At 46.1% G+C, this 130,616-nt stretch overlaps 2 protein-coding genes across 2 annotated transcripts; both read right to left on the reverse strand.

The window, feature by feature from the left end:
- Nucleotides 1–47,068: 47,068 nt before the first annotated feature.
- SOX7 (SRY-box transcription factor 7) lies at nt 47,069–51,315 on the reverse strand. Its single transcript, XM_084202724.1, has 2 exons — nt 51,042–51,315; nt 47,069–49,162 (listed from the first exon to the last, which is right to left on the reverse strand). Exons 1-2 carry the CDS (start codon nt 51,265–51,267, stop codon nt 48,252–48,254), a joined length of 1,137 nt encoding a protein of 378 aa, XP_084058850.1. The 5' UTR covers nt 51,268–51,315; the 3' UTR covers nt 47,069–48,251.
- A 5,823-nt stretch (nt 51,316–57,138) lies between these two features.
- PINX1 (PIN2 (TERF1) interacting telomerase inhibitor 1) lies at nt 57,139–118,751 on the reverse strand. Its single transcript, XM_084203274.1, has 7 exons — nt 118,694–118,751; nt 112,581–112,690; nt 110,749–110,841; nt 110,313–110,391; nt 106,547–106,639; nt 103,989–104,065; nt 57,139–60,026 (listed from the first exon to the last, which is right to left on the reverse strand). Exons 1-7 carry the CDS (start codon nt 118,710–118,712, stop codon nt 59,430–59,432), a joined length of 1,068 nt encoding a protein of 355 aa, XP_084059400.1. The 5' UTR covers nt 118,713–118,751; the 3' UTR covers nt 57,139–59,429.
- Between the last annotated feature and the right edge of the window lie 11,865 nt (nt 118,752–130,616).

A 130,616-nucleotide genomic window follows, 5' to 3' on the forward strand; every position in this document is an offset into this window, starting at 1 on the left:
AAAGGAAATACCCAAGAAATATGAAACATCTAGATACCTTTAATTGATCATGGAAGAATGGAAGCTTCTTTCCATTGCCTTTAAAAGAAAATGCAAATTTAAGTATGAAGACAAGATGTGCAGCTAAAAGTAAACTCCAGCACCAGTGGAAGGAGGTTATTTCTGCAAAGATCAAAACTGTGCTTTGTGAGTTGAAAATTCACGATTTTCACTCCTCAATGAAACAATTATATCTGGTGAAAACTCAGACACAACCAACTGTGTATCAGAAACAGAGGTCTTGAAGCTGAGATGTGACCAAAAATAAACTTAGAAGAAGAACAGAGAATCCATGTGAAAGTAAAAAGATTGGAAAATCCAAGACAGAGTGATTTTTTTGTGGTTTAAATGCTTTGCACCCAAGCCTAGAGTAACAGGAAGCCCTAATGGAAATGGATGTTAAATGAACAGTAGTGAACAGTTTGAAAGCTAGAGGTAAATTGCTAAAATTAATAATGGCCAAAAAACTCACTGCAAAAGATTCCCAGGAAAGGTACTAATAATCACATATCTCCTAATTATGTGGAAGATGATGATGTTGCTGAGGTTGGACCCTTTGTCACCTATCACTGTGATATTCTGCACAGGAATTAAAGGTGTGAAAATAGAATTATTGAGGTATAAAAATCAACTCCTTATTGACAAAACAGTAATGAAAATGTTCATATTAAAAAAATAGAATCTGAAGGGACTGTGGAGAGATTAAGTGATGGTGTTTGACCCATACCCACATTTCTGCTGATGGAAAACATGGGAAGGTTGAAAAAGACCTCCAAGATCACTGAGTTGAAGATATTGTGTTTAGAGAGTGCATGTTTAACACATATCCCACCTAAAATATTGGTGTTTGTAATAACTAGAAGGAAAATTGTGGAGAATTCATTTAGGAATTACAAGAGGAACATTAAGACTGTACTTAGAAGTAGAAAGCAAAACATTTCTTTAGAGAAATCAGTGAAAATTCTCAAAAAGTGAAAAAGAGAAAGTTGCTATCCGTTCACAAGATTATTATGTTCATCTGGACTGAGCTGGAGTCCAAGTCTTGAAAACTAGAGAAATCAGTGGCAAAATAAGTTAGTTTTTCATAAATTATAAAATATCTAGGCAGCAGGATTTGGTTTGGTTGGAAACAATTTCCAGACTGGTGAGAAGAGCAGAAAGCTCTGTGGTAAGACACAGGGCTTCCACCAGGAAGGATGGCTTAAATTATCCCCTCCCTCTCTCCTTCCTACTGCACATTCCTCTCCCTGTGCCAAGTAAAAATGAATTTATTGCAAAATATTACTGCATTTTTCCCCTCCTGGATAATGGGCCATTTGAACCCAGGTCATTTCAGTCACCTGGCTCAGAAAGTGACCCCACAACTGGTTGTGTTTTTACCACTGAGGAGCTGGCACTCAGCCCTGTGAAGGTGGGAAAAGTGGCAAAGGATCTGGGAATCTCCATGCACTGCAGGGACAGGGACAAGTCAGGATAACTCATGAGATCCCTCCCAAACAATGGAGGTAAAGATTAGTTAGCTAAAAAGAGATGGAGAAGAAGTCAAGAGAATCTCAGATTTGTCCAGAAATTCCTTTGGGAACAGAAAAATGAAGGGATTGCCACACCTTGAATTTATTATAAGAATTTCTCCCACAGAAGATTCACTAATTCATCAATTGAAAAGTGTGTCTTGATCCCACTCAAACATTAATTTTTTATGCATTAGTTGGTTATCTTATCATCTGTCATGGTTATGTTCTGCCCAGTTTTGAACTGAAACCACCACATCATCTTATCATATTTATCTTATCATCACTGGTTATCTTACCTTGTCTCTGTTGAGGATCCCACATCATGAGCAGGACCCTGCTCTGTGGGGAACTGTGCAAGCACAAGGTGCTACCTAAGGGCCACCTTATTCTGTTGAATTCCCAGTGGTCAGGTATGGAAAAGCTGAACCTGGCCTCCCAAAAAAAGGTGAGAAACACTATAACTATAACTAGAAGGGATTTTATGTCTGACTGCAAAACATTAAACCTCCTATTGACCCCAAACAATATTTGGCATGAAGTTCTTGAGTGGCTGAACAAGATTCTTCTACGTCAAACTATTGTGTAATTAATGGGCAAGTGATTAATGCGACAAAGCCCGAAGGATTAAGGTAAGGTGGATAAACTTTTGGACCCATGAGCTAAAGGATTTACATCAGAAGGAACGTGATGACTCCTGTTTGAGCAATTGACAAGCACCAGAGATATTTACCTTCTTCCCATCAACAGTGTAGAGCTTCTTCACCGGGAACTGCAGGATCTCTGTGATCTCATCCAGGAGCGTCTTGAAACTCCGGGCATTTCTGCGGTTCAGGATGATGGAGCGCCGAAATCCACTTTCCCCATTCTTAACCAGAGTGATTTTCTTGGGTATTCTGGGGCCATGGTGGGTGAAAGGTGTGGAATAATCTTCCAGCTTGCCCTCCTGAGCCGCTCTCCTCATGGTGCTGGAGGGGCGACTGTTCCGCGGCGGGGCCGGCCTGTGTCCCCCAGAGGTGATGCTGATGGGCTTCACGTACTTCTTGTCGGAGCACAGGTAGCAGCCTCCATCCTCCAGCTGGTCCAGCTCACTGATGCAGTGTATTCCTCGTGGGGTGGTGATGGTCCGGACCCCAAAGGGCAGCGGGACCCGATGGGAGAGGTCGTCCATGAGCGCGTTGAAGCTCTTGAAGCTCCGCTGGTTGATGGCCATCTTGACTCCTGCAAACTGAGGGTCTCCACTCTTGAAGAAGGTTATTTTCTTGGCTGGAGGGACTTTGGTGAGGGTGCTGGCCCGAGCCACGGAGGGGAGGGGTGGCTCATAGTTGTAGGAGCTGGTGGTTGACAGGAAGTCAGCAGGCACCTGAGTCATCCCTCTTGCTTAAAGGTAACTACAAAGAGAAGGAAAAACAGAGTGGGGTTTGTTTGAGTTAGGAAGGATGAGGGCCTGATTGATGTGGGAGCAAGGTTTGTGCTCCTCACAACAGCTCCATCATGAGCAGATTGTACCAAGGACTCTTAGGAATTCATGGATCAGGCAGGTACAGGGAAGCACAGCAGGGAGAGCATCCATAACCCTGCTCCTCACAGTCAAACCCTCCTGGTCCTGCAGATTCCAGTGGGAATCCAGTCAGTGTCAGTCACCCTGGAGGCACAAAAATCATGAGTCAGACCCCAAGCAAAAGCCACAAAAAGTGCATTGTTGTGCTTTGGAGTTTTGTGTCTTCCTTGCTTATATTTTTGAGGTTTTGTCTGAAATTATCAGAGCTAGCGATTACTTTGAATTTATTTTTATAAGCACAGCACTGAGATTCTCATGTAACTCTTTAACCCCGTGGACTGGACCATAACAAAAACCAAAACAAAGCTGAATTTCTTCATGTTGTGATTATACTTTGTAGCACACAATCAGTCCTGAGCTCACTGAGGGGCAGAGCAGTCTGGTTTTAGAACAGGCCATGCCATAACGTGCTGAGTTATGCAAACAAATAACAAGTAGCACAAGACATCAAATAGAACAACAAAACTTGGTTTGTCTAAAAGGTGGAAAAACTGGAGATTGGTTGGGATCATCTTCCCAATTTTTTAAAATTGAGTTTGATGTTTCAGTCTGGTGGTTGCATGCCACATTTTGTAAACAACTGGTTTTAATGTCACTGTCCTGATGAAGACAAGATTCCTTACTACTTGCCCTTATTAAATTCATTGCCATGGAAGCCAGTAGCTAAAAAATTCATACCTCACATGAAATGAAATTATTATGTCCAAAAAAGAAGACAACTTGATTTTGACATTTAAAAAAAACCCCACTATTTTTACAACTGGTAAAATATCGGCTGCAAAGAGCACAATACATTTATTTCATGAAACAAGCAGTGATTCTCCAGTTTACTCTGAGATAATTACTCAGACTTCAATGGAGACTCTAAAAATGGCAGTTAGATATGTCATCTTCAGGTCATTTATTTGCTCACAGATAGGAAATAATTTGAATTGTTAGTGAGGACTCAGTAGAATTGCAACTTGCAGAAGAGGGTTTTGGCCACAAATACCTACATTAAATTTATTTTCCAAATTCTGTTCTTAACTGGTATCAGTTTTCTATGGTAACTTTCAGAAAATATCTTACAAGAAAGGAAATTTTTTAGTGCTCACAAATTAATTAGAAAACAGTAAATGTATTTATAATTGAATGGCTCATTCAGTTTGCTCCTGGGTACCTCTCTTGCAGCAGCTGAATGAAGTTCTAGTTTGAATAATTGTGATAATCACAATTTATCGTTTGGAGAACCAATTTGGTGCCCACTCCCATTAATGGAATTTTGTCACTGTTGGAGCATTCAAAAACCTGTAAATGTTGAATTTCTCTGCATTTTAGAACAAAACCATTATATTCTTGCCACAGTGCCCTCAAGTAAAATATTTGTGCACGTTGTACTATGGCAAATGCTGCAATAAATGGAAGTTTGAGCTCAGCAAGGTGAGAAAAGACATTAGGCAGCATTTGAAAAACCATTATTGTGACAAATCCCTGCTTTTTTTTACATTCAGGCACACCCCAAAGATTTCAGTATGATTTATTCTTTCCATGTACACATTTCACCAAGCAATTACTCACTTATTTATTTCCCAGTTAAAGGTCAATCCATTACTCCAACTCATCATTTCCTGGGAAAACAAAATCTCATTTCTCTATTTTCCAACAGCTTCCAGAAAGGTGGGTTCAAATTTTCTCCACAAGCCCCACATTGGAGCTTTCAAACAGTGACAGCATCATTTCCAAACAAAGGCATTATCCAAATTGTAGCCACTGGACAAATGGTGATCCACAATATGCTGACTGCATTCCCAGAAATCTAAACTGCTTTTATTGTACATTTTTCAAATTTTTAAATCATACTGTAAGAAGTACAGAAAAAAAATTAAATACAGGACAAACCATAACATGCTTTTCCAGTACTACTTTTCGTGGGGAATAATTTCATAGGATTGTTATGGGGTGACTAATTTAAAGGAATATTATTCCTTGAGTTTTTGGTGATAGAGCTGATTTCCCACCCCAGCCTAGAGGGTCTGTCAGATCTGCTCTTACAAAGCCATATATCCACCAAAAAAAAGGGAAAAATAAACAGTTCCCATACAGAGAAGTCTAATATTATCAATTTGAAGGGTCAGAGTTGGAAGGGAATGCTACTGTTAATCTGCAAAGGAAAATGCTCATCTTGCCCAAATACACCTTTTTAGAGAAATAACAGAAGTTTCAATCCATAATTTTGTACTTACATTGAAATACTTCATCCCTCTGGCTCAAGGTGACTTTTTCTTACAGAATATCCAAGGGATTAAAAATAAAATCAACCAAATAATAATATTTTAGAAAAGCAACACATCCAACCAGCCACCTGCAGGATCAAACTCACTGGAAAAGGCAGGGAAAAATGTTAACAGGTTACCTGCTGTCAATCAAACTGGCCTCAAATTGACTGACCACAGCTTGGAGGGTTAAGCAGGGCTGTGTTGCTAAGGATAGAAAGAAAAGCTACCTAAGCTGCTGGAGAAGGCTCTCAAATCCACTGAGGCTTTAGCCACAGTTTGTCCAATCCCTCTTTTGCTTGTGGCCATGTAACTCCAGCATAAATCTGACTCTGCTCTGAAATCACACCAGCACAACTGGAAATGCAATTCCTCTCTTAAATAAAGGCCTGCAGAGACCTGGAAAAACTTTCCTGATCCAATCCACTCATTAAAATGCTTTGGAATCTTGTTTCTCTTTTGGACTCCAGGGGAATCGGTGGGACTGGAGTGAGGATGATGGCTCTGAAGGATTTGTGTGGATCTGTCACTTCTCACCTGGCTGATAGTCCCTCACTCAGGACAGAGATAGGTGAGATCCATAAAAACTTTTTCAGGGGAATATTAACAGGAATGTCTGGAGACCCCTAACCCCAAAATTTTCAAGTTCATGGCAGATGTCAAAGCCACAGTCTCAGAATGGTGCTTGACAGCTGGACCACTGAGATTTGAGCATGAAATACAGACAGACAAGCACGTGAATGACAAATAATGGGAAATTACTTGTTCTGCCATAATTCACCTGTAAGAGCCTTCCTGTTTTGTCTCAGTTCCTACTTGCAAAAAAAGACATGAAAACAACAACAACAAAAAAAATCAGTTTGATTCAGTTTGATTTTGGTGCAAAATCAGTGAGAAGTCTCACTCCTGCATGGACTGGAATTCTTTAAGATTGGACCTGATGATCTTTGAGGTCTTTTCCACCCTTAGTGACTGTGATTCTGTGATTCCACTATTTACACAGCCTGTGCACCTCTCTCACTCCCAGCACTGAGCACACTCTTTTATAGAAACAAATTACATGCAGAGAGACATGCAGGGTCATAAAGGGTTTCTATTACAAGGGCAGGGACTTGGGGATCCTGCAAGAATAAATCCAGCAAGGTTTACGTCTCAGATCCTTAACAGGAATCTTCTAAATGTAATGTCAGTGTAGGAGCTGTCACAGTCCTCTTTGTACAGCACTGCTTTTCCAGCTGTGGACACATCTTTGAGGGTCCAGAGGCCATTCCTGTGGGATCCTTCACCCAGAGGACCAAGGTCATTTCTTTGTAGGCTTGCATTGGGTATAAGAGGTCACAGCTCTACAGGAAAATTTGTAGGAGTTCATCCATGGGAAGGACTGACCCCTCCATGGAGGCCTTTCTATACACTCAGGGCTGTGCCGGGGAGCTAATCCCTGTTTTTCAATTTCCCTTCACAGTTCAAAATGAAATCTCAAGAAGACTAAAGTATAACAGGCAGGGAAGTCCTGGACTTCTCAACCTTATCAACCCTCTGTCGTTGGAATTCACACAGAGGAAGCTGTGGGGCCCCTTAGCCAAAACCCAATGGAATGGTTTGGGTTGGAAGGGGCATTAATGATCCTCTCATTCCACCCCCTGCCATGGACAGAAACACCTTCCACTCTGCCAGGTTTCTCCAACCTGGCCTTGGACGCTTCCAGGGATCCAAGGGCAGACACAGCTTCTCTGGGCACCCTGTGCCAGGGCCTCCCCACCTTCACAGCCAACAATTCTTCCCAATATCCCATCTATTCCTGCCCTCTGGCAGTGGGAAGCCATTCCCCGTGTCCTCTCCCTCCTGTTCCTTGTTTAAAGTCCCCCCACCACTCACAGCATTAACATCTGTTCACATCAGCCTTCACCTTTGGTCTCTTTCACTGCTCTTATCTTGGAAAGATTTTTTTTTCCCTCCTCTCTGCTGGGGATGTAGAAGAAGTAGAGGAATCCAGGTGTCACCAGAAGGTGCCTGAGCCAAGGCAGGAGAGCTGTCAGGGAATATGACTCCATGAATTGAGCACCATATCTATAACCACAGTTCAAGACCTTTATGAGGAGCTTCCAGACTTGACTTAAATACTTTAAATTATCAAGAATCCACTCCATCCAGCAGTGACAGCTCATTAATCTCACTTAATACTAAAATCTGTGTCTTTCCTCTCACCTGAACTGTCCCAGTGTCAATTTTTTATTACTTTTTTCAATTTTTCAGGGTGCAGAATTTGACTGGAAATTTCTCTTCCCATACAAGCTATTGCAGCTTCTACTTCTGCAAAGTCATTTCTTTCAGACAGAAAAAAAACTTACAGACCACCAAAACATTTGGAATGCAGCTGGTGAAAACTCCAGCTTTGTCTTCCAGAGAAATCATAAACAAAATTTTTTCATGTGGAATTTTTCCCAGAGCAGGTGAGAGTTTCTAGCTAGGAAGATGAATCAGTTTGAAGATTTAACCATGTTTTTTTCTAAAAAAAGCTAATTTCAATTTGCTTTGTGTTCTTTTTGATAAAGAAAAATATTTTTTATATATCAAAGCGATCTTAATTAACAAGGAGTATTTATGGTCTGAATAAAGACAAAGTAATGTATGGAAAATTACAAACTTTGAGAAATTTGAGTCATAAAAAGATAAAAGCATTGAATTGGAAAGCAGATTACCCATTTCCCTATGAATATTTAATAATTATTTGAAAAAAAGGAGACCAAAATGGATAGAATGCATGTTTTCTCCTCAAATAATTTTTAACTTAAATTACTTGGAAAGGATTATCAAAAGAGCCTTAAGTTTTTCATTGTTTAGGAAAGAGATTTCTGATAGCTAACATGTCATTCTATTCCATGGATGGATGAGCCTAAACCATTCCTCACTTTTCCTCACCCAGGTCCTTGTCAGAGCTGGTCTTAAACCCATGGAAAATCACCTCCAGGTAAGAACAGTGTTGGAGATTCCAGGGATTGACACCATTCCTTAAACCTCACTGCTGGATCAGAAAAGAAGCTGGAGATGCAAACTCTGTCTTCTACGTGAAAAAATCTCCTCTGTTTGACAGCACCTACAGCTTAGAACATATCCATCAACTATTTCCTAGGAGGGTTTGGATTCACTGCATCTAAAATCATTAATTTATTTTCCTTCTCTTCTGGGATTTTGTCAGGAATTTGCAGGGTAGATGGATGAGCAAAGGCTCCTCCTCTGGAAACATTCATGGACAGGTTGGATGGAGCTCTGAGCAACCTGGTCTGGTGGAAAGTTCCCTCCCCGTGGCAGAGGGGTGGAATTAAGAGGTCTTTAAGGTCCCATCTATGATTCTAGGAGTGAATGATGTGATAGAGATGATAAGAGCACTGGAATTGTTGAGACTGGAGAAGGACTTGAAACATCCCCATCCTTGTCTATAACTGCCCAGGGCATGGTGCAGGTATGGGATAGAGACTCTTCCCAGAAGAGCAAAGCATTAAGACATGGCAGACACAAGTGGCAACAGGAAAAAGGTTATTTTGGTAGGACAAAGAAATGATTTGTGATGGTGATCAGAGACTGGGGCCTCAGAGGTAGAGCCGAGTCTGAGGATACTCAAAACTCATCTGATCTACTGAGACTGTGAGTGTAGAACCTCCGAAATCTCTTCCTGCCTAATTTATTCTGTGATTTAGCAAAGGCAAGGCAGCTTCTACAAAGGTTGCCTGCACTGGGTCAGGCTCCTGTGGCAGTTGGAATCCACCTAAATGCCAGTTTAATGTGATCCATCTTTTGCTGCCCCCTGAACTGTTCTGGGATCTGATGGAATATTCCACCTCAAATTTCCTTAGCTCTTATTTGCTCTTTCCTTTTGTGATCACTGGATTTCCTTCTAAAAATTCAAATATTCATTTACACATGTGACTTTTTTGTTGTTCTGGGTTTTGGTGGAGGAGGGGTGAATTGGTGTAATTTTTTAACAGAGTTGGTAGGATTTTTTGTTAATTTGAGGTTTTTTTTAAATAATGTACTTATTTTTCTTTACTTGGGTCCATATCATTTTGAAACAAGTCAAACCTCAAAGCACAGCAATCCAAGTTGCATTTCCAAGTACAACCTCCAATGCAAAGGATTACAGTGCACTTAACCCAGGTAATAAAGAACCCCAGCCTTCTGGAGGATAAGAATTAGTCTCAGGGATCAGATTCATCTACAGAAAATCTCCCTGCTGTTCTAGATGTATTATCTAATTCATTTTCCAGCCATCAGCCACAGGTGCAAAGAAAGAAAATCCACTGAAACTGCTGAAAATCAGCAATGGTGTTTTTTCCCAAAGTTCCTCATTTTTAAAGCATTTATTCTGTTTCAAGATCTCTACAGCTGATACATAATTTTTCATGTGTTTAAACCGTGAAACTGAGTGCCATCAACATGCAATAAAATACATGAGTTGAGAAACTTTGGAGGTTGGGTTTTGGAACTAGCTGTATTTTCCTTTCCAACACAAACCATTCTGTGGTTATTCCTCGGGCAAGAGGAGCCTTCACTATGCAGATAAAAGGTGCATTCACAAAGCTGAGGACCAAACAGCTGGTATCAGTTCAGAGAGTAGGGACTGAGCCCTAAAAGTCTGGTTCCAGGATCAGGACCTCAGACAGGACTTTACCAAGACTGGCTCTAAACCAAGACTTGATTCAAACTCCTCAGTGGTTGAGTTTTGCTTTCTGCTTAGGCTGCCTGTGGGAATAATGGAGTAACCATCCCTGAAAATGTTCAGGAGACACGAAGATGTGTGGGGCCATGGGTTAGTGACAGTGCTGGGTTAAGGGTTGGACTTGGTGGTCTTTATAGGGCTTTTCCAACCTCAACAACTCCGTGATTTGGGACACAACTCAACTCTTTATAGGGCTTTTCCAACCTCAACAACTCCGTGATTTGGGACACAACTCAACTCTTTATAGGGCTTTTCCAACTTCAACAACTCCGTGATTTGGGACACAACTCAACTCTTTATAGGGCTTTTCCAACTTCAACAACTCCGTGATTTGGGACACAACTCAACTCTTTATAGGGCTTTTCCAGCCTCAACAACTCTTGATTTTTGGTGAGCAGAACAGGTACACTGTGCTTCTTGTTTGTTACCCCTTCCCTACACATCCTGTTGTCCCCATCTCAGAGTCCCTCTTTCCAATCACACTGTGACATCTCCCCCAGGATGCTGATAAGCACAGTCCACTGTGAGATTAAAACACCCTCCTCCCAAACGAGACCTAACAGGGAGAGCTGTTTTCTTTTCCTAAAGAAATGTAGGATTTGTCTTTCCTAAAATGAAAATGAGGGTTTAATAAACTAGAGGCAGAGAGGCCAGTTCTGCCACTTGCTGCTCAAAACCCACCTATGATCTATTGAAACAACAACCCTCAATCATAGAATGGTTGAACTGGAAAAGGCCTCCAAGAGCATCGAGTCCAAGCTGTGACTGACCTCCAACTTGTCACCAGCCCACAGCACTGAGTGCCACATCCAGTCATTCCTTGGATGCCTCCAGGAAATGGGACTCCAACACCTCCCTGGGCAGCCATTTGGCTGGGAACAGCCACACCTGAGTGTTTGAGAGTGCATTGTTTAGCTCCAGCAACAGGGCAGAAATACCTCTAGGACCAGGGACAAAGCTTTTTGTTTCAGACTGATCCAGGCATTTCCCAGTAATATTATTATAGGCAATCAGCACTGCCCTTTACTTTTCTGGAAATACTGGGGAAAATAACTTAGTATTTCCTTCTGAGGTGAAGTTTGACGTCCAACTTGCTCTGCATGTTTGTAGCAGGAAATTGATAAACAGAGGTGCTATTTCTCCTCTCTAATAATGAGGAATAGGACCTGAGGGAAAGGTTGGAACTGTGTCAGGAGGAGGTTTGGGTTGGATATCAGGAAAAGGTTCTTCCCCAAGAGAGTGTTGGGCACTGGAACAGCCCCAAGGCTGCCAGAGCTCCAGGAGCATTTGGACAATGCTCTCAGGCACAGGATGGCATTGTTGAGGTGTCCTGGGCAGGGCCAGGAGCTGGATCAATGATCTTCATGGGTCTCTTCCATCTCAGGAGATTCTCTGATTCCATGATTCTATTCATCACGTCAGACAGAGGAGAGAGCATGGCAAAACTGGAGCAGCTTGAGCAACTCAAACCTAAAATTGTACAGTGAATTACATGAAAGGAACAGGATCCCAAAACCACACATGGATCATGAGGACCAGGAATGGGCCAAGCAGATGTTAGCAGATCTTTCTCCTCTCCATGGAGACTATCTGGTAGGGATGTCCCTTAACTGCAGCCACACAAGGTGGGTCCTGTGCCTCCCACCTGTCATCACGGGGCTGTTTCCAGCTCAGAGGACAAAGCACAGGCACACAAAGAGTTTATAGAGAAGGAGCTGGGATCTCCTAAGCTGGTGAGCTCCTCTGTAACAGGGAATTCCTCTCTGTAACAGGGAATGATGGAAGAGGCTGAGAAAGTTCATCATCCAGGGAAGCAGACCAGGTGATTGGAGTGAGAAGCTGAAGAACCAGGAATATGCACAAAACCCAGGACCTGAGGCAAGCTGTGCCTTACAATTGCCCCACGAGCTTTGGAGAGGTTCCAATCTGCAGCTGGATCTGGCCTGGCAGCTCAAGGCTGTACGTCAGGAGAAGGAACTCACCATGGGTTCCAGAAACTGCAGGGGTTGGAGGGGTTTTTTTCCCCAGTTTCCACCATAAAACACTCCAGTCCTTCCTCAGGACAACAGGCAACTTTTGAAATACACAGACATTTTATTGCCCAGACCTCTGGAGTTCAGCATGTGGTTTTCCATATGTCCAACAACTATTTGCATCCCAGAGTTTCTATCTCCATAAGGCACAAGTCAATTTCCTCCACACCACCATCATTTCCCTATTTTCCATTTCCAATAAGACATTTACCTGAGATTATTAAACCTTTGAATGAAACATTGGCTTTTTTTTCCTCAGTACAGATCTCATTTTTCTGACCATTGTTAACATTTCCAGGCCCCTTTATATGATTTCTCTTTCTTTTCTTATACCCTCAGCTCCTTCCAAATTATTATCAATTTTGATTTTTATTAAGGTGTCTTTTACATTCTTAAAAAAGTTATTTTAAAATATATTAAATCAAATCAGCTCCCTCTACAATCCAACATTCTCTCTCACTTTTTCAATGTGTAGTATTGAATCCATGGACAGCATTTATTCATCCAACAATATCTCTTTCTAAAAACGCTTTTAAATAATTTTCCAAGCCAAATCCAGCACTGTGTAAAATCTGATAAACAGTAGAAATAGTCAAACTTCTCTAAAATCATGTGTTTATCTGGCCTTTTCTCTGGAATTCTTCTGTCATACAGCTGTACTCTTATTTGGGCCTCAACATTTGCTCCATTGCATTCGAAGACACAATTTCTCACCTGGAGTGACTCTGTTTGAGTAATAGGAAGAAAAAAATTATCAGGGATATTATCCCAGTTTTTTCTCCTTCATTCATCCCAGTTCACATCAGCTGCTTTTGGGAAGTGACAGAGTTGGTTTCTCGATTCGTTCTCTCACATAAAACTTGTCAAGATCAGCAAAGCTGATTTGTGTTCTTTCCATTTTTTTTTTTTCCAAGGATTCCTCCATTTGTTCTTTACCAATTGCATTTTTTTATAGTGACTTCCTTCCTCCCTTCAAGTCTTGTCCAAATCACTCTCTTATAGTTTTCTTCTTCAGGAGATTTTTTTTTAAGACGTTCAAAAACTCAGCCAGCGTTGAATTATTGTCCTCCTTATTAATTTATTATTAGTCCTGCTTTTTTTGCTACTTTTCCTCTACCCCAAAGATTTATATCCTTCCAGTTCTTACTTATTCTCTGTTTTAGTCCATGTCAGCAAAACTCTGACCTCTCATGCAGAGTAGCATTGCTAATACTGGCACCCTGGCCAAAGTCTAAATTTGGTGTTTTCTGCGATTTTTGCTTGCCTACACTTTAAGCACAATTAAACTGTTCTTAATTTCCCCCATCTATTGAATCCCAGTGCCAGACTCTCTGATCAGATGAGCCAGCAAGAGCTCACAGGATCCCTTGGGATTGAACACCTGCCCTGCTCGGGCGCTGTGCAGGAGCAGAAGGGACAATGCCTCCCCTTCACTGCCAGCTGTGGGACAATGGGGGGTATTTCTGACACAAACACTCCTTCCCAGATGTTTTGGAGAGAACAAAATGTCCTGGTGGGGTTGTCCTCTTCTGGGAGAACAAAATGTCCTGGTGGGGTTGTACAGTCAGGAGGTCCCACCACTGTTCAACCCCAAATAGGGTCAGGGAGATCCTGTGCAGGCAGGGAGCTGGGACAAGGATCAGCCCGTGCCTGGATAATGGGAGGCAAATAAATCCTACTGGGCAGGGTACTTGAGGCTGGATGTGGATGCCTGTAATGACTCCAGCTGAGAATGTCACTCCAGCTCTCCTTCAGAGCCACCAGAAAGACATGATGTCCTTCAGGGCTGTGTTCAACCCATGGAATGGTTTGGGTTGGAAGGGATCTGGAAGCTCATCCAGTCCCACCCCCTGCCATGGGCAGAGACACTTTCCACTATCCCAGGCTGATCCAAGCCCTGTCCAGCCTGGCCTTGGATAAATCCAGGGATCCAGGGGCAGTCACAGCTTCTCTGGATGCCCTGTGCCAGGGCCTCCTCATCCTCAGAGTCAACAATTCCTTCCCAATATCCCATCCATCCCTGCCCTCTGGCAGTGGGAAGCCATTCCCTGTGTCCTGTCCCTCCATCCCTTGTCCCCAGTCCCTCTCCAGCTCTCCTGGAGCCCCTTTAGGCTCTGGAAGGGGCTCTGAGCTCTCCCTGGATCCTTCTCTTCTCCAGGTGAACATTCCCAGCTCTCCCAGCCCGGCTCCACCCCTGGAGCATCTCTGTGGCCTCCTCTGGACTCATTCCAGCAGCTCCACATCCTTAATCCTTAACTGGAAGTCTCAATTGAGCTCTATCTTAGAAATGTTTCTCTCTGCTGTCTGGAAAATCTCAAGGTGAAGAACACAGAAGGTTACAATAAGGTTGTTTCATCCATTTTGTCTCATTCCCTGTGTCCTGGCTCTAAATTATGAGAAATGAGTGCTTGAATGGCTCCTTGTTAACCCTTCAAAGAATGTCCTCCTTGTTAACCCTTTATTAATGTTAATTTAAAAGGAGCCAAAGAATGGCTCCTTGTTAACCCTTTATTTAATGTTAATTTAATATTTTTTTTAGTTGAATTGAAAAGACTACTGAGAATAAGCACCTGAAGTACTGAGGGGGGAAAAGCCCCCAGAGAGCACTGCATTTCCTCCTGACCTGACCCTTCAAATAGCATTCCTTTGATATTCTTGAGAGATGAGAAAGTAAAAAAAAAAAAAAAAAAAAAAAAAAAAAAAAAAAAATTAAATGTTTTTGTTCACCTTAATTACTCTTTCAAAGCATTTGAAAGAACGCCTGAAAAAGAATTGAAATGTCATATTGAGACATGGTTTGGGGTCTTTTAAAGATTCCACATTTGAACTTGTGATTTAAAACCAAAACAGCTAAAAAAGTCACCTCCTGTTCCTCCTCTATGTTAGCTGTAGCTGAGACCCAGTTCTCCTCCATAGCAATGGACACCACTTTTCTGACACTTGTTCTGCTCTGCTGCCTTCAGTCCAGGGTAGGATCTGAATGTCCTGGTGCTGCTTCCCCATCCTCATTCCCTCTCTGCTGACATCGTGATCCCTGTGATGTCATCTGGCGACCAGAGCCTTGACATTCATGGTGTCAGGTGCAGCCCTCCACTGCTGGGTCTCTCCTTTCCTTCCTGAGCTTCCGCAGATGCGGCTCTGTCCACACTTTTCACAGAATCACGGAATAATCTGGGTTGGAAGGGACCTCTGGAGATGCTCCAGTCCAACCTCACCACGTGGGCAAGGTCACCTGGAGCAGGTGACACAGGAACACATCCAGGTGGGTTTGGAGTGCCTCCAGAGTGGGAGACTCCGTGAAATCCCTGGGCATCCTTTTATCACAGCTAAAAGAACACCTCCTTTTCTCCCAGCACAGCTCCTCCCTCCCTGCTGGAATAACCCTCACTCACACAACACCCAAGCTCACGACCTCCATGTCATGTTCAACACCTTCATCTCCTTCACACCAAACACTCCCATCTGGAATGTTGCCAAATCTTACAGATTCCTGGCTGAAATTGCCCCCAAAACCTCCTGCCATCTCTTCTTGTAAAACACCTGTTTCTGAGTGACCTTATCTCAGCCTACATAAGCTTCTTATCAGTTTTCACGATATTATACAAGATCCATTCAAAATTCTGCCTGTAAAATTCTTCACTTCTGCGGTCACAGAATCCCAGAATCATTTAGGTTGGAAAAGACCTCTCCTAGATAATATAAAGACCTGTCACCAAACACCATCTCATCAAGGAGACCACAGCACTCAGTGTCACATCCAGTGGTTCATTGAACATGATCAGGGTTGGGGACTTCACCACCTCCCTGGGCAGCCCCTTCCAGTGCTTAACCTCCTGGTTTTTTCCATGTTTTCACCTTTGTCCTTACCACACTCAGCTGATCTGAAGATTTTTCTTTCTCCTGCCTGTCCTGAGGACTGCAAGGGTTGGCCAAGCCAGCTCACCCCTCTCAATCCATGGAGCAGGAATTGTTTTCACACTATGGGAATGGGCAGCAAGTGAAGGTTTAGGGAGAGATACAGCCCTTGGTGCCATTCACCTCCTTTCCCTGGCCCCAAACTCATCCCAAAACCACAGATCTTGTAAAACATGTTGGAATTAAAGCAAAGCTTATATAACACTGCAGAGATCACTCGGCTCCTCAACTCCACCATTTCCCAGCTTATATCTGATCCTGACCTGGATTCAGATGGGAATGCTGCTCCATTTGTCCTGCCTCTCACTCACAAGCAGATGTGATAAGGAATAGCAAGATTCTCTATTAAGAGGCTTTGCATGCCTTTGAGGAAGCCTGAAAGTGATAGTGTGTTGGAACAGGTGAGTGAATTGCCAGCAGTATGGGAACAGATCTGGAAAAGTACAGCAAAAAATACCTGGGATTATCTGCACTGATTTTTTTTTCCATGGGTTGGCCAAGGGCCACGTTTTTCTGACTTCAGTGTTCACTTTGCCTGAACTTTAAATGGCAAAGGCACCTGCCAAATGTGCTCGTGGGCTCGCTGAGGTGTTCGTGGAGGGCAAGTCAGAACTCCCTCCCTGCCAGGCCTCGTGGCCACATCTCAGTGACACGAGATTGGCTTGTGCAGTCAAGAATTCAGGATGACACCTGGTGACTAAGTCTGGTCCTCTAATGCAGAAAGAATGCGAAATGCAAGAGAAACCTGGGAGCAGTTGGTATGGGACAACTTTAAACAAACTTTGGTGCAGCTGGGAATGTTCCCAGAAGTAGGACAAAAAGTTCCACCAGACTGTTGTAACTTATTGAAGCAGCTGTAGTGGCCTCATTATTCTTAGGTGCAGTTTTAGCACCAAAAGTTGCTGCAAGTGTGTTTCTTCCTAGTAACTCTTGATCAAATATTCTACATTTAGGTCACAGAATCGTTTAGGTAGGAAAAAGCCCTCGAATATCATCCAGTCCAACCATTCCTCCAGCACTGCCAAGGCCACCACTGACCCATGTCCCCAAGTGCCACAACCACACAGCTTTTAAGTCCCTGCAGGGATGGGGACTCCAGCACTGCCCTGGGCAGCTGTGCCAGGGCTGGACAACCCGGTGGGAGGAAGAAATTGTTCCTATTCTCCAACCTAAACCTCTCCTGGCACAGACTGAGGCTGCTCCCTCTCATCCTGTCCCTTGTTGCTTGAGAACAGAGCCTGACCCCTGCCTGGCTACAATCTGTTTTCAGGGAGTTGTGCAGAGCCAGAAGGTGCCCCCTGAGCCTCCTTTTCTCCAGACTGAGCCCCTTCCCAGCTCCCTCAGCCACTCCTGGGGCTGCAGCCCCTTCCCCAGTTTACAGCTTTGCAGGTAATTTTTGTTTCCTGCCAGAGCCCCACTGCTCTCCGGGGTCTGAGGCAGGGATTTCTCTGCTGTCACTCCCAGAATAACCCAGTGTGACAGACATCTTTTATGAAAAATCCTTTTGCTAAGATCTTTTCGCCTGAGAAGCTGAGAGACCTCAGAAAGAAAATGTAAGCAATAATTATCTGCTGCTGTGGAATGCAACAAGTGCATCTTTGATTAGTCTCATGTTGTTGTTTTTAATTAATGGCCAATCACATCCAGCTGTCTCAGACTGTCTAGTCAGTCACAAGATTTCATTATCATTCCATTTTATTCCTTTCTAGCTTTCTAATGAAATCCTTTCTTCTATTCTTTAATATAGTTTTAGTATATAATTTTCTTTTAATGTAATATATATAATAAAATAATAAATCAGCCTTCTGAAACATAAAGTCAAAATTCCCATCTCTTCCCATGTCAGAGTTCAAATTCAACAACCCACTTCAACCCAGCAGAGAAACTGGAGATTAACTGGCATCTGTTCACATGATTCCACCAGGCACCAGAGAGCCCTTTTCTAATTATGACAGCTTTACTGGCTGCACCTGGGTAAAAAAAAAATTTAAAAACCCATGTTTGTTTAAAGAGAAGAACTGGCACAACGTGACTCTGGGATGAGCATCGTGTCTGTTGAGCAAGCAGGTACAATTTCCACAGATTTATTGGTCGGTTGGGTTCCAGCAGCGCTCGGAGGCTGGATGGGGAATGCACACGCTGGGACAGGGACACAGCCAGGCAGCACAGGCCCAGGCCTGCTGGCAGGAGCAGACTTGCTGTGTGTGATCAGGCGTGAGCACACTGAGAGTCACCTCTGCTGCCCGGGTGCCACAGCGTCAGCCAGCCTCCCTCTGCTGGCTAACATCCAGGATGGATACAGGGAGAATGGAGAACTCGGAGAAGAGAAAGCTCCAGGGAGATCTTAGAGCCCCTTCCAGTACCTAAAGGGGCTCCAGGAGAGCTGGGGAAGGACTTGGGAAGGGGGCCTGGAGGGACAGCTGAAGGAAAGTAGATTTAGACTAGATTTGGCTGCGTTGATCAAGAACTGGCTCAGGCTTCTCAGAGAAGCTGTGGCTGCCCCTGGATCCCTGGAAGTGTTCAAGGCCAGGTTGGACAGGACCTTCAAGGTCATCCAGTCCAGCTACCAGCCCAACGCTGCCACTGTAATACCTAAACCACTAACCCACATCAGTGCCAGGTGCAGATGCCTCTTAAACACCTCCAGTGATGGTGTTTCCTTAAACACCTCCCTGGACAGCCCCTTCCAATGCCTGACCAGCCAAACAGTGATTTTTATTTTTTTTTTCTGACATCTAATCTGAATCTCCCCTGTCTCAGCTTCAATCCATTTCCTCTGGTCCTCTCAGTGCAGTCATGGTAGGAGAAACTGACCCCACCTCACTGCAGCCTCCTGTCAGGGAGTTGGAGGGAGGGATGAGGTACCCTCTGAACCTCCTCTTCAGATTGTGGAATCAGAGGGGTTTGGGTTGGAAGGGACCTCAAAGTTCATCCAGTTCCACCCCCTGCCAGGCCAGGGGCACCTTCCACTATCCCAGGGTGCTCCAAGCCCCATCCAATCTGGTCTTGAACACTTCCAGGGATCCAGGGGCAGCCACAGCTGCTCTGGGAACTCTGATCCAGTTCTTGATCATCACAGCCAAAATTTTCTTCCTAACATCTAGTCCAAATCTATTTTCCTTCAGCTGTCCCTCCAGGCCCCCTTCCCAAGTCCCTCTCCAGCCCTCCTGGAGCCCCCCTAGGTACTGGAAGGGGCTCTAAGATCTCCCTGGAGCTTTCTCTTCTCCAAGTTCTCCATTCTCCCTGTATCCATGCATGGATCCTTCCAAGCACATGGTGGATGCTGAGACCCAGCTGAAATCAGCACATACCACAGAAAGCTTGGGGAGCCTGAAGGGCTTTGGATCTCCCCATCTCAGATCTGTGGAGACAGAAACCTGAGTGATAGTTATAAAATCCTGGAATGGTTTGGGTGGGAAGGCACCTTAAAGCTGATCCCATTCCACCCCCTGCCATGGGCAGGGACACCTTCCACTATCCCATTTTGATCCCAGCCCTGTTAAACCAGGCCTTGGACACTTCCAGGATTGGTTATCCACAATTTCTCAGAGCATGGGGCAGAAGACACAGAGAGGTTGAAGGGAAAATTGAGGTTCTGGTGGATCAAGTAACGTGCCCAGTACCAGTTGCTTGGCCATTGGGACAGCAATAGGAGCACGACCTTTGTCCCCTTGGCCCTGATATTTTGATTTACATTTCTGCATTAAAGCAAAGAGAGAGACACAAACCCAATACCTGACACAATTCCGCTCTCTCTTGGTGAGCTGCTTGGAAACAGCCATGGGAGGATTTTCTCTCCCTTCTCCATAGCCCACCCCTCCCTCTGAGCCCATAAGCACACACAGGATCCTTCTCACACCATCCAGGGCACCAACATCCGTGGAAACACCAAAAAAAGTCAGGCAACAAACTCAATTTCTATGCCTTGCAGGAGGAGGAAGACTGAGGGTAGCACTGGACAACCACAGCCCGGCAGGATGCTGCCAATTTTGGGAGGTTTTGGAGAAAACCAGCAGAGTGATTGAGGGGTTGGTGAGATGAAGGAGGGAGAAAACAAAATGTTGAAAGAACTAAATATACACTGCTTGGCCAGCTAATGCCCGAGGGAAAATTCAAGAGCTGGCAGGCAGGAGGGAGCCAAGAGCCAAGGAAGAAGTAGGATCTCCATTGCTGAGAGCTCACAGCCCTTGGAAGTGAACAATGAGGAATGACTGGGAGCCAGGAGATAAGTTAGGCTGAGGGCAAGCTGAGGAGTGGAGGCACTGCACAGAGAGATGAAATCAAGTCTTTTCTGGAACATTTCTGGCAGAAGCCAGGCACCTGGGTCTTGATTTTCTCCTATATTTTTTTATTCTCTAAGTGGTCAAAAATGTTAAGGCTCTAATTCTTCCTCTTCCCAGGCGTGCAGAGGAGCAGCTTAATGTAGAGCAAGAGGGTAAAAATAGATGTGATGGGATAAAACTGAGAAAAGGGCAAGTGAGGTCATTGAGATTGGAATAATCTTCAAATGAAGGAGCAGAAGCCCCTTCCCACAGGTTATTTAAAACTAGACTGAGTGGGGAAAAAGAGATTGTTTTGTTTTCTGGCAGGGGAAAAAGAATCACACCATGAAGGGAAGAGATTAAAAGATGCCTTGTTTATCTCTCAAAAATGATTTTAAATATATTTAAACCACCTAAGACTTATAAACGTCATTTTATACTTAAACGTGCAGTTTGTCCCTCTTCTAAATTAATTGGTACAAATTACAGTTACAATAACAACTGATAGCAATAAAACCTCTTGGCCAAAGGTTTGTGTTTCTTCAAAGCAAAATAAGAAGACAGCCATCCTTACAGGGAAATAAATTAAAAGAGAGGAGAAAAAGACCTCTTGAAGTTCCAAAGGAGAGCCAAGGGAGATCCAATGAAGGGGGGGAACCCAAAATCAAAAAAGCAGCAAGAGATGGAAATGCTATCTTGTGCCCTCAGTTGCTGTAAGGAGCAATTTTGGGGAGTAGAAGATGTGGAAGATAAAGAGAAATCAATCACCAGCACAACCAATAGTTCATAGTGATAGCAGCCAGGCCAAGAACCTACTCGAGTTACAGATTTTCAAAAGCAAACCTTGATCCAAACCCTAGAAGAGTCACAGAGGTGCAGAAATTCCCAGGTGAGGGGTATGGCCACCAGAAAACATCCTTCCATAACAGGCAGGTGGAACCAGCTGGGCTTTCAGCAGAGGCAACCATGGATTGCCCAGGTTCTTCTCTTCAAAGGCTCAGTGGGATGCTGACCTGTGGCCTCCTGGTGAATTTATATCAGTTCTCACCTTCCCTTCTGTATTAATTCAGTTTATGGGGTCCTGCCTTGAGTTTCTCCACACAATGTGAAAAGATCAGAAAGCAAAGGAGCTACAGGATGAAATTCAATGCCATTTTCTATACAAATAGTCACATTTGATGATCTAAATGACCCTTATGTCACCAACAGTATAAATCTCTCTTCAGCCCAAGAAATCAATTCAAGTTTTTAATAGTAATTCATTAAAGAACTGTCAAGGGTTAATGACCTGAGACTCATGTTAGCCAGAAAAACACAAGGCCCCCCCTTTTTAGTTTGTGCTTAGAGAGACTGAGGGGCTGCCAAGAAGAGAAAAAGAGAAGGGAAAAAAAAAAGCCTTGTGGTTATTCAGTTCTTACAGAGAAAATCAGAGCAAAAATTCTGGTTTAGACTCCAACTGGGGTTGTGGTGACAGTGACATCTCTCCCATCAGGGCCTGGGGCAAACCTGGCTCCCTGCCTGGGCAGCACTGCTTAAAATGGACAGGAGTCCCCTCTTTGTGCACAGGAGCATGGATCTTCTTATGAGATTGATCCACTCAATCTCCTGCTGTCCCTAAATAGCAGCAGAGACTTTAAGTGGCCGCAGCAAGTTACATCAGGAAAACCAGAATGCAGCTCTGGTCAGAAAGGAGACCTGTTTGCCTGGGAAATGCCTCAAAAAGGATGGACCCAGAGTCCTGCAAAGCCTCCCAGGAAAACACAGAGACAGCCCTTGGAGGCCTTCCAGGGATAACATCTGCATTGCTCAACAGAGCAAAGCACAGCCACCAGCTATGGCTTGTTCCCATCAGAACCTTTCCCTGTAAGCAGAATTCCTGTTTATCACAGGCACCTATGTCTCCCACGTAATCAACAACACCTCAATTTCCTAGTAAGAAACAAATTTAAAAGGATTAAAGCTCTGTAGCTGCTGAAAAAAAGACAATCAGTACTAACATCAGTCCTCCAGTACCTCCCTCGTCACTCCTTTCCCCAGGGTTGGTTTTAGAGCTCATAGAGGCACAGAGAGAGAGGCAGGTTCCACTCACCACAGCAAAGGTAATCCAGGTACATAGCTTTGCTCAGGTCAATAATCCATCCCAGGCCAGGCCTTCCTCGAGCACTGACAGTGGAGATCAAAAGCCAAGCAGAGAATTCCTCTGGCTCCTGCTCCTCAGCCTGCAAGTGAAGGGTGGGATGCTTCTGCTCAGTCCCTGCCTGCACAGGGAGATGGGCCCCCACCTCCCTTCCTAAATCTTTACATCTCTCCCCTCCCTGCAGCTCTCCCCACTGCCAGGTGCTCCCATGCTCAGCCACTTCTGCAGATAACAAAGCCAACAGGCTCCTCTGCCAAGGGGAGCTGCTTGGAATGGGATTAGGATGAGCAGAAAGGAGCTTAGAGCTGGGCACCATCTGTGGTGACGATGATTAACTAATGAGGTTTTAAAGTTGGGGGGTTTTTTCCTTCTTGTTCCCCATGCAGGTTTGGTGACGGAGAATTTTGCATCACTGTGAGCAGCAGCCTGACCCAGTACCTCCTTCTCCTCCTCCTCCTCCTCTGTACACGTGTATTCCAGCCAGGAGCTGGAGAACAGGGAAAATCTGGCTCCTGGTGGCAAAGGCTCTCTTGCCTTCTCTGATCACCAAGCCCATGTTTTAAATCTCCAGCCTCTGATATGCAATAATTAAATCAGATTAAGTGAATGCAAAAGCTTCTCCCGACCTGAAAAACTCTCATGGATGGCAAAAAGAAGAATTCAGTATCCAGGACAAAGTTTCAAATATTGAATCAGGGACTCTTAAATTGTATTATAAGCTATAAGGAATGACAAAAATCACAACCCCGGAGAGGTGAGGGTGAGTGTTTTTCTTCCTTCATTGGTTCCATCCTTCCAGTAGAGAAGGGGTATCTTCACATTCTGGTGTTTTTCCCCACAGTAAGGCCAAGTGCAGACCTCAATGTCCCAATGCAAATGCCCCTCACCCCAGATGATGCCTCCATGCCAAAACTCTCGTGTTTTCTTAGGCTTCATTCCCACTTGGGCACTGCCCAGGCTCCCCAGGGAATGGTGACATTCCCAAGGCTGCCAGAGCTCCAGGAGAGTTTGGACAACACTCTCAGGAATGCACAGGGTGGGATTGTTGGTGTGTCTGTGCAGGGTCAAGTGTTGGTTCTATGATCCTTGTGGGTCCTGTCCAACTCAGGATATTCTGTGATTCCATGATTCACCCTCAAGAATGACTTCATCACTTCAGGGAATAAGTGAAATTTGAGATTTTAGCTCAGATACAGACCTCTGGAATGGACAGCTGGAATTACCCATGGGTAATTCCATGGGATGGGTGCATCTCATTGTGCCCAATCCTTTAGGAGGACAAGCACTTTCCAAAGTCTTTCTTCATCCTAGAATGAAAACTGACTGTAGCACAGAGCAACTATCACAGAATCCTAGAACAGTTTTGTTTGGGAGGGACCTTAAAGCTCATCTCATTCCATCCCCTGCTATGGTCAGGGACACCTTGCACTATCCCAGGTTGCTGCAAGCCCTGTAACAAGTGGTACTATTCCTTCCAGGGCAGGACAGACACCATGGAATCCCTGCTTTAGAAGGAACTGAATTTTCCAGGCCCTGTTGACCATCTCACCCAGGAGGAATATCATCATATGCAAAACACATGCAGTAGAAGCATAAACAGTTCAATGTTTGAGTTTATTCAATGAATCCTATAATCCTAAATGAGGTGTGGCTGTAAATAAAAAGTCCCAGAAATTCTTACCTACATTCAGGTGCTTCTGTTTCTACTAAGGGGAAACAGGGAGAGCTCAGCCAGCTCTGAATTACCCCTGCAAGTGACTCTTGCCCCACTAATGACAGACCAGAGGCTGCTTGCAATTATTCAATGGCTGTAACCACAGAAAAATCTGAAAATCTTCATGACTGGCCCAAAATAACAGCCCAGAAGACAAGGCCACAAGAACTGTGGTGTAAAAAGATTCCCCCTTGGTGCGTTGCACTCCCACCTCCTTCCTCACCCCATCCCTTCTGAGACTCAAAAAAAGGAGCTGATTTCAGCCATGTGTGAGGATTCTACACATTGCAGGCTGTGACTGCAGGCAGGTGTCATGTTAAATCTCCCCAGGGATTGGTGGCTGTTTATCATCAGAACAGGGGGAATCTCTCCAGCTTTACCCCGTGCAATGTCTTCATCACCTAAAGCTGCACATGATCAGCTTGACCTCACACTGCTGCGGTTGACTGGGGTTTTTTCCAAAAGGAGATTACACAGAGTTGCTCAGAGTGGGATTTCCAGCACTTTTCTCCTCCGAGACCGTCTCAATAATTAATTGTTTATTATAATTAATTGCGTTTTGGCAGCCTCCCTGGACTATTTTACCTGTAAATCTCCGTGTAACTTCAAGGCATTAATGAAAATAGACTCACCCACGAAGGTGGCTGAGGAGCTTTTATTAAGTGTTAAGGGAGAATGCAGGGGGAAAAAGGCATTTTGGAAAATGTGTTAGGCTTGAAAAAGCTCCTGCTGGGACCACTGCTCAAATTCAAGGCTGAGCCCCAGGAAAGTCTACAGGGGAGAGAAGGCACCAGAGTGGATAACTGTTAACCCAGATTCCAGCCTTTTTAATAAATTAAAGCTGTAGGTCCCAGCTCCTCACCACAGTGGCTGTTCTGACCCTATTTCCTCCCCACATAAAGAGTTCTGTAAGGTCTTGAGCTCCAACACCCAGTCTGAACATGACACAGCAACCACAAACCCAGGGGTCCCCTTTTCTAATCCCCTTCTCCCCTACTAAACACCTCCTGCCCCTGGAGGAGCAATTTAGCAGAAGACAGGAGAAATTTGCTGACTGACATACAGGGAGAACCTAATCCCTTTGACTCCCATAAACCCCTCCTTGTGTTTGGATATGATTAGCACCTGTTTCTAATCCATTATTGAAAGGTTTCACACTTAACAGTGAAATTACCAAGGCTGTTGGGTCTCATTCAGAAAAACAGAGTGCAGTACAACTGGGATTATTTTGGGGAAATCACTCAGCCCTTGTTCCCATAGGAATATGAGCCAGCACCTCATTTACAGGAGATGTTTAACCTCCTCCAGTGTTTTCCTCTTCTCACCAGGGCCTCACTTTCTCCCTGTGGAGTTCTTTTCCATGTAGTGAAAGGACCTCAGTCCCAGCCTCCCAGAGGTGTTCATCAAGAGGTGACAGTGCTGCCCAGGAAAAGAGAATGAGCCTAGACCTCCCTGTGCCAGCTATCAGTTTCTGCTCTCTACCAAAATAATTGCCAGAGAAAATTAAATTTCACTGTGTGCATGGTGACACATCAGAACTGTACAATTTTAGCCAGACTGCACTTAAGGGCTGCTTTGCTCAGATGATCCCAGTGGTGTGTGACCAGCTTGTAGGAGGTCTAAAAGCCTGGGTTTTACCAAGACTGTCCTGATCTAGTTGAAAATGAGCCTGTTTGTTGCCGGGGGTTGGACTTGATGAACTTTAAAGGTCCCTTCCAACCCAAACCATTCCATGGTTCTATTCTATAGCTCTGCATGAGGAGAGTCAAGAAACTTGAGAAATGCAGCTGCAGGCAGACTCCTCTTTGCCATTGAGACTGAAGTTATTCCTTGGCCAAATCTCTCCTCTTTCCTCACCAAACACACGTCCTGCTTCAGCCTTGCATGGTCACTTGAGAAAGCTCTTCATTTGCTCTGGAATTTTACAAAAATAGAAACACCTGAAAACCAAACAAGCCTGAAAATTGTGTTTTGTCCTGAAATGCATCTGTATGAATGCATTAAGCTATGAAAAAAGGGTGTCTGGGCACTGCAAAGGCTCCCCAGCAAATAGCCAAGGCTGCCAGAGCTCCAGGAGGGTTTGGACAATGCTCTGGGGCACAGGGTGGGATTGTTGGGATGGGTCAGAAGTAAGAGGCCAAAAGCACTGGTCTCAAAACATGGATTGTGTGGAGGTTTGACTGGCAGGACAGTGACATTGTTTTGGTCCATCATGGATGTAAGAGACAACTGTGGGATGCTCAAGCATCTCCCCGACCTCACCTCCTGCATGGGCCCTTCTTTAAAACGAACCCCAGGCTCCCCACAGTGGTCTGAGCAGAACCCTCCATCAGCAGCAGCTCTTCTGGGCGAGTCTGAAGGAGATCTGGAGCTTTGCCAGCCTTGGCTGCCCTCATCTCACCTGGAGAGCAGCATCTGCATCTCCTCAGGGCTCCATCTCTGGGTGCTGGGACGCGAGCAGCAGATGCACTGGGTGACCTCCCTTCCCTGACCATGTTCTCAGTGGGGTGGGCTCTGAGATCAGGGTCTCACCTTGCTCTTGGGAGCCAGCTGAGCCTTGTTGGGCTGAGGATAAATCTCTGGCCTTGCCACAGTTGCACCTGCAATGGGTAATGCAGTTTCAGGACTTCAGGTGCATTTTTTCACCTTCCAAAGTGCAGCAGTTGCAAGGGTGGGCTGCTCAACACAAGCAGAGGAGATGAGAGACCTTCTGTCCTAATCCCTTTGGGCCCAAAATTGGTCTAAGGGAGAAGTAACTGCCTTATATGCTGAGGCATTAATGGATTAGCACAAAGAGCATTAGGGACTTGATTAGTGATGCAACCTCCACGCCCCCGCCCACCACGTCACCAGCCTTTAAAGGCTCCATCCTTGCCTGCTCCTTTTGCCTTCCAGCACTCATTTCTCATCTTGCAGAGGCTCAGAGTCATGAAATGGTTTGGGTTGGAAGGGATCTTCAAGTTCATCTCTTTCCAAACCCCTGCCATGGGCAGGGACACCTTCCACCGTCCCAGTTTGCTCCAAGTCCTGTCCAGCCTGGCCTTGGACACTTCCAGGGATCCAGGGGCAGCCACAGCTTCTCTGGGCACCCTGTGCCAGGGCCTCCCCACCCTCACAGGGAGGAATTCCTTCCCAATATCCCATCTCTCCCTGCCCTCTGGCAATTTGAAGCCATTCTTCCTTGTCCTGTCACTCCATGCATTTGTAAAAATTCCCTCTCCATCTTTCCTGTGGGCTCCCTTCAGGTCCTGGGAGGACTCAGTTGGATCACCAATCTGCAGCTCAATTAGGTCTCAATTAGATCACCCCCAGTCTGCAGCTGAACTCAAATACAGCCATGTGCCAGCCTGGTATCTCCCATCCTCCTCAGATGATACAATTTCCCAGCAGGAATCAGCTGCCTTGTTTGGTTGCTGTAGCCATAACCCAACACTTCCACTTCGAGGCCAGAGGGAATTTCTGCAAAGCAGAGCTTTTCATGGCTCATTTTTTTCCACAATTTCAGCTGCATCAGCCTGAATTCATCCAACCAAGCTGTAGGTATTTACAGAGTGGATGGAGATCTTCCTTAGGGAAGGTATTTGCTGGGAAAATCTCAGGCCATGCAGGGGAGGTGGGAGAAATGTGGAAATCTCTGTATTCTGAGGAATGATGCAACTTCCTTAAATCTTAAACTGAAGATCTGGCCTGTCATGTCAGCACATGGGAAAACCTCTCCCACTCATCCAGGAGCTGCTTGTTTGAATTCTTTAACGTCCAAAATACAGTGATGGAAATGAAGAATAGGAAGTTTAAAGCTCTGGTGCTCTCCTGGCTGTGCCACAGGCTGGGAATGCTTTAGCAAATCCTCTAAACCTGGGACACAAACTCTTATTTCATCACACCTGATCAGCAGCCATGGTTAACCAGAGGATGTAGGAGTTGAGGACACCTTTGGGGAATGCTGGAGCATGTCCTGTGTCCTCTGGGATTGTCCCACAAATGACCACAGGAGGCTGGGAAGGTAGAGGTAGGTAATAATCTCAGAATTCAGATAAAACCACAACAGATTTTTTGGTTTAGAGAGGATGGGTGATGACAACCAGGATTTGCTCACTCCAGCATTTTCATATCTTGGTTTTTGGAATGGGATACTGATACAGGACAGGAAGGTGACATCTCTACCAGGAAAACAATCAGTGCTTGGAGAAATTTTCTGGTCCTGACGACAATTGTCAGGGCTGGCAATGCCCACAGTATTAAACTCCAAAATGAAGTGAATGCTTCCTGTCTGGGGTCATGAATGGGCTTTGGTACCAGTTTGGGCCAGACCTGGGATTTTGGCCAAACAGCTTTTACAGACCAGTTAACCCAGTGCTTGTCCCTGACTGTTCTCAGCATCACCACTTTGCTGGATTCAGAGAGCAGAAAGAGATGGAGACTGAAGGAAAGCCAGGAGCATGCTGGAGAGGGTGGAGAACCTTGAGGAAAAGGAAATCTGGCTCTGGTCAGGCTCTCAGGTGCTGGAGGGGATGTGAATCAGGGCAGAAACGCTTCCCCAAGGAAATGACATTGTGTGCAAAGTGGAGGTTCCTTCCCTACCCACCACCCAACCCTGGTCCTCCTGGAAAAACTTTCAGGGGATGAGATTTAGAGATTTAATCACAAATGTGGGATGTGGGAAAGTGGCTTGGATTTCTCCTGGTTTTGCTGAAAAGGGAAATGTCTTAATGACAATATTAGAAAATGCACCATGTGTCCTTTTGGGTTCAAAATCCACTCTCCCAAATACTTCACTCTGCTCTTCCCAGGCACCCTCTCCTTTTCTTTTTCCTCCCTTTCACTTTTCTTTCAGCTTCAGGAATGAATTTGTTTTCTTTTTCCCTGGAAGCAGCCAAGAGTGGGAGCCAATAATTTTCTAAGGGGGCTCCAGATCTTTGCTCTGTCTTCCCAAGAGCCTCTTGCAGAGCCTGAAGACCCCTCCCAAGCACAAAAGGTGCCACTGCAAACAGATTTGGGATCTTCAGTGCTGTCCTCTACAGTGAGGAAGATGTAAAGCTCCTCAAGGATGTGGAGGACTGATCTTGTGTGGTCCAGCATGAGCTGTTTGCCCATTGTGCCTCCTGTGGCGAGGGGAAGTGGGGAGAGCAGACAGGAAAGATGCCTCCAGAGGGGTTTTACATAAAGAGTGTGGGGTGTTCAGCCCAAAATCCAGGCTATAGCAGGTGGAGGGGGTTTGGAATGAGATGGTCTTGAGGGCTCCTCCCAGTCCAGAATGAACCAGGCTGGAAAACACCTGTGAGGTCATCGAGTTCCTCCTGAGACCAAACACCTCCTTGTCAACCAGATCACGGCGCTGAGTGCCACATCCAGTCTTTTCTTAAACACTTCCAGGGGCTGTCACTCCACCACCTCTCAGGGCAGCCCATTCCAATGCCCATTCACCACTTCCATGAAGAAATTCCTGACGTCCAACCTCAACCTCCCCTGGTGCAGCTTAAGGCTGTGTCCCCCTGTCCTAAACCCAAACCATCCAGTGTTGTTTCAGAGAGGAAATGTAAACACAGGCAGAAAAGCTCCGTGGCAGGCTGAGAGTGGCCCCAGGCTGGGATAAGCCCAGGAGGGAAGGGTTTGTTGGAGCTGTGGTTGCTGGGGACACCAGGAGCAGTCATGCTCTGGGTGAAGTGTCTGGGAGCACAGCCCGGCAGAACGAGTCTGGTGGGGTTGCTGGTGTGCTCACAGCGGTATGAAATCCTGCCTGCCCTCACCCTACCTCCCAGTGAGCTGTGAAGAGCTTCCCTGTGTTGTAACAGGCATGACAACATCCATCTGTGCCCTGCCAAGCAGGGACCTGAGCGTGGCAGGGAAAACATCCCCGTGGTGCTGAGCTGGAGGGGTCCTGCCCACGGCCCCTGCACACCTCTGGGTACCTGTGCTTTGTGCAGCAAGGGGCTCTACTCAACACACACACCTCCATACAGAGCTCTGTGAGGATTCCTGGCTAAACTGGCTCTTTAACTCCAGCTTTTCTCTCTGGTCTTGGGTTTTATCCAGCTCCTTTCCTTGTCCCAGCCTTTTCAGAGTGCATTCATACCACGTCAGAAATGAAAAATTAAATAAAAACCCTGAGATTTCAGCCCCTTGTATGGCAGTAAAAAATATTGCTACTGATTTTACTTGTATCTTATATTGCTTTGGACTTACAGATGTTCTTGGGCATCAGGTCTGGATACAGATTCTCCATCACAGTAGCATTGATCTGGTCAGATTGTAGATGAAGGAGCCACTGTGGCTTCACATCATTAAAATAAATCCAGAATTCAACCCCTCACTTGATGCTGATCATTATATTCATGTTGGGCATTACAGTCTGTCCAGAGGAGAGAATTTGGCTCTGCTGGGTGGAGCTTGCAGGAGCCTGGCTGTGCCATTGCTGCAAATCCCAGTGCAGATGGATTCTTCCCAGAGAACAAGGCTTGCATTTGCATTTTTTCCCTAGAGAACAAGGCTTGCCTTTGCACTTTTTCTCTTCCAAACCCCATGTCTCGATCTGCTGATCTTCCACCCCGGTGCTGCACAAATGTCACCACCTTGCCCAGCTCTGACTCTCCACTGAAGTGGCCCCAACTCTTTGATGAGAGGTGGGATGATTCTTAATGGAGCATTTTCTACTCCCTTCCAGTGGTGGTCCCCAAGGACCATCAGGAATGCACTGGTACTTTTAAGGAATGAATTAGCCCTGGAGTGTGCCCGTGCCTGTGTGTGGATAACCTGACTGCTGACTTGAGTCACTGGGAACTTTGGCTACCTCTAAACCCAGTGTCAAATCCCTGGCAGGGTTTCAGCATGACCTTGCACCACTCTCAGGAACAAATCCCAGGTGTGGATCAGGAGTCAGCACAGGTCCACCCTGTTTTGAAGGCTGAACTTGACAGGATGGACATGTCCAAACCACGTCAGGTGGATGAAGTCCCAGAGAATGGAAGAGGCACTGTTTGAGCTATAGATATTGCAATAAAGGCTTTTTATGTTGCCTCTGTTGGTTTGTGGGTTGTTGAATAAGAATATCGTAGGCACAGACAGATAAGAGTATCCTGAAGGCTTCCCCCTGCAAGAGCCTCAGTTTTCTTGTGTTAATGGCTTCAGGCTGAACCCACTCAGTCCTTCAGTGCTTTGAAGTACCTGCATTGTTGGGCCATTTAAAACCATCACCAGTTTGATTTTTTCTCTCCTGCACTCTCTGCCAAGAAACAATCCCAAGTTAACACTTCCTTTGTTTGCCTGTGAGATAACAGAGCAGTTCCACAGCACGGGGTGTGCCCTGTGTGCCCCAGCTCAGCTCTCTGTGGTCATGGGGACATCATCACCTCTGCCCATGGAGCCTGTGAGAGCTTCCTTAGAGCTTCCCTCACTTGGGGACATCATCACTGCCCATAGAGCCTGTGAGAGCTTCCTTAGAGCCTCCCTCATCTGGGGACATCATCACCACTGCCCATGGAGCCTGTGAGAGCTTCCTTAGAGCTCCCCTCACCTGGGGACATCATCACCTCTGCCCATGGAGCCTGTGAGAGCTTCTTTAGAGCCTCCCTCACCTGGGGACATCACCTGTGACTGTTCTGGGAGCTTCAGTAGAGCTTCCCTCACCTCCAGGCCTGGGCAGCACAGCTGCAGCTGGAGCCATGTCCAGGCTCCTCACAGACAGGAGGTGTCTGGTCCAAAACCCAGTTCCAAGTTAGATGCAAGCTCCAAGTTACATTGCTCAGGGTCATACTCAGAAATATATTACCTCCAAGGATGGAGACCCCCCCCAACATCTCTGGGTCACCTCTCCCATTTTTTATTCTCTTCACAGTGGATTTCCCACCCCCATTTCAATCCCCTAATGTTTAACTGGGATTTTTGTTCTTGCTATTCAAGTGAATTGTCTCTTCTTTCACTCTGGGCATCCAAGGAAAATCTGACTCTGCATTCTCTTTACCCTCCCATGGCTGAACAACCCAGATCCTTCAGCTTCTGCTTCTAAATCCTGCTCTTTCTCTCCCTAAACATGGCAATATAAATATAAATATAAATATAAATATAATTATAAATATAAATATAAATATAAATATAAATATAAATATAAATATAAATATAAATATATGTAAATACCCTGACCTTCTGCCTGACTCTCTTCAGTTTGTCAGTCCCCTCCTTGTGGAAAAGCTCAAACCTGTGAAGTCTCCAACCAGGCACAGTATTTTGGATGTGTCTCACCTGTACCAAAGCCTCCTATAAAAAGGAGAGAAGTCCTCTCTGACTGGCTGATGTTCTTCTGTTACACCCCATTGCACTCCAGAAGGAGTAATAAAGATTCTCCTCCTCTTGGACTCTTTCATATCCATATTTTTGGTATTTTAAATTTGTTTTCTTATTTGAATTGAAGCATGTAAGGCAGGAATCAGATCCAAGCCAAGAGAAAGGTGAGGATGATCCCTTTTCCCTTTGTGCCTCCACAGAGAATGAGAAGAGAGCCAATGATAAGAGGAACCAGTGAGGCTCCATCAATCAACTCAAAAGATTTCCACAAAACAGTTGGGGGAGAAAACATCTCCTGCATTGAATGCAGAGAAAAGAGGGACTTGTGCTACAGCACCATGGAATTTTGCACAATATTCTGGTTTTCTTCCCATGTTTGGGAGGTGGTCCATGTCCATGACATGGCTAAAGAGAGATAACAGGGGGTTGTGCTGATGCTGGGTTAAACCTTTGCCCATTGGGCTTTTAGGGCTCCTCCAAAATAAAATTAAGATGCCACCAATTTATAACTTGACACAGAGTTGGTTCCTCTCCCTAAAAACAGTCCTGGGACCTTCTAAGCCCTGAGGATCACGCTGGAGGTGCAGAGCAGAGCTGAAGGGAAGATCCTGCCCTGGATCAGACCCTGCTCAGGGAAGCCAGGTGAGATATTTTGATGCTTACAAAGCTGTTTAATCATAAGATAACATACACAGCCTGTTCACACAAATTAGGGTGGGTCCCGTTTGCATAATGTCGATTCCAGAGACAAATTAATCCCACAGACAACTTGCTGCTGCTGCAGATTTTATCCATTCAGCACATTCGATACGGGGATCAGCTCTCAGGCTGAGGAAATTGTCACAGGGTGAATTTTGAGAGGCAGGAAAGAGGAAAAGGGAAAACCAGCTGGATTTCACTGTGGTAATTGCTGGGTTTAGGTGGAATTTAACCCAGGCTTTATAACTTGGAGGGGATCTTTGCTTCTTGGTGATGTTCCTAATCAGAAGATGCTTAATAATCATTCACCCCTTATTTATTTTGCAAATAACACAAATTCAGCCATGGATCAAACATCCCAACCCTCCTCCAGGTGCTTCTTGCCCCACTGATCTCCCAGCCCTAATAAAAAAAGTGTCCACTCAGTACTTTCCCAGCACTACACAGGATCAGGGCACCAATTCTCAAGCATTCCCTTTGAAATAGAAATCTAATCAGGACATCCACTGCTTCTTCACAAATTAATTAAATTTTAATTGAACGTCACTAAGAAGTAACATCTCCCTCTGCAGCCAGCTGGGTCAGGAAGGGCCATGGGGCATTCTGACAGAGCTGCAGCTTTTCTCAGCTTTCCAAGGGGAGGGATCTATGCTGATTCATTCATAATCAGCTCACTGAATAATGCATGAGATGCTAATAACAATCCAAAGTCCTGCAGAGGAGCCAGGATGCACCTCCACAACTCCTTTCTTTTTGAGAGGAGGTGGGGAGATGGCAATTAAGAAAAAAAAAATTCAGTTTAAGAAACAAGGATGGAAAGCACAGCCTTGAGGACTTTGTGAGTTCCTGAGGAATTTCTGGAGGTGCATTTTTTGGGGGGGTAATTTCAGAAACTGCCTTTTGGGCTCTCACACTGGTACTGCACTTCTTCTCCTGTAACAGAAGTATTAATAATCAAAAATAAACCCTGAGGCAGCTCTTGTTCTCACACATCCCCACAAACACAGGGACCAGGGGAGGGGGCTAGGGGGGAGTGAGAGGAGCTCTGGGGGGGGTCAGGAGTAATGAAAATTGGGAAAATTGGGAAAATTGGGAGTTGGAGGGCTCTGACAGGACTTGCTTGGATATTCCCTCTGCAAGCCTTGAAATTGTCTCTGTCCAGAATGGTTTTATAACAGAAATCCTGAGGTTAATGGTGGTAACCACAGTACATGGCTTTGATTAGATGGGAATTTTAAGCCACCCTAAATTATTTCATATTTAGAGAGTGCAAAGGCTCTTCCTGTTTTGCTCCAGTGAGGCCAATCTCCAGTGAGAGGCTGGAAGAGCAAAGTCAGCTGGAGCACAAGAAGCTCTAAGCTTCTAAGCAAGGGCTTCACCTTTGTTTCCAGTTTGTGGTAATTTTCATTTTCAAACTTTCTGTATAAGTTATTCTTTTTTTTTTTTTCTTCATGTTGTACCCTGTACTATGACCATGATAAACCTTACTCAAACACTGAGAAAAGCATTTAGGTTTTAGATCTCCCAGATTATACACTCCTCAACTCATCTTTACTAGAAAGCTGTACAGGTCACATCTTTTGTTTCAGTGGGCATTTTTAACTCTATATTTTATTCTTGTTATTTACAAACCTATGAAAACTCTAAGCTCTAAGCTTCCAGCAGCCAACGTTCAGACGAATTTGGATGAAAAAGGAAATGAGTGAGAAGTGGAAGCTCAACATTTCTGGTTCATTCCCTGACCTGTGATGTCTTCCTGCAAGGAAAAGGCAGGGTGATCAATCTCTGGGGTGTGGCTCATTAAACTGTGTCCAGTTCTGGGGTCCTCAGCACAGACAAGACATGGAGCAGCTGGGGAGGGTCCAGAGGGGACCATGGAGCTGCTCCAAGGGCTGGAGCCAGGCTGGGAAAGGCTCCAGAGAGAGCTCAGAGCCCCTTCCTGGGCATAAAGGGGCTCCAGGAGAGCTGGAGAGGGACTGGGGACAAGGGATGGAGGGACAGGACACAGGGAATGGCTTCCCACTGCCAGAGGGCAGGGATGGATGGGATATTGGGAAGAAAGGAGGTTTAGATTGGATATTAGGAAAAGTGGGCTCCCTGAGAGCGTTGTCAAGCCTTGGCACAGGCTGCCAGGCTCTTTGTGTGCTGTTGGGATTGACTGAACTGCAGGAAACACCCTGGAGCTGGAGAAACCCAAGCTCTTGCTTCCCTTTACACCTTCTGGAAAATAAAATTGAAAAATGGAGTAAGAACAAAGTTCTTAGTTTTTGCTTTTCAAAAGGATAAGTTGTCTTATTTGAAAGTAGCTGTATAAAATAACCTTACCATGTCTGGAGGTTGCCAGTCCTCTTCTTGGACTAGAGGCAAATTAAATTAGCTGAGACCTGGATTTTTTGCTTATTCATCTTCCAGCAAACCAGGAAGTCCCAAGGCACCAGTGCTGGAGCACTGCTGTCCTGTCTGATAGAGAGCAAAGGCACTGAAATGGTTTTTTTCTTGGAAAACCAGCCCAGACCCAGTGTATTCCTGTGCAGAGTTTGCATTTCCTAGGTTGATTCTCAGCAGGCAAAATAGGTGTACCATCATAAAATCTTTAATATTATAATTTTTGGGCAGGAAACAATCATAATAAAATCATAGAATCATAAAAGGGTTTGGGTTGGAAGAAACTATAAAGACCATAGGCAGGGACACCTTTCCCTAGAATATTTAGACAACTAATGGAGACAAAGCTCTGAGTTTCCATAATTTAGGTGGGATAAACAGCACCCTACCTTTCATTCTGTGCTCACAGAATCCATAGAATCCTTAAGGTTGGAAAAGACCTCCAAAATCGTGATCAAAAGGCAGATGCTGAGGTTTATCCTGCCACTTTCAGTACAGGGGAGTTCAGCAATGCTGCTGAACTGTGAATTGCTGAATTCAGCACTGCACAACTCAGAAGCAGGGGGTGGCACTCTGGCCTTCAGTTCCCCAGAAATAATATTGCTCCTTGTCTGGTGGGAGATGTGTTCAAAGCTGCAGGGTTTGGAGACTTCAGTCCTGCAAGTTTTTCCTGTATAAATGCACAAAGGACTCCACTTTTACTCTTTTACACACTTTTCCTGAATAATTGCAGAAGGTTGAAGAGAGGTAGCCAGGCACTTTGCACAACAATAACCTGTTCCTCTTCATCCCACAGGATCCCTGAAAGATTTTTCATGCCTAGGCAGGACGAGGCGTACCCAGTCAATTCCTGGTCTCACCCCCTAACCCCATTCCCGGGACATGACTCATTTTTGGACATCCAGCCTGAAAAAAGCCCAGGAATGAGCCTCCAAGTGGAATCAGTGGGCATCAAGCTCCTCCAGCCTCCTGTAATTAAGTTGTCTCAGATATTCCCCACCAAAAAGGCATCGAGGGAATGCTGGGCTTAATCACCACATCAGTTTATCCAACACCTCCCCAGTGGGCTGGGCTGGGCTTTTGCCAGGTTTTGCCAGGGATCTTCCTTCCCAGACAAATGTTTCCATGCTAACAGCCTCATCTCCCAGGGCTCAGCCTATTCCTACAGACATCTCTCCCTCAGGACACCGAGCTCTCTCCAGCTTGTTTGTGTCGCCTTGGAGGAAAGCAGCAACAGCCCGTGCTCACTTTAGGGTCTTGCAGGGAATAGAAGATGTTCCCAGGTCCCTTAAGAGAGGAATTATTATCCCAGTACTGCTCACAGGTTAGACAGAGCTCACTGGCGTTAAGGGACGTGGCAGAGGGTGTGGAATGATTTGCTGGCAGGAGCAAAATCATGTAAATGCAGAGATCTGGTTCCATTACTAATTATTCTCTGCCATTAACATAATGCAGGCTGCAGAGTTAAGAAGCAGACCCCTGTTTCCCTTCAGCTTCCATATTTTTTATGAATATTCCCTATTTCTAGAAAATAGGGAATATTCATAAAAATATTTTCTCCTGTTTGGCTGAAGGGACAGGCAAAATCAGCAACAAACCACTGGAAAATCCCAATTGTTCTCCCAGTTGAAGTTCTCATCTTTATTTCCTTGATTAAAAAAAAATGCCTTTTGGAAAAAAAAAATCTTATTAAAATCTTTTTTTTTTTTAGAGGGAAAATCATCTTCTCTATTTCAGTATTATCTTTGTTTAATTGAGAGTAATAATCTGTCAATTTTATTGAAAAATCTCTTATTTTTACTCACAGTTATACACCTGAATATAGTTAATACTAAAATAGAAAGGGTTTAAATTACTGAATCACTGGGCTGCAAGGGATCTTTGAAGATCATCTATTCTGACCCCTAAAACTAAATAGGTCTTCAAACTGGTAGAATCTGGTGATGAGGATGAAACTTAACTTGACCAAGAAACTGTTAAGTACAGCTAATGGACAGGGAAAAGCACAGAACATGAAAAATAAAAGAGTCTCTTTTCTATGGACATTTTTGGGGAGTTTGGACACTGCTATGAAAAACATTAAAAAATATACATCTTGTCATTTTAAAAAAATCAAACAATCTCACTCTGACTGGTCCCCCATGACTTTTCTTTCTCTTTTCTATGAGAAAAACCTGAAAAGTTGCATAAAATGCGCTTTCTTTTTAAGTGTGCTTAAGGGAAACAAAGCTAAACTCATAAGTTTTCTTTAAGTTACAGGGCTGTTTTGTTTTTTTTTTTTCCTTAGAAGGATGTTTTCTGCAAGGAAATCATCAATGGAAAATGTTTGACCAGCTGTACCCTTATCTGCAGATCTGGAAGCGCAGGCAATACATGGAAATCCCCACCTCACTCCAAGTTTCAAGGGGGTGACTGGGTTTTGTGCTCGTGCCTCTTTCGATGTGAATAAGTGCTCCAGTATTTGCTTTTGTTTGCTATCCATCCACTCCAGCCCAGGGAAAAACAGAGGGAAATTTCACCTTGTGCAGGATCCCGGCACAGGGACCCGCGGAGTCAGCGCCGGGTCGGTTTTGTGCAGTTCCCTGAACACAGCCTTGGGCTTGGCTCCTTCTGGAGCCTTCAGGGAATTTGAATCTGGAGATCAACTTGCAGCTTGCAGGAAATGACAGAGACAACCTGGGTATGTCTTGATGAGGACTGGACGTCGCTCGTTTGCGCTCCTGGCTCGGGTTTGAGTCTGCTGGAGCGAGCCCAAATGATCCCAGACGTGGGGCAGGAGTCAGCACGGCCCAGGGACCATTCCTGGGGTGTTCAGGTGCAGCCACCTTGCTCTGGAAACAGTTTTGATCAGACCAGGCCAGCTGGTTATCAAGGCAGAGGACGGGCACAGGTTCATGTGAGAAGATGTGGCTGCCCCTAGATCTCTGGAAGTGTCCAAGGCCAGGCTGGACAGGGCTTGGAGCAACCTGGGATAGTGGAAGGTGTCCCTGCCCATGGCAGGGGGTGGCACTGGATGGTCTTTAAGGTCCCTTCTAACCCTCACCCCTCTGGTCCTAAGACTCGTCATTGATAGAAAGAGATCTATTTTTGTTTGCCATCCAAGTTTGGAATTCCTTTGTCCCTCTGTTTTTTTGCCAAGCTTTGATTGTGGGAACTGATCTGAGAGTGAATGCTAATTCCTGACCATTCTATCTCCTGTCCATATCCTACAAAGGGACTGTAGTGCAGAATCTTCTGGTCTTTCAGGAGAACAGCAGGGAAAGTTTAAATTGTTCAGCCTGGGGAAGAGAAGGCCCTGGAGAATCTTCTTCCAGGAGATCAGCACTCAGCAGGAGTGGCAGGAGCAAAATGTCTGTTCAGTTTGGCTTTTCTTCCTAGTCTGAGCTGGATTTCCACCTCTGGCCTTCATTTCCACCTCTGGCTTTATTTCACACCCCAGCTATGAAATATTGATAACGTTTTGGGGAAAAAAAAGACCAAAAAGACCCCAAAACTCCAGACACACACATGCATGTATACACACACACACACACACACACACACAGAGACTTGCTTGGGCTTGCCTTGCAGGTTCTCCGCCCGGGAGCAAACCACTTGGGAAATTTAATTAAAGTTTAATGAGGCACTTTGATTGCTGGGCCGTACGCCTGCTGGAATTAATGTACAGTGAAGGGGTGCCTCGTCACGCTGCTGGCAAGAGCTGGCAATAGCTGGTAGGTTCATGTAGAGCAGAGCATGTCATCCTAAATCACCTTTTGAACCCGGGAAGGCAGCAGGGAAGAGCAACCAGGAAGGTCTGATGGGTCGTTTAGTACAGCAGGTCCTTTTCAGGGGAGCCCCATACCTCGGAGAAATTCCCTTGGAGTGGCTTTTGGGGCTTTTCAGGAGGTTGGGGATGGAAGGCAGGCAGGGTGGTGTGGAGGATCTGGGCTGTGGGTTTCCTTCTCTTCTTTCCCTTGAGTAAAAGAAGGGAAGGGGAGCCTGGATTGGGAGCAGCTCTGGCATGGGAGATCCTGGGAGAGTTGGGACTTCCATGGATCCTCCATGGGACCATGGTGCTGAGATCCCCAACCTGTCTGTTGCAGGTGGAGATGTGGGTTCTGTTTCAAGTGAAGGGCCTCCAGGCCACCAGGAAAAGGCATTTTGGAATGCCATGCTGGTTTGGAGAGGGACAGCCAACACCAGGAGAGTCCCACCTCCTTTTCCTTCCAAGCCAGGCCTCTGTCTAGGAAAAGATCCCATATGGGATCTCCAGAGGTCCCTTAGAACCTCAGCATTTCTGTGAGAATGACAGAATATTCTGAGTTGAGAGGGACCCATGGGGATCATCAAGTCCAACTTTTAAGTGAATTTCCCACAGAGGGATCACACCCACAACCATGGCATTATTGCTCCAACTGAGATGAAAACTGCACCGGGATGGATTTGACCTCCAAATCAGAGTGGACACAGCTGGGCACACCTGGGTGTTAAATCCCACCTTTAATCACTGATCAGGCTTGCCCAGTGCAGTCACTGGGAAGGCACCTGGCAGGCCTTGTTAAAACTTAAATGTTGAGTGGATGCACCCAAATCTGCCTGAGCTGAGAGTGGTGCAAGGGGGGAGAAAAGTTCATTGTGATCCTGCAACCACAAGATGCACCAGTGCCTTCCAATGCGCTGTCACATCCTGGGAACTCCTGCAACTCCAGCCCTCCTGCAACGCCTGGCACCTGGAAGGAGCAGGGAGGTGGCACAAAGAGCCTTTCCTAATCCTGGAGCACACGGTTCTGCAACTGCAACACAAATTCCATCTGTCTGGGCATGAGGGAGGGAAGCAGGAATGTTTTTCTAAGGTGGTAAAAGCCCAGCAGACAAATCTACACTCCAGAAGAACCAATCAAGGAACAGGAGCAGGGTCAGAGGCTTCCCAATGCCCTTCCAGTTGTTTAGGGTGATTTTGGCTCAGATCAAGTGGCAGGGGTCCAGCTGCCCAGGTAAGGTTCAAGGTGAGCAAAGGCCAGGGATCATTCCCAGGACACTTTTTGGGTGCTGTCATCGTCTTTTGAGAGGCTGAGAGGATGGACCAGGGGGGTTCAGAGCTGATCCCTTCATTTTCCTGCATAGGTTCATCCGTGAGGGGTGTTGGAGCCTCTGGAACCACCAGAGGCACAGACAGAGGCTGTCACCTCTCCCAGCCAGTGCTGAAGAGGGTGAGAATCACAGAATCCTGGAACCATAAAAGATCCTGATTAGGAAGGGACACACAAAGACCATCAAGTCTAACTCCTGGCCCTGCACAGACACCCCAACAATCCCACCCTGAGAGCGTTGTCCAAATGCTCCTGGAGCTCTGGCAGCTCTGGGGCTGTGCCCATTCCCTGGGGAGCCTGGGCAGTGCCCAAACACCCTCTGGGGAAGAACCTTTTCCTGATATCCACCCTAAAAGGGCACATGAGGCATGGACTGTGCTGAGAGTTCCACCAGACTGTGGCAAAGGAGACCAAGGCATGCTGCTGTCTCTAAGCCATATGTCCTATGTCCTCTGTGTGAACACACACAAATATGTATAAAATCATAAAATCATGGAACACAGGAATGGCTTGGAAGAGACCTCAAAACTCACCTCATTCCCTGCCATGGTCAGAGACATCTTCCCCTCAACTAGGTTTCTTTCTGATATTTAATCTAAATCTACCCTCTCTTAGTTTAAAACAATTACACTTTATCCTATCATGACTGGCCTTGCTAAAAAGTTTGAACTAATTTTTCTTATATATGTGTATATATATATACAAGGATCCCTTATACATATATATACATACATGTATGTGTCATATCTCCTGTATGTGTATATCTTTATATTTGTACATATTTATGTATTTATACATATTTATATTTATATTTATATTTATATTTATATTTATATTTATATTTATATTTATATTTATATTTGAATTTATATTTATATTTGAATTTATATTTATATTTATATTTGGTGTCTCCAGTAAATGAGAGGGGTAGACTTGGGAGTACCCATCTTTCTTTTATATATTTATATATAAATACATATATATGCGTGTGTGTATTTTTTATTATTTTTAGATTTTTTTCCATCTATATTAATATGAGGGGGAGAGTTGGAAATGTCTGAGTGGTGTCAATCACAACCATGTGAAGCTCTAGACAAGAAGTCTGGCCCTGAGAGGAGAAAATCAAGTAGCTGCTCCCAGGTCAGGGGTGCTGAGGAGCTTCTTTTAAACTCAGGTTTTTGGCAGCCTCCCTGAATTCTGGCCAGAGCCCAAACGGGCAGTGTGGAGACTTTCCCCTCAACAGGGAGGCAAATCCAGCCTTTCCCACTCCAACTTAATGGAAATAAAGCCCCCAAGCCATGCTTTGTTTATCCAAACAAACAAGGCGGGGTGGTGGTGATGGCGGTGCAGGAGGATTTTTGGTGCCCCGGCCGGTCAGGGCTCGGTGGGACCTGGCATCCCTTGATACCCGATCCCGCTCCCTGGGATGCCGGGAGGAGCAGCGGGATCGTGACTCAGCCCCGCATGAGCCGGTTTCCTTCCTGCACCGCCAAGCCTGGGCTTCTGATGTTTTGTTTGCCGTGGAGCTCTGGGGGCCAAGTGGGAGCTCCTGGAAATCAAAGGGAAAGAAACAACATCTCGGGCTGGCTGAGGCAGGGTGGGGTGTCCTGGCTGGATGGGACACGGGGGAATTCCGGGGGCTCAGGGGAGAGGGGTGGGAGGCACTGGAGGAGGGCACAGGTCAGGGATCCAGCACCTTCTTGTCCCAAAATTCTCCCTGAATGCAGCAGTGCTCCCTGGATGCCCTTCAGCTGTTGGTGGGAGCACTCATGCGCTCCTCAAACTTGGAGGAGGAGGAACAGCGCTTTTCCCTCTCTCCTTTCTTCTCAGCTTGTCCTCCTGTCCTTTCTTGGACCCACTGGGTGGGGAATGGCACCTCCAGCAGTCCCTCTTGGATTGGGATGGGAGTAGGAGGCAGCTCAGCTCTCATTAATCACCCCAGACAGGAGATTGCCAGATTTTGTCTAATTTTAGATTTCTCCGTGTTGGTGATGAAGGCAAAACTCTCCATGAGAAGCTGTTCAATGTCAGGACCCATCCAAATATTGATCACATCCAAATCCTCACCAGGAACGTCCTCACTTCCCCTGTCCTGGGCCTGGGGCAGGATTTGTGGGCTGGGCATGGCTGTGTTGGGATCTGGTGTAATTTCAGTGGGAATGGTAATGCTTGAGAGTTGGGGGTCTTCCCTGTCCTAATTTCTTCATCAGTCTAAGTCTAGTGCAGGTCTTTCCATGTTCTTTCCATCATCCAGAGGTGGTCCTGGACACGTACCAGCACTCAGGCAGTGCACAGGCTTTGGCTTGAGCCTTGGGGATGTCCCCAGAAGGGTGTTAGGACAGCACAAGCTGAAGAGGACGCTCTGGCCAGCACTGGATTCTACTTATTCATTGCAAAAAATATGGAGAAAATCCATGTTTTCCTCATTGCCTCCATACCCACTGCACAACTCCCCCTTCCTCCCCAGCCAGACCCAACTCTGCCACTGTCGTCCCTCTGCCAGCACCTCTGATTCCCTGGATGTCAGAGATGGGCAGGATTACCCTGATCTCCAGCCTTGGGAGCTGCCTTGGCTCTGGCCTTGAAGGGGCTCACCTGAAGGATGAGGAGAAATCCTGATCTGCTCCAGAGGGACACTGGGGTGACACGCTGGGTTTGGCCAGGGTGACCCCGGATTGACGATGAGCCTGATCCCACAGTGCTGAGCATGCACTGCCCATCCTCAGGCTCTTCTCCCCAGATCCATCCTCTCTTTGGCACATTCCCAAGCAGGGAGAGACCCACAGCCTCCCTACATCCCTCCTTGTTCCCTACCACCCTCCTCGCCCGTTTTCCTATTCCCAGCATTTTCCCTGCCGCACGTAGCCCTGGGGGAGCCAGAGGATTGTACACAGAGGGAGAAGTTATTTTTCCTTGACATAAACATCCAAGCCTTTCCTCGGCCCCTTCTCTTGAAACGTGGAGGTAGGACCTGGACTCATAACATCCGGCAGGAGGGGTTGGCCTTATCTGCCAGGAAACACTCAGCTCCGGATACATCCTCCCCTGCTCCCGGCACCCCAAGCAGCTCCCATTGGCAGTGCTGGGCAGGAAACCACTCAGCAGCTTGTCTCATTCCCTCCTCTGGAGAGACAGGAGGGAGGGTCTGATCCTGCCCTCCCCGCCGTGGGGTGCAGCAGGGTTTGGAGTCAGGGTGGAGTGGGGGAAAAAAAAGGGATGGAGGAGGGAGGTGAGCAAAAGAAAGGGGGCAAAAGGGGATTTAGGGTGTGGGGATTTGGGGGAGCTGGCTGTGTTGAGGGTCTCTCTAGGCTCTGTTGCTGATTTGAAGGGTGAGCTCACCTCACCCCCTTCTCTGCCTCTACTTCCCTCACCTGGTTCTGCTTTGAAAAATCAGGGAAAATTGTTGTCTCCCAGCTGATTTTGTAGCAGGATCCACATCCCTCAAATGGGGCAGGGACCCCTTGTGCTAAAGGCAGCACAAGCACTTGGTCCTGTTCAAATTCTGGGGAAGAAACGAGTCATGTCCCAGCACTGGTTGGAAGAAGGGCAGGAGGGAAGGAAGAATTATCTCTGTTTTACAGGCAGGGAAACTGAGGCATGGAACATCCACGTTTGTCACCACAGCCCACCCCTGTCCAGTGGCACTGGGACAAGCAGAGAGAGGACAGAGGAGTCACCACCTGCTCAAGGGATGCAAGGGAAATTGCCCAGGGCATGACACAGAGGGCAGGCACCTCCTGGCCAGCCCAAATTCCAGCTATCCAGGAAGGTGACCTCATCCCTGCTCCCCATGCCCGGCACCACGACCTGCACAGCCACAGGGGCCAAGGACTGGCCAAGGCCACTGGACACCAGGGGCAGAGGGCTCACACCCTGCTCACCTTGTGGCAAGGAGATACCCCTGTCCTGGCCCGAGCTGACACCCCTGAGAAGAGCCCAAATGTGGTGGAAGGCTGTTTTAATCCCTTCCTGCAGCCCTGATTTTATTTTCCTGCTGGTTCCCAGGCTGGGGACAGCAGGCCACAAACCACATGACTCCTCAGCATGCACAGAGACAGCCATGGGCTCCTGGATTTGGGATGGGGAGGGAGGAGAAACAGGCCCAGGAATGGTGCAGAACAAGTCCTGCTTGGGGTCTAGACCCCCTCCAACATCCACAAACGGCCATGGCCAGCAGTCTTTCCTATGGATGCCCACTCTCCGAGCAAAACCACTCCTTCCCACCTCTGCCAGCCACTTATTTTCCATCTGCTCCCTGCAGCAATGCCCTGCATCCCAAAAAACTGGGATTGACCCATGGCATCTCATTCTCCATCCCCCCAGAGGAGGGGTGGTGCTCCTGAATCTCATCTCAGCTGCAGTGTCCTGGAGGTGGGAGCTGGCTGCTCCGGGCACTGGGCGTGTGCCCGGATCCAGCCATGGCTCCCAGGGAAAAAACTGCTGTGGGTAGAGGGGATTGACCCATGGCATCTCATTTTCCATTCCCCCAGAGGAGGGGTGGTGCTCCTGAATCTCATCTCAGCTGCAGTGTCCTGGAGGTGGGAGCTGGCTGCTCCGGGCACTGGGCGTGTGCCCAGATCCGGCCGTGGCTCCCAGGGAGCCGCACCTCGCCTTGGCTGCAGCTCCCAATGCCCTCGGGGGGCCCCAGCTCCCGGTTGGGGCCTGTAGCTGTTCCTGGCGTGCAGAGAGCACAGGGACAAGCTCCCAGCTCTCCTCACGTGGCTCCGGGTTGAGCAAGTGGGGACAGGCTTGGCTGGCGGGGCTCTCCGTTCATCCCGGCACGACGGGCTCCCCGGGGATGGGGTGCGTGGAGAAGCCCCTTTTCCTGGGGAAATCAGACCCTGGGTTTGTTTCCAGCAGCTCTGCATGGATGAAAGCAAGGAGGGAAAAGGCCCATAGGGAGGTGCAGTTGATCCCATCGTTGCTCAGGGTATGGGAATAAGGAGAAGGACCAGTAGGAGCAGCCAATGTCCTGGAGAAAGGGTCCTATAGGATAAGAATGTGACATCCCAAATCAGGCTGGTGGCAATACCCAGAGCTGAATTTCTGGGGTGGGGGGGCTGGGACAGCTGAACCTCCTCCCCAGGGCAGTTTCACCATTCTCTGCTGCCTCTCAGGCTTGGGGCACCACAGGGATTTCAAGGAGAGATGGAGAGGGGAAAAGCAGCCCCACTCCTGCTCCTGGCATGGTCCCACGTGAGTCAATGCTGCTGGGCAGAGAGGCCAAACAGGATCCTGGCACCTCCCTCCCTCTAGCTCCAAAATCCTCCTGGAAGAGTCACATTTGGGCTGAGCCACCCCAGTCAGGGAGCCACCACAGTAGCAGAGGCTGGCAGGACACCCAAAGGCATTAATTTCCTTTCTAAAAGGAAAAACCAAGGGTGAGTTTGGATGCCTGAGAGATGGAAGAAGGAAGAGGCAGGATGGGAGAGCTGAATCCAGGGGCTACAAGTGGAGGATAAAGGAGAACAGGACAGGGTCATGTTGGTGCCTCCCCAAATGCTCACACAGCCTCCACCTTCTGGGACCATGGGCTTTGTGGATCAGTGATGTCATTTATGGGAGACAAGGGACAGGACTGGGTTGGGTGACCTCTGAAGACCCTTCCCAGCCACCACACAGAGGTGGCCTCACAAAGGGCACTAAGAAACGTGCTCCTCCACTTTTTGGGGCCAAGCAGGAAGACCCAGCCTGGGAGGACACTGCTTTGGGAGATCTTTGCGCTGCCTTGGATCTCCAGAGGTCCCTTCCAGCCCTAACAACTCTGGGATCCTCTGTGCCTCAGGGACAGCAGGGACACAGCCTGATTTAATGTCTGGCAAGAACAGGCTGTGATGCTTTTCCACAACAACATGGATTAAGCTTTTCTTTTTTCTGGCCAGGCCTGAAGACCATCACCACACGACATCAACATCACCTCCACGTGCCCCCCCCAAATTTGACCCCCACAAATTTCTGAGACCTCATTGCCTTGATCTGCACCTGAAATGAGGACCCTTTTCAAGGGTCCCCACACTGTGGAGCACCTTAAAAGGTGAATTACCCAAACTGTGAAAGAAAAGAGAACCTTAAATGCAACTAAAACCCATGCTCAGGCACATAAATTGGCAACATCATCTGTGCTCACCAAGACACCAAAGGCAAAGCTCTTGACTTCACTGTAATATGGGAACAGGATTACAAAGGTCATATCTGAGAGATGGCAAAAGCAGGATCAAGGCTAGCACAGTGACCTGAGCCCCGAGACACTCCATGAAAAGTGAGGGTAAGCACTCATCATCCCCTGAGTCTGTTTGTTAGAAAGCAATCCACAATTTGTAAAGATAACCACAGATCTTTGTTTTATTTATAAAAAAATGGAAGTAGAAAAATTTGGCTGAAAATACCAACAACAACGATGACAACAAAAATATAAAAAAATAGCACTTGCACGGGAAATGTTTCTGTTTTGAAAACTGTTGTCAATAGTGACAGCAATTTAAATCATCGAACAATCATCATATAAAAACATATTTATTTAAATTAAATATTTTATGCAAACTCGTATCTACACTCATTCAAAATGCATAGAGTCACACAAAAGAGATGGAATGTATTAGCTTAAAAACCAGCGAACTTTTGGGGGTTTTTTTAAAGTTTTCTTTGCAATTATTATTAATACATTTTGGGGACTGAAACCAGGAAATCATAACCACGTTACTAACTAATCATTACCAAGTGCCATACAGTAAACACTAAGATTAATCATGTCATATAACTGATTTAAAATAAAGCTTCATTTTTATGGAAAGGAAGAGAACTCGAGCAGTACAAAATCCGAGGTGGGGGGGGCAGGAGGAATAATGGAAGGAATAAATCAATGTACAGCTTTATTACAAGCAATAAAACGCCAGAGTTAGGAGAGGCATTGGGCACTGTGGCTCCAAACACAGAGCCTTCCCCTTCAAAGGATGTTTGATAAAAAAAGTGTCTGCTACATCATCACCTCTTGGCCAAAATGCTCATCCCAGGACCTGCTCCCAGGGGTGGATGCCAGCTGGATCCTGCCTTTCCAAGCCCTGATCTTACCCCACTCCAGACAGGCTCAGCGCTCTCGGGGCTGGCTACCTCTCTCCTGGCTGGTGTCCCATCCCCTCTGGGGTTTCCCGAGGGATGAAGCCCCCAATCCATGCTCTGGGGCAGGGGATGGGGGCTTTAATCCCCATTGGAGTGGTCAGGCAGGTCAGGGTGGTCAGGCAGCAACGCCACCACCAGAACCCAAACACAGCCCGTGGACCTTCACCAAAATCTTCCCTTCTCCCACCCCTGCCTTTCCCCCTTCCAGGGGGAATTCAGACCTGACGTTTGCGGGGTGCTGCCGCACTCCTGACTCCAAAGCAGAGCTGGGGATGCCCCAGAATGAGGAGCAGCACTCCCAGGAGCATCCCTGCTTTGGAAGAGGGACTTGGCCAAAGGGCTTTGGCGTTGGGAAGTGCCCCCTGGCCACGGTTGGAGCAGAGCACTCCAGGCTTTGCACGGTGGTGACCCAACAACCCAAATCCTTTACCTACAGCACCGAGGAGAATCCAGGGCCCTGTGGTTCGGACTCGGTCACCCTGAGGGGCGATGTCCCCAGGGAGCAACGCCTCGGAACAGCGTCGGGTCCTTCCTGGGCCGGTCCAAGCGGCCCCGGCTGGGCTCCTAAGAGACGCTGTAGTTATTGTAGTAGGTGGCCGTGGCATCGGCCAGGACGGAGATGAGGCTGTTCTCAGAGCTGTGGGAGCTGCTGGACACCGGGACGTGCCCGTTGGCCAAGGCCCCGCCGTGCTGGTGGTCACCGTGGCCGGGGTTGTTGAGATACTGGTCAAACTCATTGCGGTCCATCTCCCCCAGCAGCTCCGCTTGGCTCAGCTGGTCCAAGGTGTCGAAGCCGTGGTGGTCGGGGGGCGGGGAGAGCTGGCCCAGGTGGGCATGGAGGCTGGGAGGGGGCAGGGAGGGGAAGGAGGGTGTGTAGTAGCTGGGAGGAGGAGGAGGAGGAGGAGGAAGGGAAGGGCAGCTGGAGGCCGGGGGGATCATGCAGGTGGCCGGCTGTGGCATGGGGCTGAGCGGGTGGTGGCCGCACGGCAGGGAGCCGCCCGCGTACTCCGGGGAGAAGGTGGCACCGGCGAGGTGGGGGCGGTGATGCTCCTCGGGGCAGGGCGAGGAGAAGAAGCTCTGCTCGGGGTCTATGGCATCCAGAGGGGACATCTCCGGCGGGGTGGGCAGCCCGTAGGGGTAGGTGTCCACGCTGGCGCTGCTGCCGCTGCCTGGAGCCTCCCGGTACGCCCGCACTGCCGGCAGCCCCGGGCGGGGGGGGTACTCACCCGGGCCCTCTTTGTTCCCCCCGGCCCGGCTGCAGGTCCGCTTTTCCGGCACAGAGTTCTGGTCCCCCCGTGTCAGGCTACCCAGCAGAAAGCCGGGATCCACCCGCTTCCCGATGCGCTTGACCTGCTTCTTCCGACGCGGCCGGTACTTGTAGTTGGGATAATCTTGCATGTGCTTCACCCGCAGCCGCTCGGCCTCCTCCACGTAGGGACGCTTCTGCGACAGGCTCAGCGCCTTCCAGGACTTCCCTGAAACGGAGGACACGCTCCCTTAGCAGCCGCAGCCTCCCAAGGGTGCCCAATGTCCCACACATCCCAAAAACCCCGCAGGGGTGGGAGAAGAAGGGGGGAATTGAGGCTGCTGTAGGGTCTCTGACTCCCTTCATCCCAAGTCCCCACACAAGGTGGCTTTAGGGTTAGTAAATAAATCCAGGCAGATGAACTCTCCCAGCTCCATGGGCTGTGGAGCAGGGACAGCCAAGGCCGTGCCTGGCTGAGCAGAGGTCAGGACGTGCTGTCCTTAAAGGTGTCCCAGCCTGGGCCCTGCCAGGGTTTGCAGCAGAGCACAAGGAGACCTGGGCACTGTGACAGCTGGTCTGGATGGTGGAAGGTGTCCCTGCCCATGGCAGGGGCATGGATTAAATGGTTTTTAAGGTCCCTTCCAAACCATTCCATGATTATGTAATCCTATGACCTCGTGCCTCCTTGTTTGAGATAAACTGTCCCCAAGACACAGCATAGAGGAGCAGCACTGGGCAGGGGGGTTTTATCCCACAGAGAGGCTGTCCCAGGCTGCTCCTCAGGGTAAGGGGGAGAAATGAGGATACACATCAAAGTCTTTGATGCCTTCCCATGGCCTGAGACAGCAGAAATAACACTAATAAGCTGAGATGCTGCATGGCAAAGCAGCAAGGAGAAAACCCAAACCACCAAAGAAAACACCACAGAACTGTCCAGGGAAACACAAACTTTGGATAAGAGGTTGGGCAGCAAAGCTGTGTTGCAATTCGGGCAGCTCTTTCTCAGGCTGTCTGGGCTGATAATTTTGGTTTGCCCTCTTGGTTTCACATCAAAATGGGGATTGGGAGGAAGGGAGAAATAGTGGATGGGGAGTGGGAAACAAATGTGTGCTCAGAATGGGTTGTGATCCCCCAAAAGTAACAGCAGAGAAACACACACTCACCCCCAGCCATGTAATACAAAGTGGGACAGCAAGGACAGGCCAGGAAAATTTGCACATCAGGGCAGGAGGACCCTCAGGGTGTGCAGCAGAGGGCTGGCAGGGTGCCTGTCCCCTGGGATGCAGGACACCGTCAGGCTTTGCACCCTGAGGAGTGGCTGCACACCTGGGACAGTTCTGGGGTGAGCACCCCGTGGCTGACAGGACTGGTGTGTGGTGCTGCTCCCGGGGTGCAGAACTCCATCGGGTACTGCAGCCCCAGCTGCTGCACCCGGGCTGGCTTTGCACCCCAAAAACAGCCAGGTGGGTGTAGGGGTGCCCTCCTGCTCTGTGCCAGACCGTGTCCCCAGCTGGCCAGGGTTGGCACCCCCAGGGATGGCCAGAGGAGCTGGCATTCCCAATCCGGGGTGCTGGATCTGGATGGGATTTGCACCCCGGGATGGCCGGGTGGGTGCATGGTTCCCACCCCGGGGCACTGGATCCAAACGGGATTTGCACCCCAGGAACGGCTGGAGGGTGCCTGGATCCCCACCCCAAAGCACTGAATCCGGACGGGGTTTTCACTCCCGGGACCGCAGGTGGGTGCCTGGGAACCAAGCCCGGAGCGCTGGATCCCAGCAGAGTGTGCATCCCATGCTCGGGTGGGTGCGTGGGTGCCTCCCCCGGGCCACCGGATCCGGGCAGGATTTGCACCCCCGGGAATGCCCTGCTGGACTCATGGGTACCGAATCCGGACAAGGTTTGCAGCCGCAGGGATCTCTGGCGGGTGCCCCTGGGCACTGAATCCCGACAGGATTTGCACCTGGATTGCCGGGTGGGTTGGTGCCCAGGTTCTCCCCACGGGGCACCGGATCCGGGCAGGGTTTGCCGCCCCGGGGATGCCCGGGTGGGTCCCCGATTTTCCCCCCACGCGTCGCCCCCCAAACCCGCGCCCCCCGCGCTCCTCACCGAGCATCTTGCTGAGCTCCGCGTTGTGCAGGTCGGGGTTCTGCACCGCCAGCCTCTTCCTCTCGTCCTTCGCCCACACCATGAACGCGTTCATGGGCCGGCGGATGCGGCTCTCGGAGCCCTTCTCGCCCTGCGACGCTCGGGGGGGTGGCCCTGGGGACAGCCCCTCGCCCGCGTCCCCCTCCAGCCGCTCCGGCCAGGGGAATGTGCTGAGCAGCGCAGCCATGGCCCCCCGGCCCCCCCGCCCCGCCGCGCTGCCCTCGGGGTCCCCGCGCAGTCCCAGCCTCCTGCCCGGCCTCTCCCGTATTTATGAGCTCCTTGGAAAAAGCCTCCTCCAATGACACCGAAGGGACTCGCTGCTCCTCCTTGTTTGCAAACTCCTCAGCCCCGGCCGGGATGGTGCTGCGAGAAAACTTCTCCCCACCCCTCTGCCCGGCACCCCCCGGGGAAGCAGCACCCCCGACACCCCCCTTTCTCTTTCACTCCCCCCTCCCCCTCTTTTATTATTATTTTTCCCTTATTTTGCTGGCTGAAAGCGACTGAGGAGAGAGCTGGAGATGTCCCGCCCCCAAACAGCCCCGCTGCCCTCCTGCACCTCAGAGACTTTCAAACTTTAAAGGCTGGGGGGTAACACAGAGGGAGGACATAAAGGCACTGAAAACAGGGAAAAAAAAGGAAAATGGCACTGAAAGGAAGATCCCACTGAGGTGCAAAGGGCCCCTCCCCAGGCTTTGACAAGCTGCAGGAACCCTCTTTGCCAAGGGAAATCGAGGCACGGATCCCACAGACAGGGACAACTTTTTCCCACTTCTCCTGCTTTAACCACCAGCCCAGGCTGTGCTTTGCCCACCCCATGTGGGTTTTCACCCCAAATTTTCAGGTCTCTTTGAATGGGATGGAAACTGGGACACACTGAACCTGCTGGCGGGTGCTTGTCCAGCCTGGTGGGACTCCGAAGGGGGCTTTTAGGGGAAAACAAGGCAGGGATGGGGCTGGGCACAGCTCAAAGAGGTTGAAACATCTCCAGTCGGTCCCTGCTGCTCATCCCTGGACACTGGGAGACAAAGGATCTTTTCCTTGCTGCTGCTTTTTATGGAGTGTTGGTGCAACCCAAAAAGGCTGGATGGGATGGAAATCCCAAAGCCACACAATGGTGCTCCCCACTAACTCCAGCTGGGTGGGAAAGTCATCCAAGCAGCTTTTCTCTCACTAGGACAAAGGATCTCCAGGAAGGTGGTGGCACCGAAAATCCCCAGCCGGCTGCCCTTTCCCGGCTCATCCCTGCAGCCTGCCCTGGGGAATGTATTTGGTGCCTGGATCCCTGTATGATTTTGCCCCGCGGACACGGGGCTGCAGGGCTGCAGCGGCTCCGCTTTGACTGACCGTGGGTTTCCTCTCCGTGCTGCCAGGAAAGCAGCGGGACGGGGTGCGGGATGGGCGGGCGTTTCCTGGGGCTGGCTGAAGCTGCCCCATCTGACCCCAAGGCAGGGGGGAAAACCCCGGCGCAGATCCCAGGCCGGGGAGTTCGGGCAGGTTTCCCACGTGCCTGGGTGTTCCTATTGACTCTTGTCAGATTAGGAGTGATGGAGAGAGCTCATGTAAATGTGAGCCGGGCAGGATCCGCCTGGGCTTCCTGGTCTCTCCCTTCCCTCTGCACAGGAGCGGGATGGCTCTGGTTTCTTGTGGATTGCAGCGATTTTGGGGTCCGGAGAGCTGGAATCCGCCAACTTCGCTCGCAGCAGAAGCAGCAACTGCCCTCCCCGAGCTTTTCCCCGGGACTGAACGAAAACCCTGCGGAAGCAACAACATTTTCCAAAGGAACTGATTAAATCTATTAAGCTATTTACAAGTGGGCTCCATCAGAGCTGCGTTATCTGGGAATACAACAGGAAGGCAACTTCTCTTAAATCTAAAAGGCGCAGGAGATTTCCTGGTCTCGGGACAGATTTATAAACCCTTTCCACACACACACACACACACAGAGACACACACGGAGGAGCTGCCTTTTATCTGGGGTTTGGAGCTGGGCACGCTCCTGGGGACAGCTTGTTCTGTCCCAGCAGCTCCTGATCTCTCCCGAAGTCCTGTCTCACGCCTTGAAGTGCCGGGATGGGGCAGGGAGGGAGGATGTCAAACTCCCCACCCTGCCCTGCACAGGTCTCCCGGGTGCATTTTGCAGGCTGGAGCTGCTGCAGAGGCTGGCAGCAAGAATTTGGGAAGAAAACCTGGAACATCCTTAATTTTGTTTGGTTCCTTTGGGAAGGGTGGAAGTGCCCTGTAAAGGAAGCTGCCAGGGGTTGCAAGGTTATATTTTGAACAGGATGGTACTTTGGCTATGGTGAATATGTTGCATGGCTCACTGTTACTTTTTAACCCTCAGGATGCTCAGGACCTGGATATCATGAATATAAAAACACCTCTGTGGAGGCCCCAGAGGCCAGGAATTTTTAGTAGTAGCAGCAGAATTTCCCTTCCTAGGGAAAGGAAAGAGATGGATGAATTCCAGTTGATGCCTTTTACAGGATTGCTTCCACTTTGCCCTGTGTTTCCACATTTTGGAGGATGGGTGGATAGGTTTGGGAGAGGATAAAACCCTCAGCAAGGACAGGATCCGCACCCACTCCTGTCTCTGCTGCCAGAGCCTGGAAGCTCTTGGAGTACCTCTCTGGGTGTTCCTGATCCTCATTATTCCCTCCACATCCTGGGAGTAACATTTGACCTCCCAAAGGTATCACAGGGGTCAACTCGTGGCTTTTCTGAACCTCCTGAGACCCAATCTGGGGCTCCTGTGTGGTTACAGCACAAAGAAATCCAGCAGAATATTCCTCATTTGGATTTCCTCCCTTCCCAGGGCCTCCATACAGAATTTTAAGTGCAAACACTGCTACTATTATTAATAACCACTTTTTTTTTCCCCCTTCTCCCCCTCTCCTGCAGCACCTGGCATTCTGATGGCATTAGTAAGGAGGGTTTCATTCTGCACCCTGCCTAAAATGCTGGTCAAACCTGTCCTGTCGGAAGCTCCCACGTTACATAAAGGAGGCTGGGGCATGTGAAAATGCCACCTCTTAATTACCACCGGATCGGGGTAATTAGTCTGGAAAAACCTCGGGATTACCTTTTTCTGTGTGTGTGTGTGTGTGCTCACCTTCCTCGCTCTGCTGTGAGGCTTCACCTGTATCTGGGGCACAGGAAGCAGCAGAGCTCTCCCAGGGCTTTGGGAACAGGGAAATTACGGCGAAAAGCCGCGAGCGAAAATAGATGGAGCAGACAAAGGGGGGAAGAAAGCTTTGTTCTCCCCCTTTTTCATGGATGGGGAACAGTGGCAACAACTCCCATGGGCCAGGCAGAAAATGAGTGGCTGAACTCTATATGGAACGACCACCTCTTTAAAAATATCCCTCTTTTTTGGGGGGAGGGGTGGATCTGACATCTGGAATTTTATCCCTGCAAAGGGAGGGTTTATTTTTACTCCCCCCCTCCATCTCACACCCCACCAACCTTCAGGGACATTAAAATATGTGAGAAAGTGCAAATCCTAAATTAGCTCAATATTCACATGTTCCTTAATTATTGATGAAACTCTTGGCTCCCAGGGGAAGTTTTTGCAGAGAGAGCTGGGGGTTCCCAGCAGAAGATTCCCTCAGTGCTGTAGTTCCCAACTCTGCCCACTGCCCATCCTCCTTGATTCCAGCAGGTTTTCCCCAGGGATTGCTACCTGCACCACTTATTTTCTAGGTAAAAAAACCCCAGAGCTTTTCCATTATACCAAAAAAAAAAAAAAAAAAAAAAAAAAGCAGAAAAGCTCCCCCCACATCCCTTGAAATGCTAAATTTTTCAGCATTGTGCTGAATAGTTCTGCTCTCTGCTCTTACTACTTTTAAAATGCAGTTTAAAGGTTGCAAAAATATATATTTTAGTGCCTTTAGGTTAAAAGGAACTAGGAAGAGTTTCCGTCTTACACCTTTAAATTTATGAAGATGGATTAAGATAAGAAAAAAATGTATTTGCCTGATTCAGAAGCAGATTTTGACTTGCTGAGAAATGAAGCTTCAATTTGTTTTACAATATTTCCACTTCTGCCACCACAAATTATGTATTTGTACTGCATTTCCCAGTCCTACATCACTAAAGTTTGCTGATCCAAGACAAAATTGGTTTATCCTTGGATAGAACAGGTACAGAAACAAAAGCCTTGGTTATTGTCCCAAGTTCTCTGAGCTCAGATCCTTCCTGGAGGCTCCTGTCCAGGAGTGAGGGGGAATTAGGCAAAGGATGGCTTTGGATGCCCACAATCCTCACCCCATATCCAATAGGATACACTGTTCCCAGATCTTTTTTTCCAGCCAGGTGTGATACTGGGCAGTTTCCAACAGATTTTGTGTGGTTTCCCTCTCTTCTTGGAGCTTCCTTCCTTCCCTTCGTGTTGGTAGAGTCGGAGGTTAACTTGTGTCTTTTGAAGGTGGATGCTGTAACAGCTTCAGTCTTGTGTGTTTAAACAGGAGAAAATTGGTTAATTACACTGATGAATGCAGCTAATTGTCCTTGCTGAGAGCTGAGGAGCTGGAGGCAGAGAGCACCAGCGCAGCTGAAAGGAGAACTGCAGCCATGGACATGATGCTGAGCTGTCCCCAGACACTCCACAGAGCCACAGAATGGTTTAGGATGGAAAATCCCTGAGAGATCATCGAGTCCAACCATTCCCCAGCACTGCCAAGGCCACCACTGACCAATGTCCCCAAGTGCCACATCCACATGGCTTTGAAATCCCTGCAGGGATGGGGACTCCTCCACTGCCCTGGGAAGCCCCTTCCAATGCCTGACAGCCTTTTCCATGGAGAAATTCCTCCTGATGTCCAGCCTGAACCTCTCCTGTCACAACTTGTGGCCATTTCCTCTCCTCCTGTCCCTGTTCCCTGGGAGCAGAGCCTGACCCCCCTGGCTGTCCCCTCCTGTCAGGAGTTGTGCAGAGCCACAAGGTCCCCCCTGAGCCTCCTTTTCTCCAGGCTGAGCCCCTTCCCCAGCTCCCTCAGCCCCTCCTGGTGCTCCAGCCCCTTCCCCAGCTCTGCTCCCTTCCAAGGGACACTTGGGGACATGGTTCAGTGGTGGCTTTGGCAGTGCTAAGTGAATGGTTGGACTCAATGGTCTTAAGAGGGCTCTTCCAACCCCAATGATTCCATGAATCTATAATTCTACCTCTGCTTTACACTGGCAGCATGTGAAACATCAGAGCTGGACCATCTTGGGAGGAAATTCAAGGAATTCTGCCTTTACCACCTGTCCGGGCTGTCACTTGAGGTGCTCCAGTGCCACCTCCCATTGCTGGCTTCAAGGGAAGCTCCACAGTCAGACAAAACTCCAAAAGCCCACGAAGTTCATGCAGATTTGGGTTCAACAGTGGTACCAGGACTATTTTTCCATGGCCTCTCCTTCCCAGGGTAGTTTGGTGCCTGCAGGTGCTCACAAGCACAATTCAACCTCCATCATTGCTGCTCTAACATTGCACTTGCCAATCACGTCCTTGGCCGTGGATCCTGCAGCAAATTCTGAGCCTCAAAGCCAAGAACAGCCCAATCCCTGCAAAGAATGGAAGAGCTCAGGAGAAACCAGTGTTGGAATGTTCCCAAAGCAAAAAGGAAAATTTCCTTCAGTCACTGCTGACCCGGGGTTACCGAAACTGAAAACATTTTAATATCTGTGCTGCAAGTGCCTCATTCCCCGTTGTGGAGCGACAACAGAATGGGGATTCTCATTTTCCTTGGTGTCCAGGTAATTTCACTGGGAGCCACCTCATTCTGTGAGGACAATGGATGAATTTATAACAAAAGGCCTCGGAGTTTGAAAGTCTGATTTTCGCGGAAATGAAACCAAGTTGCTCCTTTGTGCTCACATTCTGCTAATTCCACCATCTGGGCACTGACGTAATTCTTTTTCTTGTGCTTTCTAAAAAAGGCCTTCTTGCCAAACCCAGAGTTGGGTTAAAACAGAACTCAAAACCCGCTAGAAGCAAACAAACAAAAAATATATATGTAATTTATTACTCTGAGACATGATTCTCTTGTTGCAATCATCCATTTCACTGGACAGTATCTGGTAAGAAGAGCTTTTCACTGAGTAATGTTGACCACAAACACAGAGCAGAGCAGTTAAATAAATTGTTTCTGTCAAATACAGGCAATTTATGATTTATGATTATTTATTTATTATGATTTTCCCCTCCTACAACCCCATGCAGAGCTTGGGGCACATTAAAATTCCACATTTCCCAGGATAAAGTGCTGTGTATTTATTGCAGAAATAGAGAATCTTCCATTGGTAGCTGACACTTCCATCTGAGCCAGATTTAAGTCTTGGGTCTCCAGAATTTAACAGGAGCAACAGCACAAATTTAAAGGTTTATTCCTGGTTTCATTCTTCCTGTAACTGACACTGGAATGTGGCCAAGCACCCACAAGGATCAGCACACAGAAACACATGAAAATTCACAGAGGGAACAAACAAACAGGCCCAGCAGTATTTGGAGAAGGAAACCTTATTCCTTGAGTAGCACCTTTTTAAACTGAAATCCCAGAGAGGCTGTAAAGTTCAGCTGGCTTAAGAGTTAAAAAATAATAATTGGAAACAATCAAGCTTTTAGATTCTAATAACAAAAAATCCAACTTGTGGTGAGGAAGAAGTCAGTTTAACATAAAACATTATTTTGCTGTCTTTTTTGACTGAGATGAGTTTTTTCACCTCAAGCATGGAGTTTCCTCCCAGTTTGACAACAACTGATGGTATGTGGTGGTATTTCATTTAAGGAAGCCAGGGACAAGCAAATTATGGTGAATAATAATTGTACACCCTGAAAAAGAGGTTCAACAAGGGTTAAAACCCCTGGCATGTGAATCCAGGGAAAGGCATCTTGTTCTCCTATACAAGAAGTGAAACTTTATTTTGCTGCAGTGAATGAGCATGTCCTGAAGGCAGGGGAAAAAAGGTGCTTTGGAAACCAAGAGATCTTAAAAAAAGGAGCTGAGCTGCAACCAAACCTTCCATGTGGTCTGGGTGCTGCAGATGGAGCTTCCTCCACTGCACAATAAAGGCAGCTTAAGGAAATTTTTTTCCCAATTAACATCTGCATCTTGACAATGTTCCTCAGACCATGTTAAGCAACTCCACCGAGCTGAGACAATATAAAAATGTACCCATTTTCTTCAGCAGAGCAGCCAATGGGATGTTTTAGATTTACACTGATGAAACCCAGCCAGGCCTGGATGAAACGAGCAGCTCATGGATTTGGATTCTGGATTCTGCCAGGATAACTGGTTGGTCTTCAGGGTTGTGCTGTCAGTTTGCAGGGGCCAAAGAAATATCAGAACAGGACCCCAGGAAGGTGAATCCTTCTTCCCATTCCACCACTTCCAAGCCCACCCATCTCTCATGACAGCTCTAAATAACACTAAAATGCCAAAGTTCATGCTGAATGTTTCAGATCTCCCACAGAACTGCTTGTGGCAGTGCCCAGTTCCAGCATTCCTTATTTCCAGGCTTACAATGAAAAACAAGCTCAGTTTGGTTATAAATCCAAATTGCAAGTTTTCAATGTGTGAATGGCAACAGCAATCTGACTGTGCTTTTAAAATCTACTGGTCTCCCAGTTTCAGGAAAAAACCTTGCTCTATCCAAGGCAGCTTTCTGGATTCCAGAGGTACCAGTGAAGAGATCCTGAGTATTGCCTGGAAATCAAAGATTTAGGTATGGTTAATAAATGATGAGGTAAATACATATTGCCTTTAGCTTTGGTGCACAGTTACAACTGTTTGACAATGGTTTGCAGGCACAGGGAGGTCTTTTTATTTCACCCTTAAATGCTGACACTTTTTTGAGCAAACTTTTAATCAGACTAAGCATTTTGGGAAGAAACAACATTCATTTTATATGTAAAAAGAGATGAATGTAAAAATTAGACAACACTTTTCAAAAATCAATGAAAAAACACAAACAGCTTTGCAAACCCCCTCCTGCTTCCAGAAGCAGGGCTGGGCTCTCACAAGTGAGAACAATTTTAATAAAAAGGCAGTACTAGGGATTTAAATTTTTTTTTTCCTGGATTGAGAAAAACACAGTCAGCTGAAGTAGCAGAAAGTCATTCCCTGCCTTTCACAGTCTTGATGTGTCAGTCCTCCATGTGGGTCCCTTTTGAACATGGACTAAAGCTCCTGCTGGCCCATCACATTTTCCTTGGGAGAGCTGGGTTTAGATAGAGCCTGAGTTTAGATCCAACCTGTGTTCAGATCCAGCCTGTGTTTAGATCCAGCTGGAGCTGGAGCAGTGTCCAAGCATGGATTGCTGTTGTGTTTACACAGAGCCTCCTGTAACACAGACTCATCCCTGAGCCTGAAAAGGTTAAATGTTCTTGCAGTGCTTCTTTTTCTTTCTGGGTGCTCCTTCCCTACACTCCCCTGTCTCCTCTTTTTGCTTTTTGTGCTTCTTCTTGTGGCGTTTCCCCTGCCTTTCCTCCTGCTCCTCTGAGCTGAGTTCCTCCCCCTCATACATTCCCACAGAAATTTCTCCATTGCCTGTATTTTCATCACAACTTATGTTTTCTCTTTCTTTATGTTTCCTCTTTTTTTTCCTTTTGTGACATTCATTTAGTGGATCATCCAGTTCTTTTCCATTCAAGCTCCCTGTCTTAGGCGTTTTCCCTGGTTTCTCACAGTCCTCTGTCCTTTCTGCCTCATCATCTCTCTTCTGCTTCTTCTTTTTCTTTTTGACTTTGGTTTCCAGCTCTTCTGAAGGCTCCACAGCTTCATCAGCTGCTGGGCTGGAATGATCCACCTTTGGCTCTGTTTCCTGCTGGGATCCCTTCAGCTTTGCCATGCGCTTGGCAAAATATTCCTGGACAGTGAGAGCACTCTTCACTGTGTTGGAACCATCTCCAGGGCTGGAGAGCCAGTTGTTCTTCTCCTTCTCTTCCTGGGGGTCAGGATCAGCAATATCCTCCTGCAAGGGAATAGAGAGGAGCAGGAGTGAGTCAGGAGTCATGGCTTTAAACATAATGCTGGTTTTTTGCACACTAATAAGGAAAATACTGAAAAGCAATGTGGTACATTGAAAATTAACTGTGAAAGTGCAGATTTTGGTGGAAGTGAGGCAGCCCTTAATGTGAAAGATGCTGTAGCTTGAGGGAAAAGCGGTGGAAGGAGAGAGAGAAGGCAGCAAGAGAACACAAACCAAGACAATTTTCAGTTGTTTTGAGTTCCTTAGTTTACCAACTCCTACATAACTCGTGTCTACCACTGCCATACTCAGTGCATTACACTGACTTTACAAAGCACATGTCTCTGCAAGACATAAACCAGCATGAAAAATGATCCATTGCAATCCACTAGCCTGTGGCACAAAGGAAATCCCATGCCTGGAATAACTCTTCAGCAAAGAACTTGTAATCCAGGGAGCAATCCAGCATTGAGGCATCTCTTCCATCTTATCTGATCTTTGGAAATGTTTGTTTCAGAGCTGCTCTGCTGTCAGGGTGTCCCAGATGTTGTTATTTAAACAGACTCCATTTGATCACACGTTATCAGATGGCACAAACAACATCACAGGTTACATCTTACAAGGTTTCTACAGACATGAAATAAAGAGCTGCTCATCTCCAGCTGCAGGTGAAGAGTCTCCCTTCTAGAAAGAACTATCAAATCAAGACATACCAAACTAAAAGCAAAGTACAGCTCTGGAGCTGGATGTTATGGATGGCATGAAGAGAATTGACTGAGAAAGCAACAAATGCCACAAGATGGAAATGTATAATTTGTTAAATTATCTGACATTTACAAAAGAAACAAACCAGAAAGGCAGCTGAAATTAAGGCTTGTTCACATACATACCAAACACTCAAAACAAAGCCTTTGTGGTATAGCCTTTTGCTTGGCAAAAGTCACAAATAAATCTTGGAAATGTCCCAGATTTTCATAGAATCACAGAATCATTCAGGTTGCAAAAGAGTCCAACCTGTGACTTGACCCCACCTTGTCCCCAGTGCAGAGCACTGACTGCCACATCCAATCACCCCCTGGACACCTCCAGGGGTGGGGACTCCAAACCTCCCTGGGCAGCCCCTTCCAATGCCTGACCACCCTTTCCATGGAGAAATCCCTCCTGGTGTTCAACCTGAACCTCTCCTGGCACAGTTTGGGGCTGTTCCCTCTCCTCCTGTCCCTGTTCCCTGGGGGCAGAGCTCGATACCCCCTGGCTGTCCCCTCCTGTCAGGAGTTGTGCAGAGCCACAAGGTCCCCCTTGAGCCTCCTTTTCTCCAGGCTGAGCCCCTTTCCCAGCTCCCTCAGCTCATTAATTGTTTTTTAAAGCCTTGCATCCAGCACAGGGAACAGGTACCCCCTCTGGATGGGAAAAGCTGGGAAGGATGGTGTATAATCCTCACCAACATCTACCCTATAACCTCTTCCTGAAGGAAAGGAGATCCACAGGGATTACAATCAGAGATAATTCCCTGATTTTCCATTCCTAAATGCACAGATGGATAAGAGCATCCCTCTTACCCTCTGCCCACACATCCTGAATCCTGCCTGCCCAAATCAGAGCAGTCAGATTTCACAGCCACTTTCTCTGCCATAACCTGATACTTGGGGAAGGCCAGCAGAGAGCTGGGAGATAAAGCCCCACTTATCTCAACACTTTATAGTTATTGTGTGATGCTGCAGATAAGGGACCTGGCTCTCTTGAGGGCATCGTTAAACTTGCTGGCTGAAGCTGGGTTTATTAGGGTTTGTGAATAAGGTTTTCCAGATCTGGCTCCTTATGCATCCATAACCTTTACTCCCATGAGCAGGAATGCAAAAATTGGTGTCATTAGTGATGCATTACGAGAGGTGATTTCCTCATCCATCTGCTTTCAAGAGAGCTATTCCAGTGGAACGAAAGTAAGGCTGCACTTGAGATTCCAGTGATGTTTGTGTGGGCACTTATCAAAATTAGGGACTTTTCTTGTAGGGATATGTTGTAGTGTTCCTGAAGGGTTATGAAGTAACTGAAACTATTTGACTTCTGGCAAAGAAGCCTGAAAAGGGATGTGGAACACAGGGAAAAAACAGGATGTATCCACACACATCTCCACACAGGTTACATTTGAAAGGGGAGCTGCAGCAGAAGTTTAACAAGACAGAATTCCCAGAATAAATGGGTTGAGCTATATTTATATTAAACCTGTTTTTAGTAAGACCTGGCCCAACAAGCAGAGAATCCCATGTCATCACAGGACCATTTGGCTTGGAAAAGAGCTCCAACACCATTAAGTCCATTCCGTGACCATCCTTGTCACCCAGCCCGAGGCACTGAGTGCCACATCCAGTCCCTTCCTTGGACACCTCCAGGGGTGGCGACTCCAAACCTCCCTGGGCAGTCTCTTCCAATGTTTAACAACTCTTTCCATTATGAAATTCCTCCTGATGTCCAACCTGAACTTCCCCTGGTACAACTTGAGGCTCTTTCCTCTCCTCCTGTCCCTGTTTCCTGGGAGCAGAGCAGACCCCCCTGTCTGTCCCCTCCTGTCAGGGAGTTGTGCAGAGCCCCAAGGTCCCCCCTGAGCCTCCTTTTCTCCAGGCTGGGCCCCTTTCCCAGCTCCCTCAGCCCCTCCTGGTGCTCCAGCCCCTTCCCCAGCTCTGTTCCCTTCCCTGGACACTCTCCAGCCCCTCCAGGTCTCTCTTGTTGGGAGGGTCCCAGAGCTGTCCCCAGCACTGGAGGTGCCCTGGCAATGCCAGCACAGAGGGACAGTCACTTCCCTGGCCCTGCTGAAGCCCAGGCAAACAGGGTCATTTTCCTTCCCCCCACAGCAGGATTTTGACACCCTGCATTGCAAAAGGACAAACAGACTCCCAGGTTTTCCGCCAGAACCATTTCCCTCCCCACCCTGATGTGTAAAACACACTTGGGCTCAGAACACCCATTACTCCCTGGCCAACCAGGAAAGGATTTTCTCATTGCCTTGGTGACTTCAAGTCTTGACAACTTAATTACTGTAATTGAAGGCAAATATTACTTGAACTCTACACATTTCTTTCTTTTCATAAAGTACATTAGGCATAAAAACAAATGTTCCTTTGGTTAAGCAGAGGAGTTCCAAAGGTATGTACAAGTTTAGAAAATAAGAACCTTGCTCAGAAACTCCTTTATTGATAAGAATTTTAATAACCATGGGCCACTGAGCACAGAATTAACAGGGCATGGAGACAAGCAAAGAGGTGCCAACCCTAGAAAACCTCTGAGTTTAGGAAAAGCTTATGTAAAACCATAAATCACCTGGAAGGGCTGTTAAATGCAAAGGTATTCCTGTTTCTGTGGTGTACCTGTCCCAGCAGCCATGGGAACACTGCTGAACTCTAACCAGGGGTTTTCTCTAACCCCTCACAGTTTATGTAATTCCTCCCCTGCTTGACCCAACACAGAGAAAAAAATTCAAAGAAAAATAAGGCAGATATCCCTAAAAGTGGGTTGTGCTGCTGAAGCTTCTGAAAGACAAATTTTTCACCAGATAAAAGACAGAAAGAAATATTCTTGCTCCAGAGAACTGATGATCAGGTAAAAGGGAAAGAGCAATTGTGCTGGAACTAGAGGGAAACCTGAAGGTTGGGCTTTGGGAAAATATGTTTGTCCATGCCATGAGTTCCAAAATTGCCCACAAAATCGTGCTGAGATGAAGTTAAAAGGAATTAGGAATAGGGAATTGGTAAGCAAAACAAAAGGACTGCTTGAAATATGGTGTTAAATGTGGAATGAGTAAGAGGAAACAATAGGAAAATTCAAGGAGAGGTTGGGAAGTGCACAGGAAGAGATGAAGGTCAATTACAGGCAGAAGTTCCCTGTAAATATCATCTGTTTATGTAATTAGTGAAATGTATGGAAAATAATCTAAAGGACATAAAGCACTCCATGTACCACCGTGTTTTTCTCTGCCTTTTTTGCTTGCTGATTAAATCATTAAGGGAGTACACTAAACTTACAAAGGGAAATCCTGGTTCCCTTGAATCCTGCAGGATCAGGATTGCATCTCCAGGGCATCCCACTCTCAGAGCACCTTTCTGGTATTCAGTGAAAGGACAAAACAGGGGATTATGGTCAATTATCAAAGGAATTCACATCAGTGAAAACAAGAAGAGGAGAAGTCAAAAGTGGGAAGGATTTAGACACATCATGAAATCAAATGGGTTTGAAACCCAGCCTGGTCTAGGGGAAGGTGTCCATGGCAGAGGAAGAAATGGGATGAGCTTTAAGGTCTATTCCAACCCAAACCATTCTGGGATTATTATAATTAATATTCAAAAATAAGAACTGCACCTGCATGTTACCCTGGGAGGAAAAGTGAGACAGAACCCATGGGCAAAGCAAAGGGTGCTGGTAACATACAGGAGCAAGAGAAGCAGCCTGGATTAATTCAGAGAAGTTTCCCTCCTCTTCAGAATGCAAATATTTACTTTTTCACACTTAAAACAGGGGAATAAAAGAATCTCTTATACCATCTCTTTCTGCTACATATGAACTATTACTCAAGCTCAGTAATTTCACATGACTTTGCTTTGTTGGTACTAATTCACAGATTTTGGGAAATCTGATTCACAAAAATGACACAAAAGGCAAAGTTCAGAAGGGATGAGCAAAAAGGCAGAATAAAGCTAAACTATTTCAGTAGGCTCTCACTTAAATGACAGAAAGTGGGCTGGATGAAGCACATGGAGCCTGAGTTCTATGGAAAACACAGGATCACTCTTAGCTTCAAAATGCTGCCACCGCTGTTCTGCCTTTCTTACCAACTTCCTTGCTGAGAAACTGTAACAATAAGATTAAAATAATCCTGTTCTGTTCCTGCTGCTTCAGACCTTCACTGGGAGGTTGGTGGGACCCCCATGCAGTGCACAAAACTTGAGAGGCAAGAGCTGAGGGCATCCCTGTATCTTTCCATCCCAGGAATGGCTGCAGATAATTCCTGAAGAGTCACTGTGGAGCTTTGCAGACATCAACGATGACAGAGTCTTGCTTTAAGGAGCTGACAACTTCAAGTTAAGTACAAGCATTAACATTTGGATTGGGATCAAACAGGCAAGAGGGTGAACAAAGACCTGTAGCCTGATGAGTTTAAGCAGGATTAAAAGAAATACATGCATAAATAAGGCCACATACCATCAGTTCTGCAGTCAATTCTGGCATCAGAACAGGTACCCAGGAGGCTCTAATGCTTTTAATTTACCTGATTAAAATTGGTTTATTGCAGACAGCATCTTGTGAGGAGGTGAGGAGAACAGATTCCCAATGCAGAAAGGGCTGATGCAAAGGGAAAACAGGACAATTGCCCTCGTGCTCATGAGGAAAAGGACAAGCAGCAGATGGAAATTATCCACAGGAAAACTTTGCCAGTAGGAGAAATCAGTATCTTTGTGAAGCCTGAACAACCATTGGGAGTTTCAACCACTGAAAGCAACTCAGACAACTACCAGGGAAGTGTTAGGGGGAGTTAATTCTTGCTTGGAATGGAAAATGTAAGATCTGGACTCCAGAAGCATCTTTCAGTCCTGTAATGCTTCAAAAACCTGAACAGGGATGCAATTTGACCTCCTGGTGATCACAGAATTGTTAAGGTTGGAAAAGCCTTCTCAGACCATTGAGTCCAAAAAATCCCCAGCACTGCCAAGGCCATCACCAATCCATGTCCCCAAGTGCCACATCCCCACAGCTTTTAAATCCCTCCTGGGATGATGTTTCCACCACTTCCGTGGGCAACCTGTTAAAATAAATGAGGGTTTAATGAAAGAGATGAGAAGCAGGGACACTCAACCTGGATAAAAGTGGTAAAAATTCAGGTCTTCTGCAACTTCTGTTTGTTGCTGGCCATGGTGGTGTAATCACCAGGACATGCCACATATGCATAGGAAGGTTCAATTTTACTACAATTTATCCTGAGTACCAATAGAACAATGAATCCAATGATGGGAAATGGAATGAGAATCCTGAATGTCCAATACCTGGGTGACATGACACTTGTTAAAAGGACAAGTTCCAATTACTACAGAGAAGCACTCTCCTGTTTGACTCTGATAAAATAAATTCTATGCCAGAATATATTGAAACATCAACTGTGTCTTGCAGTTGATATTAACTTCTACACTCCAGATGAGCCATCAGCTGTCTCTAACCCAGCAAGGACAAGAAGAGAGGTAAGGAAGTAATTAATGGAAAGGGGACAAGGAAAAATGTTTTCCATGGAATTATGAAGATCCATTTTTGCTACACTTGCAACTACAAAAGAGCAGATTGTTTCTCTAGCAATCAAAAGGCTGAGGAATTTTATTATAGTAAATCTATGCCTAAAATAATCTGGAGGTTATTCATAGGATCATTGACCTCTGGAGCAGAACTACTGTGAGTGCTAGACCAGCTCCACTGTTTTTAGTGGAGTTAAACCTTTTTTTTGAGTTAAACCTCCAAAGACAGAGGTTTTACCATGCTTCAGGATATCCCTATTGTAATTACAGAATCATGGAATGGTTTGGGTGGAAAGGGACCTTAAAGCCCATCCCATTCCACCCCCTGCCATGGGCAGGGACACCTTCCACTATCCCAGGCTGCTCCAAGCTCCATGCAGCCTGGCCTTGGATATGGCACCACATCCTAATGAGGAGGTTTTATCACCACTTCATAGCACCCATTTCACCCCACTGCAGCAATCTACAGGTGCTTGATTTTCATTTACGTTGCATTTGCTGATTCCATTTTTATTTCCGTTCTAAATTCCGCGGTGATGCGTTTCTATTAAAACCACATCGAAATTATCCCAGCCTGTCTCGTCCTTCTATTTTATATTTTTGTCAAAAGCTCATCCTGTACCTCAGCAAGTAGCCCATTTTAGCAATTTTCATTCATTCTTATAATTCACACAACAGAAAACCCCCATCTCTCTTGCTGAATACTCCTGGTATGCAAAATGCCATTTGTTTGTGATACAAACAATCCATTTCCAGGGGTGTAGGATGAGCTGAAGCCCAGCCTGATCCCATCAGTGAAACAGGAGCTTCACAATAAAGCTGTGACACTCAGCCAGGTTTTGCCTCCAGCCTGCAAACACTGCCAGAACAGGAAACAACAGGGTTGCAAAAGTGCAACGGATTAAATTTTGGCCAGGGACGTGATTGCAAGGATAGTCCTGGGGATTCATTCCAGCTGTCCGAGCAGATCCTGGTCAGGCCACAGCACCTGTATTTCCAAGGGCAGCTTGGGAATCCTGGCACTGTATCCCACAGGGCACACACACACTTCCTCCTACTGTTCTTACACTTTTCAGGAAAAAGAACACAATTTATTTAAGTTATTGCACAACAAAGGCAGAGAGTAAAGTCCAGGAGATGAGGCTAAGGGGGAATACACACCATGGGATAATTCCCAAGAGGTGCAGAAGGCTGAAAGGACATAAGGAATGAGTTAAAAAAACTCAGCACATGGCAGAGAAAATCCTTTTCATGTCTTGAGAGACACTTAGATATCCCTGTGACATCTCATTCCACTCCAGCTCCTCTGCTGAGGCCAGCACAACCTCTCTTCCTTCACATTTCCCTGCAAATTACATCTGTGCCTAAGACTGGATATAAACAAAACTACTAGGAGAGATTTCCCCTAGGATCTCTCTATTGGCACGATGCAGAGATCCAAACAGAGTGACTTCATCTTCCCAAAAAGCACCTAAATCAACTCTAACTGTTCTGTTCTCACCTTGAATAACAGAGGAAGTACAGCCCAGCAAAGCGAGCACAGGACTGGGAAGGTCACGTTTCCCAAGTTCTCTTCCCAGCTGCTGGGAAACCCTGGAGAAGTTATTCCCTCCAGCTCTGGCACAGGTTATCAAAGCACAGAACATGCCTGATCAACTGCATGAAACTCACAGCAGAGTTAAGAGTTTCATAAAGTGTTTGTAAGGTGCTTTGAGATCCTTCACAGAGGTATCCCAGATAAACAAGGATGGAAATAACCCCGGAATTCCACTCACGTGCACCTGGGGCTGGGACACTGAACACAGACCTGACCCAGCAGCACTTCTGTGACAGATCTGTGAGGAATCAAACCACCAGGAGTCTCAGATACTCTGTTTTAAAGGAGTGGGCAGGAGAAAAATCATGGAAGGGTTTGGGTTGGATGGGACCTTGGAGCTCATCCAGTCCCATCCCTTGCCATGGGCAGGGACACCTTCCACTATTCCAGGCTGATCCAAACCCTGTCCAGCCTGGCCTTGGACACTTCCAGGGATCCAGGGGCAGCCACAGCTTCTCTGGACAACCTGTGCCAGGGCCTCCCCAACCTCACAGCTGAGAATTATCTATCCCTGCCCTCTGGCAGTGGGAAGCCATTCCCTGTCCCTCCATCCCTTGTCCCCAGTCCCTCTCCAGCTCTCCTGGAGCCCCTTTAGGCTCTGGAAGGGGCTCTGAGCTCTCTCTGGATCTTTCTCTTCTCCAGGCGAACCCCTCCAGCTCTCCCAGCCAGGCTCCAGGGCAGAGAAGCTCCAGCCCTTGGAATATCTCTGTGGCCTCCTCTGAATTTGCTTCAGCACCTCCACATCTTTTTGCTGTTGGCTCCAGGGCTGGAGGCAGCTCTGCAGGTGGGGTCTCACCTGAGGAGGGCAGAGCAGCAGAATCCTCCCCTCCCCTGCTGCCCACACTGGGGTTCAGCCCAGCATGCAAATCAGTGCAGATTCTTTTGTTAATCCTGAATCCAGACTCTAATTGTCTAAAAAGTCTTCAAGAGTCCAGGACAGTCATCCCTATCCCTGTCCCCAGTACTGTGGGCACTGTGCCATGCTTAGAAGCAATCCAAGCCTTCTCCACATGTCCTGGGCACTTTTTATTATCCCTTTTTAATGTGTGTGGAATGGGCAGCTTCTGTTAAGGATTCAGGAGACCAAACTCCTGCTGATTCTCAAGTTCAGAATTTCTTCCTGTGCTACACAGATACAGAAGAACCCCAAAAGAAGTAACAAGGGGGCTTGGCCGGCCAGACTGTGAATACAAGGAAAGGGATCAATGAGGGCTCTGAAGATCTGGGATGCTGAGAGAAAGAATGGAATAAAAACCATTGGAAGCACCCAGAGGAGAGAAAGGAGTTCTGGTAGTAATTCCAAGAGCAAGCACAGTCACAGCATCACAGCTTTGGTTCTGGCAGAGGAAACTGCACATGCTTTGAAATCTGAAAACAACACCTGCCTATGTCAAACTCCTCTTCTGGCTCTTTTCTAATAATAAATGTAGAACAGCAGATCTGTGTACAAATAAACTGTTTCCAGGAGCATTCAAAGCAGGTGATTTAAACCAAAGCTTCTCTCCTTTCCCCTTCCCCTCAGAAAATGCTTCTCAAAAGGAAAATCGACATTTGAGCCTCTTCTGTTCCTCTGATGTGAGAGGGTGGTTTCTGGGAGAGCTGATCCATGGATCCAAACCAGCTCAGACCTCTGGGCAAGGGGACAGACATTTCCTGTTTTTCAGCACCAGCAGTGGCCCAGGAGCCCAAGAAATACGTTGTGTCACTTTGTTGTCACTTTTTTGTGCCTTCCTCAGGCTTGGTTCCTTTCCTCTAAGCAGGTGCAAAGGGGGACTCAGTGCACAGGGAAGTGAATCAGAACTTCACAATTTGGGGCAGGACAGACCAGAAATACCTTAAATACCAGCAGGGCCCTCCTGTGTAGGCTTAAAGACAGAGGCAGAAACGCAAACAGCAAGAATGAAAATTAAATTTGAAGTACAACAACAGGGCTGCATATGCACATTTTTTTTCTTCTCCCCCATCTATAATGGTCTGAGGAATGGGATTTATTTGTTAAGGAAGACCATTCATGCAGCGTGCCTACAGTTCATAAGGATCTTATCCTTGTTTTCAAGGGTTCACACAGCACAGCCCAGTGACTACAAGCCAGCCAGGTACAACTTCTCTGCAGCTTTTGGGGGTTTTTTTGGTTTTTTTAAATAAATTCTTGCATTTCTTCTTCATTTTTGCTTTTAGTTTCGGTGCTTCCTTAAACAACTCTTCTAACAATCAGCTCCTCAGATCAATTCCAACTGGGACTCATCCTCCCCTCCAAAAACCAACACAACTCTTCTCCTCTCAGCTTCAAAATGCTGCTCCAAGTGTTTCCCTACCCATCTTGCCAGTGTCCTACCTTACCCTCTCTCTATCTGAGATGTGTAACATCCTGCCCTTGTTCTGTCCATCATTTCCTTGCAAGCTCTCTGGGGAAGCAATTAGCCCACTTGTGAGCACTCTACAACATAATTAACAAATAATAACCACTGAGAAATGTAGGCCAAAAAAGCCAAGTTATCACAGCCCCATTTCTGCAGAGACTTGCATTGTTCCGTGCTCGCTCTCAGCTTCCAAGTTCCTGGAGGCACAGATTCTCCTCCAAGGCAGCACAAAAGCAAAGGTGAACATTGTGTTTTAAAGAAGACGTAAAATGTTCTGACTTTATTTGGATTTCCAGGCTTTGCTGCTTTTCCCTGCTCATTAACACAACCAGTTGTGAGTGTTTACACAGAGAGCACTACAATAAAGCTCAGAACTGGAGGTGAAAGGCTCATAGTTTGGTTCTAAATTAACTCTGGCAACGGGAGCACTAAAGGAAGGAAAGACAGGATGACTGTAACCATGAGCAAGATGCAACACCAACATAATGACATCATTTAGGATGAAAAAACTGCTGGAGGAGACAAGGACAGAACTATTCTTGGGTTTCCATCCACACACCCCACAACAGCCTGTAGGGAATGGTAACAATTATCAGGGAAAGCCTAAAAACTTGCTTTTATTTCAGCAGCAAATAAAATATTTCCAACTCCTGAGGCTTCCTACTGTAAGACAGCTCTTACAGGCTCCTGCACACTTCCTAGGAAGTGTTATGAATCCTGGGTATCCCTTCAATACTGAAAAATAAGGTGCCAAAGCAATTAGACAAAGGTTTCTAATAAGGCTGAAGCAGAATGGAGCCAAGGAAGCATAAAGGAGGATGAAGAAAGGGAAGAAAAGGATAAATGATCAGTTTGGAGTGGTTATTGGGATGGAGAAAGATGGCATTTGGAATGTACAGAGAAGGAATAATGCTAAGGAAAGAGGGGGGGGAAAGTATGTGGTTCAATGTCCACATTTTACAGCCTTGAGTAGGTCAACAATTGATGACCACACTCTTAAATTCTGAATTTAGATCCACCCACCACTGATCCTGTCCTGAAACACCAAACTGAGGTGATCCCCACTGAGAACAGGAAAGTGAACAGCCACAAAGCAGCTGGAAAACCTGTAATGGAGCAGTTGGCACTAACTAATGGATAATTCCTGGAGCCTGAGAGTGCCAGAATGTCTCACCCAGCCCTGCAGCCTGAGCAAGACAGAGCACGTCTGCCATGACCTGGGACAAAGGATCCTCATGGTCACTTTGTGAAATGTGCCATCCCTGGCACAACTTTGGCTCTGTTAACCTGCAGAACAACTCACCTGGTTTCACCTTAGGTCATTTGAGGAGAGAGCAGCTCAGATCAGCACATATAGGATAGAAATTTCCCAGGTCTGCTTCAGTGGCAAAGGAAGTCTTAAATGTCCAAGAGGAGAGGTCTTATCCTTCTAAACTGATAAAAAGCCACAGCATGGCTGGAACTTAGTGATCTTTAGGGACCTTTCCAACCCAAGGCCTTCTGTGATTCTCTCATCCTATAATGTTGAGACACTTTGTAGCCTCACAGTGAGGATTTATCTCAGCTTTTCTGCTCATGGGCAATACAGAGAGATCTCCCAAGCATTAAAGGTAAAAACATTTGATTTATCTTGTTTCAGATCCATATCTGTCCAACCTCCTGCCCTTGGGTTTACACTGAATTCCTCTCCTCAGAGTAAGTAGCCTCATTTTCCACCTTCACACCTACCCCTGGACTTCTTTGTCTTTGGGCTGCTTTCCATAGCCGACCTTTGTGTTTCTGCTCTGCGTTTCATGGAATCACAGAATGGTTTGGGTTGTGAGGGAACCTAAAGCTCATCCAATTCCATCCCCTGCCATTGGCAGGGACACCTTCCACTAGCCCAGGTTGCTCCAAGCCCTGTCCAATGTGGCTGTGAACACTTCCAGGGGTCCAGGGGCAGACACAGCTTCTTTGGGCACCCTGTGCCAGGGCCTCTCCACCCTCACAGGGAACAATTCCTTCCCAATACCCCACCTATCCCTGCCCTCTGGCAGTGGGAAGCCATTCCCTGTGTCCTGTCCTTCCATCCCTTGTCCCCAGTCCCTCTCCAGCTCTCCTGGAGCCCCTTTAGGCCCTGGAAGGGGCTCTGAGCTCTCCCTGGATCCTTCTCCTCTCCAGGTGAACACCCCCAGCTCTCCCAGCCTGGCTCTAGAGAAGAGGTGTTTCCCCCTTTTTTTTTTTTTATTGTTTTGATGATGACTGCATCCCTGGTTTTGACCTGGTTGAGTTTTAAAGGCACACTTGTCTTTCATTACACTAAGTATGAGCTCTATGGAACTGCATAAAGATTCTGCAGCAATGCAAAAAAAAGGCCAATGAGAAAATCCCCGTGCCTGCAATTCCAGATAGATTTCCTAGGATTTCATTATTAACACTTTGTGTAATGCCCTGAGGGGAGTGAAGAGCTCTCTGGTTGCCCAGTGAACCACACAAAACACAGAACCTGTGCCCCAAAGGACTTGCAGGTTAAAGCTCTGAGTGGGTACAAAACAATACAAATAATTGCCAGGTAGGAGACCCCGCAGGCAGCGCTCACGTTCCAAGCCGGAACGTCTCCTGGCACGGGAGCTCTGGAAAAGGAGTGGGAATGGGATGCTTATCACAGCTCAGCAGCAAACTGCTCCAGGAATAAGCAGCAAAATGAAGACTCAAGAGGAAATGTCAGATTAAAGGGAAGACCAATTTGTTCCCAACGTCTCATTTGCTCCTAATGCTCTGCGGTCTGCAGGTAAGCGAAGGAAAACAGAATTGTGGAATCACTGAGGTTGGAAAAGCCCTCTGAGATCAATGAGTCCAGCCACTGCCCAGCACTGCCAAGGCCACCCATGTCCCCAGCTGCCACATCCACACAGCTTTGAAACCCCTGCAGGGAGAGGAACTCCAGCACTGCCCTGAGCAGCTGTGTCAGGGCTGGACAATCCTTTCCATTTTTCCTAATATCAAATCTAAACCTCCCCTGGTGCAGCTTGAGGCCATTTCCTCTCATCCTGTCACCTAGGAGAACAACCTGATCCCCACCTGGCTGCACCCTCCCATCAGGGATGCATCAGCCCAACACGGAGTTGGCTCTCCCCAGCCCCCTCCTGTTCCTCAGCTGTGGGAAACTCTTCTGTTGAGAGGGAAGTGTTGTTGGCTGGGGTCTCAAATCCATCTTGAAAGGCTCAGGGGAGCTCAGCAAGAAGTCCTAAGTGTCCTGAAGCAGAGAAAAAAACCAGATGCCAGCAGAGAAGAGCAAATTTCTTTGCAAAGAGCAAAGAAATTCTTGCTCAATGCTGAGCATTAAAAGGGCGTAGAGAAAAGGGAAATAAAAGAATCACAGAATGGTTTGGGTTGGAAGGGACCTTAAAGATCATGGGCAGAGACACCTTCCACTATCCCAGGTTGCTCCAAGCCCCATCCAACCTGACCTAGGACACTTCCAGGGATGGGGAGTGTCCCCATATCCAGCAGACTTGAGTGGCCCCACGTTTAGCAGGAACACAGAAGCTTCAAGAGATGTTGCTTACCCCCAGTTACACTCTAAAATCCACCTTAAATCTCCTTGCTAATTTTGCTTTGCCTCCTTCCAGTTAATCCTCCACTGCCCTGTTCTTTCTCGGGTTTGCTCTCTGCTGATCCCTCCTGCTGCCTCCAGAGCTGGGTGGTCCCTCCACCACCAAGTCATCCCATCTTAGATCCCTGCAGTGACTGAGCAATGCCAGCTCAGGTTCATTCCCTTCATTACCCCACATTTAATGCCCTGAGAAAAGCAGGAGGGTGGAGCCACAGAGTTCTCCAAGAACTCATTCCAAGCACAGGTGAAGGTCACGGCTGCTCCGAGGTGGGAGCTCTGTTTTTCATTTAGAAAAGAATGGTTGTGGTAACTCTAAGCAAAGCAGCTCCACTTCCTGCGGCTTTGGCTATTGTGGCTGGATAATCGTGGACCTGATAAAGCTTCAAACAGGTTCTGATAGAAGCTGTAACTGTGGTTATGGAGTTTTTAACACCTTTTCTCCATGTGGATTCTCTGATGTTAAATGACATAGTTGAACCCAGCTCGGAAAACAATTTGTCTTTCCTTTTCATGCAACCATTTATCTTCACAAAGAGTAGGAACTTCATATTTGTGAGGCTGCTGTCTGCCGGTGGATTGTGCCTCAAATTAGTGAGAGAGGGAGGAATAGAACAAAAAAATCACAGAATCATGGAATCATTAAGGCTGGAAAAGTCAATCCAGCACTGCCACCATGTTCACCCATAAACCGCATCCTCAAGTGCCACATCCATGTCTTCCAAACACTTCCAAGGGATGGTGAGTGTTCAAAAAAAAAAAAAAAAAAAAATCATCTATTCTTTAACTGACCTGGAAGCCAGGCAAAAAATGAAGAAGTCTTTTAAGCAGTTGAAATAAAACCAAAATAATTCAGTGTTGATAAATAAAAAGAAATGCACCCGGGTAAAATAGAACCTAATATGAAACAGTATAAAATTAGAAAGCCAGGATGTATTTCAGCAGTTCATCCAGCCTGTTAATGGAGGTTATTGATGCTTCTGCATGTCTAAAATACCATATCTAAAAGAAGCTGGACAATTTAGAAAGCAGTATATCACACAGATAGAGGTTAAAAAGAAATCACTATAATGATGATTGGTCGAAAACTCCCCAAAATCAAGTGTACCAGAACTATTTACCCTTGATTCCAACTACCCTTAATCTGATTTCTCAGACATTTTTCACCTCCTTCATGCAAACTTGACTTGTGCTAAAAGGAGGTGTTGATTTAAGGTGGAAGTGAGGCTCAAGGAGAAACAGGAAAACAGTAACAGCAGTATAAATGACCACTAAAGATCATTTAGAATAATATTTTGTGCTGAAGCAGAAAAGAAGCAGCCACAGACCCTCTCCCAGAGAGGAAATCACCTCCGGAAAAGTGGCAACGACATCCAAATGGAAGCAGTGAGAGTAAGGTGCCAATGGCAACCATTAACATGACTATTTTTGCAGCAATCAACACCTCCTGAAGAAAAAAAGCAAGAATCCATGCTAAGTCATAGGTGGTAAGAAGCCAACACAGCACTGAAGAGGAGGAATTGTTCAATTATTATCCTGGCTATGAGCACTGCAAATGCAGGCACTGACATCCGTGTTACAACCTGTTGGAGACCTCAGCATGTTGAAGGGATTAAAAGCTAATGACAGGCCACCATCCCTCTTAAAATCCAGTGCCAGGCCAGGGGCTTCCACTTTCTCAGCTGAAATATCCACAGTTGCAACATCACCCCGTGTTGTTTGTTCCTAATGAAAGAGGTGATTCACTTTCTTTCCAGGAGATGCACTGTAAAATGTTGATTAGAGTGTGAACCGCCCCAAAATTTAAAGCAGAGTGGAAAAAGAATACAAAGTGAGGTGTAAAAGGAGATGGGAGTCGAGGGGGAAATCAAAGCAGGGAATTCACCAGGAGGTAGAGATTTTATCAAAGCGATTGGTTCATTAGGCAGAAAATTTCGCTGTCATTAAGATGGTGCTGCAGTGCTTTTTGTTAGTGAGTTCTTCAGGGCAGACACCTTTGTATTTCTACTTGTAAAACACCAATTAGTACCTCGGGCAGACTACAAACAAATCAACATTAAAACAAAGCAGTGAAACAGAACCATTTGTATCTCCTGCTAAGCCTGGAGTCACCAGGGCAGATTAAACTCCCTGGAGAGAGAGCACATTCTTCATTCCCTAATAGTCTTCCCCTTGTTTGCTGCATTTCTGTAGGAGTTAAAAAGCACAAATTTGGATTTATCTCTCTGCTTGGGCTCAGAAGGAGTTCACCATGGGATGCTGCTCTGGGAATTCTTGTTACAAATATTGTGTGTGTGTATTCAAGCTGGTTTTCAATTAATAACAGTGTTATTGTTGCAAAACCCACCCAGCATAGCCAGGCATCACCGCTTTCCCAACGTGCAAGTGAAGGTACCTGTTCAACATCCTCTGAAAGGCCACATTTAGGAATTAAAGAACAGCTGGAAAAGTGGAAGGAGCCAGACTTGGTTCAGTCTAGTCCATATGGCTGGAATGGGAAGGGTTCCTGACACTGCCTCTAGAAATTCAGAGGGGGTTTCCTCATTCACTTCCAAGCAGAATTTGGGAGGGAATTTACTTCTGTGGAGGATCCATTTCCTCTGATCCTGGTTCTTGTTCCCTGGGAGAAGAGCCTGACCCCCACCTGGCTACAATCTGTTTTCAGGGAGTTGTGGAGAGCCAGAAGGTCCCCCGTGAGCCTCCTTTTCTCCAGGCTGAGCTCCCTTCCCAGCTCCCTCAGCCTCTCCTGGTGCTCCAGCACCTTCATCTTTCAACCTGCCCTACCCACCTTCTCCCCCTTCCCACACACACTTTCTAAACAATATTAAATGTCTTTTCCAGTTTAACTCCCTAAAATATGTTCAGAGGAAAGGTCAGGCACAGCAACAATCTGCTGGTTCAGGGTCACAGCAATGGTTAAGATGCCAGACTACAGATTCAGAGTCTGAGCCTGCCATGATTCACACTGAGGGCTGGTCAGGTTATACTCGGTGTAAGGAGAAAAATGGTAATTTAGCCTTGATGATTGAGAAAACCTGAAAATCTGCCAGCCTCATCTCTGCCTGGAGTGCCAGTAGCTATTAAAGCTTCAACCAGGGACACAGGCAGGAATGCATGATTTGGGGTTTATGATTCCTGGAGCAACATGAATGTCAAAGGCTGGGAGAGAACGATGGTCTCACCTCCACGTTCTACTCCCTGTGGTAAGAAATAATGATTGTAAACAGAAGCAACAGAGATAATTTTTTTAAAGAGCTGGAGAAGCCTTTCCATGTTTATTCAGGCACACAAACAGCCTGTGCAAAGCCTATGGGGTTGATGTAAAAGAGAACCCATAGTGGGATTTTTGAATACATCTGTCAAGACTCACATGAGCAGAGCTGATCCCTCTCGGAGAAAGAGTGATGAAAGATCCTTTCCTAAATTACCTCCTATGTAAAGAAAGCTGGACAGCAGCTTGGAAATGGATTGAACACTCTCCTGAAGGAGTTAACCATTCAAACAGGTAATCTCTGAATTTTGAAAGAATTTGGCCACCAGAGCTACTTCCCTGCAACAGTTCCGAGGAGCTGCTGCCAACGTTAACATCGGGAGGCAGCTACTGACAGGTTTCATTTTGCCCAGTCTGATGCTGCTATTGACACTCATGCAGACAAGCCAGCACAAACAGGAATAAAAGGCCACCTTCCATAGCAACACTTCTCCAGGAACTAAGGAATTTACTGACAGCCCTGAAATCCCTGGCAGGTGGTGGGATTTGCTTCCCAAATGTCCTGGGGCACGGAAAAGCTGATGGGACTCACATAACAACGGCTCCTACCACGCTGCTGGGCAGCTCCAGAGATGAGTGACAGCCTCTGCAATATCCAACAGGAATTACTGGGAAATGTGGCCTTTCAGGCAGTGGCCAAGTGATGTGGAAGGTTGGGGATAAATTCCAGTTGCAGGTCAGGGTCCTTCTGAGAGGATAGAAACTTTTGCAGAACCAACAGCTACTTGAATTTTTCTTCAGGCTCGACAGCAAATGGCAAATTCCTTACACAAGAGTTACTGGATGGGGCTTGGAGCAAGCTGGGATGGTGGAAGATGTCTCTGCCCATGGCAGGGGTTTGGAATTAGATCATCTTGAAGATCCCTTCCAATCTAAACCATCCATAACTCTAATTTCTGCCTCTGCATCTTCTACCCCAGTTCACCACCTAACCAGGCAACTCTGTGCTAGTGCAGAAGGTAAAAGTGATTCAGAGGGAGGAAGCTGAGCTCATTTTGCCAAGTCCAGGGGAAGGGTGAGCTGTGTACAAGAATGTTCCCTCCCAGACTGGGATCTTCACACCCTGTGCTCAGACCAGTTCTCAGTTTTCCTGCCTTGGAGAAAAGGGGATGTGGGTGTAAACTGAGAGCTGAATTCCCAGCTCCAGCTCCTCTGCTTCTCAGAAAACTCAGCATACCTATATTTGGGTTTTGAATCTAAAATTTAGACCTTTAGTCCATCACTAGTTTGAAGACTGCAGAAAAGCTTTAATCTCAGCAAATTTAACCTGGTCTCAGATTCACAGCCCTTCAGGAAAAGCTTTTACAACATTCCCCAAAGTTGTGCCTTGTCCTTAAAGCAGAGCCAACAATAATGTGAATCCTGGAGAGCAGAAAGTTGTGGAAGAACAACAATTTAAAGGTTTGAGGATGATTTTGGAAATACCAAAAGACCTGCAGAGGCAGCTGAGAGCCTGCTATTGATGACAGATTAGCCAACCCCACAGGGTACAATTTGCATCTGATTCACAGGGGCTGGAAGAGAACTAGGAAGTTGGGATTATAAAGGGATTAATCACATGACTCCAGGGATCCCATTCATCCTGCTGCTGAAGGGTCCTAGAGCTGCTCTGCACTGCCTGAGCTGCATTTGGGAAGTTATTTGAGGTTTGCTGGGACAGGAATATCAGATTGGAAGGAGGGCAGAGATAAAAGTTTACTGGTTTTCCACTCAAAGCCAGCCTTTATCAAAGTTATGTGACCACGAGCTGAGATTAAGGACTGTAGTAAACCTCAACTCCCAGTCTACAGCTGAAAACCTTTGAGATTTAATGCTACTAATTCCTCCAGCCCTCACATTTACTAGAAGTGACTGTTAAAAAAAAAAATAAAACAAATCAATCATTCTGGAGGAACTGTTGTGAATCCTGAAACAAAGGGAAAGGATGAGATCATCGCTGTTTCTTCAGCCTTGGTGAGGTCTCCAAGTGAACATATGAAGCAGATGAGACTTGCCTCAGCAAGGCCTGCCAATGTCAGAGCAATAAATAAATGTTCAGAGAACGAGGCTGCACCTTCAGCTGATGTGAGCTGCTGTCAGAGCTGGGAAACCTGCAGAGTCCCAGGATTTCTGGGAAAATGAAGATCTGATGCTGAGCTCCCCTGAAGGGAGACTCCACAGCAAAGCCACTCTGGAAAGGCTCAGGCTGCCAGGCAGGCACTTAATTAAAAGAAAAACACTTCCAAAGATTCTTTCCCATTGTGATCCTCTGTGTTGAACTTGGCATTGGCATGGAGTTCTTGGGCTGTCCTACACCAGGGACACCAAGGCCTGGGAAGCACTGAAGCAGCTTGTCCCAAACTGTTCAGCATCAATATTTGCTGTGGGGACTCCTGGTTTTCTTCCTGCATTTCTCTTCCTGGGCTTTGGCCACTGAGGAAGATTTTCACATGGAGCCAGAAGAGCTGGGACTATCTGTCCTCTCTGAATGGTGAAAATTAGGAATGAACCCTAACTCTTATTAAGTGTAACAAATGAGCTGCTCTAACCAATTCCTGACTGTGTTTACAGTTTTCCAAGAATTGGTTCCCAACCTGGAATCACAGCCCAGGCCTTGGCACAGCTCCAGGCACACTGAGGCTCAGGCACTCCTGGTGGAAGGTTCTCTTTGCTCCAATTCCCACTCCCTCTGCCTTAGACCTTTCACTTTTAGGTCACTTTTAGGTCTTTGTTGTCACAAAGACAATACATAAAAGAATGTTCATCTGTAACAACACTGTCCAAATAACCCCTTCTGTGAGGACAATTTTTGTCTGACCTTTGTTCCAAATCTCACAGCAAAATTCTGATTTTATAAAACTTTCTTGGAATACACTTTTTTCTTTTCCTACTTTTAAACTTAACTCACCTTCTGGTGGAAGTCTAAACAAACAATTAGAAGTCAGGCTGAATTTATGCCCTTTGGGGGAAAAAAATTACCACAAAACACCACAATATCTACAGAGATGTCTATTAACCCAGCAGTTATCAGAAATGTGGTGAGGTTTTTTTTTTTTTTTTATTCTTTCTGGCACAAACCCAGCTTTCTAAAAAGCCAGTGACCCACTTTCACCTAGCTGGCCTCTGAAGTTGAGAGAAGATTCCTACCCTCTGGACGCTGGAGGCTCTGTTTGAAGTCCCTGCTGTCAGGAGATGGTCAGTTTACGTCTCCTGTCCTAGGACAGGAAAAGGATGCACTCTCAGCTCCATGTGTTGCAGGGAGATAAGCACAAAGATTTCTGTCCTATGCCCTTATCAGCTTTTCCTGCTACTCTCCAGAACAGACACCACCAAGGCTGGCAGTAAAAATTAAACTTAAGCAAGAGGAGGACAAAAAACCCCCCAAAAACCAAAAAAAAAAAAAAAAAAAAAAAAAAAAAAAAAAAATCAACAACAACAAAAAAAACAGAGAAGTATTTCTCATAACTGTATTTCAAAAGATTGAAGTTTTGGGAAAAAAACTGTTAGGATTTTTAGGAGTACTGAAAACCACCTCAAATCTTCTGTATTCTCAGTGTAAACTGACCTACTCTGACACACCCCAGGATGACTTAGGTTTTAAAAGATATCTCAAGACTTAATAATCTTTACTACATGGAATTCTTCCCCTTGCAAATAAAACCAATTAGCTGGCAAAAGGACATTTCCTGCATATGGAAACAATCATGGAATTACAGAATGGTTTGGGTTGGAAGAGACCATTACGATCAACCTGTTCCACCCCTTGCCATGTGCAGGGACACCTTCCACTAGACCAGGTTGCTCCAAGCCCCATTCTATAAATTAATATTTTTATTTCATGGTTTCCTTTGCTCCAAAGCCCATTCTATAAATTAATAGTTTTACTTCATGGTTTCTTTTGCTTTTCCTTCTCTCTCTACTGTTCCCTCCTTATGTTCCTTCAGTCCTGCCACCTCATTTTCTTAGTGTGCAGAGGACAGGCTAGACAGAGCCTCCAAGGATTTTGAGTTATCTCCCATCTTTCCATCTTCTGCCCACATAGGATTTAATTTATGGGTGCTTCAGCCTCCACCCTCTATAAAACTGGAGTTACTTCTTGTTGAAACATTGTCAGCCATAAGTGAGATGGGCTCAACATCATTTTAGGTGGCACCTTCAAGTAAGACTTGAACATAAAGGTGATAAATAAATGTCCAGCTCTCCACAAAGCCCCACCTGGATCTACTAATGTAGAAAAAGCCAAAAACCATCTAGCAAATACTCACATATAATTCCCAAATGGCTGTTTTAGAAACCTCAAGAATTGCTCCTGTGCTCCTCCCCAGCCCTCAATATCATTATTTAAACCATGGCTGCACTGTCAATTTATAAATTGAAACAATTTTAGAAAACATCCCTCATGTAATTACGGCAGCTGTCAAATCCACATCATAGATATCATGGGGTGCCAAAAAATGGAGGAGAACTTCACAGATGGGACAGGGCAGAGACAATTCTTAAACACTTCAAGATTCCCAAATTCTGGACTTATTTCTGCTACCAGTTTATTCTAGGACAAGGTGTTTGGGGAGAGATTTGAAAGAACAGTCCAGTTTCATTTTTAAAAGCACACAAGATCCTAAAATATACTAACTTTCCAGAGTTTACTCTGTATCTATACAGAACATGTGGAGACCCAAAATGAACAGAGTCAATGAAAAAATAATCAATTTATTGGCATTTTAGGCAAAGTAGAACTTTCCTCTTAGAAGTTCCTGTTTCTCCTCCTCCTTAAAAGAAACTTCTCAAGTTTTGCTTTTAAAATAATTGTGCTGCTGATACAATTTAACCTTAAACATGACTTAGTGTCCCCATTAAATGAAAAACACCTTTCTGTATACATGGCACACTAAAACTGATGTTACTCTTAATGATATTGAATAAAGAATTCAAAAGGCAAATCACGAGAGCTCAGCATTTCTCTAACTTCGTTCTGCCATTTCTCTTTAAGTTCTACCACAATAAAGAAAAATTTCCTCTCTCAAACCTCCTGCAATAATACAAAAATAAGGAAATTATGATGAAATGCTCTTTGGGCAAGACAGGAATTATAGTGATGGCATCAAAAATGTCAAATATTCCTTTAAACTGGAATGAAAGAAGTATTTTAAGACTCTAATCACATGAAATCAGCACTGAGTCCAGGATTCAGGATAAACCAGCATGTGTGTGTGTGTGTGTGTGTTTGTGTGTCTGGGTGTGTTTATCCCTGCATATCAGACAGGACAGGAAAGGAAGAGTTGAAACACTTGTCCAGAAAATGCTCAAAAAGAAAACACAGCCAGGACAAATTTAGCAGCTTTACTTAGCTGGGATATCAAAGGCAGAGCTGACTGGAAAAGCAACCACCTCTCAAGAATGGCAAAATAAACTCAGCAGAGTCTCGGGAGGAAAACCCGGATCAGAGGCTGGATTTTGTTAACTGCTGCTGTTTTGGGTAAGTCAGGTCCTTTCTGACACTGCTGAGATAATCTTGTCGAAGAACAACAAAAATTAAAAGCCAAAAAAAAAAAAAAAGGGGGCAAAAAGACAGGCAAGATAGACACCAGCCATTTCAGGAGGAATCTGTTTGGTAAAATGGCTTTGAGGTGTTGTCTGAAGAAACAAAACTCAGAATGAATTCCTAAAACATTTTTTTTAAATTTTCTTTTGGTCTCCTTTGGAAAAGTGAATTTCAATAGGCTGATTGGCAAGTTTGTTTGTTGATCAAAGCAAAAGTCTGAAACACAGCTGAAACAGATTTTCTGAATAAAAAAAAAAGCATTTCATGCTCAATTCAGAAGAAAGCTTCCCCAGCAGAAACTAGGCTATTTGAATTTTTTTTTTTTAAAGGAAGCTTCCATCAATTAAAATGAGCCAAAAGTGACATGTTTTAATAAATTCTGTCTTGAAGACAGGCAGACCTATTACCTAGATATGATATTGAAATCATGGCTTAGAAATGTGATTTTCTATCCAAAGTTCATTAATTTGCCTGTATTACGCAGAAGAGGATTTACCTCAGACTGGGAAAACCATCTGGATCTTACAGTGACCAGAATCAAAATTTGATGTTCAGAAATAGTCTGGGTTTAGATGGGAGGAGGAGTGGCATCTGCCCACCTCTGGCAAAAAAAACCAAACCAAAACAAAACAAAAAAAAAAACAGAGGAGGAAAAAGGAAAAAAAAAAAAAAAAAAGAAAATCCCCAACTTTTAAAGTTGCTGCGACTTCACCTGGGGAAGTGTTCCTGGAAGATTTAGTACAAGGAGCAAAGGAAGTGTGTCAACATGATCTGTACCATCCAATGGATAAAACTGGCTTTGGAATTCACCTTCCCAGTGCCAAACTGAGATTCAGAAATTGAAGTGATGTCAAGCAATTTCCCTTGGCTCCCAGTCATGCCAGAGACAGACACTCTGACGCCGAGGGAGGATGATGGGGAGATAGCAGGTCCCTCTCATTTTCACAAGAACTCCAGGGAACTGCTCCCATATCTGGTGCAGAATTAATCAAGATAAGTTAATGTGTGATAACATGTATCTGAAGGGGAGAAAGCCTGGACAGCTCCTGCCTCTCCAGGAGTGAATTTAATGGCTCTCCAAGAAACACAAAGCTGTCCTTCTGTACCCTGATCCACCCCAAAAGCAGAGCTCAGGCTGGAGAGCTGGAAAAAAGGATAAAGTATGGCACAGGAATGTGACACAGTAGAGAATACTGAATCTCATAATGCTGACAAATCATTGATGCCTTTACACCCTGGCACAAGAAACTCCCACCTGACCCACAGATATTCCTCCTGCTGCTACTCTTAAAATACTCCACACTAATAACAAGTAAATGGTTTGTGCATCCACAAAAATGGTGTTTTGAGGTATTTCAGTGAGGTCTAAACTCTGTATGATTGCTACATTGCCACTGTGACACGTTTCATATTAAATGAGAACATCAGAAATGATTGGGACACTTAAATTGAGGAGAAGGGGGGAAATTGGAAGAAGGTTTGGGTTGCAACCATGGAAACCAGAGTAGGAAGAGACCACTGAGCAAACACAGAGAGATGCTTTTCTCTCTGTAACCCAAGAGCATCAAGCAAAGTGCTTTGCTTAAACACAAAATCAATCTCAGAATCCCAGAATGGACTGAGTTGGAAAGGATCTTGGAAACCATTCAGTTTCCCTCTGCCATAGGCAGGGACACCTTCCAGTATCCCCAGGTTGCTCCAAGCCCCATCCAACCTGGCCTGGAACATTTCCAGGGATGGAGCAGCCACAGCTTCTCTGGGCAACTTGTGTCAGGCTCTCCCTACCCTCAGAGGGAAGAACTCCTTCTCAATATCCCATCTATTCCTGTTCTCTGCTAGCAGGAAGCCATTCCCTGCATCCTGTCACTCCAGGCCATTGTCCAAAGTCTCTCTCCATCTTTCCTGTAGCCTCCCTTCAGGTACTGGAAGGGGCAATTGGGTGACCCTGAAGCCTTCTCTTCTCCTGACCAAGCCCAATCTCACAGCTTTTCCCAACGCAGATCTGCTCCATCCCTCTGAACATCCTGGTGCCTTCTCTGGACTCTTTCCAGCAGCTCCACATCCTTCCTGTGCTGGGCCCCAGGGCTGGAGGAAGCTCTGCAGGTGAGGTCTCACCTGAGTGGGGCAGAATCCCTCTGTACCTGCGCACCTTTATCCATCCCAAATGAGAAACTCTGCAAACTCCAGAAGCCTTCTGGCCACACCACCACATTTCAGGAGTCACCCACACACACAATTCCAGCCTGATGGAAGTATAAGCAATCAAAATCTGTGCATGGAGCACTCTGAAGTGCTCACAGGGAATTCCCAGTGAGTGCCATCAATTGGATCTGATTAATAAAACATGCCAGCAAGGCACAAGCTGGGAATTTGTGCTCACAAGCACTTCCAGGCACACAGACAAACACCAGGCTTGTGTGTATTATACACAAGGACATCACTTATGCTCAGGTAGACAAAGGCCTCTGAAAATATCACCTGGTGTTTTTACAGGAAACTCTGTCTGGAAAGCTCTCATGCTCCATTTTCCCACCTGCATTGTTCACAAGGTGACATCCATCAGCAGCATCCCAGATGGATGGCATGAATTAATAGAGCAACTCCAGAGGCTGAGTTCCCAGCCAGGTATTTATATCCCTTTCCTTGTGAGCCAGCTGACTCTACTGATCTAAGAAACTGAAGCACCTCCCAAAAAAGGCAGAAGTGTCAATACATACAAAAATAGAATCCAATACTGGAAAAAAATTCCAAATTTGTCTGCTTTGTTTGCAGACATGTCAGATATGCAATAGCCTTCTAAATGGAAGGTGATATGACCAGAATATTTCCCTGAGGTATAATTTGCTTCTCTAATAAAACAATAACTTCCCACTGTGCTGTCATGAATATTACCTGAAATAATGCTTATTCCTTTAATCCAGGAATATATGGAAGGATGAGAAAAGCATTCCCACGTATGACAAATGATCAGCAAAGCAGCAGGGCTGACATCAGAAACTCTTCTTTAGTACTTCAGTTATCTCACCAGAGACTGGTACTGAAAACACAAAATTTTTCAGCTCCAGATGTGTGTATTTGGGCTCAAACTCAACCATTTGAAGCAATATGAAAACAGAAAGAGCTGAGTTCTCAGCCATCTCAACCTGCAAACCTAAAATCAGTAAATATCTACATTGTGGGACAGCTGCACCCAAATTCCAGATTTTGATCTGCATCTAACAAACTGTCCTCTACATGTACCTGATACCATCCCCAGACCAGAAAGGATGAAGATAAAACTGCAGTAAACAACATAGAAAGAATATTTCCAAATTCCCAGCAAGAATATTCCAAATCTTTCTGCTAAACAGCATTTGAATTGCATGTAGTAAATAAAGACCAAAGGCACACCCTAAATGAAAAAAAAAACCAAAAAACTCAATAGCTGTTCATGATGTGAGTGCCATTTCCAGAGAAATGAACAGCACATAATTATGTAATTAACAATTATGATTGTCTAAATAATCTCATTGTAGGGTTGGAGAGAGTCGAGTTACACGATCAAGCTCAGATTCAGCATTTCTAGGGGACTTTTTGTTTGGTGTTTTTTTCTTTTTTTTTTTTTTTTTTTACACAAATTGGTATTTGAATGAGGTTCAGTATAATATGTGGAGAAGTGACATTACAGAGAGGAGAAAAAAAGATGAAATAAACCTTAAACTCCTGACTGTACAAGAAGGGCATTGTATAAAGGCCTCTAGGAGACACAGCCTGATCCACTCAACCAACTCCAGCACAGACAGCCCAAAATCTCTCTGGGAGAACATGCAATTCCAGCCTGAGGGAAGTACAAGCACTGAAATCCTCATAGAGGCTTAAACATTCCTTATATGATATCCTCCTGTGTCTTATGAAAGGAAAATCCCCCAAAATTTTGATGGATTTTATTAATTGGTGTCCAAGGTCCAGCTTGATGAGGCCCTGAGCAACCTGGGGTAGCAGAAGGTGTCCCTGACCATGGCAGAGGGGTGGACTAGAGGAGCTTTAAGGTTCCTGCAATCCAAATCATTCCAGGACTCCAGAGTTGTATTTATTCAAGTATTTTCAAGACAGCCCAAAGGCATAAATTTTTTAAAGAGACATGTCTTTCAAAAATTTGCCATAAAAACCCAAGAACAACATCCTCTCCCTCAAAGAAATAATTTTCAAATACAGTGCTTATGACACCAGGCAGAAACTGTGAAACCATTCAGAATTTTGAGTTCAACCAAAACTCAGACACACACTTTACTGAAAATTAGCATTTTTCCAATTAGGAGGAAATTTACATCCAAGGCCAGGTTGGATGGGGCTTGGAGCAACCTGGGGTAGTGGGAGGTGCCCCTTCCCATGGCAGGGGGTGGAACTGGATTAATATAAGGTCCCTTCCAACCCAAACCTTCCTCTGATTCCATGATTTTATGTCAAAGCAATAAATGGCTTTTTACATGTAACTGTTTCATTGTTTGTCTTAAAAAGGGATTCTCTTCATCTTTAAGAACTTTCTGAAGGAAATAACATTTTTACTTTTATGGTTTCAAAGTGGACAAACCTAAAGTTTTCCTTCAGACAGAGCTCCAGCTACTCCTCCAGGAGCTGACATTACCTCTGCCCCAGCCAGGCAGTGCTGAAACCAATATTGCAGGGCTTGCAAAACAGAAAATCCCTTCCCACTCAGACGGTTCAAACCTGTCTGCAGCCTGTTGGACTCCTTGGAGCCACTGGATGCTCCAATAGTTTTGGCAATGCAAGTTCCCATTTTCACTGGGGTCAGCCAGAACAAGATCAGACCACATTCCTGGTGGCCAGCAGGTGATCTGTGCTAGTGTAAGCTCAGGCACAAAGGCACAAGTTTATCTCTGTGTCCAAAGGCAGCCAACTCACTCTGCAGAACCACCTGCAGTGAAAAGAGCAGCTCAAAAAAAAGATACAAAAACCAGCAGCCCACTGAAACAAGGTCTGTACGGCAGCAAGATCCTGGCAATGGAATTCATCCACCCTGGCTGCAGAGCCAAGAAAACCACTTGCACCTCCAAGGACCTCAATGGTTTGATCACACATCACCAGGTGAAACAGGAGAGTAAGTTATTCCTTCTCATTTAATGAGAAAGGATTAAAAATGTATAAAAATTAAAAAGTGTCCCAAGAATGATTTTAGCAAGAATTAGGTAGAACACCCCAATTTCTTGGAGCTGATCTGCCCTTCAACCAAAAAACAGCTGCCTGGAAGGTATCAACACTAATGATGTTGTGACTAGAAAGTTAACCAATAACAGAATCCCCAAATGGTTTGTTTGGGTTGGAAGGGACTTTAAAAATTATCCAGTTCCAGCCCCATACCATGGGCAGGGACATCTTCCAGTATGCCAGGTTGTTCCAAGCCCTATCCAACTTCCAGGGATGGGGTAGCCACAGCTGCTCTGGGCAACCTGTGCCAGGGCCTCACCACCCTCTGAGTGACATTATTAGGTAACCTTGAATAAGATAATAATATTAGAATAAGGTGTAGCAAACCCTTTGAATGCTTTTGAATGGGCCTTTTTGCTTCTGTACTTGAAAGATGACTGAACAGCTTGGGTCCTTCCCAGCTGGATACCGGGCAGAGGTACAGTAGAGAGCAAGGGCCATCAGAAATTAAAATTAAAAAAAAAAACAAAAAAAAAGGAAAAGATACTTTGGTTCTAGTTAAAGCCAGAATGACCATCTTTGTTACAAATTAATTTGGTGAGGCTCTTGATTTGGAAGCCACAGTCTCCCTTACAAGCTCTGTATCAGCCTCTTTATTCCCTCTAATGCTGTTCAGGATAGCCTTGGGCAGCCCCAGGGGATTAATCCAGCATTCCTTACTTTCCCTGGTGGAGGGAACTAGCAAGTGCATTCCAGGGCTATTAAAGAGTTAATTAGGTAGTGCTTTGTGCAGCTTCACTGTTTCAGCAAGTCTCGGGTGACACCTAATTAACAAATCTCTGATGAGCTGTTTCTTAGAGAGCTCAGCACAGAGAGCTCAGCAGAGTGCTCCACGGAAAATCTCCTTTATCATTCCAGCCACGAAGCTCCAATGTCCTGCTGCCCCTCTACCCCTCAGTGAGGGGATATCTGTGATTCTCCCGGCTGGCTCTAAGCTGTCAATCCTGCCCCCTCTCAATAAAAGTTTATTTACTAAACTTGGGAGCATTTCGTACAAAGCAAAAAACAGGCAGCTACATCAAAGCCTCCCTATTATCACTCCCTAGTGAACTGTGAAAATATAAATTCAAAGCTGACAAGCTAGTTAGACTTTTAACTAAAATCTGAGGGCAATTAACTTTAACCATGCCACTCTGCTACTGTACTCCTGGCACCAACTTTGAGAAGTGGCCCAAATTCCTCTGAGGAACAGAAAGACCATTTATCTCCTCTATTTATTCAGGGCAAACCTCCTCCTTCGTGTCAAGCTGGGAATGCAGCGTTGCTGACTGTGACTGGCAGTGATAAAGGAGCTGGTATGATTTTCAAATGAGCAGCATGTCCTGCTTCCCCAAATATTGGAGAAAAGTGAATAATGTGCCCTCCTAAATAAGAGCCAGGCACCGATTTAGAGCTGCACACTGGGGAAAAGGTGCCTATAAATTCCTGGACACATAAAACTCCTGCCTTAAAAAGGATTTCTGCTTGTATCTCCTACAGAAAGGTATTTTTATTTGCAGAACTTGAGAAAGGAAAGCAATCAGAAGTGACAGGAAGATCATTTATCTAAGGATAAGTTAGGAAGTGGCATTAATCTACAGAATAATTTCTGTACACGTGATCCCTTCCAAAGTTTCTTGAGGTCCTAGCCATGTTCTGCAACTGAATCCTTTTAGAAGCACCAAAAATGTGAACCCCTGGCTGTGGCAGAGGGTTGGAATGAGATTATTTTTAAGGTCCCTTCTAACCCAAACCACTCTGCTCTATGAAAAATATTAGACAGAAACTGTTAAAAGCATATTGCCTTGCTAAGTACCTGTATGGAAATGAAAATAATTCAAAGCTTTTATATATTTGCAATATATGATTATAAACCAAGAGCTTTGTACCTAAAGCTCAAAACAAATATTTAATATTTAGTGGAAACTTTACATCTGGAGTCTCAAATCTTCATATCCAATGGAGAGAGGTGACCCTCAAATGCACAGCTCGCACCTTAAGCAGGTTAAATGGTCCTTCACTGAAGCTTTTCTCTTCCCCTGCTTCTTAGATGTTACATCACTGTATTTAACCTCTCAGCTGGGATTAATCTCCCTCTCCCTTAGGCATTTAGCTTAACTCTGAAACAATTGGAGAATATTGCCTTGAATCAATCAGGATCAGGAAATCTCCATAGCAGCAAGGCATCCTGAAGGACAAAACAAGAAGCCAAGTGGGTGCCTCCTGCATGACACCCTGAAAATGATTTTTTGTCAGGGCCCTTAAGTGGTGTCAAACGCCACAACTCTCCCTTGGGTGCAATCTCATCTTTTCTTTCAAGAACTTCACACCCAGGAAGACAGAGAATTCTCCCACCAGCCTGACAATCCAGGCTCCAGAAAAATCAGTTATAGGACAAAAGAGTTTTTCAGCTTTCAGTCCAAAAGATTCAACCATAAAAACTTCTTGGAAAATTAGTACCAAAAGCGTTTTACAAATGTCATGGCAAATTTCTAATCTTTTGTTGCCTGACATGAACTTGAGATAACTTTTCCTACTTCCCAAGCTTCCTCTGACAGTGTGAACAGTTCCCATCCCTTCAGACACTCTGTAAAGGTGAAGGGCATTTTGTTTTGCTGATACAGGAAAGAAAGGAGTTCAAGACTCAAAATTCTGTGAGTGGAAGAGGATCTGCCATAGCCCTGCAAGGCTTAGGTCTGTGGAGGCACAGAATTTGGGAGCAGAAGGGCCCTACAAAAACCCACTGTGGGTTAAAGCAGAGGGGCAGCATCTCCTCTACCCTGGAAGATTCCCAGAAAGCAAGAGCAAGCCTGGCCTGGGCAGGGAGCCCTTTATTGTTATCAGTGTTTTTGTACAGCCAGTTGCCAGGAGTGACAAAGCTCTGTTTTCCAGGAGCAAGTGCTCAGATCAGAAGCCCCGGGCCGGCGGTGCTGCGGAGCGAGGGCTCAGTGCTGGGCGTCTCTTGGAGACACCCATTTCCCTACGACAATGCCGGAAAAAGGAACGGGCCACGCTCCCTGCCTTTGGACCACATCCATCACAGTTGCTACACACAGCATTCCTTTGCCATTTGGTAACTGACAAACACCAGGCTTATTAAAAAAAGGGAAAAAAACCTGACCCCGCAGTTAGGGGAAAAAACCCCGGAGCCTGCAGCACTCCAGGCGGGAAAGCCTGGGCAGAGGGGGACTGCTGGAATGAGAGGAGGGCAGGGAATCAGCAGCACAAGGGATACATAAAGTCCTGGCTGTCAAAACAAAGGCTGCTGCTCCACTTGACCACTTACACAAACAATTCTGCAGGTGAGATACTCCTGCACTTCTTGCCTGACCTCAGCTTCCCAAGATCCACAAATCTCCGGGTTTACACACCCCCACCCCCAGCCGTACCCTCAGGGGATGCTCTGGAGCACAGCACCCCTCTCCCACCCAGATTTTATGTAAACAGCCCTGCTTCTGCAGGGATTTCAGGAAAGCTGGAGACAGTCACGCTCCAGGACTCTCTGAAAGTTTAATTAAGTTGCAATGCCTTAAAACCACAATATGGGCGCCGTGGCTGTAAAGTTCAAAAGGTAAATAGGGAAGCACAGAACACTTCCAACAGCTTTGCCAGAAGCAACCACTGGGAGAAACCTGGGTGATACACCTTGCACTTCAAAATTCTCAGTTATCATCTCAGTATTTCAATGCACTTCATGAAGAACCACACACAACACAAATTAGGCTGATACCACGTGAATCATCTCTGGGTTTAATGGCTGGGAAATTGGGATGCAAACTTGACCCAAGGCTGCACAGCAGGCAGTGAAAGGGAACCAAAGCCTGGCTGTGCTTCACCTGAGCCAGATTCCTGGGATCCACTACAGACAAATCCCATCCTCCAAATCCAGAGGGGCTGGCAGAGAGGAGTTCAAAAGCAGTGATTAATAGGAGGCTTAGCAAGGCAGAAGTTAAAACAGGGACATTGTGCCTTCTCAGTGTGCAAGTTCCAACAAAAAACTTCCTCTTCCAGCCGCTTGCTGACGTGTAGGATTACCCAATTTTCTCTCATCACCTCAAAGCTTGGCCCAGCATTCTCACTGCTCTTAAGATGACATGTAAATGAGTGCTTAAGCTCCCAGCATCAGCACGGACACAGATATTAAATGGCTGAATTTAGGTCACTTTGGCCAAGGCTGAATTGCTCCCCACAGAACATTCACTCTTTAAGTCAGGAGGAGAAATATTTTTAGGGGAAAGCAATTTGAGAGTTGGATAACTTGGCATTCATGTGTTTTGTTATATCACTGCCCCAGGCTGGAGCTGAGCAGCACCTGGATGTTTATATAATTTATATAATTTATATAATTTATATATTAGGGTGGTCTTCATGGAATGACTGGAGTTTTGAACTGGTGCTATCACTGCACCGAGTCCTTAGAAAAAGGAAATATTTAGAAAACTTAATAATCCTCTGGGCTAAATGTGGTGTTTACAAACTGATTAAGGAGCTGATACTGGGATGAGCTGAGCCAGGCAAGTCAATAAAGACCTGAAGCTCTAAAATAATTTGGGAATTGTTGGAGGAACAGCTTCTGCTTGGATGTGACAGCAGGGACATGGAGAGTCAGCCGTCCCCAAAATGCACCAAGAAAGAATTTGGGATGTTGTCTTTGAGATATTTCATATCAAATTTCTTAGCAGCTTGATCCATTAGTAGTTGGAGAGAAATTCCACATCCACTGATACCCAGAGGACTTTACAAATATTTCATGAAACCTGAGAACTTTTCCAGGCACTTGGAGTGTTTGGTGCTTTTTCAATATTTTTAAGAGTCTAAGCAGTAGATGAGATTTGGAGAGAACCAACAAAAACCTTCTGCTTATTTACTGAACTGTTCCCCTTTTTCACCACTAAATATAAACCCCATATTCATATTATGAGACATCAAAGAATAAATATATAAATAAAGGGTTTCCTAAAATAATAAAATTGCTTGATTTTTTCCTCATCTAAGATTTTTTACTCCCTTAAGAGATAAAGTGGTTTAATGAATAATAAAAAAGCACCTTCAAGCTTGCACTTGACCACAGCAAGATGTAACTGCAAATATTCATTGCAAAATACACAAGCTGACAATTTGAAATGAAAATATACTTTTTAGAAATTTTAAGAGAAAGAAATTCTGTTTTCTGTGAACCAGAAAACATTTCCTAATTAGCATTAGCCTTTGACTGCCTTGTACTACAGAAACTTTCTTCTGCTCCCAAGCTCAGAAATTTTGTTGTAAAAAATACTGAGAATAAATAATTTTCTTTCAAGTATTGAAACACTGAGTGACATTTAAATTCTTCAATATTCTGGAAAACAGGATTTTAGGGCATGCAATATTTTTGATCTTCCCTTCATTTGTTAAAAAACAACCTGTACCACACAGGTGACACAGGATCAGTGTTACCCTGAGCTGGGCTGGATTCTGCTGTCAAAAACACTTCCCAGCACTTGGGAAAAGTCAGCTCCTGGTGAAACAGAGCAGGTTTAAGATAAATCCCAGTAAATAAAAAATTAAAAATTGAATGCTGTGGAGGCACACTTCTCAGCCTCTGTCCACTCTACTATCTGTGGTGAAATCATCTTTGATCCTGACTTTTTGCAGGAGCTGAAAGTTTATCCAACATGTGCTGGTTTTAAACTCCAGCAGAGGTAGTTGCAAGGTGGTCACCAAACCACCCTGGGAATTCTGGATCCTGAGGGACTCCAGAACTTTCCACCAGGATCATCGAAGCAAAACCTTCTGGAGATCCATCCCAGGCTAGTAACAAAAATTTCTGAGGAATTAATGATCACAGACAGCAGCACCTCCTGCTCCAAAGCCAGACCAGCCTCCAGCCTCTCCTCCCCACACCCACTGAGTTTGTAGCGCTGTGATTCTGCAAATCTAAACACTTGAGGGCACAGCCAACTGTCCCCAAGGAGAGAATGGACAAACTACACACCACAGATGGATCACATCCCTTAATCCAGTGCAGGGAAGACTTCAGACCCTGCTGCATGCATGGAAATTTTGGAATCTGTTCAGCAGAGTATCCAAACTCTGTCCAACTCAGCAAAACTCTTGAGTTTCCTGTGGCTTCAGTTGTTATCATGGAATGGCTTGGGTGGGTAAGGACCTTAAATCATCCAGTTCCACCCCCTGCCATGGACAGGGACACCTCCCACTATTCCAGGCTGATCCAACCTGGCTTTGGACACTTCCAGGGATCCAGGGGCAGCCACAGCTTCTCTGGGCACCCTGTGCCAGGGCCTCACCACCCTCACAGGGAACAATTCCTTCCCAATATCCCATCCATCCCTGCCCTCTGGCAGTTGGAAGCCATTCCCTGTGTCCTGTCCCTCCATCCTTGTCCCCAGTCCCTCTCCAGCTCTCCTGGAGCCCCTTTAGGCCCTGGAAGGGGCTCTGAGCTCTCCCTGGATCCTTCTCCTCTCCAGATGAACACCCCCAGCTCTCCCAGCCTAGCTCCAGAGCAGAGGGGCTCCATTCCCTGGGATTATCCCTGTGAATTTAACATTCTAACAGGTCTGCAAGTCCCTGCTCTCTCTTCTCAACGAATCAAAACAGGACAATATTCATCCTTAACTCCAAATCTGAGACCTTTCCCACAGCATATTCCATGAAGGAGAACAGCAAGTCCTCATCACCAGGATCCTGACAAGGGACACATCTTTCAAAGCTGATGCTGAAGCCACCTGGGCACAGAAGGCACCAACTGTCCCCCTGCATGATTTATCTTCCCCATCATCCTCTTCCTCTTTCCTTAGCTGAGGGATATGCACAGTTATTAACAGATGGTCAAATTAATGACACTAATCAGCACTTTTGTCACATTTGTCCCTCTCTCTATGGCAACACCATAACTGTTCAAAGGAAACTTGCTGGGATTGATGGTGGTTTGCAGAGGGAGGCTGCAGATGTAGTGAAAAACAGACACTGGATTTCTTAACCTTGTCTTAATCTTGGGAAAACTCAAATTTAAGCCCAAACTAAATCCAAATGGCCAAGTTTGCAAACACGCCATGAAGCTGGAGAGAGCTCAGAGAGCCAAAGAACCAGTTTGGACACTGGTGGGGAGCTTTACCACCAAGTCACTCTTCTGCACCAGATATTTCTCCTAACTGGAGAGTTAAAAAAGCAAATTTTCACAGCTGAAGAAAGAACAATCCAAGAAGCTGAAATACTGGATTGGAAGTGGAAAAGCTTGTTTCTTTAGATTTTAAGCACTTTCTCAGGCTGAATCATTTCCTTTGCTCCAGCTTCTGGTTTGTTTAACCCATCTGAACCAACCAGCAGTTTCATAATGAGTTTGATGAGCCAAAAATCAGAAGACACCCTTGGAGGAAGGTTAGACACCCTTTAATGACACTAAGTCAGCAAAAATCAGATTGCTGTGAACACCCAGTCCTTGCAGGCTGCTTGAATAGATCCAGCTGCCACCTTGGAGGTACTAAAATGCGTCCTAATTCCTGATTTCTGAGAGAGACCAAGCTGCTGTTTCCCTCTCATTCCCACAGCAGCATTATCCCCACTAGCTGTCAGCCCAAATTCCACTCCTCCAGACACAGGAATAAGCAAATTCCTGCCCCAGGGAAGGCAGGGTAGGGAGGGAGACGAACTCATCACCAAGAACTTGCCCACCTGGCTTAAAAATCAACAGGAAGCCACCTGCTTAGTTCACACTTCCATATACAAATCCTGTTATGATAGGATCAAAAAAAGGTACTTTTCCTTGTTTTGAACTGCTGCATTGCATTTTTTTTAATTTTTTTTTTTATTTTTAAGGAAAGCTCTTTGATCAGACAAATATTTTTAAAAGGAAAAACAAAACAAAGCTGGTCTATAAAGCTCAGGCCCATGGCAAGGGCTGCTTGGGAGGAAGGGATTACACAGGACAAAAAATAAGGTGAGGTTTATTCCCTAGAAGCCAAACCCATATTCTTAGGTACTGCTGTGTTACTTTCTCACATAATACACAGTTTAAAAAAGAAAAAAAAAAAAGAAAAAAAGAGAGACAATTGCAAGAAAAAAAAGCACAGCTAGGATTTGTTTTGAGCACCCAGTTAAGCAGCTATGCCAAACATTGTTTTGTGGTCCCTCAGACGATTCCACTGCTTTAACCCTATTTACCCCATGGATAAAAGTGTTTCTAAATCACATTTTTATGTAATCTAATTAGAGCTGGATTTCTTCCCTCCCCTTTTAATTTTCTTTTTTTTTTCCCCTCCTTTTTTCTCTAAATCTCAGTGAAAAATCCCACTGGAGAACCACCTTTGCAGGACAAGGTGTTATAAAATATACAGATGACAAGGTGACAAGGTCCAGCACAGAAATGCCAAAAGCCAATAGGAAATCAGCTCAGTTAAAGCCTTTTACCAACACAGACCTGCCTTTTACACCACAATTTTTCCCAATTATTTCATCAGATCCATTTATGGATATATTTTTTTGTTCATGCAGTGCCTGAGGACTGGATATGACCAACTAAGCAACCTCAGGATATTTAAATGACAAAAGCAACTGAGCCATCCTGATTTCAGACCCACTCAATCTCAACACAAAGCCATGCCAATGATTTCCTCTTTTTGAGAGGGGAAAAAGATTCTTGAGGTTTTTTTTTTTCCCTTCCAAAAAGAAAAAAACCAGCCAAAGTCACAAAGTTCTGATTGGCCTTTTCCTCTTAGAAACTTCCACAGCCTAAAAGCTTCCACGATGCAAAAAAAGCAAAGGCAGCAAAAATCCTCCTCCAAAAAACACAGCACAGCTTTCACACCAAGTGTAGTTAAAAAATGACTAAGTTTTCTTGATATATGAATTTGTGGGTAAACCATTTATCAATGACCTGTTTACCTGTGCAGCAGAGTCCCTCAAGCAGAGGGCCATGTCATTCCCCTTTGACTGATTAATTAGCCAATCAAGGGATATTTTTCACTGTGAGGCAGGATGGGTTATTCCAGCTAATGCCTGGTCTCTAATGGTAACACATTAAAGCCAACTTGGCTCTTTAAGCCTCTGGAAGTGACCAAAAGGGAAGGAGAGAAGATAAATCAAAGAGAGCTCTCCCCAGTTTTGTTTCTGTTCCTTAACAACCCCCCCAAGGAACAAATGTGGAGGCAAGACTTCTCCAATGAAGAGAGGAAGAAAAAGCACCCTGACTTCCAGATTGGGAGATACCTCCTCCTCTCCCTCTCTCCTGATATCTGGACAGCAATAATTTATCCTCCAGTTGATTAACAAGGTGCTTATAGAATAGGCAACAAAACATCAATACTTTGCTCTTCCTCTTTTTTATATCAAAAGCACAACTAGGACAGAATGCTGGGTAAAAGAAATTCTTCCTGGTGTTCCTGAGACACACTTATCTGCATGGAAAAATATTAAATACATGGCCCAAATTAGAACCTTGAGCATAAATAATTTTCTAATTTGCTAGGTAGGATGTTGCAAGTCACCAGCTCAAAGCAACAGGGCTTTAGATCAGCTTTCCATGGGTCTCTGCTGCCAGATGGTCGAGCTGTACCACCTGTGCAGGGGGTTGGAACTGGATGAGCTCTAAGGTTCCATCCAACCCAAACCATTCTGTGGTTCTGTGATTTAGCCCTTCAGCTGTACTGTCCTGTTGTCCTCCTTGTCACTTTGTGTCACCAGCCTGCCCTGCCTGCTTCTCAGGCACAGGCAAATGCCTTGCACTGCTCAGTGCTGGCAGAATCTGGTTTGGGGTTTTTTTTTCTCTTCTCTTTTGACCCTTTTGGCTGTTGAAAGCCCACGGTGAGGTGCAGAGCAGAACTGGAGAGGCCAAAGAAGTTCCTGCAGTGCTACAGAAACTGTAAAAATCCCTTGATAATAATCACAGAATGGTTTGGGTGGGAGGGGACCTTAAACTATTCCACCCTTTTTTCCATGGGCAGGGACATTTTCTACTATCCCAGGTTGCTCCAAGCCCCATCCAGCCTGGCCTTGGACACTTCCAGGGATCCAGGGGCAGCCATAGCTTCTCTGGGCACCCTGTGCCAGGGCCTCACCACCCTCACAGGGAACAATTTTTCCTTGTATCTCATCTGAACCTCCCCTGCCTCATCTCAAGACCATTCCCCCTTGTCCTGCCACTTGTGACTAAAATTCTGAAGCAAGTAAAACGTGCTGGTTGAAGCAGCAGAGGTTTCAAAGCTATGAAGACTCTGAAATATTTCATGACTAAATAGGGAAGGCCAAGAAATGCATGTGCACAAGGACAGGGATTCCTGCTCATCTCCTTTAGCCACACAGAATCCAAGCACAACACAACCACAGGAATCCAACTTCAGCCCTGGAGCCACTCACAGAACGGCTTCTGGGAGATGTTTTACTTAAGCTGATCCATCTCTGCCCATCCCAACAGGTCTAAAAGTGTTAAATTCATCTTTTTTCTTGGCGTCACTCACTGAGGAGCTGGGATTTCCCTCAGGAGACTCCTCCAGTGCCCCGCTGACATCACTGTGAGGAAGCCTGCTGAAGAGTAAGTCTGAGTCTTCCTTTTTCTAATTGAAGTTCTCACCCCCAGTCCCATTCCTGGCTTTTGCCTACTCTGATTACTGTCCCTTCCCTTCCTCTGCTCCTCCCTCCCCATGACCCCCAGGTATTTATAGGCAGAGAGGTCATCTTTTTTCTGCCTCTTTTCTGAGATGAACGTATCCAGTTCCTCCACTCTCTCCTTCTAGGACATGCCCTCTAACCCTGTCTCCCATTTTACTAAATCCTTTTGGACTCTCTCCAGGTTTTTGATGTCTTTTTTTTTTTTTTCTGTTCTGCTTCTCAGTCCCAAATACCTCATGCTAACCGTGGTCTCCAAAGCAGAACAGTGAAAAATCTGTGTTAATTTGTAACTCATTTTCCTCTTCTACAGGTTTTTTCTCCTTCCATGGCATTGCCAAAAAGGGAGCAGCAAATTAATTTATGTGCTAACCCTGCAACAAATTTAGTCACAGGTAAAAAAAAAACTCGCAACTTGCCTAAAAGTCACAATTGTGAAACTCCACAAACACCAGTATCATGCTTGGTATTTTGCAGAGAGAAAGTCGAGGTGCAGGGAATGGTATCAGTTCACCCATAACTTCAGGGAGCCCATGGCAGCGCCAGATTTTAATGGATTTTCAGCTATGTCCCTTAAGATTAGCCAACATGCTTTTCTGATAAGTGCTGGGAAATATAAATCAGTTGAGGAAGTTCTGCAAAATGTGTCAGAAGACAATTTCCTGATTAAAAAAAAAAAGTGAAAAAGCACCAGGGGTGGACAGTTCCATTTCTAATGCCTAACAAGGAAGAAATCACTGCAAGCCTGAGACTTTCGGGCTACTTGGATTGGGTGGCTGAAGGGAACTTACGCAGGTTTCCATCCAAGTTACACAAACTTGGAGGAAGCAGATTACTCATGGAATGGCCTGAGCCATGCATGTGAGATGGATGCAAAACACTCAGGTTTTTATGCATCTCCAACAGGGTTTGAGCAAATCAGAGCTGCTCCCCCCAGCCCCCAGAGTGAAATCAGTGCCAGAATCACGTTGTTCAGCATCCAAGTTGGGACCGTCTGCAACTCATTCCCAAATCCTCAGCTTCACTCAGGAGCATTTTCTCCAGTGATAAGGCTCCATCAGGAAACACAGCTGGATGGAGGAAGGAAATTCTGAGAAGCAAAAAAAATAGTGGGGGTTCCAGGAAGTTCAACCAGATAGGAACTAATGGAATTTGTTTTTCTGTCTCCCCAGCTCCCAGTGTTCCTAAGCAAGCGAGAAAATCACAGGGAAAAGTGGTGGCAAAAAACAAGTCTGGCAGATCTTAGCCTGCAAAACAGGTCCTCACTGCAGGTCTCCAGAGAGCATCATAATTACAATTCAATATTTTCGATCACTTGCTCTCCCTGGGAAAAACTGCAGACGTTTTCAATTTAGGTCCACTCTGAAGCCCAGCCATTGTTTTCTTCCCCACCTCGTTTTTTTGACTTGCCTTTTTTTTTTTTTGTTTTAAACAAAGGTCCCTGTGTAGTTTATTAAGGAGGTTTGAGTTGGACACATGATTTATCAAAAATACTTTTAAAAAAAGAATTGTTATGTTGAACATTCAGGAGAATTAAAGGTTGCAATTGCCTCCAATTAGTAACACATATCCCAGAACCATCAAAACAACAGCATTGTAGTTTTATTACTTCTAGAGAAACTCCTTTCAACCCTCAGGGGCAAACAGCATTTCCTTCCACATCCTTTGCAATTCCCCTCTTTTGCAATCTTTACAGTCCTCTGGCCAACTCCCTCTTCCTTTGATAAGGTAGATAATCCAAGTTTCAGCATTCCCCACTTACTGCTGCAGAGCTGGTGTGGAACCAGAGAAAGGATCCATTACCAGACCAATCCTTGGCCACTGAGACAGTTAAAAAGGGAGTCTGAGATCAGCCCCACAGCTCAGAGAGCTCAGATTCAGCACACACAGAGCATCTCCTGCCAAAGGCTACATGCACAGTCAAGATCATAGAATGACTGCTAATGACCACACTGGAAAAGAGTGGGCAGGACTGACTGGAACAGCAACACATCTGGTTTGTTGAGACCCTGTTCATCACTGCAGCAGTTCAGGGGTGACAGTTTTTTGACAAGATTTTCTTCAGAAGAGCCAGGATTATCTTGGTGGTCCAGAGACCTTCACTGAACATTGAGTTCTCTCACTAATTCACCTTGGAGCATAAGCACAGATGGAATTCCCTCTGTTTTGCTTTTTTCTTCTCTTTTCCTAACCTCTAAAGAAAGTTTGGTGTGACACCAGCCAACCAGCCAGACCTAGTGCAACAGTGGGGAGGTTAGATTGGATTTAGGCAAAGTTTCTTCATGGAAAGGGTTGTCTGGCACTGGAACAGGCTGCTCAGGGAAGTGGAGGAGTCACCATCCATGAAACCGTTCAAGAAACAGGTGGCTATAGCACCTGAAGACACAGCAAAGAGGTGAACAGGCTTGGAATTGAGGATTGTAAAGGTCTTTTCCAGCCTTCACAATTCCACGATTCTATGATCTCTTCTGCCTGCCCCTTAAGTGACCTCTTTTATTCACCCCCTGAAATTTTGTCGTGTGCTAAAAATGGAGGCTTTAGGGAAGGCTGATAATCAAAAGTCTGGACAAACTCCTGAAGAAGTTGCCATAGCTGACCCTGCTCTGAGCAGGTGACTCCTCTGGAGACCTCCAGGTCTCCTCCAGTCTCAGCAATTCTGTGATTCTATGAAAAGCAGTTCCTGCATCTTCCCATGAAGTTGCACCCAAGTTTTTCTGATCCCAGACTGAAACAAATAGAAATAAAGGAAAAACAATTAAGCTGAAAATCTCTGTCAAAAGATCAAGAGTGGAATGGTAGCTCTGTGGGGGTCATTCAGCGCACATCAAATGTGCGCTGAATGCTTCTCAAACTGCATCTCTGAGAACAGAGGAGGGAGATGGTACCTCAGAAAGAGCCTCAGAGGCAGGACTTCAAGCTATAAAATCATGGAATGGGTTGGGTTGGAAGGGACCTTGGAGATCATCCAGATCCACCCTCTGCCATGGGTGGGGACACCTTCCACCATCCCAGGTTGCTCCAAGCTCCATCCAAGCCGGCCTTGGACACTTCCAGGGATCCAGGGGCAGCCACAGCTTCTCTGAGCAACCTGTGCCAGGGCCTCCCCACCCTCCCAGGGAACAATTCCTTCTCAAATCCCATCTAACTCTGTCTTTTGTAAGTTTGAAGCCATTTCCTGTGTCCTGTCCCTCCAGGTCCTTGTAAATGGTCTCTCCATCTTTCCTGTAGCTCCTTTCAGGCACTGGAGGGCCACAATTAGCTCATCCCAAAGCTTCTCCTCTCCAGGCTGAACAATGCCAGTTCCCTCAGCCTTTCCCCACAGCAGAGCTGGTCCATCCCTCTGATCTTCCTGATCCTCCTCTGGACTTGCTCCAACAGCTCCAGGGGTTTCTGGGCTGAGTCATGTCCAGCTCCCACCCCCAGGACCCCCAAGTCCTTGTCCCAGGGCTGCTCCATCCCTTCATCCCCACACTGGATTGATCCCAGGGGTTGCCCTGATCCAGATGCAGCACCAGCACTTGGTCTTTTTAAATCCATGAGATTCCTGTGGCCACTGCTCCAGCTTTTCCAGGATCAACAGGGGTACTTCCATGTATCATCTCCATTGCACCCACAGCTGGCAACCTGCAATCAGATTCATGGACAGGAGCAGCTGTGGCTCCTGTGGAAGTATGGAAGTCCTTATCCTGTCACCAGGGAAAGCAGCCCAGGGTTGTAGGAGCTGAAATTTGAAGGGAACTGGAGCCTACCACAAACTGCAGGAAAACCCAGGGCTCTGCTGGGCACCAGAGCCCTTCCTACCTCACCTCCATGTAGGAACAACTCATTTCCAGGAGAATGGCAGCATCTTCCTGCTCCTGCAGGGAGCTCTGTGCCACAGCAGAGCTCAGGGATTTCAAACCAGAAGGCAAACAGAGAATTCCTGCAAAGCCTCACAGGGCACTTCTCTTTGTGCCACCTTAAGGACCAGGCTCCAGAAGATGAAGGAAAGGGATCATAAGAGTTCATGGGTGCAGTGCAATGAAACTGCTCAGAGCTGGAGGGCCTGAGCAATGCATTTCTGTTCTGTGCAAACTCCACAGATCTCTGATCCATGAAGAGAAGGAGAAGGGGGAGCTGGGGGAAGCAATTGTGCTGCCCCTGGCTTCCTCACCCTGTGGCTGCTCAGCAGCAGCCAGAAGACAACAATGCAGCTCCAAATTCTGTGCCCTCCTGCCTGGATTTGCATGAGGAAATTTGGGTGCTTAGGAGGGAACAGCCTGTCACTTTTCTGCCAGAATGTTGAACCATTTCAGGAAATCTGCACAGCAGCCGTCAGCCAACCACTGCATCTGTCAAGGGATTGGCAAAAACATGCACAAACTTAGACACCCTTCATAAAATCCATGTGATTTGCAGTGTTTATCCACAAAAGAGCAAATGATCTGCAGGAAAAAGTCCCAGAAGGAGCAACTTTCCAACTCTGAATTTCAAAAGATGTAGAACATAGAGAGAAAACAATACCAACTACTTGAGACAACTCATGAATGGGCAAAATCTGCTCCCTCAACCCCAGCAGTGCTGAGCTGCTTTAAATCCCAGTTTGTCCTGCTTCCCATTGACAGCAAGGGAGCCAAGGAGAAGATCCAGAGTGTATTTATGTGATCAGAACCAAGAGGGCTCCCTGGGACAAGTTTACTCACAGGATATGAGAGCCCCAACAGCTCTCACAGACAAGTTCCCAAATCCTTATTTCAGCTCCCAGCGACCTGCAGTGAAGCTCCACAACAACTTCCAAGAGCACAAGGAGTAAGGTGTCACATACAGGGTATTCCAGAAATTTCCACTCCATTTCAAGCCGCATCTTTCCCTTAAAACCAGAGATTTCCAAGAACTTGGAACCAACTGGGCAATTCCTGCAATATATTCATTTGTGCTTTTCCAGATGTTATTTTTTCCAAAGAATTTTTCTGGATATGTTGGCCATGTCACAGTTATTTTATCCACTGATTGATCTGTATTTTATCCACTGATTGGTCTGTATTCTTCAAGTGAAAATGCTAATGAACACATAAATAAAATAAAAACAGGTCCAAACCTGGATCTCATTACCCAAAGTCAGGGGAAAAGTCTTCTCATCAAATATTTATCACTGTTCAGGCCACCTCTGAATCTTCTGCAGCTGCTCAGTCTTTACCAATTTTTGTGAAAACAAGGGCAGTTTGTAGAGATTTCCCAGTTGCTACTGAATGTCCAATTTTATTTTGTATATTCATGGATCTTTCACAGACTCATTTAGGTGGGAAAAGACCTCTGAGAGCATCAAGTCCAACCTTTGACCTTTCAGGCCAAGCAAAATTCTTCTTTGTGATGTACATTTCCTACCAAAAAATTAAAATACTGGAGTTCCCTATCTTTAAAGAAGTTACATCATGATAATCCACAAAAGCAGGGATTAAATTTACTCTTATTTACTCAGAATTCAAGCACAGCACTTCAAGTAGAAAAAACAAATTGGCAGAAGACATTTGGACATTTTGTTATAAGGGATAATAAACAAGGAAATAAGAGAAAGAAGAAGATTCTTGTTTACCTGGGTCTTGGCACTCTTCTGCCTTCTCCCAAAAATGCAGGACAGGTCCTGTTCAGTGCGTGATGAGAGATCCTTACCTGGAAGGGGTAAAGAGAGGGAAAAACCCCAAAACCTTCACACCTGAGGATGCATTTTGGTAACAGTGTGACCCACAGACAGAGAGAAATTGCTCTCAGACATAAACAAAAATCAGGAAGTCCAGGTAGGATGGGGCGTGGAGTAACCTGGGATAGTAGAAGGTGTCCCTGCCATGGCAGGGGTGGAATTAGATGAACTGTAAGGTCCCTTCAAACTCAAACCATGCTGTGGTTCCATGCTAAGGCCACTAATGAAGGTACACAAGAGGAAATGTGTGTAGGCACTGGGATCTTTGGATTCTCATTTGGATTCCCCATTTCTGACAGAATTAGGGAGTTATAGCTCCTCCACAAAATGAAAAAAAATAAATCCATTTTTACTCAGTGGGGACTTTTCTCTGATTTCTGATGTTGCTCCTGAAAAGCAAAACTTCCACCTCTGCCAAACACTGGGTTATTCCAACTCAAACCATTTAAAGGGTGAAGCAAAGATTTCCAGGAGGGCCATTATTGCCATCTGATTGTTGTGTGGTGAGCTGGATATCAGACATGAAGCAAGGAGAGGGAAGCAGGAGAGTGTGATGTGATATTCAGAGATAGAGGCAAAGGTTTAGCCAATTCCACGGTGCAGAAGCTGTTGAGTTGTCCACTGACTGTCAGAAAATTCTTTTGGAAAAGGTCAGCAAAAGTTAAAAAAACAAAATTAACCCAAACAGATCAACTTGTTAAGACTCTGCTGGGGTCTCAATCACCTGAAAATCAGTGACCTCAAAATGAATCTTGTAATGGCCAAAAAAAACCCAAACAAAAAAAAGAAATTCCCCAAATCTTCTTTTTCCTGGGATCCTTACTTGTCCCTGGAGAGTAAAGAGACACATCAGCCTAGAGGATCAAGTGTTCCCCAGCTTCCTGCTGCCTCACTGCACTGCCTCAAAATGGCCTTGTCCAAGCAAGCTGGAAGAGACTGGGGTTGTTCTCAGCTTTCTCTTGGCCAAGGCTTGGAATGTGACACCTAAAACCCTCCTGCTCCCATTTTCAGGCTACACTTCCTTTCCGTGCCTCCCCCTGGACGTATCCCCCATTTTTCCTCTAACAGAAAACCACCTCAGCTGACAGCCCCAATCTCCTGCAGCATCACAGGGGAGCAGCTACTAGAAAAGCAGCTGATTTAATCTGAGCCTGGGGTGTATTTCCCAGATCCAGGGGTGGCTGTTCCTCCAGCTGAGAGGCTCCAAACCAGCCCCGGGAGCGGAAGCCGCGTTTGGTGCCGTCGCTGTTCCCTTCTCCCGCTTTTGTGTGAGCTTGTCTTGTTTAGTCTGAAAGGAAGCAGGACTGGATTCAACAACAAGGGCCATGACAACACAAGCCTTTCTCAAATAACTTTTCCTCTTTCCCTGAAAAAGGACAATTTCCCTGTGTCAGGCCACAGAGGGTACAAGCAAATGAGGGGCTGCCTTGTGGAAATGTGACCAAACAAATCAGGGATATTGTGAATATGAAAGCCTTGAGCTGTACTTTACATGCTCAAAAGACACTTCTTTTTTTTCCTCTATATTTAGTAAAAGGTTAAATCCAAATCAAAATAAATCCTCTTTGCTTCTTTGCTCAAACAGGCCATGGCCTCTGTACTTGCCAGCCCTGAACCAATTTAATTGTTTAATGTCATAAAGTGGAAGGCTCATGTTAACAGCTAGGACTTCAAGGTCGAATTATTTCACCAAAAATCCCAAACCCTGATATGAAAATCTGGCCTCCATTCAGGTATCAATTAGCTCTGTTTTAGCAGAGGCATTTGCTGTCAGAAAACATTACACAGAGCTTTCAGTTTAATAAATCAGCCATTAGTGGAAACTGATCCTATCCATGCCCTGAAATGGGCACACACCGTGTGAAAGGGGAACAGAGCAAAAGGGAAAGGACTGAACAACTGTCAAGGGCCAGAACCTGGGCTGACTGAAATAATTTCATCACTCTAAGAAAGAAATAAATTCCTAAACTCTACAAATTCTTGACAGTAGTTCTGGCTGCCCTAATTTATCCCATAAAGTACCTGGTCGATGTAAGAGGGCTTTCCTCTTCCTTCATGCAGGTTTAATCTGATCCCTGATCTCATCCACATGATCTCTGAGCAGGGGTTACTGGGGATTGCAGGGGTTAGTGCCACACAGATGCCCAAGTCACTCCCATCTCACCTTTGCCTTCTGCTCTCATCCCTGCCCACTTGGAATATTTGCTGCTCCTTTATTCAGTTCCTTCTCTAGGGAATTGTTTTATTCCCAACATCAGCAGCCTAAGGCCACCCAAAATTGCCCAAAAGAAAGAGGAACAGCAACATTAGAGCTTTAAGCAAGTAGCTGCAGGGGGTGTTTCTAAACCCAGATTTTATTTGCCAAATTTAGACTCCACAAGGCAACAGATCACCTTGAGCAGGGTTTGTTCTAATCTTGGCCAGGGCTTATGAAACAACAAAACTCCTCTCACCTTTGGCAAACTTCATATAATGGACACGTTTCTTGGAAGATTTGGATTTTTCTTCAAGGCTGAATGTCTTTTTCTGCTTTTTCACTGAGGACTCTAAAAAAAAAAAAACAACCCAAGCAAACAGGGTCCAGTCCTGTGAGAGGCAATTAAGCACCAAATTCAAACATCAGTGTAACTAACCTTCTCTCTAAAAATCCAGTCAACAACATATCATAAAGTATTACTGAAGAAAGCACTCTAAGTTTTATTAGAAATATGTCAATGCTCGATTTTTTTTTTGCTCCATCCCCTTTCTTTCCCATTTCCAATCCATTGTAATTTGAAAAGGCAGATACAGGTGCTCCAGGTCAAAGGCAAATCCATCTCTGTGGTAAGAAAATAATAATAGTGCTGTTTTTCATAGAGTATCTCCAGTGCCACAGTCTGAGAAAGATGCAAGAAAAACTAGGAAATAAAATACTGATTGAGCAGAAAGGAAAAGGGGGGAACTGCCCCCCCCAAACAGGATTTTCATTTCTAACCCTACACAAAATACCTTTATTTAGAAATAAGCTGATACATCTGTGTAAAGAAACTGAATGGTGACAAAGCTTTTCTGTCCCTAAGGCCAGGTACAACAAATTGCCACATCCCTATTATCTCATTTTCCAGGCTTCCAGAAGAGGGACTGCATCTAAACTGTCCTCTGGGAATGGTTTCTGGGGCTGGCTCAGTCCCAGAGTCACTCAGCAGTACTTTGGGAGACTGTGAGCAGGTTAAGGCCATGTGAAGGATTAAGTTCACTATTTAACAGCAGAGATCACGTTCCTCTGCTGTGGCAGGTTATTTTGGGGGTACAAATGTTCTTTTTGCAGCTACAGAACCTGTTAATTTACAAAATGTTGCCAGAAAGAGAGCACTAACCTATTGTACAGTTAATTACTGCCTTACTAGTCCTGAAAAGAGGCACCACCAGAGTCTCTGCTCTGTAACTCCACAGAAGGTTACTATGGTGAGGTGTTTTTTTTCCTGCCTGTGGGATGGGTAGGGAAATCAACCCATACCCTGAGGGCCAAGTTGAGTCACCTTTTTCACATGATCCCACCCTGGAAAGCTCTGCTGCCCTAGCTTTTCTGACACTGGAACTCCAGCACTTCCCTGTTTAAAAGGCAGTGCCACCTGATGAATCCCTGAGCTAAAACTGAAATCCCCAGCCTGCAGTGGGAGAGCTGAGGGCCAGCAGGCTGAAACCCACTCTCCCACTCCCACACTAATGGGAAGAGAAAGGACCAGCAAATCCAGTTTTTAACAAAAAACATCCTCAAAAAAAAAGGGTCTGTGGGGAAAGCAAGGATCACACCTAAAATATCCTGACAGCCATGCAGCACTTTGAGCCTGGTTTCCAATCTCCTGCTAGCAAAAGGAGCATTACACAGCAAAAGGTTTCCACAGAGCCTTCCTCCTCCACATTATTCCTACAGGGAAAGGGGCAGCAGCACCGCCTCGTGCCTGCAGGGAGGAATTTCACCACAGAACATGCTGGCACTTGCAGTGGGCAGGGAAATACATCCCTGTGTCTTCCAGGGACTGGAAAATCCTCTGACAAACTGAGCAAGCACTGCAAGAGTATTAATTTGCTTTTTAAAGGAATTTACTTGGGGCAATACAGCCACTAAAGTGGCATTTCTGCAGCAAATGTGATCGAGGCGGATGTGCCAAAGCACTGCAGGGTGCTGTTCCCACTTTTTATCCATGGGAAAGAGACAGTCACCATCACTGAGGATCCCAGCCAAAGAGCCAGGAATTATAGAATGGTTTGGGTGGGAAAAGACCATGGAGTCCCAATTCCCTTCCACTATCCCAGGTTGATCCAAGCCCTGTCCAGTCTGGTCTTGGACACTTCCAGGGATCCAGGGCAGCCACAGCTTCTCTGGGTGACCTGTGCCAGGGTCCTGCCACCAGTGGATGAATTTCTTCCTAATATTTAATCTAATCTCAACCTGCCCTCGCTCAGTGCCCAGCTAGGAAAAATAAAAAAGGAAAAGACAGCTAAAGCTACAGACACTGAGGGTATCGGAATGTTGGCATCAACCCCCACAGGGCCCTTCCTTTCCAGCCTCTAATTGCAATCCAGCTCTGGCAACTGCACCGGTTCTTTAAGAACAATGAAGTTTTTCAGCTGACTTTTAATGCAGTTTGAAACTGGAGGGGGGCCAATAATGTTACATTTGCTTCTGCAGCACAGCTGCAGGCAGAGTCTTTTCCTGGATGAGTTTTGCCAGCTTCAACAATTGCCAAAAAAACAAGTTTCAGAGCGATGCCTTTCTGTAAATCACCAAATGGGACTCTGACCTGGAATTTCCAAGGTGCACCCAAATTTGTTCTCAGTGATTGAAAGATTGTCCCACCTCCTAAAAGGACCAAAAGAACTGAGTGAAACAGGGAGAAATAAGAGTTCTCAAGGGTCACTTTGCATGAGGTGACCCAGGGAAGAGAGCAGAGCTTAAGGCCAAGCCTTGCTCCCTGAACCTGCCTCTGCTGACTCACTGTGGCCCTGGGCAAGTCATTTTGGCGCTCTGTTCATCTGCAGGTTTCCCACCAGTTACACCTTCCTGATCTTCCCAGGGCTCAAGTTGCAACTTGGGCAGGATTTAGTCCTCCAGGGAGACAGGAACTTGTGGAATTTCCCCATGAAATGCTCTCCTACCTCTCCAGGAGCTGAGTGACAGCACCGAGTCCTGGGTGGCCTCATGATTTCACAAGGACAGCTTGCACAGCAAGTTAAAGAAGGTGTTTTGAGGCATCAGGCTCAGAATTTTAATCCTATTACTCCAGGATTAGAAAACTTCCGTGCTAACTGGTTTTCCTCCTCTTCTTTCTACATTTTGTCTCCTAGAAAACTCAGTGCTCAAAGGTTAAGAATGAATGAATGAAGAGTTGCTAAATTCACTAATCTGGCAATTCTGCCCCAGCATCACAAGGACAAGCTGTGTCCAAACAGGAGCCCTTGGCTTAACAACACTCCAGAGAGGTGTTCAGATACAAAAACCAGAGTTTAAACTGCATTTAACTAAAGGAGAGATGATAAATCACTTGATAAACCAATTCTTTCTCTAAGTTCACACCCACCACAACTTCCTAACTTCATTTTCACAAAGCAAGGTCAGTTTGTAAGAAGCTTTTCAAAAACAGAAGACTTTAAAAATAGCCCTTTTGGGAAAGTTTCCCCACTTGTGTGCTCAACATCAGGACTACAAAAATCACTTGATGCCACACTCAATGCAGAGATGTAGAACTCTGAGGCAAAAGCTACAGAGCAGCTCTCCAAGGACAGGAAAAGGAGGCATTTAAGAAGCCACTGGAGCATGGAAGCCAAGTGCGACAGTTCATCAGCAAAAGGAAGGCAAAGCATTGCAGTGCTGAGTGATTGTTGTGAGCCTTCAGACAGCATCTGGGTGCCTTATAAAGAAGGAAATGTTCCTCTAGGTACAGCCCAGGGAAAGCATCCCAAGTATTGTGATCCTGGATGAAATAAACAGGTTAAACATTTCCTCAAGAAAAAGCCTTTCATTGAGTGCTGAGAGCAAAACTGATCCACTGAGATCCATAAATCCATGCTCATGCATGGCAACACATCCTTTGGCTCCCAGTGATTTAGGGGAAGGAGTTCTCAACCTTATCCAAAATATTATTTGCATCACAAACTGGGCCTCAGGAACTTTTTTAAGACACAAAATGGAAACTCTGCTGAGCTTCCAGCATCTGAGTGAGCCAAGCATGAACCTACCTGTTTCACCCTGTCCATGGCAGTTATTCAGCTCAGCCAGAAGCTGGTTGAAGTCATCCTGATGAGCAATCCAGTTGTCCTGTAAATATCACCCACATGAATACAAGGCAGAAATCTTCAGAACTAACACAAGTTTTACAAAACAGATATTAAAACTCTCAGAAGTAAATGAATTGGATTATATATCCAAGTAAATTAATTGGATATATCCAATCCTTGTTGGTGGAAGGGACCCCACAGGTGGTAACACCAACCACAGCTCCTACAGTCACCCCATAGTGAAATGAAATTAAAAGGGTTGTCTTGGAAATGCTAAACAATCCTGTTTGGTACATGCTACCACCAGCTGTGACTACAGATTTCACTGATATTCCATTCAAATAATTGTGCTTTTGCTGAAATGGAATCCATTCCCTGTCCTGGGTCCAGTGCTCACCTCGTGATTGATGGTAGCTCCTAATCCCAGCACGTCGTTTTTCACCTTAACCCTGATGTGTTCTGGATTTCCTTGCTCCTGAGCCCCAAGACCCTAAGGAGGATTTGAGGGTAAAAATGTAAGGATTTCACAGCAGCAATTAGAGCTTTTGGACTGTGAGACAGTTCACAAGGAAATACAGCAAAAAAATAACAACTTCCTGTTAATTTGCCTGCTTGTAGCTGAATTAATTCACAGGCATTACCACACAACACACAAAGTTTTTTTAAATTTACTACTTAAGCCTCCAGCAAAGCATTATAAACACTAAAATAGCAACAACATTAAGTAGTTGGGTGATTAATCAGGAAGCCACCTGACATTCCTAAGCAAGCCCAAATTGTTTACAGCTTTCAAACAAGACTCTACATAAGAAGAACGTGCCTCACCCCAAAAATGTCTCTGCCACTGGGAAGGGTAATGGGAATGAGGCAGATCCACACAGAACACACAATCCAAACCAAATTTATATGGAAGGAGAGTAGGGAAGGGCAGGGGAGAAGCAGACTGGAGCCAGCAGGGCATTCACAACTCCTTCATCCATAAGTGGATGAAAATATTGCAGCAAACAACTTTGGGGTTGTTTAATATTCAGCAATATTCAGGTCCAGGGTTATCTTTCTCAACTGTATGGTCAAGGCTAAAAAATTTAAAGGCAAAGCTTTGGGTTTAAAACTTTGTTCCTGGTATTGACCTGCTTTTTGCCTCATCTGTCATAAATCAACAGACAAATGTGTTGGAATTAATGAACATTTTTATGGTGCTGCAGTGGAGAGAAGCCCTGCAGACACATCCTGGGATATGGAAGATTTGAAGGGATGAAGCCCATTTAGAAAAGGCTGTTGCTGTTACAAACAAGGAGTTTATTTGGTCAATGGAGTGGAAAATTTGCCTTGAAACTTCTGCTGACCAAAAAGTATGGAAGCAAGCAGGACATTTGGCTACACATTTTTCCCTGACCCAATTCCAGTACAACCACTTACAGGATTGGTGTTAAGCAGACTAATTTCACTGCCCAGATGGGCTTTTGCCCCTTAATTTGATCAAAGGAAAATTCTATTTGTCCAAGCTGGTATTGGAATGTAGACATAAATCCTTCTTGTACAACTGTTGGCCAAGAAGATCCAGTATATCTTGAGTGAGAAATGTTGGGAGACAACTGAGGCAACATTTAAATCCAAAAATAGGCTTTAAGGCATTTACAGAATTGAGAATGATCCTAATTTAAGGAAACTCTGGAAAAGGAAATCTAGAAGAATAACTAAAGGTAGTGGATGTTTTGTGGGGATTCTTGTCACTAAACACCCTGACGTACAGCCCCAAATCTCAGCTTTGCTGTGGCACCTCTGTGGAATTAAACCTACAGTTTGCAGGTGTCTGTGCTGACCTGCAGGTTTTTATCAGTCCTGGTTGGAGCTGGGAAGGGACACAGCTCACAGCATGTTGGGGGTTCAAGGAACAGATCAGAAAAAAATCTTAAAACCAGGTGAAAGACTAAAGCAGGTCCTAGAGTTGCTTTAAAGATTATCAAAAGCAGGGAGAGAATTGAGGGTTTAAAGGCAGCTTAAGACCTTTAACCTGATTAAATGTCCCAACTCCTGCTCTCACTTGGGAATTTAGATTGCCAAAAAATGGAGAGAAACTGGAAAGCAGGAGAGGCACAAACAAGACTTTGTAACAAAGTGTAGAAACCTATCACTGCTCAAATTCCCTGTGCACTTAAGAGAATAAATCAAAACTGCCCCCTGGCAGTTTTAGACCCTTCAGCTACACTTTTCTCCTTTAGATCCTACCTTTCCTTTGGACCAGCCCATCTTTTCCAGCATCTTCTGGCCAAATTTGGAGTCATCGTTGCTCCAAGCGCTGTTCCGTGGATCCACAGACCACTTCTGCTTTCTCCGGGCTGCAGCAAGAAGGGAAAATTCAAACAGGCTCTACCGGCATTCCCAGAGAGTTCTTGGTATTAAATCAGTCCAACCAAAGCTCTTCATTGCAAAATATTACTCCAGACCTCATGCCCCCCAAATATATTATTTTGGGGGGTAATTTTACTAAATGAAAAAACTCAACAACAACAATAAAAGCCCAGTGAAAATATTAATTATTAATGGTAAGATGCCAAAGTGGGATTGCTGCAGAAGTTGCTGTCCCTCAGGATGGGCTGCAGTGCAGGGGAGGCTTTAAGGATTACCATTTAGGTGTGAATTCCATATTTATTCCAATTTTGTTTTACATCTGGCTTCAGCATGGAGTCTACAAAGGAGGAGATTATGATGCTGCTTTCCCAGTTCTGGACAAAATCAATTCTCCAGGCTTCCCTTTAACCAGAACCCAGAAATTGTAATATGAGGCTTCCTAACAAAACCCAAGTGAAAAAGCCAATGTAAGTGATCAGAGAAAGGGAACAACAGAACAGAAACCCATGGGATTTCAGCTTTTGGATTTCTCAAAAAATGGTTTATGGGGAAACTGAAAAGCTGCCAGAAATTATTGCAGGAGTTAAGTGATTCAAGGAAGAACCAAGGCTCCTTTGTCCTGTGTGGATTCCTAAAGAAATTACAGATTCCCAGACCCACATGTTGCCTTTCCCACCAGGAACAGCTTCCTTGAAATCAAGGAAGAGCAGCCAGCCCAGTTAACCAGTCACTTGAAGTGTGCACCTAAGCCCAGGCAGGAAGAGAACCTAAATAAACAAGACAAACAAAGAATGGGAGACAGGAAGATCACAAACTTCATTAAACACCATGGGAAATGCTGGATCAAAAATGACTGGTTAACCCAAGGCCACACCAGGCAGGGAGAAGCCAAATCCAATGAGGTGTTTACAATGCAATCAGGAAGTCATCGTTCCCTAAAAGACAAGATTTGGGATTTGGGCCAGAGGGACTGAGTATTACAGGGATGTTTGACTCATTTTTTGCCCAGTTTTGTTTCATTTTTAAGGAATTAAGACTGTCAGAATTCAAGGTGGGGGCTTTTTTTATCCCACTTCCGAAACTTTGAAGCTCCAAACAGTCCCTAAAGTTTTTAACTGGGTTAAAGGCCCGAGGGCTGTGAGGAGAATCCAACCTTTGCCTGGTTCACTTCTCTACAGGAAACAACTTATTAACCTCAGGGGCTATGGCTGCCCCTGGATCCCTGCAAGTGTCCAAGACCAGGCTGGATGGGTTTGGAGCAGCCTGGGATAGTGAAAGGTGTCCCTGCCCATGGCAGGGGGTGGAATGGGATGGGCTTTAAGGTCCCTTCCATCCCAAACCATCCTGGGATTCTGTGATTATTCCCACCAGGAAACCTTGAGAGCAGCAGCTCCTCTATGCCCTGCCCGTGGTGTCAAGACAAGATGGGGAACCAGCACTGTGGTCTGTGATTTTAAACTTCCAAATAAACTGGGATTCCCTGCTGCCCCATGGAGAACCACAGGGCTCAGCCTGGAGAAGAGGAGGCTCAGGAGGGATCTTCTGGCTCTGCACAACTCCCTGACAGGAGGGGACAGCCAGGGGGGATCAGGCTCTGCTCCCAGGGAAAAGGGACAGGAGGAGAGGAAATGGCCTCAAGTTATGGCAGGGGAGGTTTACATTGAACATGAGGGAAAAAAATTCTTCATTAAAAAGGTGATCAGACATTGGAACAGCTCCCCAGGGCAGTGGTGGAATCCCCATCCTTGGAGGGACTTCAAAGCCCTGTGGATGTGGCACTTGGGGACATGGCTCAGTGGTGCCCTTGGCAGTGCTGGGGGATGCTTGGACTTGGTGATCTTGGAGATCTTTTCCAACCTTGGTGATTCTGGTTCAAGGGTTCAAGCAGATCTTACACTCCCCAGCTGAGCAGCTGCCCTTCTTTTCAATCACAGCTTCAAAAGTGAATTTCTCTGGTTTTTCCTGAGTATCCCTCCCTGTGGAGAAGCCCCTGAGATGTTTTGCTCCCAGGAAATTGTTGGTAACAAAGCACAAGGGCATCAAACCCAAGTATTTCCTGAAATTAAGAGACATTTACTTTCCCAGCACTTTTCATCTAAGCATTGCAACCTTCAAAGCTACACTGTGGGATTAATCCTCATATTTCTGCCAGGTTAACATACTCACATTTTTAAATGGGGTGAAAAAACCCCAAACAAACTTGCTTTCATCTTTAGAGAAGTATTTAAGAAAGTATTCAAGAAAGCCAGGAACAGCTCCATGCTATCTACAGAAAACATAAAATCATCTCTCCTTTTCAAAGAAATAACAAAACCCACAAATTAGTCAATAATTTATCAGAAATGTAATTTTTTTGACTGATGTCTTTAGAGTGGGAGAGAAAACCAGGTACGAGATTCAGCTCCTTATTTAACACCAATTTTCTGGGCTGCTTCAAAAATGATGCCACAGACAGCGATGGAACTCTGGGAGAGCAGCACCACCCAGTGGAGAAAATCCTCATTTCTTTAGGGAATCACAGAATCTCCGAGGTTGGAGATCCAAGTCCAAGATCACCGGGTCCAACCAGCCCCCAGCACTGCCAAGGCCACCACCGAGCCATGTCCCCAAGTGCCACATCCACACGGACTTTAAATCCCTCCAGAGATGGGGAATCCTCCACTGCCCTGGGCAGCTCTGCCAGGGCTGGACAACTCAACTCCTTCACTCACATATTCTATGATCTGGAAAAGATCCATTACTAATCCCTTTTCCATGATGAATTCTATGCCTGGAGCACATTTTTAATTATAATTTCTGAAATTTCCCATCCAAACCCCTGCTGTGTGCCCAGAGATGGTCTGGGGGACATAGGAAGGACAAAGCTCTGGAGCCAGGCTGGGAGAGCTGGGGGTGTTCACCTGGAAAGGGATGGATCCAGGGAGACCTCAGAGCCTCTTCCAGAGCCTAAAGGGGCTCCAGGAGAGCTGGAGAGGGACTGGGGACAAGGGATGGAGGGATAGGACATAGGGAATGGCTTCCCACTGCCAGAGGGCAGGGATAGATGGGATATTGGGAAGGAATTCTTCCCTGTGAGGGTGGGGAGGCCCTGGCACAGGGTGCCCAGAGAAGCTGTGGCTGCCCCTGGATCCCTGGAAGTGTCCAAGGCCAGGCTGGACAGGGCTTGGAGCAGCCTGGGATAGTGGAAGGTGTCCCTGCCCATGGCAGGGGTTGGGACTGGATGACCTCCAAGGTACCTTCCACTCCAAATGAGTCCATTATTGGTACGTCCAATTAAAATAATTAACAAATTCTGAAAAAATGAGCCCAAAGTTTGCACCAAAAATACCTAAAAAATTCCATGTGCAAATGCAGATTTCTTTCCCTAAAATCAGATCTTTATTTCCCACTGTACCCCATATTTGTTATTTGCATTGTCCATATTTCCTGCAGCCCAGCAAAGAAATTCACTAGACCCTGAGATCTTGGTCAAGGGTGACTTGTCAGAAACGGGGAGCCCAACTTCTCAATCCCCTCAGAGGCAAAACTGAAGCTCTTTGTTTCCAATATCAGGGAAATTTCAACAAAATTCACAGAATTATGGAATATCCTGAACTGAAAGGACCCACAAGGATCATCCTGTCCAACTCCTGGCCCTGCACAGACACTTCAATAATCCCCCCTGTGCATCCCTGAGAGCATCGTCCAAATTCTCCTGGAGCTCTGGCAACCTTGGGAATGTCACCATTCCCTGGGGAGCTGTTCCAGTGCCCCAGCACCCTCTGGGGAAAAACCTTTCCCTGATCTCCAACCCAAACCTGACACAGCCCCAGCCATTCCTGGCTCCTGTCCCTGTCACAGGGAACAGAAATTGGAGCTGTCCCTCAGGAGAAGCTGCAGCCCTGGTGAGCTCTGACTGTGGAAAATGCAGGCTCAGAGACAGAGATGGACACAGAGTTTGATTTAAGGCCTTGGAGAAGGCCTGAAGCTTTAGAATAGTGAAACAGACACAAAATAAGAATAAAGACTTGCAGTTTAAGGAGAAATACTAAGCAAGTAGATATAGAGCTCATATAAGTGAACAAATATGCTAAGCAAGATAGCAGAAAATTCAAATTTAACAACAGAACTTGTTATAGAGTTGATAAAAAGTAGAAGAAACAGCAATAAGTTTCTGTAGTTATATGATAGAAATTATACATAGATATTTATGATATCTATAATGACAGATACGATATTTATTTTTTTCTATGGGTAGAAAAAGATAAATTGGGGTAAATCATGTAAAATGCAGTGATTAGCAATTGGTTATGAAGATGCTAGTGAACTTTGTGGAAGCAGCTGACTGGATAAGAAATCAGAAATGTGGATAATAAATGCCTTATAAAAAGCATTATAAAAGGCATTGTAACTAGAATTACAATGGTTTCTGATGTGATGGCTTTGGATGTAACAACCTCACAGTCTCACCCTTCCATGACTGATTTTACAACAAATCACCTTTTAAACTCTTCAGTCAACCCCACCTTTCTGCATCCCATCATCTGACCTTGGTCCCCTCCTGAGCTAACCCAGTGCCCTTGGTCACTGCTCATTTGGTCCCTCCAGACCCTTCCCCACCTCCAAACCCTCCTCTGGAGGCTCCCTAAAAGCTGGAGATTGGCACAGGTTGAGCTCAGCCCCAGCTCTGCCCCAGAAATTACCCAAGCACTGAACCCAGCACCCACACCTGGTCTTGACACATCTCCTGGATGTCCCCAGCACCAACACCCAGCCCTACCATGTCCCCTCAGTGTGCCCAGCACCAACACCTGGCTCTGCTGCATCCCCTGGGCGTCCCCAGCACCCAACACACAGTTCTGCCACCTCCCCTCAGTGTTCCCAGCACCAACACCTGGCTCTGCTGCATCCCCTGGGCGTCCCCAGCACCCAACACACAGCTCTGCCATGTCCCCTCAGTGTCCCCAGCACCAACACCCAGCCCTACCATGTCCCCTCACAGTTCCCAGCACCAACACCCGGCCATACCACATCCCCTGGGTGTCCCCAGCACCAACACCCAGCCCCACCATGTCCCCTCAGTGTCCCCAGCACCCACACCCGGCCCTACCACATCCCCTGGGTGTCCCCAGCACCCACACCCCCGGGCTGGAGGTGTTTCCCCTCAAACACACGTCAGAAATGGCCCCGAGCCCCTGGCAGGACGAGCTGTCCCTAAAGGTGTGCAAGGGACATTCCTGCTACTCCTGCCCTGCCTGGGACACACAGACCCCACAAAGGGCCCCCCTGCCCACCCTTATCCTGCACCCACGTCCCCCTGGAACCCTTCCCGGCCCTCCCAGCCTCCAGGTCTCACCTTTTCCTTATTCCTGGGACCCTCTGGATGCCCCTTCCTGCCCTTCCCAGCCCCCAGCCCCTCCATTTCTCACCCCCAGGGACCCTTGGAGTCCCTGCTCTGCCTCAGCCCCCCTCAGGCCTCCCAGCCCCCCTTTTTCTTGGCCCTAGGATCCCCCACACTCCCATCCTGCCTTTCCCAGACCCCAATCCCCTCGTTCTCCAACATCGGGGACCTCCTGAGCCCCTTCTGCTACCCCGGCCTGGGTCTGTGAGCTCCCAGACCCCCCCGTTTTCCCACACTGGATCCCTCCGGACCCCATTCCTCCCTTTCCCACCCCCAGCTCCCCAATTTTTCAACACCGAGAGCCCCTGAACCCTTTTCCCGGCCATCCCGGCGTCTCCCCACTCCCCGACCCCCTTCCCCTGACACAGAGAACCCCATTTCCTGGACAGAGGGACCCCTCATCCCACCTCTCCCAGTCCCTGCGCTCCCCTTGCCTTAACTCTGGAACCCCCCGACCCCCCTCATCCGGCCCTGGGACCCCCCCGCACCCATCGGGAGGGGCAGCGCGGCCCGGACCCCTCAGGCAGGGCTGTGGGGAGGGTGCGAGGCCGCTCCCGGGGCACCGCCTCGTCCCCATTCCCGCGGCATTCCCGCCGGGATCGGCACTCACGCTCCGCCAGCATCGCCATCTTGGGGGCCTTCCTACGTGCAGGGGGACTTTCGTGATCTCCGGCGCATGAAAAGGGCGGCGTGAGTAGCGCCTGATTAAAAAAAGTTTTAAAACAGGCGAGCATGGCGGCCACCAAAGTGAAAACTGAAAAAAAAAGACAATAAAGTTTGCAAATTTGCTAGAGTTCTAATTGTGAAAAATGCGTATTATATGACTGGATTTTCGCAAATATTAAAATGAATATTATATGCGTTATGTTAGCAAGTTATGCTGTATGAGTAGTGTGTTAAATATAGTTTTAGGTTATAAAAAAATGTTAAAATAGAAACTATGCTAGGTAAGATATTTTTTTAAAGAAAGGACTAGCACCAAGATAGCAGCCACAAGGCACTTAAATCTTTCAGAGAAAGAGAATTTATTTCCCCATTATCAGAGGAAATTAAATTCTTCCTGCCTTGCTCAGCCACGAAGACGCCGTCAGGATTCAGAGGAAGAAGCTGACACTGACCAGACAGAATCCTGTGTTTGAATGGAATTTATGCATCATGTATGAGATGTATGAATATGCAACAGGTTATTGTAATCCTCTGTTAACGTGTGTCCTTTTTCAGGCTTATTTTGCCCAGAAAAATGTACCTGGACTGTCTGTAACTGTTTGTTTCTATTGTCTCATATTGTCCTAACCCAAATTGTCCAAAAATTTTATTACTCTAATTATATTGCTATTTTTAGAACCATTTTATTGCTATTAAACTTTTAAAATTTTAAAAACAAGTGGTTGGCGTTGTTCACAAGGGAGATGCTCCAGTCCCTCCACCATCCTTGTTGCTGGGCCTGCTCCAGGAGCTCCGTGTCCCTTCTGCCCTCAGGAGATGTGAAAAACGCCAATCACTTGTTTTTTTAAAATTTTAAAAGTTTAATAGTAATAAAATTGTTATAAAAATAGTAATGCAATTAGAGTAAAAATAATCTGGACAATTTGAATCAGGAAAATATGAGACAATAGAAACAAAGAGTTACGGACAGTCCGGGTACCAACACACGCCCAAAGAAGGACACACATTAACAGAGGATTAACCCTTAGAAACAATAACCTGTTGCATATTCATACACCTCATACATGATGCATAAATTCCATTCAAATACAGGATTCTGTCTGGTCGGTGTCAGCTTCTTCCTCTGAATCCCAACAGTGTCTTTGAGGTGGGAAGAAGTTCATTTCTTCTGATAAGAGAGCAATAAATTCCCTTTCTCTGAAAGATTTCGGTGTCCTGTGGCTGCTATCTTGGTGCGACTCCTTTCTTTAAAATAAAGTATCCTACATAGCATAGTTTCTATTTTAACTTTTTTTTATAACCTAAAACTATATTTAACACACTACTTAAGAAAATCAGTACAGCATCACTTTCTAACACAACACATATAATATTAGTTTTAATATTTGCAAAAAGCCAATCATAAAAGACGCATTTTTCACAGGAGCCCAGAGCTGGACACAGCTCCCCAGATGTGCCTCGCAGGGCTGAGCAGAGGGGCAGGATCACTCCCTGACCTGCTGGAAATGCTCTTCCTGGAGCACCCCTGGATCACTTTGACCTTCTTGGCCCCCAGGGCACTGCTGGTCAAGGACACCTCCCACTATCCCAGCTTGCTCCAACCTGGCCTTGGACACTTCCAGGGATCCAGGGACAGCCACAGCTTCTCTGGGCAGCCTGTGCCAGATCCTCACCACCCTGACAGGCAGGAATTCCCTCCCAAAATCCCATCCATCCCTGCCCTCTGGCAGTGTGCAGCCATTCCCTGTGTCCTGTCCCTCCATCCCTTGTCCCCAGTCCCTTTCCAGTTCTCCTTCAGGTACTGGGAGGCCACAATTAGGTCACCCCAAAGCTTCTCTTCTCCAGGTTGAACAAGCCAAATTCAGCCTTTCCTCACAGAGAGGATCAGGACAGATTTCCCACTGCTCTTTCTCCATCCACACTCCCATCTGGATGGCGGCTGGGTTGCAGCTCCCCAGCTCAGCTTTTCCCACTGCTTTGCCTCTGTGCCTTTGGATTTATGTTACATTCCCTGTTTGCTTTGGGAACACTGTGCAAGACAGTTTTTACAAGTTTTTTTGTCCTTTTTTTGTAGACAAAGAAAACAAATATCTGTGTCTGTTCCTCTCTAAGACCCCTTCTGTCTGTCAGCAAGGTTACATTGGTACAGTGGGGCTTGATCCTGGCAAATGTCTAAATTTATAATTAGCTTGGTGATTTGTTTTTAATAATTCTTATTCAGGTCCTATTAAACTGGCTGCTCTGGCTGTCCCACTTCCTCCTCTAAACAAGGGTATTGAACTGGTCCTTTTATACTTTTCTGAGGCCATATCCCACTGCCAGGAATTCTCACAGGGTTTGTTCTCCCCAGACCTTATTGCCAGTTCTCTGCACTTTCAGGTCACATTCATCAGGCTCGACTGATGTGAAAACAAATAAATACTGCCCAGACCTTCACTTTGTGGCAGAGAGATATTTTCCTGTTCAAAAGTTTCACTTAACGCTTTTCTCCAGGAGGAAATCCTTGGAGATCAGAATCAACCCTAAGGAGCCTTCTTTCTGTCTTCCTGGAGTCACACAGGATCATAGGATCAAGGAATTATTAAGGTTGGAAAGGGCTTCTAAGGTCACTGAGTCCAACCTGTGACTGATCCCCACTTTGTCACCAGCCCAGAGCGCTGAGTGACACATCCAGCCCTTCCTTGGACACCTCTGGGGATGGGGACTCCAAACCTCCCTGGGCAGCCCCTTCCAATGCCTGACCACCCTTTCCATGAAGAATTTCCTCCTGATGTACAACCTGAACTGAAATAGGAGTCTCTCTGAGTTAGGTTTTATAAGCTTTTGGAGATTTATTTAGCATTTAAGATAGTTTAGCTGCTTTGGAAGGCATAAAATTAGTAGGATGGCTTTTGTGGTAGTGTTGGAAACAAAAAGGTTTTAATAAAAGGCAAAATAACAATCTCTTTACAGAGAAAAACCGATTTAGGTGCAAGAGGCCCTCTTGCCCCTAGTAAAACACCTCACAAAAGTGATTAATTTCTTTGTTCTCTTCTTATTTTCTAGTAAATTGCCCAGGCGAGACTTTTTGGTTTTTGTCCAACTAGGTATCCTTAAGGTTGAGGTGAAGTCCCTAAGGTCCCATGAGGTGTCTTTTCACCTCATTGAGGAGAGAAACTTTTAGGCTTATTTCCTTTTTAAGGGGACAAAGGATAGTTTTGTCACTCCATCGACAAGGGGCTCATTCCTACCTGAGCCTCCCCTGGCACAATTTGAGGCCGTTCCCTCTCCTCCTGTCCCTGTTCCCTGAGAGCAGAGCCCGACCCCCCTGTCTGTCCCCTCCTGTCAGGAGTTGTGCAGAGCCACAAGGTCCCCCCTGAGCCTCCTTTTCTCCAGGCTGACCCCCTTCCCCAGCTCCCTCAGCCCCTCCTGGTGCTCCAGCCCCTTCCCCAGCTCTGTGTCACCTCATCAGCTTTCCAGTGCTCACAGGTCACTCACCAGGATCCTCACAGAATCACTCAGGTTGGAAAAAACTTCCAAATCCAACTATTCCCTCAGCACTGCCAAGGCCACCACTGCCCCATGTCCCCAAGTGCCACATCCACAGGGCTTTTGAATCTCTGCAGGGATGGGGACTCCAGCAGTGCCCTGGCAGCCTGTTCCAATGTTTGACCACCCTTTCAGTGTAGAAATTTTCCCTAATATCCAATCTAAACCTCCTCTGGCAAAACTTGAGGCCATTTCCTCCTCATCTGAGGGAGCTGTAGGAAGTGTCCTCCTCCCCTTCCACCACCCCCCAGGCATTCTCTGTAGTGGACACACTTTGCTGCCATCTGGGTTTGAAATAAAATAATTTATCCCTCCCTTATCCTTCCACCTGTATTCCCTGATCCAAGTGCCCTTCCTGGCATCAGCAGCCACTTCCATCAATTATACCTCTAAGATCTTTTTTACATCAATGAAATTGTACTGTGTCGAGTGTTTTGGGTGGTGATTTCTGTGATCCATTTCACACCAGCCGAATTCTGCTCTGGTTTTAGTTTTGGGGAGGTTTAAGTCTCCTGGCTGAGAGCTGAGTGCTGTATTTCATCACTCCCATAGGGAGCAGCATTCCCCACGTTTGGAACAGCTTGGCTGTAGTATAAAGACATCACTGGAGGTGGAAAATGTGAAGTAATTTCTGTTAAAGGATGCCTTGAGGTTGAGATTTTTCTCTTCTTTGGTTTTGAAACTTAATATTCGGCTGCATCAGAGCACTTCTGCCTCCAGAGCTCTCGCTCCCGGCTGGCAAAGAATCTGAACTGCAAACACAAAGGAGGTCGTACTTGATTTAATTATTATTTAATATTTGCTCAACGGGAAGCTTGAGGTCAAGGTCTAAATTATCCGACACAGTTCTTGCAAATTAGGAGTTTATAAAACAATTAAGTCCACGAGTGTGCATAGGGGCAGTGAAATTAGGCAGAGAAATCAGGCAGAGAAAAGGTTCCATCCGGGGGCAATGTGTGTTTCCCAATTGCATTCCTGACTAAAAGCTTGTGTCACAGGAAAGAAAAATATATGAATGTTTGAATATATGTTTTCTGCTATGGGTTATTCCAGCCCTCTGAGAAAATACCCTAAAATCCTGTTTCCAGTGTGCTTGGGGAGGTTGAGATGTAGCTCTGCTCTGGAAAATAAAAGGATAAAGATGCCTGGTGGGCATTTCATTTGGAGTTCTTCCTTGGAAAGAGCTGTTTCCCGAGAGCCAGCCCCGCAGGGATCACCCAGGGCTTGGAGTCTGAGCAGGGAATTTTCCTCCCAGCACGTCCTTACCCTTTGCTGTCAGCTCCAGAGTCCCTTCAGGCTTTGGGGAATTCCTTTGGTGCCGCTCCCAGGCGGGGTCACAGGGGAAGATCCAGCTGGGATGAACAGAGTCAGCAACACGGGAATTGAAACAGCAGGAAAGTGGAGGGGGATTGGAAGCACTTCTGAGCCTGGTACTCACCTTGCCAACCCCTTTCCACCTGGAGGAGACCCTTGGGAGGAGAGAATTACATTTCCCAGCTAAGGAGCAGCTCCGTGCCCTGCAGAAGGGCCCCATTCCAACGCCCCCTTGTTACTATGATATTTTCTGAAAAATCCCTTTGCCAGTATTTTTTCTCCTGGGAAGTTGGGGAAGCTTCAGCTTCTCCATGTTTTACTGTTTTGGAATGTGATTTGGAGAATTGTTTATTCAGCATGTGAAATGTTTTAACATAATTGCCAATCAAAGCTAGCTGTGTCGGACTCTCTGAGGAGTCATGGGTTTTTATTATTCCTTATTTTCTAGACTTCTGATGTATCCTTTTCTCTACTTCTTTAGTATAGTTTTGGTATAGCAGTCTTAATATAATATATAGCATAAAATAATAAAGCAGCCTTCTGAAGAACATGGAGTCAGATTCCTCAGCCCTTCCCTCATCCTGGAGACCTCCAAACAGCACACCCCCACAAACCAGGGAAATGTAAGGAGGGAGAAGCAGCCAGGAAAAGAAAAGTGGGGGGGAAAAGGAGGAGAAAAGCGAGGAAAGAAAGGAAAGAAATGGGATGTGAGTCCCGGCTGTGCAACAAGTCCTTAGTGAGGCAAATCAGCCTCTGTTGTGATAAATGGCCTGAGGCCAGGCTGGAAATGCTTATTGAGGGAGTCCTGGCAGAGGTGTGATGGAAGCACTAGGGACAAGGACTGCCTGGAGACCTTAAAACGACGAGACAGCTTTGATTTCGGACACTGATTCGAGGCAGCACACGGATTAGAGGTGAGCTCTGGTGGGAGAAGCTGCCCATCAAGCGCCAGGCAGGGAGCAAGAGATTAACAACGTGTGACCCACGGAGCACAGGATGTCACAACGAGTGCCCGCAGCCAGGAGACGAGGGGTTCAAGGAACAGCTACTGGGGCACTGAGGAGCACAAACAGGCTCAGGGAGAGGGGCTGCTGTTCCTGGAAGTGCTGCCAGCACAGAGCTCGGCAGTGCCGGGCAGTGGCTGGCTGGGAACGCTGGAGGGAGCGTGGGGAAAGAGGCAGCAGAGAGGAATTCTGGTGATTTTTCTTCTATTCCATGAGTGCAGTGTGTTTATATTCTTATTATCGCTCTTGTTGTTTCATCAGCCTGGGCTTTATGGGATCATGGAAACATGGGGTGGTTTGGGTTGGAAGGGATCTTAAAGCTCATCCTATTCCACTCCCAGCCATGGGCAGGGACACCTTCCACTATCCCAGGTTGCTCCAAGCCCCGTCCAACCTGGCCTTGGTCTCACCTTGATGTAGGTGAGGAGGTGCAAAGCCCATAAGAAGCATTGAGAGGAGACTGAAGGCTTTGCAGGTTTCATGTTTTCAGTTTTTACAGTGAAATCTGGAGTGAATTTAATGGTGAGGGTTTGGGAGTAGGAAGAAGATTGATGTAGGATGAAAATTGATCCACTTGGAGGTTTGTAACTCAGAGAAAGGTCAGCCTGGAAATTTTGAGAACTGTCATGTAACAGCCTTTGAATCAGTAATGATCATATTGGGAGGAAGGGTGGTGGAGTTCAGGGAATGGTGGAGGAGCCACTTTGCCTCCAGCCCCTGGGAAAACCCTACAGAAGTTCTTTCATAAATGGTTCAATATTTGTGCACTGGAGGACAGCAGAGTAATGAAAAAACACCTGAACAATTCACTGGGGACCACCCTCCACAAACCAACCCAATTTTTGTCTCTGACACTGGTTTTGGTGTTAAAGGGTCAAAAGGGAGCAAAACTTTTCATGTGGGCGCCAGCCAAGCTGGGAAAGCGAGAATGACCAAAAGGCACCAACACTGGGGGGAAATAAAAAAGGAGGAAGGAGTAAAGCTGAAAAGCAACAAGTGAAATGAGAACCTTTAGTAAAAAACTGGTTCAAAAGAACCGATTCCTTTCTGGACCCATTACCTGTGATGGAAGAGGATAATGGTTCCCAGTCTTGGAGATGGAAAAACCCCACAGCTGTAACAATGTGCCCATATCTGATCAGTGCACTTCAGGAAATCAGGGATGAGCCAGGTATGGAGCAGACAGGAGAGGAAGGGACACAAGCAGATGATCAAAAAAGTTGGTCTGAGGAAGAGCTTGGATAAACTGGACTTCTTTGGTCCAGAAATGAAAAGCACATGGGAGCTCCAGCAGCGCAGGCTGCTCGGGATGGATTGGTTTCCTTGTGCACTGCCACCTGGAAAAGCAGGACACAACATAACTGAGCCTGTTGGAGAACAGGCAGGTACAGAACACCTGGGAATGGCTAAGGGGTGCTGGGAGTGTCTTTTTTGATGGTCACATTTGTCATGGAAGGACTGTTTCACCTGAGCACAGAATGGGGAAAGGAGATAGGTGGCTGCCCAAAGGCTCCACCAGCTCCTCCAGTTCTCCAGATTTTATCACTTTATGAGTTAATTCAGGAAGCCCTCTGAGAAGGCATCTTCCCTCAGGCCTGATGCAATGGCTTAACCACAAAACCAACCCTGTGGTAATTGCTCCTCTGTAAAGTGGAGCTCACTCTGCAAAATAAAGTGTCCCATTTAATCCCATGAAGCACTCACTTGCTTTGCTCTAACTGAGATGGGAAAGGAAGAAAAAAAAAAAAGGATTTCATGCAGATGCTGGTTCAGATTTCAAAATTAATCCCTTTCCACCACCATTGTGCTCTTTTTCTGAGAAGCAACCGGGCAGCAAATTTCATCTGCACAAGACATTTGTTGCCAGGGGTTTGAGTGTTATTTACCACACATGTGAGATAAGAAGAAAATGGCACTTTTGTAGATACTGGAATCACTCTTCTGGTCATGAAGCACAAAAAGAAATATTGAGCAGCACAATAGCAATGCCAATGGCTCATTTCAACAGGACCCACAAAAAATAGCAGGAAGAAACTGGAAAAATTAAACAAACCATCCCTGCCCCAGATATCTTTTCTTTTTTTTTTTTTTGCAAACAGTTGCAAGGAAAGTTCATTGCTTTCCACAAGGAGGAGGAAATGCCAGGCCCAGCAGAGCGTGTTTGATATATTATTCATAAGGAATTATGTGCTGAAGACTTGTCAGGATCCAGCAGCAGCAAACAGAGGTCAGCAGTGAAGAAAGCAAATAGACCTGCAATGGGTTTTAAATGGTTTTAATGCAGCCAATTTCCAGCCCGTTTTATTCACTAGCCTTGGTTGTCTGGGATGTTCTTGTGGCAGGATGGAGGCTCCTTCTGAAGGTTTCAGAACCAGCACTGCTCACAGTCCCAGCAGGGCTCAGCTTTGTAAACACAGCAAATTAGATTTAGTGCTTTTGAACAGAAATAAAGAGGGAAACCCACAAGGACATTGCTCACTTTTCAAAGTGGAGCTGCACTTTCAAGGCTGACCCAGTACTGTCATTTTGGGGCTGTTTGAGCAACCAGTGGAAAATAAAAGAGCACTAAAAATAGCCAAGATGGGCTCATTAGCTCTTTAATTACACGTTGGTTTTCTTTTCTCTCATCTATGCTTTGTCCTGTGAGCTCCCCATTGACAATGACTGGGGAATGCCAGGTCTGGGGACATCACTGTCATTCACTGCCAGCCCATGTCCCTGTCCTTACCTTTTCCACACACTGGAAGAATAGGATTTCCTCATAAAGCTCATGGAAGCATCACAAACATCAAGGAATGATGCTGAGAGAGTTGGAACTGTTCATAATGGGGAAGAGAAACCTTCAGAGGGACCTCAAAGCTCCTTCCAGTGCCTAAAGGGACTCCAAGAAGCTGGAGAGGGACTTGGGACAAAGGATGGAGGGACAGGACACAGGGAATGGTTTCCCACTGCCAGAGGCAGGGATGGATGGGATGTTGGGAAGGAATTCTCCCCTGTAAAGCAGGAGCTGAGCTGGAGCTTTCCTTTGCTCACCCATCGTGGAGTCAATGAGGAAGGGAATTTATTGTGTCCTATTTATCCCACAGACACTTCCAAATCCGCAGCTAAAGGAAGCAGCAGCGCTACCAGTGCTCGTAAATACCATTGTTTGTTTAAGGTTCTCTGGAGCTCTTGGGGAAGTGCTCAGCTTGGGAAGAAAATCTCCACTTTACTGCAGCACTCAGGTCCTGGCTTCTTCTAGGGAGAGAGAGATTCACAAACAGGTCTGAGGCACATGCACACATGGCCAGAGGCTTTCTAAGTTGTAGGCAGAGAATTGGAAAAATTAATTTACTCTATTGAGGGGTACCCCTAACAAACCTTGGAGCAGTGTCCCCTTTCCTGGTGGCTCTCAGGAAGTGGCTGCTGCCACAGGGCAGGACAGAGCCACCCACACCAGTCCTGCTGAATCATATCCAACCCCTTCTTCACCTCCACTTGGGAATGCTCAGCTCCCACCCACAGAACCTCCCCAGCGTCCTTTTATCCAACCAGGAGAAAGCTGCTCCTGCTGTCTCACCCCACACATCTTTTCAACCCATTTCTTGCTCCTTTTCCACCCATTTCTTTGTCCTGACTCCTTTGTTTTCTAGTCCCAGCATGCAGTTTGGGTGTGGCCACGCTGACCCTCTCCATGAGCTTTCCTACAGAACCAAAGACTTAGAAAGCTTCCAGAAAATTCCCACTGAATATCTGGTCTGGGTGGAGGCAGCTGCTACCTACCTTGCGCTGTAACATGGCAGGAGTTCTCTCCTCAGGCAGGTGAGGGACAGCACAAAAACCAGCCAGGCTGTGGACTGAGCTGCAGTTGTCCTCTCCAGAAGTTGTTAGCAGCAAACCAAGGAAAATTATCAGGGAAAGTACTAAAATGAAAGCTGGCAGATTGATGGAAGGGAACAGGGAGCCTGTCTTGTCAGAAGATTGTCCTGGCATGGGTGTTAGCAGGAGAGAAATAATTGCTGTGTGAAGTATTTTCTTCACTTGTTTTTTCCGCACTCAAATAGGTGAGAGATGTTTTTTTTTTTTTTGCTGCTCTGCTCTGGTCCTGGTGCTGGTTGAAATCCCTTGGAATTCTTCCCTTGGCATTTATTTCTGCCTCCCTTCCCACCCTTAAGGAGTTCCTGGCTGTTTCTGTCTTCCTTCAGGTTACTTCTCAGCTTCTCCCACTGTCCCAGGACCTCTTCAGCCTCATCCCACTGTCCTACTCCTCTCCCTTTTCCTCCATGTCCCATCCTCAAAGACTCCATTGCAAAAGCATTTGGATATGTTTGTGGCCCAGAGTTGCCATTTTATATGGAAAAGTGCAGGAATCTCCCCACTCCTGACACATCTGGGGAATCGAGGGCATAGAGGGGTAAAATCTTTTACTTTCAGGGCTCATCCCTCAGCCTCTCCTGGTGCTCCAGCCCCTTCCCCAGCTCTGTTCCCTTCCCTGGACACGCTCCAGCCCCTCAATGTTTTCCTTGCCAGGAGGGTGCCAGAGCTGTCCCCAGCACTGGAGGTGTCCCAGCAGTGCCAGCACAGGGGACAGTACTGCCCTGGTCCTGCTGCCACCCCAGAGCTGGCACAGCCCAGGTGCCTTTGGCCTCTTGCCCATCTGGGCACACCTGGCTCATGTCAGCAGCACTCCCAGGGCTTTTTCCAGCTTTCCAACCACTCCAGTCTGTGGAGCTGCAGGGGTTTGTGACATCCCCAGAGAGGGAAATTCGAGTCAGAATAAAGGACGCAGTGAGTGCCCACACTCACCTGGTTTTCTTCCAGATGCCTCTCCATAACCCATGAACTCTCTTCTCTGATGGCTCTCAGGTGTGACATTGAGGCTGCACAGCCTCCCACCCCTTTCTCCTTCCTTTCCCTTTCAGTGTCTCCCAGCCCTGCCTTCCAACCAAGCTTTGGTGTGTCCTGAAATGCAGATCCTGCCCTGAGCATCTGGGAAGCACAAAGATGTTTGGTTTGAGCCCTTGTTGTGTATGAAACACCTCCTTTCCTACTCTGTTCTTTGATATGTAATGAAATACTGGATGTTCACAGCTGTGGGGTCCTGCCTGCAGCAAACTGGGAGAGTTGTGGTACAAAAAGTTCTTTTAGGGAGTTTTTGAAGATGAAGCTGACAACTTTTGGGGAAAATTGCCAAGATTTTGGGACATCACTGTACCAGAAGTCCTCTTTCCCAATCACCTCCCAGGATCAGATATTTTACAATGGAACTGGTACCAAACTGGCAAATTTGAGGAGAAAATTTCCTGGAATCTGTACCAGGCATTCCTTCTGTTTTGAAATATAGGGGTGGAGCAGTTTTGGGTCCATATTTCCACTGCCACAAAACCCCCCACCAGAGGGACAAGAACAGCAGTTTCTTGAGGGGAACAGCTTTGTACTTCAGTCATGGAGAATATGATCTGCTTTTCCTGAAAATACCCCAAAACTGCCACTAGAAGTCAGCACCCAGTGGGCTCTGCAATGAATGTCCCCCCTCCCTTGTTGCTGTGTGCTTTGGTCCTCACTGCTTGTATCCATAGCAATAAATTAAACAAATGCTGGTTTCCAAACACACTCCTGACCAGTTTTGGAGCAGGAAAGGTCCCAAATAATCCTTGGACTTGCCTCAGGAGTTAGAACAGACCATTCCCAATAGGTGGTTTGGATGTGACCCCTCCCTTCCTCTGGAGTTTGGAGGCATGGTCCTGGCCAGAGGTGCCTCAGATCCCAGGATGGAATCAGCATTTCCCTCGTGGTCACAGAAGGATTTGCTCTTCCCATGATACCAACCTCCAGCACCACATGGAGCCCTCACCTGCAGGCTCCTGTCCTCACAAGCAGCATGTCCTGGGTGCCCATGAACAAGAGCTGGCAGGGCATGGCAGAGCCAGGTGGGGGAGAGGACAGCTTGCTCACACTGCTTAATACATTAATACATAGGTTTTCCATATGGAGTGATGGATTGAGGGGTCAGTTTTCATCAAATGTGTGTTTGGGTTCAGG

The sequence above is a fragment of the Fringilla coelebs genome (genome assembly GCF_963513975.1).
Source record: "Fringilla coelebs genome assembly, chromosome: 3".
In the NCBI taxonomy this organism is placed as follows: Eukaryota; Metazoa; Chordata; class Aves; order Passeriformes; family Fringillidae; genus Fringilla; species Fringilla coelebs.

What these genes read in the sequence shown, in the direction of transcription:
- SOX7 (XM_084202724.1), bottom strand. Translation starts at nt 51,267, where the DNA reads ATGGCTGCGCTGCTCAGCACATTCCCCTGGCCGGAGCGGCTGGAGGGG. An exon ending in GGAGCTCAGCAAGATGCTCG is followed by an intron (nt 49,163 to 51,041) that starts GTGAGGAGCGCG and finishes CCTCCGTTTCAG; the next exon opens with GGAAGTCCTGGAAGGCGCTG.
- PINX1 (XM_084203274.1), bottom strand. An exon ending in TTATATGAAGTTTGCCAAAG is followed by an intron (nt 104,066 to 106,546) that starts GTGAGAGGAGTT and finishes TACCCCTTCCAG; the next exon opens with GTAAGGATCTCTCATCACGC. An exon ending in AGAAGAGTGCCAAGACCCAG is followed by an intron (nt 60,027 to 103,988) that starts GTAAACAAGAAT and finishes ATTCCCTTGCAG; the next exon opens with GAGGATATTGCTGATCCTGA.